Source organism: Haematobia irritans, chromosome 2, assembly GCF_050003625.1.
Source record: "Haematobia irritans isolate KBUSLIRL chromosome 2, ASM5000362v1, whole genome shotgun sequence".
Taxonomy (NCBI): Eukaryota; Metazoa; Arthropoda; class Insecta; order Diptera; family Muscidae; genus Haematobia; species Haematobia irritans.
Genome location: NC_134398.1, coordinates 125854050 through 125998228, shown reverse-complemented (window position 1 = coordinate 125998228; position 144179 = coordinate 125854050). Strand labels below are relative to the sequence as shown.

Here is a 144179-nt window from a genome sequence, read left to right as displayed (position 1 = left end):
GTTTTCATATAAAAATTTCAATTTTTTTAGGTTTTGGGTGGATTTTTCAATTTTTTGATGGTGGTCACGAATTATTGTCCTTTTCGCTCTAGGACGCTTAGTTTAGGAGATATGGCCAAAAGAAGTTTTTCGTATAAAAATTTCATTTTTTTAGGTTTTGGATGGATTTTGCAATTTTTTGAGGGTGGTCACGAATTATTGTCCTTTTCGCTCTAGGACGCTTAGTTTAGGAGATATGGCCAAAAGAAGTTTTTCAAATAAAAATTTCAATTTTTTTAGGTTTTGGGTGGATTTTTCAATTTTTGGAGGGTGGTCACGAATTATCGTCCTTTTCGCTCCAGGACGCTTAGTTTAGAAGTTCTTCGTATAAAAATTTCATTTTTTTAGGTTTTGGATGGATTTTGCAATTTTTTAAGGGTGGTCGCGAATTATTGTCCTTTTCGCTCTAGGACGCTTAGTTTAGGAGATATGGCCAAAGGAAGTTTTTCATAAAAAAATTTCAATTTTTTTTAGGTTTTGGGTGGATTTTTCAATTTTTGGAGGGTGGTCACGAATTATCGCCCTTTTCGCTCTAGGGCGCATATTTAAGGAGATATAGCCACAAGAAGTTTTTCATATAAAAATTTCAATTTTTTTAAGTTTTGGGTGAATTTTTCAATTTTTTGAGGGCGGTCACGAATTATTGTCCTTTTCGCTGTAGGACGTATATTTAAGGAGATATGGTCAAAAGAAGTTTTTCATATAAAAATTTCAATTTTTTTAGGTTTTGGGTGGATTTTTCAATTTTTGGAGGGTGGTCACGAAATTGTCCTTTTCGCTCTAGGACGCTTAGTTTAGGAGATATGGCCAAAAGAAAGTTTTCATATAAAAATTTCAATTTTTTTAGGTTTTGGGTGGATTTTTCAAATTTTTGATGGTGGTCACGAATTATATGGCCAGATATGGCCAAAAGAAGTTTTTCATATAAAAATTTCAATTTTGTAGGACGTATATTTAAGGAATTTCTGTAGGACGTATATTTAAGGAGACATGGCCACAATAAGTTTTTCATATATTTTTTCAAAAATATTGTGTTTAAAAATTTGAGTTGCAAACATATAATATTTATACCCAAACATATGAAAAACAGTCTTTTTCGTCCGTGTAGGACGCTTAGTTTAGGAGATATGGCAAAAGAAGTTTTTCGTATAAAAATTTCATTTTTTTAGGTTTTGGATGGATTTTGCAATTTTTTGAGGGTGGTCACGAAATTGTCCTTTTCGCTCTAGGACGCTTAGTTTAGGAGATATGGCCAAAAGAAGTTTTTCATATAAAAATTTCAATTTTTTTAGGTTTTGGGTGGATTTTTCAATTTTTGGAGGGTGGTCACGAATTATCGTCCTTTTCGCTCTAGGACACATATTTAAGGAGATATGGCCACAAGAAGGTTTTCATATAAAAATTTCAATTTTTTTTAGGTTTTGGGTGGATTTCGAAATTTTTGGAGGGTGGTCACGAATTATCGTCTTTTTCGCTCTAGGACGCATATTTAAGAAGATATGGCCAAAAGAAGTTTTCATATAAAAATTTCAATTTTTTTAGGTTTTGGGTGGATTTTTCAATTTTTTGATGGTGGTCACGAATTATTGTCCTTTTCGCTCTAGGACGCTTAGTTTAGGAGATATGGCCAAAAGAAGTTTTTCGTATAAAAATTTCATTTTTTTAGGTTTTGGATGGATTTTGCAATTTTTTGAGGGTGGTCACGAATTATTGTCCTTTTCGCTCTAGGACGCTTAGTTTAGGAGATATGGCCAAAAGAAGTTTTTCAAATAAAAATTTCAATTTTTTTAGGTTTTGGGTGGATTTTTCAATTTTTGGAGGGTGGTCACGAATTATCGTCCTTTTCGCTCCAGGACGCTTAGTTTAGAAGTTCTTCGTATAAAAATTTCATTTTTTTAGGTTTTGGATGGATTTTGCAATTTTTTAAGGGTGGTCGCGAATTATTGTCCTTTTCGCTCTAGGACGCTTAGTTTAGGAGATATGGCCAAAGGAAGTTTTTCATAAAAAAATTTCAATTTTTTTTAGGTTTTGGGTGGATTTTTCAATTTTTGGAGGGTGGTCACGAATTATCGCCCTTTTCGCTCTAGGGCGCATATTTAAGGAGATATAGCCACAAGAAGTTTTTCATATAAAAATTTCAATTTTTTTAAGTTTTGGGTGAATTTTTCAATTTTTTGAGGGCGGTCACGAATTATTGTCCTTTTCGCTGTAGGACGTATATTTAAGGAGATATGGTCAAAAGAAGTTTTTCATATAAAAATTTCAATTTTTTTAGGTTTTGGGTGGATTTTTCAATTTTTGGAGGGTGGTCACGAAATTGTCCTTTTCGCTCTAGGACGCTTAGTTTAGGAGATATGGCCAAAAGAAAGTTTTCATATAAAAATTTCAATTTTTTTAGGTTTTGGGTGGATTTTTCAAATTTTTGATGGTGGTCACGAATTATATGGCCAGATATGGCCAAAAGAAGTTTTTCATATAAAAATTTCAATTTTGTAGGACGTATATTTAAGGAATTTCTGTAGGACGTATATTTAAGGAGACATGGCCACAATAAGTTTTTCATATAAAAATTTCAATTTTTTTAAGTTTTGGGTGAATTTTTCAATTTTTTGAGGGTGTTCACGAATTATCGTCCTTTTCGCTGTAGGACGTATATTTAAGGAGATATGGCCAAAAGAAGTTTTCATATAAAAATTTCAATTTTTTTAGGTTTTGGGTGGATTTTTCAATTTTTGAGGGTAGTCACGAATTATTGTCCTTTTCGCTCTAGGACGCTTAGTTTAGGAGATATGGCCAAAAGAAGTTTTTCATACAAAAATTTGATTTTTTTAAGATTTGAATGGAATTTTCAATTTTTGAAGGGTGATAACGAACTGAACGGACGTGTTTTTTAATAGCGGATTATTTCATCGTAATAAGTGCTTATTACGAATTTCACGTGTGGTGGAAAATCAAACCACCATGCAGCGAAATTCTAAGTCATCCACTGGGTTGCTAACTTCAGGGCCCAGTGGACGGGTATCGACTGAAGTTATGAGTTTGGGCAGTGACCAAGAGTCAGGCCCAATTAGTCGACACTGTGGAAAGTCGAACCTTTTCTAAGGTAACGACATCAAAAAGAGAATAAAAACACCATTAGTATTTAACAATGTGTGTATGCAGTTTCTTGCAATCTTAAACAACAACGTAACAACGCTAGGTAAGCAAAAAACGAGTGTGACACTTCCCAATAAACACAAGATGAGCGTTTTTCAAATGCAACAACTTTTCAGTTTGAGGGTAAATATAATTTTCAACATAAATTCAACTTGACTTGAAATAGCTCATCTTCAATACATCTTCAAATTGTTTGCGAATTACTTCCAATTTGCCAAAATGTTGACGAAATCTTTGAAAAGGTGTTGAAGATAATATGAGAAAACTTTGACAAAACACTACCCTAAAATGCAACGAAAAAACCATGTGGTTTTTAATACTTATTTGTGCAACGAAGTTCGTGGTCAATTGCAAGAAATAAAAAAAATGGAAAATTTTAGACAAATAACCAAATAGTTTATAAAAAAAGGTAAGTGAAAATAATAAATGAAATAAAACTTTAAGGAAGTCACTAAATGTATATCTCTTTGCAGAAAACTAAAATTATGGAGTCTACGTTCTTGAAAACATTAAAACGCTGACCGATGAAAAAATGGTGGACAATTAACTGGAACTGCTTCAAAAAGTTTATAATAATTGGTACGTCAATATGAAAAATTAAATCAAAACTTTAGAGAAGTCACTAAATTTTAATCTCTTTGCAGAAAACTAAAATCTTTGGATGCTACATTCTTCCAAACATTAAGAAGCTGACCAATGAAAAATGAATGGCTTATCGACAAGAAAAAGTTTCCAGAAACATTATAAGTGCAACCAATTAAAATGGTTAAAAACAACAAATTGTTGAAATCAACAACTTCTGGATGAAAATGTGCATCACATCGTCAGTTTAATTCATATGCTATTATCAGTTTAAAATGGATATTTTGTGAATTCCTTCTGCTGGAAATCAATTCTAACACGCGGTCCTGTACGTTCCTAATTTCAAATTGCCCGCATGTTAATAAATTGTAATGCTGTTTTATGACACCAAAAGGAAGGAAATCGAATTATCAATGCAAAAGTGTTTACTAATAATGTTTAAGATATTTAACGTTTTGTTGTTTGTTTTTTTTTTGTTCTTATTTGTTGATATGTTTAATAAGATTATTATTTATCAATTGGTATTGTAGTGTATTATGTAGTGTAGTGTATTATTATATATTTTATTTTGATAAAAATGAATAAATTATACAAAATTAATAGAATTTTGGCTTTGACTTTCAATTTGAAGTGGGGATATCATGCATACAAATTTAGGTTGAAAAGTATTTGCAACGATGTTAATTTTGAATTTGACTCGCATCGAAAATTATTTGACAAATTATTGAGTAGCGATGCATTTCAATTTGAGGATAACACTTGAGATATTATTGTTAATGTGTTGAATTTCACTGTTGAGGGTAATGTCTGTTTTTTGTTGAGAACGCGATTTTCTCAACAATTTCTCAACTTGAATATTACCCTAATCCTTTGAAAAAATGTTTGAAAAATTGTTGAAATTTAGCATTTTTCAAACGTTTGTGTTTATTGGGTTAAGTGTGATTGCACTCAACAACAACAATTACCAGCAGTTGGCATTAGCTCAAGAGAATTGACAGAGTACCAAATAAGAGTATACCAAAGTGCTGAGATTTGAGGTAACCAATTTGAGTGATTGTTATTTTACGTTGTTTCCGAGAGACCAACACTCATACTAAGAACCACCAACAGCCGTCGGTTGCGTTGGATATTGGTGGTTGAAATTCATTTTACCCATTGGTGTTTTAAGATTAAGAATATTGGTGTTTATTAAATACACTGGTCGGTCGCGGTAGATCGCAGCCGTTCTCTGGTATAGAAATCAACCCAGTCAGAAATTTACGATGGTTATAAATATTGAGCGTTGTAACAGCGTTGGAAGCCAACGTTGAAACAACGCTTGCTAAACAAATTAATTGACGCTTTTTAAATAGTAAATTTTCCATAAAATTATGGTTGAAAATGCATGCCCCAATGCTGGCATCACGCCAAAACCCTAATAAAGGGTGATTCTTTTGAGGTTAGGATTTTCATGCATTAGTATTTGACAGATCACGTGGGATTTCAGACATGGTGTCAAAGAGAAAGATGCTCAGTATGCTTTGACATTTCATCATGAATAGACTTACGATCTGCCACAACGTCGAATTTTCAGTGAATGGGCCCTAGAAAAGTTGGCAGAAAATCCGCTTTTTTATCGACAAATTTTGTTCAGCGATGAGGCTCATTTCTGGTTGAATGGCTACGTAAATAAGCAAAATTGCCGCATTTGGAGTGAAGAGCAACCAGAAGCCGTTCAAGAACTGCCCATGCATCCCGAAAAATGCACTGTTTGGTGTGGTTTGTACGCTGGTGGAATCATTGGACCGTATTTTTTCAAAGATGCTGTTGGACGCAACGTTACGGTGAATGGCGATCGCTATCGTTCGATGCTAACAAACTTTTTGTTGCCAAAAATGGAAGAACTGAACTTGGTTGACATGTGGTTTCAACAAGATGGCGCTACATGCCACACAGCTCGCGATTCTATGGCCATTTTGAGGGAAAACTTCGGAGAACAATTCATCTCAAGAAATGGACCGGTAAGTTGGCCACCAAGATCATGCGATTTGACGCCTTTAGACTATTTTTTGTGGGGCTACGTCAAGTCTAAAGTCTACAGAAATAAGCCAGCAACTATTCCAGCTTTGGAAGACAACATTTCCGAAGAAATTCGGGCTATTCCGGCCGAAATGCTCGAAAAAGTTGCCCAAAATTGGACTTTCCGAATGGACCACCTAAGACGCAGCCGCGGTCAACATTTAAATGAAATTATCTTCAAAAAGTAAATGTCATGGACCAATCTAACGTTTCAAATAAAGAACCGATGAGATTTTGCAAATTTTATGCGTTTTTTTTTTTAAAAAAGTTATCAAGCTCTTAACAAATCACCCTTTAGAATGCAGTAGATTTATTTTATTTTATTATTTTATTGATTGGTAATATGATGTATGATAGTTTCGGCTTGATACTGATATTATTATCTTTTTTGTAGACAATGAATAAATTATACACAATCCCTAGCAACTTGGTATTGATTTTCAGTTAGAAGTGAAGATGATGATTGAAGATTGTGTTTGAAGCGTTTAATGTTTTAAATTGCAGTGCTTGTGCTTATTGGGTGAAAAGAGAAAGGACTTTAAGAGCAATATGAAGGAAGATTTATATACTTCAAGATGTGCAAATATAATTTAATATCCATTTATTTCGTAATAACATATAAATGCAAAATAAAAAATGTATTAAATAGACAATATGAATATCAACGCGATAGTTCTAAAATAATTTTTTTTCGAAAAGCACTATTAGAATGGGAAAAATTCTCAGTCAACATATTCCAGATACGAGATTTTCTCAACCGTCGAACTGAACGGACGGGTTTTTTAATAGCGGATTATTTCATCTTAATAGGTACCTATTACGAATTTCACGTGTGGTGGAAAATTAAACCACCATGCAGCGAAATTCAAAGTCACCCACTGTGCTGTGACCAAGAGTCAGGCCCAATTAGTCGACCTGTAGACGGGTCGACAGGTGGCGACACTTTGGCAAGTCGAACCTTTTCTAAGGTAACGACATCAAAAGGAGGTAATCCCTCACGAAAGAGATACGAAGAACGCAGAAATGCTTTGTTTATCCTAAAGAAATTAGGATCTGTCGATCCAAGCATGTTGTCGGCTAAGCAAAGCGATTCCTCAAAATGGGCTCAAGGAATTCTTGAAGCTGGCAAAAGGGAGCGATCATCGGATGAACTGCCATCCTCTAAACGGGATCAAAGATCGTTTGCCTCAGTTGCAAAAGACAGCCTTGTGATGCCTATCATTAATAAAGGAGCATTGGACGGTATGGTTCCAAAGCAAAAATGGGGGGGGGGGATTGAGAACGCGATGTCTGGTGTCTACTCAGAGGTGCGAAAAAAGTTTCCCGGGCCAAGTCCTCGACTGCAAGATGCTGGATGGTATCAAGGACGATATAAGTTAATAGCATTTGCGGACCAGAGGTTTATGAATTGCTTTAAAGCTGCTTTGATGCTAATTGTTGAAGTTTGGGTAGGAGCCGCTTTGGAGTTCGTCGATAGAAAAGACATACCGGCTAAACCTAGAGCACATGCATGGATACCTGCAAATCCTCCGGACCCTGAGTCAATACTAAACAGACTAAAGGAATGTAACTCAGATCTTCCAACCGCCGATAGAAAGGTTGGTCGTTTGATTGAGGATGATGGACCACGACATGCGGTGTTTATATTGAACATTGAGTCGCTGCCACATCTCGCCCAGACCCAAGGACGTGTAAGTTATGACTTTCATGACATCCATATGAAGGTATACAAAAGCGATCAGCCAAAAGATTCCGAAACGAAAAAGCCTCCGGTAGAGTTAGAAGTAGAAAAATCTTGCGAAGCCGAAGGAGACATAAAAACTGCAGACATTGACGAACATCGTATGCGGGAAGTCCCTACAGGCTCAAACCTCACCAAAGCTGAACCGCAGGTTGTTGCGAGAGTTACCGAGATCTGTGTGACGGTGGTTGAAAATTTGGATGGTTCTACGGTTCCTCCAGATAAATCTTCACCATTGTAAGGCCGCTTGTGCTGCCTTAAAAGTTCTCCTGATGGAAGGAGACATAGATATAGTTCTTATTCAAAAACCATACATATATAAGAACAAGATCTGCGAATTGAGCACTCCGGGTTTTAAACTTTACCGGTATTATGGTAAAGATATAAATCGAGCCTGTATAATTGCTAAAAACGAGCTTAACTTGTTTCTGCTTCCTTCAATGTGCAATGCATACATATAGCTTTAGATTACTGGCTGACCAAGAAAACGTTAACTTAAGCAGTTTGTTAATGTTTTTGGAGCAATCTGGTTGGTTCCACAAAAGTAAATAATAGAGAAGGTTCAGTGGTTAAGACTAGAAGTGCCCATATGTAATAGGTACTTTTAGTTAAATGTGGTATCACAACGGACTGAATAGTCTAAGTGAGCCTGAAATTTAATCGGGCTGCCACTTTAACCTAACCTAATGCGTACACTGTCGTTGCCAGTTTAGAAATGGTTAAATGCAAATATTGGGTATCTTCGGTCTACATGGGACATGATAGGGAGATGCTTCCATGTTCCGTCAAGACCTTACTTGAGCAGTCACTGAAAACAAAGACAAAACTCATTATGGGATGCGATGCAAATGCACATCATAGTATTTGGGGAAGTAGTGATACTAATGCAAGGGGAGAGACGCTAATAGAGTTTATTTTGTATACTAACCTGGTAGTTTGCTGCATGCCCTAGAGGGAAGCCAAGGGGGAAAATCGACCACCATGGGTGAAATAATACATTGTTAATGTCATTATTTATATATTTAGTTTTTACATGTATCCACTTTTACATAATATATATCTAATTTTAATACAAATTATGTTGTATTTGTTAATGTGGATACTAATTCTCAAAACTGGTTTTATATTTAACTTTAGTCTCTCTCATTTTTATACTCTCTCTCACATGTATTACATTCTCACATTTATAATATTCTTACAAACACAAACACACATTCACTCTTCCTAATAGAATTTTAGTTTTTGTAGATCCAAACTCACTAAGACTTGTATACTACTTTAGTTTGGCTCCACTCTCACCACTACTTGTATATATTTTATTTTTATCTTGCTACTTTAGTATTTAAGTTATTGACTGATGAATTAATGAGTCAGTTTTATTTTTTTCTTTCGTTGAGGATGTTTAAACCATATGAATTAAATAAAGTAAATTTTAAAATAAATGCTAAAATGAAATATTTTCATTTGGAAAACTACAAAATATAAGCTAAAATGAATTTTAAAATAAATAATAAAATGAAATAGTTTCATGTTGGAAACTAGAAACATTAGTCATGGTGGTCTACGGAGTTAAGTAATATGAGGAAATCTTGCAGGCAGCTCTTTAACAAAGCAAAGTCCACCAGAGCTCCTGAGGATTGGGACGCTTATAAGAAGAATATGAGAGGATAAAAGCGAGAACTGAGAAAGGCTTAGCATAACTCTTGAAACGATTACTGCAGCAGTATTGAGAATACGTCCGAGGATTCCAGACTACGGAAGGTACTAGCATCCACTATCTCCGCTCCCCAGGTTTCATTAAAACATAGGAGGGCAATTGGACAACGTCCAATGGGGAGACGCTGGAGGTACTATTGGACACACATTTTCCTGGAAATCAGACGGTTGAACCATATTCTTGCGGTGCCACAGTGGCTCACCGGCCATTTCCTATCGAGGAAATTGTATCGGAATACAGAATAAAATGGGCGTTAAATGGCCCAAAGCTATTTAACGCTATTTAATTATTCAAATACCCCGGACCTGATGGAATTACTCCGGCGGAGTTACAAGCAGTGACTGAAAGAATTATCCAATGGTTGACGGTGGTATATAAAGGATGTATAACCTTAGCATAAATTGCAGAAAAGTGGAGGGAAACAAAAGTCGTTTTCATACCGAAAGAGGATTATACATATAAAAAAATGTGATGCGAATACGCTCCATAATGTGTGCCGGCAATCTGCCCAGAAAAATCTCAAAAACCATAACCTACAGTCACCACATCCTACTGTATGGTCTAAATATACCTAGTGGAAAACTACCATCTGGGCTACTCGAATCTTATGACATCGACATCTGTCCCTTTCTATATCCTCACTATGATGAGGCTTTCACATTCAAAACATCTAACTTCAAACATCTGACCACCTACATCAAGCTTCATACCAAACAACATATACTGACCATCAACTATGATCACACATGTCTTCATATCACTGGCCTCGTACTCCATTCTCCAGGCCAACCCATCGTCGAATGGGAAGAAAATCTATCTGTTTTCCGTAGTATACCCTCCATACAAGATCTCATCTGGCGCGAGGCATCAACCCCCGCACACTTAGACTCACCCATGAAACCATTACCGACATCAGCCATGAACCATCACCAGTCCTCGACTTCTCAGTCACAGACCTTCGCCCCTCAGAACGGCACATATCTAGGTCATCTCAGCCTAGATCATCCCCTGTACGGACCACCAGCAGACAGCCTAGCATATCTACGACCCGTACCCGGAGGTTTCGAAAACCTGACCAATTACATGTTGGACATCGATATAGCAACCTTATTGAGTTACGGTCCCAAATTCACCCCACCAAACAGACCTAGTTTCGGTGACTATGTGGACCAACTCCTAGTCCTCGACAAATTCTCCATAGAAGCCTCTCCACCCATGGATCCATGTTATATGCTAGGTAACAAAATCTTTCTCATATCACCCAACAATCACTGTAACTATAAATCACCCTTAGGTAAATACCTGAATTCAATCTACTCATATATGTCAGAAGCCACCGTATCTCCATACAATACCTTAGAGAAAAAATTGCAGCTAATGTCACATAAAACCTCCAAGTTCTTGGCCCTGCATAAGGATGTAATCTTGATCCAAAGCGACAAAGCCAAGAGCCTGGTGCTCATCCCCAAGACTGACTATTACACCAAAATGAATACCTGGGTATCGAAACAGGTCTCATCAGGCCAATATGCCCCCATCGCATTGGCCAGAGCCACCCAACTGAAGAAACTTTGGTACAAACGTTATTCATCTCTGTCATCAAAACTAAGCGATAGCTGGCGAAATCATGTGCGTACACCGCAGCACAACCGAAAAAATCACACAACACCATATCCATATAAGTACCAGCAGATGATACATCTACTAAACAAGCAGCCCCTTCATCTACCATACATGTATGGTACCATTAAGACCCATAAGGTAGATCAACCTTGCCGACCTATAGTCAGCACACGAGGCTGGTATACCTACCCAATCGCAAAAATCATCACCCATGTACTTGGAAACATGATGAAAAAATTCCTGTGTCCACAGAATGTCACCAATATAGACATTGTGGCAACCACACTCCGTGAAATATTGGTATGTGCCAACTACAAATTCATAAAAATTGACGTAGAGAACATGTATCCAAACATGAATAGGATAGATATCCTCAACTCCCTAGAACATTTCCTCAAACTGCCGTCAGTCGAAAAAATCTGTCCCATGGACCCAGAACTCTTGTTGGCATGTGCCAAGTTCAGTTTAAGTGAATATATCTTATTCACACATAATGGCATAGTGTACCATCAAGTACAGGGCCTACCTCAAGGAGCCTGCGACTCCGGCTTACTAGCCACCATATATTTGGACCACCGCCTACAAATGCATTACTACAATATCTTTGTAGCAAATGGAATAGTGCATTGGTTCAAATACATAGATGACATACTATTATATGTACCAGGGCAACAAATAGACAATCTGTTAAAAGCATTACGTGAAGCCACCTCTTTGAACTTCACCATAGATCATGAATACATCCCAGACACACCCACCAACATATATGGCTTTACAGTAAAGGGAGCCATCGACTTCCTGGATATTCAATGCTACCGTACATCTCATCGTATACATACGTCATTATATCGCAAGCCTATGACCAGTGATAGAGTATGTCACAATCTAAGCAACACAAAGTTAACACATAAGGAATCAACCTTAAACCATTATGTACGAAAAGTACTATATCGTACTACAAATAAATTCCTCCTGGAAGATCTGCGTACCGTTATAAGAATCTTTACCAATAATATGTATCCCATATCTTTCATATCACATATTGTATCAAAAATCATCACCGTAGAGTTGCAGAAATGTAAATCCGTATCCAAATCACGCAATCATCATGATCACCGCAATACTTTCGGGGGAATACTACCAAGGATAAGGATTCTATCCACTTGCCTAGCACCAACATATATACCATCTGATGTGTTGGATGTACCATCCAACAAACCTGAATCGTCACTCATACGCTCCGACAGATATAAACAACTGCGAAACCTAGGGTCTGCTCAACTGATTAGTCATCAATACCGGTACTCATTACCTTACATATGTGAAGACTACGGGAGATTGATTTCTGTACTATGTAAAGAGCTCCAGCTAGGGGATCCTACCTATCATACAAGCAATTCCTTATTCACTAGACTAAAAATGAGTCTATCAACTATAGATCCTACTCTCTGCGATCACCATCCACAGACCAATATAGGTCTACTCAAATGCCCAGACTGTCCATCCGTATTCGTGTTAGCTGGTGACGGTGCTCTGCCTACAATATCTAACTCAGCCTGTGACAATCCAGATAGTATCATAAGTCACCATGTTCGATTACATAACCATTCTTATCCTTCAGCTATCGTACCGTTACGCATACCCTCCACTACCGATACCATTATACCAACAAATATCTATGTACCCCTATTACGTGCCACCCTGGAGAACTTGGGCTATAGCTGCATCACCTCCACCCAAGTGCAATTATTACCACGGATAATACGACTCGGTGTGCATTATTTGCTCAAAACTAACTCTCATCTACCTAATGAGTTACTGGCAACCAGGTCCAACAACAATGACATACAATCTATACTAGACTATAATATCCACTATCCGACAGAGTAAAACAGGCCACCCTATATCGTAACACAGTATTCGTTTGTCATGAGTAACAACGTAAGTCTGCCTATCATAACATACTAAACAGACTGATTACTATCTGTCACTATATAGGTGAGTTATACCTCAGACACTTATCTCATCTAATATAGAAAAACTTATATACTCATCTGACCAAATATCTATCATTCTAGTGTGCCCTCTGGCTGGAAGTTCGTAATGTACACTAATACCACTTTCATCAAATAGTCCACAGATACACCCAATCCAGTTGACCATACCTGTACACAGTGAGTATGATCATCTGCACCCATCTACAATATATATATTTCCTACCGTAATGTAATAATATATATGTGTAATTCATACAGCCTACATCTACTATATACAAGCTGTTTCTATCCCAACCTCAACAAGCAGATGACGTGCCCCACACAACAATGTAATATCGACCTAAAGACATCAAATCCCACATACACACTAACCACAAGCACATCTCATTATATACACAGTCACCATCCTTCCATAGGTATAGACAGTACCACAGGCCATTTTTTACCTATATATCAACCAACAAACAACTAACCCATCATAGCAGCAATGCCTACCGTATCATCACAACAACCACTTCAATACCAATCTAATACTACCAATTTTCTACACAACCTGATCATTATCTACCGCAAAAATAGGTGAGTTATACTCCATGCACTTATCTCATTCTATATAGACAACTTATATACTCTACTGTCCTAATATCTGTCATTCCAGTATGCCAACTGGCAGTACCAATATGCATTAGACTCTCCTTACACATGTACCTACTATCACCATGAATATTCAAGTAAATTAATAATGAAATAAGTTGAAATTAACAATTAACACACCCTGACTTGTATAAAAAACCACATTATAGCAGGACAGTCACCACTACAATGCTACGTCACTTACTGTTACCGCTCATACCCTGTCTCTTCAACGGTAAATCATCTCACCAGGAGCACAATATACCCATATAAACTACTATTTACCTATCTAATCATTGCTGCGCATACCGGACAAATTTTACACACATATACATACACTTCTTTATACATGCCTATAACAACTAAAGGTGCATTCAAATGTATGCAAATACATATATCATATTGAACCTTATTTACCTTATAATATAATCACACTTAATTTTATTGCATAAGTATAATCGTACATCAACGTACTTATATCTACCTTGTAATGATCTATATTATTATCAAACTTAAATTTAATTTTTTTTTTAAATTTTTTTTTTTTTGCAGAAAAGTGGAGGGAAACAAAAGTCGTTTTCATACCGAAAGCGGGAAAAACCTCCGATCAATCAGCTTACCCTCATTCCTACTTAAGACTCTGGAGAGGATGATACACATTTATCTTAGAACTAGCGTCGATTCATGTTGGCTCTCGAAACGCCAGCATGCATACTCGAAGGGCAGGTCTATTGAGACCGCTTTGCATGAAGTAGTCAGCTTTGTTGAAAGCTCACTATTTGTCAATGAATACACAATCGTGGCGTTTCTAGACACCGTGGGGCATTCAATAACGTCCATCCGAGCTCGATATTAAATGGACTGGCAACTCTGAATGTTGATCCAGGTATACTTAGGCTGCTAGATGAACTGCTAATGAGGAGACGTATTTCGGCCACACTAGGACAAGATAACATACAAAGGTATGTGAACAGAGGCACTCCCCAAGGAGGAGTTCTATCACCTCTTCTTTGGAATGTTTCCATAAACAACCTTCTGGTTTCCCTAGAAAAAGAAAGGATACAAGTGGTGGCATACGCAGACGATGTGGCTCTAGCAGTCAGGGGAAAATTCCCATCCACAATCAGAGATGTTATACAGAGAGCCCTCCGGATTACTGAGAAATGGGTGAAAGAGAATGGGTTTGGAGTAAATCCTGCAAAGACAGAATTTGTCATGTTCTGCAAAGATCACAAAACTCCCACGGTTAAGCCCATATCCTTAAGGGGTATTGAAATTCCCTTTGTTGAGTGTGCAAAATACCTTGGCGTTATTCTGGACAGGAAGCTTAACTTTAAGCTTAATATTGAAGAAAGAGCGAGAAAAGCTAGCTTTGTACTCGTGCAAAAAGCAATAGGAAAAAAGTGGGGACTAAAACCAAAAATTGTGCATTGGCTATACACGACAGTGGTTAGACCCATAATGTTATATGGTGTTGTAGTCTGGTGGCCGGAACTTCACCAGCCGACAATTTTAGACAAAGTTCAGCCATATGGCGTGCTTGTGTATCTCAGAAGCATTCAGCAAGACAGGAACAAATTCCCCTAATGTCATGCTGCATCTATTGCCTTTAGACATTTTGGCCAAACAGTCAGCTGCAACAACGGCTGTGCGGTTGCGCGAGCTATCGCTGTTGTCGGAAAAAATGTACGGTCACAGTCGGTCCTCAAAATAATGCCAGATGTGCCTAACGTAGTGGATTACACTCTGGCGAAACCACTTTTCGACAAAAAATTTGAAACTCTAATTCCCAACAGTGAGGCGTGGTGTACACAGACCCCGGGGAATGATGGCTTCAAATTGGATGGACAAGTGGGTTTCGGAGTATATTCTAAAGATCTGGGACTTCGAATAAGGAAAAGATTACATAATCACGGTAGTGTTTTACAGGCAGAAATATTATCAATAAGACAGGTGGCGAATTGGCTGAGAAGTAATGTTCCAAAAAATGTTTGAATTAATATATACTCAGACAGTCAACCTGCAATAAAATCCTTGGGCTTTGTGTTCCTTAACTCGAAAACGGCCATCGACTGCCGCGAATCTCTCAACAAGATGGCTGAGCAGTACAACATTCACCTAATATGGGTGCCTCGCCATAGGAACATACCGGGAAACTGTCAAGCAGATGAGTTAGCAAGGCTAAGGCTAAGAAAACTACCTTACATATTCCAGGGGAACTAGAATCTGTTGGTATGTCTTTGGCTACCTGTAAGCTCTTACTGCGTGAGAAGGATGTCACGATGGCAAATGTTCTATGGGAGAATTGCAAGGGTTGTAACGACACCAAGCAAATATGGCCCCATTTAAACTTGAACCGCACACTAGATATGCTAGTGTTCTCAAGACGTCAGATATTACTTCTGGTATCTGCTATAACGGGTCGCTGCCTAAAACTAGAAGTGCCCATATGTAATAGGTACTTCTAGTTAAATGTGGTATCACAATGGACTGAATAGTTTAAGTGAGCCTGAAACTTAATCGGGTTGCCACTTTAACCTAACCTAATCTACGAGTGATTCTTTCCCAGATAAAACATATATAACAAAAATAAAATAAAACTAAAGTAAGAAATATGTTTGTATTCATAATAAATTTTATTTCTTTGAAATACTTGTTTGAATATAAACACATTTCCCCCTTTAGTTTTGAACTAAAAATATTGCTTGAATACAAGTTGAAATTCCGTATCAATTTTATATTTTGGTTTTTCTTATATACATACAAGTACTTCGTACTAATCTTATTCATTTTTTAATCAGTCTCTTAGTATTTTAAAAATATTATATTGATTTGTATCCTATTTATGATAAAGGATAATATACAAAAATGTTTTACATATTACTATAACGAAATACCAGTTTTCCGCCATTGACGGCTTTAGATGAGTTCTTCGGTATCTAATTATTTAACCTGTTGTAGAAAATATCCGCTCACATGGAACAGGTGTTGCGGTTATTCAAAGCCTTTTTAGAGAATGAATGTATAGTCTTGAAAAAATAGACCATTTTAATGGATCCATTTTATGATCAATACAATTCTCGTTCAAATATTTATCGAATTCTTTTATTGCGGCTACGGTGTTGTTTTCAGGTTTCAGATTACTTCAGATTACTCACCCATAGAACCATTACCGACATCAGCCATGAACCATCACCAGTCCTCGACTTCTCAGTCACAGACCTTCGCCCCTCAGAACGGCACATATCTAGGTCATCTCAGCCTAGATCATCCCCTGTACGGACCACCAGCAGACAGCCTAGCATATCTACGACCCGTACCCGGAGGTTTCGAAAACCTGACCAATTACATGTTGGACATCGATATAGCAACCTTATTGAGTTACGGTCCCAAATTCACCCCACCAAACAGACCTTGTTTCGGTGACTATGTGGACCAACTCCTAGTCCTCGACAAATTCTCCATAGAAGCCTCTCCACCCATGGATCCATGTTACATGCTAGGTAACAAAATCTTTCTCATATCACCCAACAATCACTGTAACTATAAATCACCCTTAGGTAAATACCTGAATTCAATCTACTCATATATGTCAGAAGCCACCGTATCTCCATACAATACCTTAGAGAAAAAATTGCAGCTAATGTCACATAAAACCTCCAAGTTCTTGGCCCTGCATAAGGATGTAATCTTGATCCAAAGCGACAAAGCCAAGAGCCTGGTGCTCATCCCCAAGACTGACTATTACACCAAAATGAATACCTGGGTATCGAAACAGGTCTCATCAGGCCAATATGCCCCCATCGCATTGGCCAGAGCCACCCAACTGAAGAAACTTTGGTACAAACGTTATTCATCTCTGTCATCAAAACTAAGCGATAGCTGGCGAAATCATGTGCGTACACCGCAGCACAACCGAAAAAATCACACAACACCATATCCATATAAGTACCAGCAGATGATACATCTACTAAACAAGCAGCCCCTTCATCTACCATACATGTATGGTACCATTAAGACCCATAAGGTAGATCAACCTTGCCGACCTATAGTCAGCACACGAGGCTGGTATACCTACCCAATCGCAAAAATCATCACCCATGTACTTGGAAACATGATGAAAAAATTCCTGTGTCCACAGAATGTCACCAATATAGACATTGTGGCAACCACACTCCGTGAAATATTGGTATGTGCCAACTACAAATTCATAAAAATTGACGTAGAGAACATGTATCCAAACATGAATAGGATAGATATCCTCAACTCCCTAGAACATTTCCTCAAACTGCCGTCAGTCGAAAAAATCTGTCCCATGGACCCAGAACTCTTGTTGGCATGTGCCAAGTTCAGTTTAAGTGAATATATCTTATTCACACATAATGGCATAGTGTACCATCAAGTACAGGGCCTACCTCAAGGAGCCTGCGACTCCGGCTTACTAGCCACCATATATTTGGACCACCGCCTACAAATGCATTACTACAATATCTTTGTAGCAAATGGAATAGTGCATTGGTTCAAATACATAGATGACTTACTATTATATGTACCAGGGCAACAAATAGACAATCTGTTAAAAGCATTACGTGAAGCCACCTCTTTGAACTTCACCATAGATCATGAATACATCCCAGACACACCCACCAACATATATGGCTTTACAGTAAAGGGAGCCATCGACTTCCTGGATATTCAATGCTACCGTACATCTCATCGTATACATACGTCATTATATCGCAAGCCTATGACCAGTGATAGAGTATGTCACAATCTAAGCAACACAAAGTTAACACATAAGGAATCAACCTTAAACCATTATGTACGAAAAGTACTATATCGTACTACAAATAAATTCCTCCTGGAAGATCTGCGTACCGTTATAAGAATCTTTACCAATAATATGTATCCCATATCTTTCATATCACATATTGTATCAAAAATCATCACCGTAGAGTTGCAGAAATGTAAATCCGTATCCAAATCACGCAATCATCATGATCACCGCAATACTTTCGGGGGAATACTACCAAGGATAAGGATTCTATCCACTTGCCTAGCACCAACATATATACCATCTGATGTGTTGGATGTACCATCCAACAAACCTGAATCGTCACTCATACGCTCCGACAGATATAAACAACTGCGAAACCTAGGGTCTGCTCAACTGATTAGTCATCAATACCGGTACTCATTACCTTACATATGTGAAGACTACGGGAGATTGATTTCTGTACTATGTAAAGAGCTCCAGCTAGGGGATCCTACCTATCATACAAGCAATTCCTTATTCACTAGACTAAAAATGAGTCTATCAACTATAGATCCTACTCTCTGCGATCACCATCCACAGACCAATATAGGTCTACTCAAATGCCCAGACTGTCCATCCGTATTCGTGTTAGCTGGTGACGGTGCTCTGCCTACAATATCTAACTCAGCCTGTGACAATCCAGATAGTATCATAAGTCACCATGTTCGATTACATAACCATTCTTATCCTTCAGCTATCGTACCGTTACGCATACCCTCCACTACCGATACCATTATACCAACAAATATCTATGTACCCCTATTACGTGCCACCCTGGAGAACTTGGGCTATAGCTGCATCACCTCCACCCAAGTGCAATTATTACCACGGATAATACGACTCGGTGTGCATTATTTGCTCAAAACTAACTCTCATCTACCTAATGAGTTACTGGCAACCAGGTCCAACAACAATGACATACAATCTATACTAGACTATAATATCCACTATCCGACAGAGTAAAACAGACCACCCTATATCGTAACACAGTATTCGTTTGTCATGAGTAACAACGTAAGTCTGCCTATCATAACATACTAAACAGACTGATTACTATCTTTCACTATATAGGTGAGTTATACCTCAGACACTTATCTCATCTAATATAGAAAAACTTATATACTCATCTGACCAAATATCTATCATTCTAGTGTGCCCTCTGGCTGGAAGTTCGTAATGTACACTAATACCACTTTCATCAAATAGTCCACAGATACACCCAATCCAGTTGACCATACCTGTACACAGTGAGTATGATCATCTGCACCCATCTACAATATATATATTTCCTACCGTAATGTAATAATATATATGTGTAATTCATACAGCCTACATCTACTATATACAAGCTGTTTCTATCCCAACCTCAACAAGCAGATGACGTGCCCCACACAACAATGTAATATCGACCTAAAGACATCAAATCCCACATACACACTAACCACAAGCACATCTCATTATATACACAGTCACCATCCTTCCATAGGTATAGACAGTACCACAGGCCATTTTTTACCTATATATCAACCAACAAACAACTAACCCATCATAGCAGCAATGCCTACCGTATCATCACAACAACCACTTCAATACCAATCTAATACTACCAATTTTCTACACAACCTGATCATTATCTACCGCAAAAATAGGTGAGTTATACTCCATGCACTTATCTCATTCTATATAGACAACTTATATACTCTACTGTCCTAATATCTGTCATTCCAGTATGCCAACTGGCAGTACCAATATGCATTAGACTCTCCTTACACATGTACCTACTATCACCATGAATATTCAAGTAAATTAATAATGAAATAAGTTGAAATTAACAATTAACACACCCTGACTTGTATAAAAAACCACATTATAGCAGGACAGTCACCACTACAATGCTACGTCACTTACTGTTACCGCTCATACCCTGTCTCTTCAACGGTAAATCATCTCACCAGGAGCACAATATACCCATATAAACTACTATTTACCTATCTAATCATTGCTGCGCATACCGGACAAATTTTACACACATATACATACACTTCTTTATACATGCCTATAACAACTAAAGGTGCATTCAAATGTATGCAAATACATATATCATATTGAACCTTATTTACCTTATAATATAATCACACTTAATTTTATTGCATAAGTATAATCGTACATCAACGTACTTATATCTACCTTGTAATGATCTATATTATTATCAAACTTAAATTTAATTTTTTTAAAAATTTTTTTTTTTTTTTGCAGAAAAGTGGAGGGAAACAAAAGTCGTTTTCATACCGAAAGCGGGAAAAATCTCCGATCAATCAGCTTACCCTCATTCCTACTTAAGACTCTGGAGAGGATGATACACATTTATCTTAGAACTAGCGTCGATTCATGTTGGCTCTCGAAACGCCAGCATGCATACTCGAAGGGCAGGTCTATTGAGACCGCTTTGCATGAAGTAGTCAGCTTTGTTGAAAGCTCACTATTTGTCAATGAATACACAATCGTGGCGTTTCTAGACACCGTGGGGCATTCAATAACGTCCATCCGAGCTCGATATTAAATGGACTGGCAACTCTGAATGTTGATCCAGGTATACTTAGGCTGCTAGATGAACTGCTAATGAGGAGACGTATTTCGGCCACACTAGGACAAGATAACATACAAAGGTATGTGAACAGAGGCACTCCCCAAGGAGGAGTTCTATCACCTCTTCTTTGGAATGTTTCCATAAACAACCTTCTGGTTTCCCTAGAAAAAGAAAGGATACAAGTGGTGGCATACGCAGACGATGTGGCTCTAGCAGTCAGGGGAAAATTCCCATCCACAATCAGAGATGTTATACAGAGAGCCCTCCGGATTACTGAGAAATGGGTGAAAGAGAATGGGTTTGGAGTAAATCCTGCAAAGACAGAATTTGTCATGTTCTGCAAAGATCACAAAACTCCCACGGTTAAGCCCATATCCTTAAGGGGTATTGAAATTCCCTTTGTTGAGTGTGCAAAATACCTTGGCGTTATTCTGGACAGGAAGCTTAACTTTAAGCTTAATATTGAAGAAAGAGCGAGAAAAGCTAGCTTTGTACTCGTGCAAAAAGCAATAGGAAAAAAGTGGGGACTAAAACCAAAAATTGTGCATTGGCTATACACGACAGTGGTTAGACCCATAATGTTATATGGTGTTGTAGTCTGGTGGCCGGAACTTCACCAGCCGACAATTTTAGACAAAGTTCAGCCATATGGCGTGCTTGTGTATCTCAGAAGCATTCAGCAAGACAGGAACAAATTCCCTTAATGTCATGCTGCATCTATTGCCTTTAGACATTTTGGCCAAACAGTCAGCTGCAACAACGGCTGTGCGGTTGCGCGAGCTATCGCTGTTGTCGGAAAAAATGTACGGTCACAGTCGGTCCTCAAAATAATGCCAGATGTGCCTAACGTAGTGGATTACACTCTGGCGAAACCACTTTTCGACAAAAAATTTGAAACTCTAATTCCCAACAGTGAGGCGTGGTGTACACAGACCCCGGGGAATGATGGCTTCAAATTGGATGGACAAGTGGGTTTCGGAGTATATTCTAAAGATCTGGGACTTCGAATAAGGAAAAGATTACATAATCACGGTAGTGTTTTACAGGCAGAAATATTATCAATAAGACAGGTGGCGAATTGGCTGAGAAGTAATGTTCCAAAAAATGTTTGAATTAATATATACTCAGACAGTCAACCTGCAATAAAATCCTTGGGCTTTGTGTTCCTTAACTCGAAAACGGCCATCGACTGCCGCGAATCTCTCAACAAGATGGCTGAGCAGTACAACATTCACCTAATATGGGTGCCTCGCCATAGGAACATACCGGGAAACTGTCAAGCAGATGAGTTAGCAAGGCTAAGGCTAAGAAAACTACCTTACATATTCCAGGGGAACTAGAATCTGTTGGTATGTCTTTGGCTACCTGTAAGCTCTTACTGCGTGAGAAGGATGTCACGATGGCAAATGTTCTATGGGAGAATTGCAAGGGTTGTAACGACACCAAGCAAATATGGCCCCATTTAAACTTGAACCGCACACTAGATATGCTAGTGTTCTCAAGACGTCAGATATTACTTCTGGTATCTGCTATAACGGGTCGCTGCCTAAAACTAGAAGTGCCCATATGTAATAGGTACTTCTAGTTAAATGTGGTATCACAATGGACTGAATAGTTTAAGTGAGCCTGAAACTTAATCGGGTTGCCACTTTAACCTAACCTAATCTACGAGTGATTCTTTCCCAGATAAAACATATATAACAAAAATAAAATAAAACTAAAGTAAGAAATATGTTTGTATTCATAATAAATTTTATTTCTTTGAAATACTTGTTTGAATATAAACACATTTCCCCCTTTAGTTTTGAACTAAAAATATTGCTTGAATACAAGTTGAAATTCCGTATCAATTTTATATTTTGGTTTTTCTTATATACATACAAGTACTTCGTACTAATCTTATTCATTTTTTAATCAGTCTCTTAGTATTTTAAAAATATTATATTGATTTGTATCCTATTTATGATAAAGGATAATATACAAAAATGTTTTACATATTACTATAACGAAATACCAGTTTTCCGCCATTGACGGCTTTAGATGAGTTCTTCGGTATCTAATTATTTAACCTGTTGTAGAAAATATCCGCTCACATGGAACAGGTGTTGCGGTTATTCAAAGCCTTTTTAGAGAATGAATGTATAGTCTTGAAAAAATAGACCATTTTAATGGATCCATTTTATGATCAATACAATTCTCGTTCAAATATTTATCGAATTCTTTTATTGCGGCTACGGTGTTGTTTTCAGGTTTCAGATTACTTCAGATTACTCACCCATAGAACCATTACCGACATCAGCCATGAACCATCACCAGTCCTCGACTTCTCAGTCACAGACCTTCGCCCCTCAGAACGGCACATATCTAGGTCATCTCAGCCTAGATCATCCCCTGTACGGACCACCAGCAGACAGCCTAGCATATCTACGACCCGTACCCGGAGGTTTCGAAAACCTGACCAATTACATGTTGGACATCGATATAGCAACCTTATTGAGTTACGGTCCCAAATTCACCCCACCAAACAGACCTTGTTTCGGTGACTATGTGGACCAACTCCTAGTCCTCGACAAATTCTCCATAGAAGCCTCTCCACCCATGGATCCATGTTACATGCTAGGTAACAAAATCTTTCTCATATCACCCAACAATCACTGTAACTATAAATCACCCTTAGGTAAATACCTGAATTCAATCTACTCATATATGTCAGAAGCCACCGTATCTCCATACAATACCTTAGAGAAAAAATTGCAGCTAATGTCACATAAAACCTCCAAGTTCTTGGCCCTGCATAAGGATGTAATCTTGATCCAAAGCGACAAAGCCAAGAGCCTGGTGCTCATCCCCAAGACTGACTATTACACCAAAATGAATACCTGGGTATCGAAACAGGTCTCATCAGGCCAATATGCCCCCATCGCATTGGCCAGAGCCACCCAACTGAAGAAACTTTGGTACAAACGTTATTCATCTCTGTCATCAAAACTAAGCGATAGCTGGCGAAATCATGTGCGTACACCGCAGCACAACCGAAAAAATCACACAACACCATATCCATATAAGTACCAGCAGATGATACATCTACTAAACAAGCAGCCCCTTCATCTACCATACATGTATGGTACCATTAAGACCCATAAGGTAGATCAACCTTGCCGACCTATAGTCAGCACACGAGGCTGGTATACCTACCCAATCGCAAAAATCATCACCCATGTACTTGGAAACATGATGAAAAAATTCCTGTGTCCACAGAATGTCACCAATATAGACATTGTGGCAACCACACTCCGTGAAATATTGGAATGTGCCAACTACAAATTCATAAAAATTGACGTAGAGAACATGTATCCAAACATGAATAGGATAGATATCCTCAACTCCCTAGAACATTTCCTCAAACTGCCGTCAGTCGAAAAAATCTGTCCCATGGACCCAGAACTCTTGTTGGCATGTGCCAAGTTCAGTTTAAGTGAATATATCTTATTCACACATAATGGCATAGTGTACCATCAAGTACAGGGCCTACCTCAAGGAGCCTGCGACTCCGGCTTACTAGCCACCATATATTTGGACCACCGCCTACAAATGCATTACTACAATATCTTTGTAGCAAATGGAATAGTGCATTGGTTCAAATACATAGATGACTTACTATTATATGTACCAGGGCAACAAATAGACAATCTGTTAAAAGCATTACGTGAAGCCACCTCTTTGAACTTCACCATAGATCATGAATACATCCCAGACACACCCACCAACATATATGGCTTTACAGTAAAGGGAGCCATCGACTTCCTGGATATTCAATGCTACCGTACATCTCATCGTATACATACGTCATTATATCGCAAGCCTATGACCAGTGATAGAGTATGTCACAATCTAAGCAACACAAAGTTAACACATAAGGAATCAACCTTAAACCATTATGTACGAAAAGTACTATATCGTACTACAAATAAATTCCTCCTGGAAGATCTGCGTACCGTTATAAGAATCTTTACCAATAATATGTATCCCATATCTTTCATATCACATATTGTATCAAAAATCATCACCGTAGAGTTGCAGAAATGTAAATCCGTATCCAAATCACGCAATCATCATGATCACCGCAATACTTTCGGGGGAATACTACCAAGGATAAGGATTCTATCCACTTGCCTAGCACCAACATATATACCATCTGATGTGTTGGATGTACCATCCAACAAACCTGAATCGTCACTCATACGCTCCGACAGATATAAACAACTGCGAAACCTAGGGTCTGCTCAACTGATTAGTCATCAATACCGGTACTCATTACCTTACATATGTGAAGACTACGGGAGATTGATTTCTGTACTATGTAAAGAGCTCCAGCTAGGGGATCCTACCTATCATACAAGCAATTCCTTATTCACTAGACTAAAAATGAGTCTATCAACTATAGATCCTACTCTCTGCGATCACCATCCACAGACCAATATAGGTCTACTCAAATGCCCAGACTGTCCATCCGTATTCGTGTTAGCTGGTGACGGTGCTCTGCCTACAATATCTAACTCAGCCTGTGACAATCCAGATAGTATCATAAGTCACCATGTTCGATTACATAACCATTCTTATCCTTCAGCTATCGTACCGTTACGCATACCCTCCACTACCGATACCATTATACCAACAAATATCTATGTACCCCTATTACGTGCCACCCTGGAGAACTTGGGCTATAGCTGCATCACCTCCACCCAAGTGCAATTATTACCACGGATAATACGACTCGGTGTGCATTATTTGCTCAAAACTAACTCTCATCTACCTAATGAGTTACTGGCAACCAGGTCCAACAACAATGACATACAATCTATACTAGACTATAATATCCACTATCCGACAGAGTAAAACAGACCACCCTATATCGTAACACAGTATTCGTTTGTCATGAGTAACAACGTAAGTCTGCCTATCATAACATACTAAACAGACTGATTACTATCTTTCACTATATAGGTGAGTTATACCTCAGACACTTATCTCATCTAATATAGAAAAACTTATATACTCATCTGACCAAATATCTATCATTCTAGTGTGCCCTCTGGCTGGAAGTTCGTAATGTACACTAATACCACTTTCATCAAATAGTCCACAGATACACCCAATCCAGTTGACCATACCTGTACACAGTGAGTATGATCATCTGCACCCATCTACAATATATATATTTCCTACCGTAATGTAATAATATATATGTGTAATTCATACAGCCTACATCTACTATATACAAGCTGTTTCTATCCCAACCTCAACAAGCAGATGACGTGCCCCACACAACAATGTAATATCGACCTAAAGACATCAAATCCCACATACACACTAACCACAAGCACATCTCATTATATACACAGTCACCATCCTTCCATAGGTATAGACAGTACCACAGGCCATTTTTTACCTATATATCAACCAACAAACAACTAACCCATCATAGCAGCAATGCCTACCGTATCATCACAACAACCACTTCAATACCAATCTAATACTACCAATTTTCTACACAACCTGATCATTATCTACCGCAAAAATAGGTGAGTTATACTCCATGCACTTATCTCATTCTATATAGACAACTTATATACTCTACTGTCCTAATATCTGTCATTCCAGTATGCCAACTGGCAGTACCAATATGCATTAGACTCTCCTTACACATGTACCTACTATCACCATGAATATTCAAGTAAATTAATAATGAAATAAGTTGAAATTAACAATTAACACACCCTGACTTGTATAAAAAACCACATTATAGCAGGACAGTCACCACTACAATGCTACGTCACTTACTGTTACCGCTCATACCCTGTCTCTTCAACGGTAAATCATCTCACCAGGAGCACAATATACCCATATAAACTACTATTTACCTATCTAATCATTGCTGCGCATACCGGACAAATTTTACACACATATACATACACTTCTTTATACATGCCTATAACAACTAAAGGTGCATTCAAATGTATGCAAATACATATATCATATTGAACCTTATTTACCTTATAATATAATCACACTTAATTTTATTGCATAAGTATAATCGTACATCAACGTACTTATATCTACCTTGTAATGATCTATATTATTATCAAACTTAAATTTAATTTTTTTAAAAATTTTTTTTTTTTTTGCAGAAAAGTGGAGGGAAACAAAAGTCGTTTTCATACCGAAAGCGGGAAAAATCTCCGATCAATCAGCTTACCCTCATTCCTACTTAAGACTCTGGAGAGGATGATACACATTTATCTTAGAACTAGCGTCGATTCATGTTGGCTCTCGAAACGCCAGCATGCATACTCGAAGGGCAGGTCTATTGAGACCGCTTTGCATGAAGTAGTCAGCTTTGTTGAAAGCTCACTATTTGTCAATGAATACACAATCGTGGCGTTTCTAGACACCGTGGGGCATTCAATAACGTCCATCCGAGCTCGATATTAAATGGACTGGCAACTCTGAATGTTGATCCAGGTATACTTAGGCTGCTAGATGAACTGCTAATGAGGAGACGTATTTCGGCCACACTAGGACAAGATAACATACAAAGGTATGTGAACAGAGGCACTCCCCAAGGAGGAGTTCTATCACCTCTTCTTTGGAATGTTTCCATAAACAACCTTCTGGTTTCCCTAGAAAAAGAAAGGATACAAGTGGTGGCATACGCAGACGATGTGGCTCTAGCAGTCAGGGGAAAATTCCCATCCACAATCAGAGATGTTATACAGAGAGCCCTCCGGATTACTGAGAAATGGGTGAAAGAGAATGGGTTTGGAGTAAATCCTGCAAAGACAGAATTTGTCATGTTCTGCAAAGATCACAAAACTCCCACGGTTAAGCCCATATCCTTAAGGGGTATTGAAATTCCCTTTGTTGAGTGTGCAAAATACCTTGGCGTTATTCTGGACAGGAAGCTTAACTTTAAGCTTAATATTGAAGAAAGAGCGAGAAAAGCTAGCTTTGTACTCGTGCAAAAAGCAATAGGAAAAAAGTGGGGACTAAAACCAAAAATTGTGCATTGGCTATACACGACAGTGGTTAGACCCATAATGTTATATGGTGTTGTAGTCTGGTGGCCGGAACTTCACCAGCCGACAATTTTAGACAAAGTTCAGCCATATGGCGTGCTTGTGTATCTCAGAAGCATTCAGCAAGACAGGAACAAATTCCCCTAATGTCATGCTGCATCTATTGCCTTTAGACATTTTGGCCAAACAGTCAGCTGCAACAACGGCTGTGCGGTTGCGCGAGCTATCGCTGTTGTCGGAAAAAATGTACGGTCACAGTCGGTCCTCAAAATAATGCCAGATGTGCCTAACGTAGTGGATTACACTCTGGCGAAACCACTTTTCGACAAAAAATTTGAAACTCTAATTCCCAACAGTGAGGCGTGGTGTACACAGACCCCGGGGAATGATGGCTTCAAATTGGATGGACAAGTGGGTTTCGGAGTATATTCTAAAGATCTGGGACTTCGAATAAGGAAAAGATTACATAATCACGGTAGTGTTTTACAGGCAGAAATATTATCAATAAGACAGGTGGCGAATTGGCTGAGAAGTAATGTTCCAAAAAATGTTTGAATTAATATATACTCAGACAGTCAACCTGCAATAAAATCCTTGGGCTTTGTGTTCCTTAACTCGAAAACGGCCATCGACTGCCGCGAATCTCTCAACAAGATGGCTGAGCAGTACAACATTCACCTAATATGGGTGCCTCGCCATAGGAACATACCGGGAAACTGTCAAGCAGATGAGTTAGCAAGGCTAAGGCTAAGAAAACTACCTTACATATTCCAGGGGAACTAGAATCTGTTGGTATGTCTTTGGCTACCTGTAAGCTCTTACTGCGTGAGAAGGATGTCACGATGGCAAATGTTCTATGGGAGAATTGCAAGGGTTGTAACGACACCAAGCAAATATGGCCCCATTTAAACTTGAACCGCACACTAGATATGCTAGTGTTCTCAAGACGTCAGATATTACTTCTGGTATCTGCTATAACGGGTCGCTGCCTAAAACTAGAAGTGCCCATATGTAATAGGTACTTCTAGTTAAATGTGGTATCACAATGGACTGAATAGTTTAAGTGAGCCTGAAACTTAATCGGGTTGCCACTTTAACCTAACCTAATCTACGAGTGATTCTTTCCCAGATAAAACATATATAACAAAAATAAAATAAAACTAAAGTAAGAAATATGTTTGTATTCATAATAAATTTTATTTCTTTGAAATACTTGTTTGAATATAAACACATTTCCCCCTTTAGTTTTGAACTAAAAATATTGCTTGAATACAAGTTGAAATTCCGTATCAATTTTATATTTTGGTTTTTCTTATATACATACAAGTACTTCGTACTAATCTTATTCATTTTTTAATCAGTCTCTTAGTATTTTAAAAATATTATATTGATTTGTATCCTATTTATGATAAAGGATAATATACAAAAATGTTTTACATATTACTATAACGAAATACCAGTTTTCCGCCATTGACGGCTTTAGATGAGTTCTTCGGTATCTAATTATTTAACCTGTTGTAGAAAATATCCGCTCACATGGAACAGGTGTTGCGGTTATTCAAAGCCTTTTTAGAGAATGAATGTATAGTCTTGAAAAAATAGACCATTTTAATGGATCCATTTTATGATCAATACAATTCTCGTTCAAATATTTATCGAATTCTTTTATTGCGGCTACGGTGTTGTTTTCAGGTTTCAGATTACTTCAGATTACTCACCCATAGAACCATTACCGACATCAGCCATGAACCATCACCAGTCCTCGACTTCTCAGTCACAGACCTTCGCCCCTCAGAACGGCACATATCTAGGTCATCTCAGCCTAGATCATCCCCTGTACGGACCACCAGCAGACAGCCTAGCATATCTACGACCCGTACCCGGAGGTTTCGAAAACCTGACCAATTACATGTTGGACATCGATATAGCAACCTTATTGAGTTACGGTCCCAAATTCACCCCACCAAACAGACCTTGTTTCGGTGACTATGTGGACCAACTCCTAGTCCTCGACAAATTCTCCATAGAAGCCTCTCCACCCATGGATCCATGTTACATGCTAGGTAACAAAATCTTTCTCATATCACCCAACAATCACTGTAACTATAAATCACCCTTAGGTAAATACCTGAATTCAATCTACTCATATATGTCAGAAGCCACCGTATCTCCATACAATACCTTAGAGAAAAAATTGCAGCTAATGTCACATAAAACCTCCAAGTTCTTGGCCCTGCATAAGGATGTAATCTTGATCCAAAGCGACAAAGCCAAGAGCCTGGTGCTCATCCCCAAGACTGACTATTACACCAAAATGAATACCTGGGTATCGAAACAGGTCTCATCAGGCCAATATGCCCCCATCGCATTGGCCAGAGCCACCCAACTGAAGAAACTTTGGTACAAACGTTATTCATCTCTGTCATCAAAACTAAGCGATAGCTGGCGAAATCATGTGCGTACACCGCAGCACAACCGAAAAAATCACACAACACCATATCCATATAAGTACCAGCAGATGATACATCTACTAAACAAGCAGCCCCTTCATCTACCATACATGTATGGTACCATTAAGACCCATAAGGTAGATCAACCTTGCCGACCTATAGTCAGCACACGAGGCTGGTATACCTACCCAATCGCAAAAATCATCACCCATGTACTTGGAAACATGATGAAAAAATTCCTGTGTCCACAGAATGTCACCAATATAGACATTGTGGCAACCACACTCCGTGAAATATTGGTATGTGCCAACTACAAATTCATAAAAATTGACGTAGAGAACATGTATCCAAACATGAATAGGATAGATATCCTCAACTCCCTAGAACATTTCCTCAAACTGCCGTCAGTCGAAAAAATCTGTCCCATGGACCCAGAACTCTTGTTGGCATGTGCCAAGTTCAGTTTAAGTGAATATATCTTATTCACACATAATGGCATAGTGTACCATCAAGTACAGGGCCTACCTCAAGGAGCCTGCGACTCCGGCTTACTAGCCACCATATATTTGGACCACCGCCTACAAATGCATTACTACAATATCTTTGTAGCAAATGGAATAGTGCATTGGTTCAAATACATAGATGACTTACTATTATATGTACCAGGGCAACAAATAGACAATCTGTTAAAAGCATTACGTGAAGCCACCTCTTTGAACTTCACCATAGATCATGAATACATCCCAGACACACCCACCAACATATATGGCTTTACAGTAAAGGGAGCCATCGACTTCCTGGATATTCAATGCTACCGTACATCTCATCGTATACATACGTCATTATATCGCAAGCCTATGACCAGTGATAGAGTATGTCACAATCTAAGCAACACAAAGTTAACACATAAGGAATCAACCTTAAACCATTATGTACGAAAAGTACTATATCGTACTACAAATAAATTCCTCCTGGAAGATCTGCGTACCGTTATAAGAATCTTTACCAATAATATGTATCCCATATCTTTCATATCACATATTGTATCAAAAATCATCACCGTAGAGTTGCAGAAATGTAAATCCGTATCCAAATCACGCAATCATCATGATCACCGCAATACTTTCGGGGGAATACTACCAAGGATAAGGATTCTATCCACTTGCCTAGCACCAACATATATACCATCTGATGTGTTGGATGTACCATCCAACAAACCTGAATCGTCACTCATACGCTCCGACAGATATAAACAACTGCGAAACCTAGGGTCTGCTCAACTGATTAGTCATCAATACCGGTACTCATTACCTTACATATGTGAAGACTACGGGAGATTGATTTCTGTACTATGTAAAGAGCTCCAGCTAGGGGATCCTACCTATCATACAAGCAATTCCTTATTCACTAGACTAAAAATGAGTCTATCAACTATAGATCCTACTCTCTGCGATCACCATCCACAGACCAATATAGGTCTACTCAAATGCCCAGACTGTCCATCCGTATTCGTGTTAGCTGGTGACGGTGCTCTGCCTACAATATCTAACTCAGCCTGTGACAATCCAGATAGTATCATAAGTCACCATGTTCGATTACATAACCATTCTTATCCTTCAGCTATCGTACCGTTACGCATACCCTCCACTACCGATACCATTATACCAACAAATATCTATGTACCCCTATTACGTGCCACCCTGGAGAACTTGGGCTATAGCTGCATCACCTCCACCCAAGTGCAATTATTACCACGGATAATACGACTCGGTGTGCATTATTTGCTCAAAACTAACTCTCATCTACCTAATGAGTTACTGGCAACCAGGTCCAACAACAATGACATACAATCTATACTAGACTATAATATCCACTATCCGACAGAGTAAAACAGACCACCCTATATCGTAACACAGTATTCGTTTGTCATGAGTAACAACGTAAGTCTGCCTATCATAACATACTAAACAGACTGATTACTATCTTTCACTATATAGGTGAGTTATACCTCAGACACTTATCTCATCTAATATAGAAAAACTTATATACTCATCTGACCAAATATCTATCATTCTAGTGTGCCCTCTGGCTGGAAGTTCGTAATGTACACTAATACCACTTTCATCAAATAGTCCACAGATACACCCAATCCAGTTGACCATACCTGTACACAGTGAGTATGATCATCTGCACCCATCTACAATATATATATTTCCTACCGTAATGTAATAATATATATGTGTAATTCATACAGCCTACATCTACTATATACAAGCTGTTTCTATCCCAACCTCAACAAGCAGATGACGTGCCCCACACAACAATGTAATATCGACCTAAAGACATCAAATCCCACATACACACTAACCACAAGCACATCTCATTATATACACAGTCACCATCCTTCCATAGGTATAGACAGTACCACAGGCCATTTTTTACCTATATATCAACCAACAAACAACTAACCCATCATAGCAGCAATGCCTACCGTATCATCACAACAACCACTTCAATACCAATCTAATACTACCAATTTTCTACACAACCTGATCATTATCTACCGCAAAAATAGGTGAGTTATACTCCATGCACTTATCTCATTCTATATAGACAACTTATATACTCTACTGTCCTAATATCTGTCATTCCAGTATGCCAACTGGCAGTACCAATATGCATTAGACTCTCCTTACACATGTACCTACTATCACCATGAATATTCAAGTAAATTAATAATGAAATAAGTTGAAATTAACAATTAACACACCCTGACTTGTATAAAAAACCACATTATAGCAGGACAGTCACCACTACAATGCTACGTCACTTACTGTTACCGCTCATACCCTGTCTCTTCAACGGTAAATCATCTCACCAGGAGCACAATATACCCATATAAACTACTATTTACCTATCTAATCATTGCTGCGCATACCGGACAAATTTTACACACATATACATACACTTCTTTATACATGCCTATAACAACTAAAGGTGCATTCAAATGTATGCAAATACATATATCATATTGAACCTTATTTACCTTATAATATAATCACACTTAATTTTATTGCATAAGTATAATCGTACATCAACGTACTTATATCTACCTTGTAATGATCTATATTATTATCAAACTTAAATTTAATTTTTTTTTAAATTTTTTTTTTTTTTTTGCAGAAAAGTGGAGGGAAACAAAAGTCGTTTTCATACCGAAAGCGGGAAAAACCTCCGATCAATCAGCTTACCCTCATTCCTACTTAAGACTCTGGAGAGGATGATACACATTTATCTTAGAACTAGCGTCGATTCATGTTGGCTCTCGAAACGCCAGCATGCATACTCGAAGGGCAGGTCTATTGAGACCGCTTTGCATGAAGTAGTCAGCTTTGTTGAAAGCTCACTATTTGTCAATGAATACACAATCGTGGCGTTTCTAGACACCGTGGGGCATTCAATAACGTCCATCCGAGCTCGATATTAAATGGACTGGCAACTCTGAATGTTGATCCAGGTATACTTAGGCTGCTAGATGAACTGCTAATGAGGAGACGTATTTCGGCCACACTAGGACAAGATAACATACAAAGGTATGTGAACAGAGGCACTCCCCAAGGAGGAGTTCTATCACCTCTTCTTTGGAATGTTTCCATAAACAACCTTCTGGTTTCCCTAGAAAAAGAAAGGATACAAGTGGTGGCATACGCAGACGATGTGGCTCTAGCAGTCAGGGGAAAATTCCCATCCACAATCAGAGATGTTATACAGAGAGCCCTCCGGATTACTGAGAAATGGGTGAAAGAGAATGGGTTTGGAGTAAATCCTGCAAAGACAGAATTTGTCATGTTCTGCAAAGATCACAAAACTCCCACGGTTAAGCCCATATCCTTAAGGGGTATTGAAATTCCCTTTGTTGAGTGTGCAAAATACCTTGGCGTTATTCTGGACAGGAAGCTTAACTTTAAGCTTAATATTGAAGAAAGAGCGAGAAAAGCTAGCTTTGTACTCGTGCAAAAAGCAATAGGAAAAAAGTGGGGACTAAAACCAAAAATTGTGCATTGGCTATACACGACAGTGGTTAGACCCATAATGTTATATGGTGTTGTAGTCTGGTGGCCGGAACTTCACCAGCCGACAATTTTAGACAAAGTTCAGCCATATGGCGTGCTTGTGTATCTCAGAAGCATTCAGCAAGACAGGAACAAATTCCCTTAATGTCATGCTGCATCTATTGCCTTTAGACATTTTGGCCAAACAGTCAGCTGCAACAACGGCTGTGCGGTTGCGCGAGCTATCGCTGTTGTCGGAAAAAATGTACGGTCACAGTCGGTCCTCAAAATAATGCCAGATGTGCCTAACGTAGTGGATTACACTCTGGCGAAACCACTTTTCGACAAAAAATTTGAAACTCTAATTCCCAACAGTGAGGCGTGGTGTACACAGACCCCGGGGAATGATGGCTTCAAATTGGATGGACAAGTGGGTTTCGGAGTATATTCTAAAGATCTGGGACTTCGAATAAGGAAAAGATTACATAATCACGGTAGTGTTTTACAGGCAGAAATATTATCAATAAGACAGGTGGCGAATTGGCTGAGAAGTAATGTTCCAAAAAATGTTTGAATTAATATATACTCAGACAGTCAACCTGCAATAAAATCCTTGGGCTTTGTGTTCCTTAACTCGAAAACGGCCATCGACTGCCGCGAATCTCTCAACAAGATGGCTGAGCAGTACAACATTCACCTAATATGGGTGCCTCGCCATAGGAACATACCGGGAAACTGTCAAGCAGATGAGTTAGCAAGGCTAAGGCTAAGAAAGCTACCTTACATATTCCAGGGGAACTAGAATCTGTTGGTATGTCTTTGGCTACCTGTAAGCTCTTACTGCGTGAGAAGGATGTCACGATGGCAAATGTTCTATGGGAGAATTGCAAGGGTTGTAACGACACCAAGCAAATATGGCCCCATTTAAACTTGAACCGCACACTAGATATGCTAGTGTTCTCAAGACGTCAGATATTACTTCTGGTATCTGCTATAACGGGTCGCTGCCTAAAACTAGAAGTGCCCATATGTAATAGGTACTTCTAGTTAAATGTGGTATCACAATGGACTGAATAGTTTAAGTGAGCCTGAAACTTAATCGGGTTGCCACTTTAACCTAACCTAATCTACGAGTGATTCTTTCCCAGATAAAACATATATAACAAAAATAAAATAAAACTAAAGTAAGAAATATGTTTGTATTCATAATAAATTTTATTTCTTTGAAATACTTGTTTGAATATAAACACATTTCCCCCTTTAGTTTTGAACTAAAAATATTGCTTGAATACAAGTTGAAATTCCGTATCAATTTTATATTTTGGTTTTTCTTATATACATACAAGTACTTCGTACTAATCTTATTCATTTTTTAATCAGTCTCTTAGTATTTTAAAAATATTATATTGATTTGTATCCTATTTATGATAAAGGATAATATACAAAAATGTTTTACATATTACTATAACGAAATACCAGTTTTCCGCCATTGACGGCTTTAGATGAGTTCTTCGGTATCTAATTATTTAACCTGTTGTAGAAAATATCCGCTCACATGGAACAGGTGTTGCGGTTATTCAAAGCCTTTTTAGAGAATGAATGTATAGTCTTGAAAAAATAGACCATTTTAATGGATCCATTTTATGATCAATACAATTCTCGTTCAAATATTTATCGAATTCTTTTATTGCGGCTACGGTGTTGTTTTCAGGTTTCAGATTACTTTTGTAATCTTAAACCTGAAAACCGTCGAAATACTTCCAATACTCCGGCTCATTTCCTTCTACATTCTGATAAGTTTGGATATCTTTAGTAGAATTGTTGTGTAAATCAATTTCAGGCAATCTAATGCGACAAATCTTTTCCCTTAATTGCTTAACCGCCGCTTTGTAAGAAAACTCGATTATGAATGCTCTTTGTTTGAAGCGCGGATCCAATAAAGTGCTTTCAGCATAAAGGTAATTCTTTTCATAGTCACCAAATCGGGCAACTAGGTCGCCGTTAATAGAAGAAACGGTTGGATTAATTGATTGAGTATTTTGCATTGCATTTTTTAAAATGTTGCAAAGAATCAAAGCTTTGGAAAGTGTAACTCTTTTTTCTGCAGAAATTTCCATTCTCATCTGATAAAATGGCATGAGAATTGGAAAAATTTCTTCGATTAGGTCCCATTCCTTGATTGGAATTAATAAATCTGGTCAAATGAGTGACAGTGTTATTATTACAGCATCTTTCATGTTTTGAATTCTATGCAGCATACGTAGAGTTCCAACGAGTTTTCACATCACACTTCAATTTCAGGGATTTATCCGTATTGACTCTTTGGAACTTTTTTTTTTTTGAAAATTTTGTCTATTGGTTACAATGCGTTTTGAACAATCAAATTTGAAGTGTGAGCATCCAACCCGATTTCCTACGCGGATTGCTGCAACTATATATGTTATCTTGTTCAGTATGCCGAATTCAATGCAAATATTTTTAAGCAAATTAGATTTCATTTCAGTGTTTTCATCAATATAATGTGCTGTTATAGCCAAGCAGCTGCAATGTGATCGGGATTTCCAGCTATCAGTGGTCAAACAAACCGCACAGGTGTTGAACACGTACAAGTTCAACAAAAGCGCATTGGATATCTTTTTCTAGATCGCAAGGTATAATTTGGACATCGTGAAATCATCACCAAAAGATTTTTAAACTCACGTTCTTCGACCAACTTGAAGGAATACTAGCGTTTCACAATCATTTTTAACACTTGCAAATATTTTTTTTTCAATTTTCCTTTTCGTTAGGGGGTTTTGAAGAAATTGTGCTATGTTGGGTGTACTCTTCGCCATTTGTTTTTAGACTTTTGGACCCCTACGTGACTATGGCACTAGTATTCTGATATTCTTCCTCGCTTTCGTTTATAGTAGATAGTGGTTGCCTTTCCGCTGCTACTGGTAAAAGTGGATGTTTCAGTTTTATATGTCGGCTTAAATAGCTTAGCGTTGCTGAAGCAAAGCTAGTGGAACTCTTGCAGTATTCGCATTTTGCTTTCCCGTCTTCAAAATGCAACCAAAAGCAATTTGTTCTTTTAGCCTCCGACATTTTCCAGGCATCACTGAAACTATTTATACACATTAGACAATTTTATTGTATGGCTTTTCTTATTTTACGATCATAATTACGACCATTTTTCATATCAAAAATATATATAGGGACGAATTCTTTCTTTTTTTGCAGCAAACAAAGTCATATCATTTTTTTTCTTTTTGAAAAAAAAAAAAATGCAAAAGAGTGCCTAAGCGAATGATGAAAGCGAAATAGATGGAACTATTAGTAAAGCCTTCATTGGAGCAAGTTCCTTCCGGTAGGACACACGATTATTTTCGATGTTTGGCAAAGGCGCTCGCGATACAGTGTCGGCCACGACGTTCAAACTTATTTTATGTACTCGATATCAAAGTCGAATTGCAGTGACTCGAGTGCCCATCCGGCTTAGCGTCCCGAAGGATTCAGAATATATATATAAATCACAAAATGGAGAATGAAATCGGGGCAGCTGAGTACGGTTGTAACTGTCAAGGCCTGTTTTATTTGTTCAAATGCATCGTTCTGTTCGATAAGAAAGAAAAAGAAAGCTTAAGATTGTGAGTACTAATGCCCGGATTGATACAATTATTTCACCAAATTCTAATATAAATCCGCCACAAAATCCTACTTTGCTAGCGCTCGAAAAAATACAACTACTATTCCGGCTATTACAGTAAATTATACTGCTGGTAAATCTGTCCAGTCTATAGAAACATCTGGGTCCAACGAACAATAATTAGAGCATAAAATTTAGTATTCGCCATTATCCTGATCTTGTTTATAAGTTTTTACTCCAAACCCTATTTGTTGCCCCTTTTGCGCCGAAACATTCCCGAAAGACATCATCGTCTGCTTGTCAGTATCATACCTTCCGATCGATTTCTCTTCAGCCATATGCAGCCAATATATGGAACTAATCTTCCCCCTACTAACAACCAAACTATTAGGCTGCTCATGAAAACATTTAAAAAAAAAAAGTAAAATTGGTGAGATTTTTTCAATTTCTTCAGTCAAATGATTAAACATCTATAAAACATCTGATTTTGAATAAGTTGTTCTCAGTGTAAAACAAAACAAAATTTGTATAATATTCGTAGGTTCTGATCTCCTGATGGAATTCATTCATATGTAGCCGCTAGCACACACACTGACTCTTTCTCTCTCTCTCTCTATGTTTGCCAATTTAGAAAATTTGCCCAGATTATAATAAGAAATGCTTATCTCTTTAATAATACATAGCCAACGTAAGGGCTGAAAGGAAATGAAATCTACGACTACGCATTGAAAGCTATAAAAGTTTGCAGGTTAGGGATATCTAAACAGAATACTATATTCATCGCCGCCCACATTTAAATTGTTTCTAAACTACAAAGTATGCAAGAATACACGTACAGTTTCATTTTATTATGTCTTTTATTATGTCTACTAATTTTATATAATTTTTCTCAATTATTTTTATGATTCAATTTGTTTTAATATTTTCATTTAATTTCTTTATTATTTATATTATCATTCAATTTCACATATTTTCTGTTCCACTCTAACAAACGCTATACCCAAATGCATCAACGACCTAACATCAATTTCAAACAGCTGTTACGGTGCAGTGTTGTCGTTGTTGTTGTTCGATATGGTTTTGGTTGGAGTGACTATCTATTCGACATAAACAAAACAACAACAACACTGTTACACGTTATGATTTTTGGAGTCGTTGATTTGCACTCTTCTTTGATTTTTTTTGATTTGATGATTATGAGCCTACATCCAACAGAAAGAGAACAGACCAAAAGTAATATTGTCGACACAATGTGCTCTAAATAATTAACTAGATTTAAGGGCTTGTGAAGATATGCACTGTAAGTAATTGACACATAAAATGCTTAAACTCAAGAGAAACTACATTTTATGCCAGATTTAATTAAAACTATTCGAATTAGCAGAATATGCAGGCTCTTAATAGTTGTCACTAATGTTGTTAGTAGTTCTATTGTTGGTTGTTCATTATATAGTCGCATGGAAAATTACATAACATTCTGGTTAATTCGAAATAATGATTTATCCTTCCAAGCCACTGCCAATGATGACATAATTAGGTTTCCCATAAGTACTCATTTCAAGAAAGTGGTTGAAGTTAGGTTAAAGTGGAAGCCCGATTAATTCTCAGTCTCACTTAGACTATTCAGTCCATTATGATACCACATTTGCTAAAAGTACCTATTACATATGGGCACTTCTAGTTTTAACCGCTGAACCTTCTCGATTATTTTCTTCTGTTGAACCAACCAGATTGTTCCAAAAACATTAGCAGACTGCTTAAGTTAACGATTTCCAGGTCCGCCAGTAATCTAAAGCTGTATGCCCTCAAATTTGCTTACGCCTTATACAAAATGATGGTCACTCATACAAGGGGCGTTTAATTGATTCATTTTCCTCCGCATCATGACAGCTCATCAAAGATGGTCTGTCGTAAACTGTAAGGTATTTGACATACAATTACGACGTATTTTAACATACGAGGGCGGTTCGGAAACTTCTTAGCCTATTAATGAAAGAGAATAGTTATTTTTCAAAAATATTTTTATTTTTCAATAGAATCTCCTGAAACTTCAATACACTTAGTCCAGCGCTTTTCTAGCAATTCTATCCCTTGATTAAAATAGTTTTCCTCAAGTTCTTCAAAATAGTGGTTTACAACTGTAATTGCATCCTCATTTGAGGTAAAACACTTGCCAGCAAGGAATTTTTTCAGATTTGGGAACAAGTAAAAGTCACAGGGAGCTAAATCAAATCCATTTTATTTCGCTTAAAACGATCCAAACAAGCTTGAGAAATGTTCATTCTTATGCGTTTTTGATCGACTGTTAACAAATGCGGCACCCATCTTGCGGAAAGCTTTTTCATCTGTAGTTCTTCATGCAAAATTAAATGGACTCGATCATTTGAGATGCCCATGATATTAGCATGATGATTAGCAATTTCACGCACTTTTGTTGTTGCTGTTTTTGGACGTCCACTACGTGGTTCATCTTCAATGCTTGTACGATCACGTTTAAATTCAGCAACCCAATTTTTTACTGTTGCATATGAAAGAGCACTTTCACCTAACACATTCACCATATCATTATGAATTTCTTGTTCCGATAAACCTTTTTTATGTAAATATTTAATGACAGCACGCATTTCTAATATTTAATGACAGCACGCATTTCCATTGTAAAAAAAGTCATGATAATGCAAGAATACACGTACAGTTTCATTTTATTATGTCAATGGTACTTAGTTGACTCAAAAAATAGCAAATGCAGATTTTCCGATTTTTGCCTCGAAAATGACGATATTAGTTCCATTAAAATTTTTTTTATGTAATTCATTTGTTTAGCTTGAAAATCCACCAAAACAGAGACGGAGAGAGGCTACATTTGACAGTTGTCAGATACAGAAATTTCATGTTATTAAATAAGGATATTATGGTCTAATTTCGGCAAACTGGGCGATACAAATATATGACAGCTACACTAAATCTGAACTGATTTTGATGGGTAAATAAATAAAGTCTTTAGGAAAATCGGGCGAATTCTACATATGAACCGAGTTCGATACAATTTTGCATACTTCAAGGGTACAAATCGATCGATACCATATATGCGGGCTATATGTACACTTCATCCGATTTTCAATAGCGTTAGTTCATAATTACGAACGGAATAATGCGATTAACAAATTCGTGGACAGACAGGTGGATGGACTTATTTTGACTTTTATTAACCGTTATTATATCCTTAAACAATCTATCCTTAATACTAGAGACGGTCTACTCTAAAAACTAAACAGTAAATAAACATACTTTCAAATGAGTGTTAAAAGCATACAAAATTAAAGCAAAAATTGTCGCTATAGTTAGACTATGAACGAGTGAAACACAGTATATAAATATAAAAGTTACGTTAAAAATGCCCCAAAAAGATGGACAAGCTAAAAAAGGGCTAAACTCAAAGTTTCTTAAATTAATGTTGAAGAATTAAAACTAGATACTTAAAAACTAAGAACACCCAGAAAAAAGTGCCTTCGAAACTAAAGGAAAAAATGTTTATAAATTTAGTTTCTCCATTTTATTTCCATTAAGTTAAATTTTTGTGTGAAATAATAAAATTTACTTGTTTCAGTAAAAAACTCCTAAACTAAAAGCAGTTAGGAATAGTTCATTAACTAGACTAAGGCATGGAATTTTACTAATACTGTTTTCTTCGCTGGGTATAAGAATTTACTGCTGATGAAGAAAATTTTATTCACTGATAACAAAGCATTCGTAAAAATAAACAAAAACCGAACTAAAATCAAGTTTCCTCAAATTTAGTAAAATTTCTTATAAAACGATAACACTGAATTCCTTTATTATAGAAAGCTTATCATACATACGAATAACACTTGGCATAGAAAAATATTATAGTTCATTCGTACTAAGATGTATTCAATCCTTTCAAAACTTAAGGAAACATACTTGTTAGTATATAGGAAATTTTCCTATATTTCTTTTATCTACCTGTAATCGATACCTGTCATCGATATAATCGATATGTTTGCGCGTGGGTTGTTTTTTTAGTTTGAATCGCGTTGGTATGGTATACGTAGAGATTGTTAAAAAATAATATAGTAAAATAATATAATAAATAACAAATAAAATATTTATTATATTAAATTAGTGAGAACATTTTTCGTTTTTCAAAATTATTGAACATAAATAACAAACAATTAGTCTATCAATTTTCGTGATGGTGTATAAAGGAAGAAAACACCAACAGAATAACAACCCCTTCATTCGTCTTCATTTTTGAATCTTCAATTATCAGGTAACATTCATACAGTGACGCTAATCTTTTGTGAAAAAATTGGTTTATGATTTTTTATATTTGTAGGTATTGAAATTGTAAAAGGAGGACAAAATCGTTACACAGCATCTTATTAAAAGTGAAAGGAACAAGAAGAAGAAAAGCATTACGTTTTACAGTAGGTAAATTTACATGGATATTGGAAATAGTGGAATAATAAACTAATATTTCAAGGCCAATCGATACTGTATATCGATCTTAATAAATATATTTAATATATTAATAAAACATGTCTTTTATTGAAGAAAAAAAAAATGACTATATAAATAAAACTGTATTTAAAAACGAAGGTAAGCAGTTCTAATTTTTAAGTAAAAGGTTTACCACAAATATGTAAGATTTGTCCAAATGAATGAAAAAAGTTCAATAAAATCAATCCATATATGAATTCAATTCAGTTAAATTTTTCATTCTGTAGTATAGTGGTACATAAATATAGGAAAATGTTAACTAATATATGGAATGCATTCTACCTAATTTCTACGAAAATCATATCGTTCAAACAAATAAAAATGTCTTTGGCGCTATACGAAGTTCAACTTTCTTCACAATGAGTTCATTTTAACTTAAAGAAGTGGTCACTTTTTTCTGGGTGAATATATACAAAATATTTACAAATTCCTTGAGCCAACATCACTGGGCAGTGTTGTAAACCGTGTTTTCAAAGGAGGGGGAAAAGCGTCTTCTGTGGTAGAATAACAGCTTGCCGTCGTCGTCATAGAGATATCCACCATCTTTGAGGAGGGGAAGATGTGTTGCTGAAAAGTATGTGTCGGGAATGATGTTCCTAGAAGATCCTGTTGAGAGGGTTTCGAGTACTAGGCGATTCCTTGAATAATTGCAACTTTGAAGTTGAGTGCTTTTTCCATGAGAAGAGCATCGATTCTCTGGGTGTTGGCTTTCTCATAAATGAGGAAGTTGCGGGGATTTCTATATGTTCCATCCGGTCTTCTTCTGCAGTAGAGGCCAAGGCATGATGACAAAATTTTCCTTTCGCATATGCGGATCTCTTCCATTTTGTATGAGGTTATGGAGAACCATGAGGGGAACGCATAACCTAGAATAGGCCTAATGATCTGCTTGTACAGAAGTAATTTTACATCTGTTGGGAGTCCTCAATGTATCTTCAGAATGCCTTAGTAGCCGTAAAAGATCCTTTTGGATTTCAGAATTATATAGTCCACATGGTTGGTGAATGGAAATCTGCTGTCAAATATGACACCCAGATATTTCATCTCCTGTTTCTGCTGAATGGTCTCTCCGCCCAAGGATATGGAAGGGGTGAGTCGCCGATAAGATGAGTGAGTACGTTTGCCAATAAAGATGACTGAAGTACATTTGTTCACGTTGAGTTTTAAGCCCCCATTTGCTGAATAAGTTTTCCAGAGTACCCAAGTATTCGTTGAGTCTTCTTTGAGTTTCTACGGCATTTTTTCCAGAAAATGTTGTTAACACATCATCGGCATAGACAAGGAGGAGGTCACCAGGCGGTGGTTCGGGGATGTCTGACATGAAGATATTATAGAGCATTGATCCTAGGATAGATCCTTGAGGTACACCGGCTACTATTGATCTCCAGTTGGAAGTACTGTCGCCCACGTTGACAGCAAATGTCCTGTTAGCTAGGAAACTTGCCACAATGCTGCAAATGCTATCACTATATCCGAGGGATCTCATTTTGCCATACTGAATCAAATGCCTTAGAGAAGGGAATTCCTTCCAAGCCAAGGGAAAATAGGCATTGTTGATGCAATGATTATATAGGGTGGTCAGGAATTCATGTGATTCCTTTCCAGTCTTTTTCAGGACGCCATCTGGGATTCCATCGATTCCTGATGACCTCTTAGCTCGCTTTCGCTTAATGACACTGGCAATTCTCTTAGGTTTTATAAAACCAGATGAGGTCCAGAGGCGGGAGTCTTCAATAAGGGAGGCGTCGGCTTTAAAGAAACTGCTGAATTCCACAAGAGGTGGATTGTTGCTAATTTCACTAGCGGAGAGATCGACGAGATTGCGCAGAGGCTCACTAATAGTATCGTTTGCGAAAAGGCTCCTTGTAGGTGTTCAGCCAAAAATTCTGCTTTGTCCAGGTCGCTGGTGATTATCTCTCCAGTGGCGTGGATCAGATCTCGTATTGGGTCTTTTCTTGTAAGACCGGCAGCTTTCTTCCCTTTGGTGTATGTCCTGCTATTCACCCTGATGGAACTCAGGTAAGAGACCAGGCGCTCTCTTTCATGTGATTGCACCGCACATCGAATAATGGTATCAATGTTTCTAAGTAGACGGCATTGTCTCTTCCTTTCATTCATGAATCCTAAAATGCGCGGTGGAAGCCCTGATTGAGAAGTATCATTGGCTCTGTACTTAGGGAAGGATGATTCCATGGCATCTTTGAAGGCTGTATTAAGGCCTTCTACACAATCGTCGATTTCAGCTGTGCTGACCACTCTGTCTGTTGGGAGTTGGTGCAGCTGCAGACCTCTTCTTAGGTGATGACAAAAAACGGCTAATGTTGGTTCGGTCAAAGTTATACTGAGCTTTGACTTCACGTGGTTGGACTTCACCAGTCTCGAAGGAGATGATGAGAGCTCTAGGATCGGATTCAAATGACGTTGTGGAGCAAGTTGAACCTTGAGGGAAGAAAACAAAAAGAAATCCACAAACGTGCCTCCCGTTCCTATTGGACGAGTGGGTCGATCAGCAGCGATGATTCCAAAATCCGCAGAACTGAGGATAAAGTTGGCGATCAAATTTCCACGATGCGTGGTCTCCTGGCCACCCCAAAGTGGATGTTTGGCGTTGAAGTCTCCTCCAATCACGACCTCGCCTTAAGAGCATAGTCTGACTAGTGGGTCCAAGTCGGCAGTGTTAATAGTGATAGTTGGTGGTATGTAAGCTGCAACGAAGAAGATGATATTACCATCTTCTGTCCAGATTTTCGCTCCACAAGATTCGATTCATCCAGTATTTAAGGGGACCCTTTCGCTTTTGTACTTGTCTTTGATGAAGACTGCAGTGCCGCCTCCATGGTATCTGTTATTGGTCCTGTCTTGCCGGTAGATGCTATATCCATCAATTTGTAAGACATGCCGCTGTGACAGTTTGGTTTCTGCCATAAGAAGAACGTCGACATCATGGTTATCGAGAAAGATTTTCGTATAGTGTCGTTTCACTGTTGAGACGATGGAATTTGCGTTTCAAAAGATTGTAACGACAGGTTTCCCCTCAAGGCTAGGGTATTGCTCACGGGGCCGGGTTCGTCACAGAAATTTGTTTGTTTCAGAGACAAAGAGAACACAAGAGGTGCTTAGGTTTACAGTGAGTCTTTATTGATAATTAATTGAGTTGCCTAGGCGGTACACAATATCTTGCAGCCTTAACTATCGATAATATACTCGGTTTACGGTGGCGTATCACTTCACGGTTCGGTTCGGTGAGTGGACGGTATATGAAACCACGCCGGCTGGGGTGTTGATCACGGGGAAGTAGGTTTGTCGCAAGCCGGATCACGGTGGCGTGGGTCGGAGGCGAGCGGCCTCACGCGGCTAGGACGCACTGTTCCAGTGTGTTTTGAAAGTCGTGTCACAGTGACGTGGGTCGGTGTGAGTGAACTCACGTGATCCTGGTCACGGTCACGTCTGGATGGAAGTGATACCTGTGGCAGGTGAAGACTCGCGGTATCAAGTCAATGTCGTGTCTAGGTGAACGTGATACCAGTGGCTGCGAAGACTCGCGGTATCCTGTCACTGTTGAGTCGTGTAGTCTCTAAGTGAACGTGATACCAGTGGCTGCGAAGACTCGCGGTATCCTGTCACCGTTGAGTCGTATCGTGTCTAAGTGAACGTGATACCAGTGGCTGCGAAGACTCGCGGTATCCTGTCACTGTTGTGTCTAAGTGTAGTGTTACTAGTGGCGGTGAAGACACACTGTAACTCAGTACTTGTCGTGTCTTGTCTTGCTGGTGTCTCAATCCGTGTCGTGTCTTGCTGATGTCCAAGTGGCGTACGTCTCCCTACAGGCTCAAACCTCACCAAAGCTGAACCGCAGGTTGTTGCGAGAGTTACCGAGATCTGTGAAGAGGAAGCCCTTGATGACTCAATTGAAGCGGCTGATGTGACGGTGGTTGAAAATTTGGATGGTTCTACGGTTCCTCCAGATAAATCTTCACCATTGTAAGGCCGCTTGTGCTGCCTTAAAAGTTCTCCTGATGGAAGGAGACATAGATATAGTTCTTATTCAAAAACCATACATATATAAGAACAAGATCTGCGAATTGAGCACTCCGGGTTTTAAACTTTACCGGTATTATGGTAAAGATATAAATCGAGCCTGTATAATTGCTAAAAACGAGCTTAACTTGTTTCTGCTTCCTTCAATGTGCAATGCATACATATAGCTTTAGATTACTGGCTGACCAAGAAAACGTTAACTTAAGCAGTTTGTTAATGTTTTTGGAGCAATCTGGTTGGTTCCACAAAAGTAAATAATAGAGAAGGTTCAGTGGTTAAGACTAGAAGTGCCCATATGTAATAGGTACTTCTAGTTAAATGTGGTATCACAATGGACTGAATAGTTTAAGTGAGCCTGAAACTTAATCGGGTTGCCACTTTAACCTAACCTAATCTACGAGTGATTCTTTCCCAGATAAAACATATATAACAAAAATAAAATAAAACTAAAGTAAGAAATATGTTTGTATTCATAATAAATTTTATTTCTTTGAAATACTTGTTTGAATATAAACACATTTCCCCCTTTAGTTTTGAACTAAAAATATTGCTTGAATTCAAGTTGAAATTCCGTATCAATTTTATATTTTGGTTTTTCTTATATACATACAAGTACTTCGTACTAATCTTATTCATTTTTTAATCAGTCTCTTAGTATTTTAAAAATATTATATTGATTTGTATCCTATTTATGATAAAGGATAATATACAAAAATGTTTTACATATTACTATAACGAAATACCAGTTTTCCGCCATTGACGGCTTTAGATGAGTTCTTCGGTATCTAATTATTTAACCTGTTGTAGAAAATATCCGCTCACATGGAACAGGTGTTGCGGTTATGCAAAGCCTTTTTAGAGAATGAATGTATAGTCTTGAAAAAATAGACCATTTTAATGGATCCATTTTATGATCAATACAATTCTCGTTCAAATATTTATCGAATTCTTTTATTGCGGCTACGGTGTTGTTTTCAGGTTTCAGATTACTTTTGTAATCTTAAACCTGAAAACCGTCGAAATACTTCCAATACTCCGGCTCATTTCCTTCTACATTCTGATAAGTTTGGATATCTTTAGTAGAATTGTTGTGTAAATCAATTTCAGGCAATCTAATGCGACAAATCTTTTCCCTTAATTGCTTAACCGCCGCTTTGTAAGAAAACTCGATTATGAATGCTCTTTGTTTGAAGCGCGGATCCAATAAAGTGCTTTCAGCATAAAGGTAATTCTTTTCATAGTCACCAAATCGGGCAACTAGGTCGCCGTTAATAGAAGAAACGGTTGGATTAATTGATTGAGTATTTTGCATTGCATTTTTTAAAATGTTGCAAAGAATCAAAGCTTTGGAAAGTGTAACTCTTTTTTCTGCAGAAATTTCCATTCTCATCTGATAAAATGGCCTGAGAATTGGAAAAATTTCTTCGATTAGGTCCCATTCCTTGATTGGAATTAATAAATCTGGTCAAATGAGTGACAGTGTTATTATTACAGCATCTTTCATGTTTTGAATTCTATGCAGCATACGTAGAGTTCCAACGAGTTTTCACATCACACTTCAATTTCAGGGATTTATCCGTATTGACTCTTTGGAACTTTTTTTTTTTTTGAAAATTTTGTCTATTGGTTACAATGCGTTTTGAACAATCAAATTTGAAGTGTGAGCATCCAACCCGATTTCCTACGCGGATTGCTGCAACTATATATGTTATCTTGTTCAGTATGCCGAATTCAATGCAAATATTTTTAAGCAAATTAGATTTCATTTCAGTGTTTTCATCAATATAATGTGCTGTTATAGCCAAGCAGCTGCAATGTGATCGGGATTTCCAGCTATCAGTGGTCAAACAAACCGCACAGCCGGTGTTGAACACGTACAAGTTCAACAAAAGCGCATTGGATATCTTTTTCTAGATCGCAAGGTATAATTTGGACATCGTGAAATCATCACCAAAAGATTTTTAAACTCACGTTCTTCGACCAACTTGAAGGAATACTAGCGTTTCACAATCATTTTTAACACTTGCAAATATTTTTTTTTCAATTTTCCTTTTCGTTAGGGGGTTTTGAAGAAATTGTGCTATGTTGGGTGTACTCTTCGCCATTTGTTTTTAGACTTTTGGACCCCTACGTGACTATGGCACTAGTATTCTGATATTCTTCCTCGCTTTCGTTTATAGTAGATAGTGGTTGCCTTTCCGCTGCTACTGGTAAAAGTGGATGTTTCAGTTTTATATGTCGGCTTAAATAGCTTAGCGTTGCTGAAGCAAAGCTAGTGGAACTCTTGCAGTATTCGCATTTTGCTTTCCCGTCTTCAAAATGCAACCAAAAGCAATTTGTTCTTTTAGCCTCCGACATTTTCCAGGCATCACTGAAACTATTTATACACATTAGACAATTTTATTGTATGGCTTTTCTTATTTTACGATCATAATTACGACCATTTTTCATATCAAAAATATATATAGGGACGAATTCTTTCTTTTTTTGCAGCAAACAAAGTCATATCATTTTTTTTTCTTTTTGAAAAAAAAAAATGCAAAAGAGTGCCTAAGCGAATGATGAAAGCGAAATAGATGGAACTATTAGTAAAGCCTTCATTGGAGCAAGTTCCTTCCGGTAGGACACACGATTATTTTCGATGTTTGGCAAAGGCGCTCGCGATACAGTGTCGGCCACGACGTTCAAACTTATTTTATGTACTCGATATCAAAGTCGAATTGCAGTGACTCGAGTGCCCATCCGGCTTAGCGTCCCGAAGGATTCAGAATATATAAATCACAAAATGGAGAATGAAATCGGGGCAGCTGAGTACGGTTGTAACTGTCAAGGCCTGTTTTATTTGTTCAAATGCATCGTTCTGTTCGATAAGAAAGAAAAAGAAAGCTTAAGATTGTGAGTACTAATGCCCGGATTGATACAATTATTTCACCAAATTCTAATATAAATCCGCCACAAAATCCTACTTTGCTAGCGCTCGAAAAAATACAACTACTATTCCGGCTATTACAGTAAATTATACTGCTGGTAAATCTGTCCAGTCTATAGAAACATCTGGGTCCAACGAACAATAATTAGAGCATAAAATTTAGTATTCGCCATTATCCTGATCTTGTTTATAAGTTTTTACTCCAAACCCTATTTGTTGCCCCTTTTGCGCCGAAACATTCCCGAAAGACATATCATCGTCTGCTTGTCAGTATCATACCTTCCGATCGATTTCTCTTCAGCCATATGCAGCCAATATATGGAACTAATCTTCCCCCTACTAACAACCAAACTATTAGGCTGCTCATGAAAACATTTAAAAAAAAAAAGTAAAATTGGTGAGATTTTTTCAATTTCTTCAGTCAAATGATTAAACATCTATAAAACATCTGATTTTGAATAAGTTGTTCTCAGTGTAAAACAAAACAAAATTTGTATAATATTCGTAGGTTCTGATCTCCTGATGGAATTCATTCATATGTAGCCGCTAGCACACACACTGACTCTTTCTCTCTCTCTCTCTATGTTTGCCAATTTAGAAAATTTGCCCAGATTATAATAAGAAATGCTTATCTCTTTAATAATACATAGCCAACGTAAGGGCTGAAAGGAAATGAAATCTACGACTACGCATTGAAAGCTATAAAAGTTTGCAGGTTAGGGATATCTAAACAGAATACTATATTCATCGCCGCCCACATTTAAATTGTTTCTAAACTACAAAGTATGCAAGAATACACGTACAGTTTCATTTTATTATGTCTTTTATTATGTCTACTAATTTTATATAATTTTTCTCAATTATTTTTATGATTCAATTTGTTTTAATATTTTCATTTAATTTCTTTATTATTTATATTATCATTCAATTTCACATATTTTCTGTTCCACTCTAACAAACGCTATACCCAAATGCATCAACGACCTAACATCAATTTCAAACAGCTGTTACGGTGCAGTGTTGTCGTTGTTGTTGTTCGATATGGTTTTGGTTGGAGTGACTATCTATTCGACATAAACAAAACAACAACAACACTGTTACACGTTATGATTTTTGGAGTCGTTGATTTGCACTCTTCTTTGTTTGTCACAACTCTTTAATTCAAGGCCACAGGCTATGTGGTCAGTAATCTCTTATTTTCCCATTGATGTTGTTGGTGTTCTTTTCTATTGCATATTTGGGGATCAAAGTAAAAAACGGAATTCATGAAATCGATGGCCCTTTTTGCAATAGAAAAGAAATCAATAACACAGTCTAAGGGAAGAGATCACCGAAGAACATAACTGCCTTGCTGCTTATCGGTCGCATTTCGTGAAGTTTTTTTGGACTTTATTTTTTTCGTTGAAAACAGAAAACAAGTGGAAATATAAATTACTGATACTTAAGACTAGTGGAAAGAAAATTGAATTGATGTTAAATTAAATCAATATTACTAAACACTAAATAAATTATTTTTGTTGGAATTAAAGAAGAAAAAAAACTTAAAATCATTTAAATTTGTAAAATTAAAATCTTGCTAATTTATAAAATAACTAAAAAATCTAGAATAATCAAAATTAAAGCAAAACTGTTAGATATAAGGGAAATTAAAATCTCAATAAAACTGAAGTTTAAATTAAATTAATTAAAAATTGAAATTAATAGTGTAATTTTTTGGGTTGACCGAAAAATAAAAAGAATTACTCCTACAATGTCAATGGTACTTAGTTATTAAAATACCTGTGTATTATCGTTGTTCTTCGATGATTATGAGCCTACATCCAACAGAAAGAGAACAGACCAAAAGTAATATTGTCGACACAATGTGCTCTAAATAATTAACTAGATTTAAGGGCTTGTGAAGATATGCACTGTAAGTAATTGACACATAAAATGCTTAAACTCAAGAGAAACTACATTTTATGCCAGATTTAATTAAAACTATTCGAATTAGCAGAATATGCAGGCTCTTAATAGTTGTCACTAATGTTGTTAGTAGTTCTATTGTTGGTTGTTCATTATATAGTCGCATGGAAAATTACATAACATTCTGGTTAATTCGAAATAATGATTTATCCTTCCAAGCCACTGCCAATGATGACATAATTAGGTTTCCCATAAGTACTCATTTCAAGAAAGTGGTTGAAGTTAGGTTAAAGTGGAAGCCCGATTAATTCTCAGTCTCACTTAGACTATTCAGTCCATTATGATACCACATTTGCTAAAAGTACCTATTACATATGGGCACTTCTAGTTTTAACCGCTGAACCTTCTCGATTATTTTCTTCTGTTGAACCAACCAGATTGTTCCAAAAACATTAGCAGACTGCTTAAGTTAACGATTTCCAGGTCCGCCAGTAATCTAAAGCTGTATGCCCTCAAATTTGCTTACGCCTTATACAAAATGAAGGTCACTCATACAAGGGGCGTTTAATTGATTCATTTTCCTCCGCATCATGACAGCTCATCAAAGATGGTCTGTCGTAAACTGTAAGGTATTTGACATACAATTACGACGTATTTTAACATACGAGGGCGGTTCGGAAACTTCTTAGCCTATTAATGAAAGAGAATAGTTATTTTTCAAAAATATTTTTATTTTTCAATAGAATCTCCTGAAACTTCAATACACTTAGTCCAGCGCTTTTCTAGCAATTCTATCCCTTGATTAAAATAGTTTTCCTCAAGTTCTTCAAAATAGTGGTTTACAACTGTAATTGCATCCTCATTTGAGGTAAAACACTTGCCAGCAAGGAATTTTTTCAGATTTGGGAACAAGTAAAAGTCACAGGGAGCTAAATCAAATCCATTTTATTTCGCTTAAAACGATCCAAACAAGCTTGAGAAATGTTCATTCTTATGCGTTTTTGATCGACTGTTAACAAATGCGGCACCCATCTTGCGGAAAGCTTTTTCATCTGTAGTTCTTCATGCAAAATTAAATGGACTCGATCATTTGAGATGCCCATGATATTAGCATGATGATTAGCAATTTCACGCACTTTTGTTGTTGCTGTTTTTGGACGTCCACTACGTGGTTCATCTTCAATGCTTGTACGATCACGTTTAAATTCAGCAACCCAATTTTTTACTGTTGCATATGAAAGAGCACTTTCACCCAACACATTCACCATATCATTATGAATTTCTTGTTCCGATAAACCTTTTTTATGTAAATATTTAATGACAGCACGCATTTCTAATATTTAATGACAGCACGCATTTCCATTGTAAAAAAAGTCATGATAATGCAAGAATACACGTACAGTTTCATTTTATTATGTCAATGGTACTTAGTTGACTCAAAAAATAGCAAATGCAGATTTTCCGATTTTTGCCTCGAAAATGACGATATTAGTTCCATTAAAAATTTTTTTTATGTAATTCATTTGTTTAGCTTGAAAATCCACCAAAACAGAGACGGAGAGAGGCTACATTTGACAGTTGTCAGATACAGAAATTTCATGTTATTAAATAAGGATATTATGGTCTAATTTCGGCAAACTGGGCGATACAAATATATGACAGCTACACTAAATCTGAACTGATTTTGATGGGTAAATAAATAAAGTCTTTAGGAAAATCGGGCGAATTCTACATATGAACCGAGTTCGATACAATTTTGCATACTTCAAGGGTACAAATCGATCGATACCATATATGCGGGCTATATGTACACTTCATCCGATTTTCAATAGCGTTAGTTCATAATTACGAACGGAATAATGCGATTAACAAATTCGTGGACAGACAGGTGGATGGACTTATTTTGACTTTTATTAACCGTTATTATATCCTTAAACAATCTATCCTTAATACTAGAGACGGTCTACTCTAAAAACTAAACAGTAAATAAACATACTTTCAAATGAGTGTTAAAAGCATACAAAATTAAAGCAAAAATTGTCGCTATAGTTAGACTATGAACGAGTGAAACACAGTATATAAATATAAAAGTTACGTTAAAAATGCCCCAAAAAGATGGACAAGCTAAAAAAGGGCTAAACTCAAAGTTTCTTAAATTAATGTTGAAGAATTAAAACTAGATACTTAAAAACTAAGAACACCCAGAAAAAAGTGCCTTCGAAACTAAAGGAAAAAATGTTTATAAATTTAGTTTCTCCATTTTATTTCCATTAAGTTAAATTTTTGTGTGAAATAATAAAATTTACTTGTTTCAGTAAAAAACTCCTAAACTAAAAGCAGTTAGGAATAGTTCATTAACTAGACTAAGGCATGGAATTTTACTAATACTGTTTTCTTCGCTGGGTATAAGAATTTACTGCTGATGAAGAAAATTTTATTCACTGATAACAAAGCATTCGTAAAAATAAATAAACACCGAACTAAAATCAAGTTTCCTCAAATTTAGTAAAATTTCTTATAAAACGATAACACTGAATTCCTTTATTATAGAAAGCTTATCATACATACGAATAACACTTGGCATAGAAAAATATTATAGTTCATTCGTACTAAGATGTATTCAATCCTTTCAAAACTTAAGGAAACATACTTGTTAGTATATAGGAAATTTTCCTATATTTCTTTTATCTACCTGTAATCGATACCTGTCATCGATATAATCGATATGTTTGCGCGTGGGTTGTTTTTTTAGTTTGAATCGCGTTGGTATGGTATACGTAGAGATTGTTAAAAAATAATATAGTAAAATAATATAATAAATAACAAATAAAATATTTATTATTTTAAATTAGTGAGAACATTTTTCGTTTTTCAAAATTATTGAACATAAATAACAAACAATTAGTCTATCAATTTTCGTGATGGTGTATAAAGGAAGAAAACACCAACAGAATAACAACCCCTTCATTCGTCTTCATTTTTGAATCTTCAATTATCAGGTAACATTCATACAGTGACGCTAATCTTTTGTGAAAAAATTGGTTTATGATTTTTTATATTTGTAGGTATTGAAATTGTAAAAGGAGGACAAAATCGTTACACAGCATCTTATTAAAAGTGAAAGGAACAAGAAGAAGAAAAGCATTACGTTTTACAGTAGGTAAATTTACATGGATATTGGAAATAGTGGAATAATAAACTAATATTTCAAGGCCAATCGATACTGTATATCGATCTTAATAAATATATTTAATATATTAATAAAACATGTCTTTTATTGAAGAAAAAAAAATGACTATATAAATAAAACTGTATTTAAAAACGAAGGTAAGCAGTTCTAATTTTTAAGTAAAAGGTTTACCACAAATATGTAAGATTTGTCCAAATGAATGAAAAAAGTTCAATAAAATCAATCCATATATGAATTCAATTCAGTTAAATTTTTCATTCTGTAGTATAGTGGTACATAAATATAGGAAAATGTTAACTAATATATGGAATGCATTCTACCTAATTTCTACGAAAATCATATCGTTCAAACAAATAAAAATGTCTTTGGCGCTATACGAAGTTCAACTTTCTTCACAATGAGTTCATTTTAACTTAAAGAAGTGGTCACTTTTTTCTGGGTGAATATATACAAAATATTTACAAATTCCTTGAGCCAACATCACTGGGCAGTGTTGTAAACCGTGTTTTCAAAGGAGGGGGAAAAGCGTCTTCTGTGGTAGAATAACAGCTTGCCGTCGTCGTCATAGAGATATCCACCATCTTTGAGGAGGGGAAGATGTGTTGCTGAAAAGTATGTGTCGGGAATGATGTTCCTAGAAGATCCTGTTGAGAGGGTTTCGAGTACTAGGCGATTCCTTGAATAATTGCAACTTTGAAGTTGAGTGCTTTTTCCATGAGAAGAGCATCGATTCTCTGGGTGTTGGCTTTCTCATAAATGAGGAAGTTGCGGGGATTTCTATATGTTCCATCCGGTCTTCTTCTGCAGTAGAGGCCAAGGCATGATGACAAAATTTTCCTTTCGCATATGCGGATCTCTTCCATTTTGTATGAGGTTATGGAGAACCATGAGGGGAACGCATAACCTAGAATAGGCCTAATGATCTGCTTGTACAGAAGTAATTTTACATCTGTTGGGAGTCCTCAATGTATCTTCAGAATGCCTTAGTAGCCGTAAAAGATCCTTTTGGATTTCAGAATTATATAGTCCACATGGTTGGTGAATGGAAATCTGCTGTCAAATATGACACCCAGATATTTCATCTCCTGTTTCTGCTGAATGGTCTCTCCGCCCAAGGATATGGAAGGGGTGAGTCGCCGATAAGATGAGTGAGTACGTTTGCCAATAGAGATGACTGAAGTACATTTGTTCACGTTGAGTTTTAAGCCCCCATTTGCTGAATAAGTTTTCCAGAGTACCCAAGTATTCGTTGAGTCTTCTTTGAGTTTCTACGGCATTTTTTCCAGAAAATGTTGTTAACACATCATCGGCATAGACAAGGAGGAGGTCACCAGGCGGTGGTTCGGGGATGTCTGACATGAAGATATTATAGAGCATTGATCCTAGGATAGATCCTTGAGGTACACCGGCTACTATTGATCTCCAGTTGGAAGTACTGTCGCCCACGTTGACAGCAAATGTCCTGTTAGCTAGGAAACTTGCCACAATGCTGCAAATGCTATCACTATATCCGAGGGATCTCATTTTGCCATACTGAATCAAATGCCTTAGAGAAGGGAATTCCTTCCAAGCCAAGGGAAAATAGGCATTGTTGATGCAATGATTATATAGGGTGGTCAGGAATTCATGTGATTCCTTTCCAGTCTTTTTCAGGACGCCATCTGGGATTCCATCGATTCCTGATGACCTCTTAGCTCGCTTTCGCTTAATGACACTGGCAATTCTCTTAGGTTTTATAAAACCAGATGAGGTCCAGAGGCGGGAGTCTTCAATAAGGGAGGCGTCGGCTTTAAAGAAACTGCTGAATTCCACAAGAGGTGGATTGTTGCTAATTTCACTAGCGGAGAGATCGACGAGATTGCGCAGAGGCTCACTAATAGTATCGTTTGCGAAAAGGCTCCTTGTAGGTGTTCAGCCAAAAATTCTGCTTTGTCCAGGTCGCTGGTGATTATCTCTCCAGTGGCGTGGATCAGATCTCGTATTGGGTCTTTTCTTGTAAGACCGGCAGCTTTCTTCCCTTTGGTGTATGTCCTGCTATTCACCCTGATGGAACTCAGGTAAGAGACCAGGCGCTCTCTTTCATGTGATTGCACCGCACATCGAATAATGGTATCAATGTTTCTAAGTAGACGGCATTGTCTCTTCCTTTCATTCATGAATCCTAAAATGCGCGGTGGAAGCCCTGATTGAGAAGTATCATTGGCTCTGTACTTAGGGAAGGATGATTCCATGGCATCTTTGAAGGCTGTATTAAGGCCTTCTACACAATCGTCGATTTCAGCTGTGCTGACCACTCTGTCTGTTGGGAGTTGGTGCAGCTGCAGACCTCTTCTTAGGTGATGACAAAAAACGGCTAATGTTGGTTCGGTCAAAGTTATACTGAGCTTTGACTTCACGTGGTTGGACTTCACCAGTCTCGAAGGAGATGATGAGAGCTCTAGGATCGGATTCAAATGACGTTGTGGAGCAAGTTGAACCTTGAGGGAAGAAAACAAAAAGAAATCCACAAACGTGCCTCCCGTTCCTATTGGACGAGTGGGTCGATCAGCAGCGATGATTCCAAAATCCGCAGAACTGAGGATAAAGTTGGCGATCAAATTTCCACGATGCGTGGTCTCCTGGCCACCCCAAAGTGGATGTTTGGCGTTGAAGTCTCCTCCAATCACGACCTCGCCTTAAGAGCATAGTCTGACTAGTGGGTCCAAGTCGGCAGTGTTAATAGTGATAGTTGGTGGTATGTAAGCTGCAACGAAGAAGATGATATTACCATCTTCTGTCCAGATTTTCGCTCCACAAGATTCGATTCATCCAGTATTTAAGGGGACCCTTTCGCTTTTGTACTTGTCTTTGATGAAGACTGCAGTGCCGCCTCCATGGTATCTGTTATTGGTCCTGTCTTGCCGGTAGATGCTATATCCATCAATTTGTAAGACATGCCGCTGTGACAGTTTGGTTTCTGCCATAAGAAGAACGTCGACATCATGGTTATCGAGAAAGATTTTCGTATAGTGTCGTTTCACTGTTGAGACGATGGAATTTGCGTTTCAAAAGATTGTAACGACAGGTTTCCCCTCAAGGCTAGGGTATTGCTCACGGGGCCGGGTTCGTCACAGAAATTTGTTTGTTTCAGAGACAAAGAGAACACAAGAGGTGCTTAGGTTTACAGTGAGTCTTTATTGATAATTAATTGAGTTGCCTAGGCGGTACACAATATCTTGCAGCCTTAACTATCGATAATATACTCGGTTTACGGTGGCGTATCACTTCACGGTTCGGTTCGGTGAGTGGACGGTATATGAAACCACGCCGGCTGGGGTGTTGATCACGGGGAAGTAGGTTTGTCGCAAGCCGGATCACGGTGGCGTGGGTCGGAGGCGAGCGGCCTCACGCGGCTAGGACGCACTGTTCCAGTGTGTTTTGAAAGTCGTGTCACAGTGACGTGGGTCGGTGTGAGTGAACTCACGTGATCCTGGTCACGGTCACGTCTGGATGGAAGTGATACCTGTGGCAGGTGAAGACTCGCGGTATCAAGTCAATGTCGTGTCTAGGTGAACGTGATACCAGTGGCTGCGAAGACTCGCGGTATCCTGTCACTGTTGAGTCGTGTAGTCTCTAAGTGAACGTGATACCAGTGGCTGCGAAGACTCGCGGTATCCTGTCACCGTTGAGTCGTATCGTGTCTAAGTGAACGTGATACCAGTGGCTGCGAAGACTCGCGGTATCCTGTCACTGTTGTGTCTAAGTGTAGTGTTACTAGTGGCGGTGAAGACACACTGTAACTCAGTACTTGTCGTGTCTTGTCTTGCTGGTGTCTCAATCCGTGTCGTGTCTTGCTGATGTCCAAGTGGCGTACGTCTCAACTCACTTGAAATTTTATGTTCTAATTCAACTCTCCCACTTGTCTGGTTGCTCGTTCACTCAAAACTGACTTCCCTGTTTGACCTACTTTGCCCCTTTTTTATTGTCCCTACGCATCGCTGCTGATGTCTACTTCACTGCACAACATCATTTCAGTTGCAATAACACACCCTTTTTACACACTTAATCATTGATCTATGCTTATGATGACTTACATTGGCTGCCCACTTCATAAGCATATGTGCGGTTGTTTGTTCGTTGTTAGCTTTGTCCCCTTGTTCATCGATGCATTGTTCCTATGTATGTTTGGTTGTTCGCTGTTGGGTATGTTGATGCGTTGATCATAGGCAATGCTTATGTATGTTTGGTTGTTAGCTGTTGTGTATGCTGATGCGTTGATCATAGCTAATTGATGGTTCATTACCCTTACTTGTTTACCACTCAGGTGCGTGGCAGGTAACGGTGCATGGTGGACAATATTGTAAACAAGAACGAGGGTAGGCAATTAAGAATGTAAACAGCAACGAGTTCGGGTAATACCTTCTGTATTACATGGCTATTAACGACTCATATATTAAAACCAAGCAGTGTTTTATGTGGAAATCAAATTCATCAATACATTCAATTCATAATGAATTCATAAAAAAAAGGAAAATTCAATAAATAAAATTCAATCCATAATTATTAACTAAATAAATAATTCAAATACAAGGCAATTCAACAAATAAAACAAAACAACGATAACAAAACATAACAAACAGCTCAGTGGGGAGGAAAACGAGCGTTAGCGTCTTTCGTCGTCACAAGATGCACTTCAACATTTAAAAGCCTTTCATATGTAGGAGTAGCCCCAGAATAGCACTGGCTCTACCTTCCGCATATTCCAATTGTTTATACTGTGGAGCAAAGGAGTCAATATCCTTCATAACTTCCAGTATTCCTTTACCGTAGAAGGCTACACAATCGCTATGAATGTTCCTTCCACTTGCAATGGCTTCATTTCCAGCAGGGTTGGGCCTTGATGCTCTACTTGACCTTCAACTTCACAGTTAGCACAGTGAAGCGGTTGTGGGGAAGCAATTCCTTACATATCCGGATTTTCTTCAATTGCTTTTTTGGATGGGATGCTGCACTTTCCAGGACCATGGGGTTGTTCACACTTCACGCATCTGTATTGCATACCACAATTGGATGCAACCTGTCCAAAGCGTTGACAATTGTGGCATTGTGGTACTCTCTCCTTTGTATCTTTCTTCAGTTGTACTATACAATCTAGAATTTTGTCTACTTTGTATAGTTTGTCGATGTCGGTGTTCCGTGAGCATCTAAGTATCCATTTACTTGCAGTTAACGGGGCTGTATAGACGACCTCAATTGCAAACTCGGCCTTGTTCTGTAGGAAATTAGCAACTTCTTCTTTGGACTATTCATCTGATACTCCCTCTACTAAGACGTTGTAAGGGATGAGCTCCTTCGGTGTGTGAGTATGAAATTTATATTTCCTCTCAGTCAGCATTTGTTTTGCCTTGGAATAGTGGATTAGTCCTCTCATTCGCAGGGAGATTAGATTTTTTCTGATGAATTTTATTTCATAGACATCATTTGGGAAATTTGTCCTTATTAGGGTTGCAATTTCCCTTACTGTTGCGTCATAAAGAGTTATGGCAGGCAAGGATTTACCTTTGGGATTCTTGGTAGTGACAGCTGGTTTTGCAGCTGCAGTCTGGGTTTTTTCTTGGGCCTTAGGTAGGCTGTTGTCCTTCTCGTTTTGTGTCGCCTCAGGTACAACAGGTACCTCCGATGGTACAGATGGTTTTATGACATCCACGGGATTTTCCGTCTTTCTCATAGCTGTTATTTCTTGCTCGAGGGTAAGAATTCTCTGAGTGTGTAGATTTCTCTCTTTCTCAGATTGCTTCAGAGTAGTTTGCAAACTCTTAATCATTATTTGCATATATCTCATTTCCATCTGAGCTTCCCTTCTTCTTTTGCTTCTTTCTTGTCCTCCTCTCGACAGGTTGGAAGCTGTCGGTGGATTCGTCAAGTTGATTAGGGAGAATTACATCGCTTACAATGTAGTTTCCAGCGTATTCTTCACTGCTGTAGTCATCCATCATGATTGAATTAGAGGATGACAAGTGTCCAGATGGTTGTACCCCAGTTGTTGCTGTTGGCCATAGGGTGGGTTTTGCTCTCTTGCTGCATGGTGGAGTCCTTCCACCTTTACCGCGTCCAGACATGTTTCAAAAATTTTTTCACTTCACTAAAAACACACACTTAATGATATCTTTTTTCTAGATCGCAAGGTATTCCTTAACTCGACTGCCGCAAATCTCTCAACAAGATGGCTGAGCAGTACAACATTCACCTAATATGGGTGCCTCGCCATAGGAACATACCGGGAAACTGTCAAGCAGATGAGTTAGCAAGGCTAGGAAAACTACCTTACATATTCCAGGGGAACTAGAATCTGTTGGTATGTCTTTGGCTACCTGTAAGCTCTTACTGCGTGAGAAGGCTGTCACGATGGCAAATGTTCTATGGGAGAATTGCAAGGGTTGTAACGACACCAAGCAAATATGGCCCCATTTAAACTTGAACCGCACACTAGATATGCTAGTGTTCTCAAGACGTCAAATATTACTTCTGGTATCTGCTATAACGGGTCGCTGCCTAAAACTAGAAGTGCCCATATGTAATAGGTACTTCTAGTTAAATGTGGTATCACAATGGACTGAATAGTTTAAGTGAGCCTGAAACTTAATCGGGTTGCCACTTTAACCTAACCTAATCTACGAGTGATTCTTTCCCAGATAAAACATATATAACAAAAATAAAATAAAACTAAAGTAAGAAATATGTTTGTATTCATAATAAATTTTATTTCTTTGAAATACTTGTTTGAATATAAACACATTTCCCCCTTTAGTTTTGAACTAAAAAAATTGCTTGAATTCAAGTTGAAATTCCGTATCAATTTTATATTTTGGTTTTTCTTATATACATACAAGTACTTCGTACTAATCTTATTCATTTTTTAATCAGTCTCTTAGTATTTTAAAAATATAATATTGATTTGTATCCTATTTATGATAAAGGATAATATACAAAAATGTTTTACATATTACTATAACGAAATACCAGTTTTCCGCCATTGACGGCTTTAGATGAGTTCTTCGGTAACTAATTATTTAACCTGTTGTAGAAAATATCCGCTCACATGGAACAGGTGTTGCGGTTATGCAAAGCCTTTTTAGAGAATGAATGTATAGTCTTGGAAAAATAGACCATTTTAATGGATCCATTTTATGATCAATACAATTCTCGTTCAAATATTTATCGAATTCTTTTATTGCGGCTACGGTGTTGTTTTCAGGTTTCAGATTACTTTTGTAATCTTAAACCTGAAAACCGTCGAAATACTTCCAATACTCCGGCTCATTTCCTTCTACATTCTGATAAGTTTGGATATCTTTAGTAGAATTGTTGTGTAAATCAATTTCAGGCAATCTAATGCGACAAATCTTTTCCCTTAATTGCTTAACCGCCGCTTTGTAAGAAAAGTCGATTATGAATGCTCTTTGTTTGAAGCGCGGATCCAATAAAGTGCTTTCAGCATAAAGGTAATTCTTATCATAGTCACCAAATCGGGCAACTAGGTCGCCGTTAATAGAAGAAACGGTTGGATTAATTGATTGAGTATTTTGCATTGCATTTTTTAAAATGTTGCAAAGAATCAAAGCTTTGGAAAGTGTAACTCTTTTTTCTGCAGAAATTTCCATTCTCATCTGATAAAATGGCCTGAGAATTGGAAAAATTTCTTCGATTAGGTCCCATTCCTTGATTGGAATTAATAAATCTGGTCAAATGAGTGACAGTGTTATTATTACAGCATCTTTCATGTTTTGAATTCTATGCAGCATACGTAGAGTTCCAACGAGTTTTCACATCATACTTCAATTTAAGGGGTTTATCCGTATTGACTCTTTGGAACTTTTTTTTTTTTTTTTGAAACTTTTGTCTATTGGTTACAATGCGTTTTGAACAATCAAATTTGAAGTGTGAGCCTCCAACCCGATTTCCTACGCGGATTGCTGCCACTATATATGTTATCTTGTTCAGTATGCCGAATTCAATGCAAATATTTTTAAGCAAATTAGATTTCATTTCAGTGTTTTCATCAATATAATGTGCTGTTATAGCCAAGCAGCTGCAATGTGATCGGGATTTCCAGCTATCAGTGGTCAAACAAACCGCACAGCCGGTGTTGAACACGTACAAGTTCAACAAAAGCGCATTGGATATCTTTTTCTAGATCGCAAGGTATAATTTGGACATCGTGAAATCATCACCAAAAGATTTTTAAACTCACGTTCTTCGACCAACTTGAAGGAATACTAGCGTTTCACAATCATTTTTAACACTTGCAAATATTTTTTTTCAATTTTCCTTTTCGTTAGGGGGTTTTGAAGAAATTGTGCTATGTTGGGTGTACTCTTCGCCATTTGTTTTTAGACTTTTGGACCCCTACGTGACTATGTCACTAGTATTCTGATATTCTTCCTCGCTTTCGTTTATAGTAGATAGTGGTTGCCTTTCCGCTGCTACTGGTAAAAGTGGATGTTTCAGTTTTATATGTCGGCTTAAATAGCTTAGCTTTGCTGAAGCAAAGCTAGTGGAACTCTTGCAGTATTCGCATTTTGCTTTCCCGTCTTCAAAATGCAACCAAAAGGAATTTGTTCTTTTAGCTTCCGACATTTTCCAGGCATCACTGAAACTATTTATACACATTAGACAATTTTATTGTATGCCTGTTCTTATTTTACGATCATAATTACGACCATTTTTCATATCAAAAATATATATAGGGACGAAGTCTTTCTTTTTTTGCAGCAAACAAAGTCATATCATTTTTTTCTTTTTTTGCCGCCTTTTTTCTCTAAAAAAACAATCTGCGGACCACGGAGCGTAAATTGAAAAAAAAAAAAAAATGCAAAAGAGTGCCTAAGCGAATGATGAAAGCGAAATAGATGGAACTATTAGTAAAGCCTTCATTGGAACAAGTTCCTTCCGGTAGGACACACGATTATCTTCCATGTTTGGCAAAGGCGCTCGCTATACAGTGTCGGCCACGACGTTCAAACTTATTTTATGTACTCGATATCAAAGTCGAATTGCAGTGACTCGAGTGCCCATCCGGCTTAGCGTCCCGAAGGATTCAGAATATATATATAAATCACAAAATGGAGAATGAAATCGGGGCAGCTGAGGACGGTTGTAACTGTCAAGGCCTGTTTTATTTGTTCAAATGCATCGTTCTGTTCGGTAAGAAAGAAAAAGAAAGCTTAAGATTGTGAGTACTAATGCCCGGATTGATACAATTATTTCACCAAATTCTAATATAAATCCGCCACAAACTCCTACTTTGCTAGCGCTCGAAAAAATACAACTACTATTCCGGCTATTACAGTAAATTATACTGCTGGTAAATCTGTCCAGTCTATAGAAACATCTGGGTCCAACGAACAATAATTAGATCATAAAATTTAGTATTCGCCATTATCCTGATCTTGTTTAAAAGTTTTTACTCCAAACCCTATGTGCGCCCCTATTGCGCCGAAACATTCCCGAAAGACATATCATCGTCTGCTTGTCAGTATCATACCTTCCGATCGATTTCTCTTCAGCCATATGCAGCCAATATATGGAACTAATCTTCCCCCTACTAACAACCAAACTATTAGGCTGCTCATGAAAACATTTAAAAATAAAAAGTATAATTGGTGAGATTTTTTTCAATTTCTTCAGTCAAATGATTAAACATCTATAAAACATCTGATTTTGAATAAGTTGTTCTCAGTGTAAAACAAAACAAAATTTGTATAATATTCGTAGGTTCTGATCTCCTGATGGAATTCATTCATATGTAGCCGCTAGCACACACACTGACTCTTTCTCTCTCTCTCTATGTTTGCCAATTTAGAAAATTTGCCCAGATTATAATAAGAAATGCTTAACTCTTTAATAATACATAGCCAACGTAAGGGCTGAAAGGAAATGAAATCTACGACTACGCATTGAAAGCTATAAAAGTTTGTAGGTTAGGGATAACTAAACAGAATACTATATTCATCGCCGCCCACATTTAAATTGTTTCTTAAGTACAAAGTATGCAAGAATACACGTACAGTTTCATTTTATTATGTCAATGCTACTTAGTTATTAAAATACCTGTCTATTATCGTTGTTCTTCGATGATTATGAGCTTACATCCAACAGAAAGAGAACAGACCAAAAGTAATATTGTCGACACAATGTGCTGTAAATAATTAACTAGATTTAAGGGCTTGTGAAGATACGCACTGTAAGTAATTGACACATAAAATGCTTAAACTCAAGAGAAACTACATTTTATGCCAGATTTAATTAAAACTATTCGAATTAGCAGAATATGCAGGCACTTAATAGTTGTCACTAATGTTGTTAGTAGTTCTATTGTTGGTTGTCATCATGTGCTAAATTTAAACCGGATCGGATGAAATTTACTCCACCAAAAGCTTTAATATCTTAAATCTAAGGGTTGTATATGAACTCATACGGACCAATGTTTGCATGGTTGTTGGAGGACACATCATGTACCTAATTTCAAACGGATTAGATAAAAATTGTCTTCCAATCTGGGGATCGGTTTATCAACACACCAGCAATTGTACCGATCTATAAAACAGTAAACAAGTATATACAGCAGTAAGTTCGGCCGGGCCGAATCTTAAATACCCACCACCATGAACCAAATATTAGGGTTTCCTTTGAAATTTAAGGAGGGCTTGAGGACACTTCCCGAAGATAAATTTAAAGATTTCACCTATGAGGACTATATCAGATTCTGGATTTATAAGAACCATTTTTGTTTGAGTTTTAGAGGAATCATTAACATCTCTTGTAAGTGTGCAAGAAAATTATAAAATAACGTCTTGATTTGAAATCTTAAATCTGTAGAAGTAAAATCTGGAAATTTTACATTGAGTTTCAAGCAATTTTCATGATCAGTGCGCCTCCTACACCCTCAAGAAGTGAAGTCGGTCTATGCTATATGGAGGCATTACCAAATGGACCGATAAAAACTTAATCCGATACACGTTTTTGTGATCCTAAAATACCAGAATATTTACAATTTCAGGCAAATCAGATAAAAACTACGGTTTCTAGAAACCCAAGGAGTTAAATCGGGAGATCGTTCTTATGGGGGCTATACTAAAATATGGACCGATACTCACCGTTTTCGGCACACCTCTTTATGACCCGAAAATACCTTTAGATTTCCAATTTCAGGCAAATAGGATAAAAACTTCGGATTCTAGAAGCCCAAGAAGTAAAATCGGGAAATCGGTCTATATGGGGGCTATACCAAAATATGGACCGATACTCACCATTTTCGGCACACCTCTTTATAGTCCTAAAATACCTCTAGATTTCCAATTTCAGACAAATTGGATAAAAACTACGGTTTCTATAAGCCCAAGACCCCAAATCGGGAGGTCGTTTTATATGAGGACCATACCAAAACATGGCACACGTATTTGTGGTCCTACAATACCTCTAGATTTCCAATTTCACGTAAATTGAATAAAAACTGCGGTTTCTATAAGCCCAAGAAGTAAAATCGGGAGATCGGTCTATATGGGGGCTATACCAAAATATGGATCGATACTTACAATTTTTGGCACACGTATTTGTGGTCCTACAATACCTCTATATTTCCAATTTCAGGTAAATTGAATAAAAACTGCGATTTCTATAAGCCCAAGACCCAAAATTCTTGATCAGGGAGAAATTCTAAGACGATATAGCAATGTCCGTCTGTCTGTCTGGCTGGCTGTCTGTCTGTCTGTTGTAATCACGCTATAGTCTTCAATAATAAAGCAATCGTGCTGAAATTTCGGACAAACTCGTCTTTTGTCTGCAGGCAGGTCAAGTTCGAAGATGGGCTATATCGGTTTTGATATAGCCCCCATATAAACCGACCTCCCGATTTGGGGTCTTGGGCTTATAAAAACCTTAGTTTCTATACAATTAGTTTTGTGAAATTGGAAATCTAGAGGTATTTTATGACCACAAAGAGGTGTGCCAAAAATGGTGAGTATCGGTCCATGTTTTGGTATAGCCCCCATATAGACCGATCTCCGGATTATATTTCTAGGGCTTCTAGAATCGATAGTTTCTATCCAATTCGCCTGAAATTGGAAATCTAGAGGTATTTTAGCACCATAAAGAGGTGTGCCAAAAATGGTGACTATCGGTTGATATTTAGGTATAGCCCCCATATATACCGATTTCCCAATTTTAATTCTTGGGCTTCTAGAATCCGTAGTTATTGTCCAATTTGGTTGAAATTTGAAATCTAGAGGTATTTTAGGACCATAAAGAGGTGGGTCGAAAATGGTGAGTATCGGTCCATGTTTTGGTATAGCCCCCATATAGACCGATCTCCAGTTTTTCCTTCTTGGGCGTCTAAAATCTGTAGTTTTTATACAATTTGCCTGAAATTAGGAATCAAGAGATATTTTAAAACTCTAAAGAGGTGTGCTGAAAATGATGAGTATCGGACCATGTTTTTATATAGCCCCCATATAGACCGATCTCCAGATTTTATTCTTGGGCTTATAGAAACCGTAGTTTTTATCCAACTTGCCTCAAATTGGAAATCTAGAGGACCATAAAGAGGTATGCCGAAAATGGTGAGTATAGGTCCATGTTTTGATATAGCCATCAGATAGACCGATCTCCCGATATTACTTTTTGGGCTTCTAGAAACCGTAATTGTTGTCCACTTTGCCTGAAATCGAAAATCTGGAGGTTTTTAGGAATATAAATAGGTGTGCAAGAAATAATTTTATTCTTTAGGCTTCTAGAATCCGTAGTTTTTATCTAATTTGCCTGAAATGAGAAATCTAGAGGTATTTTAGGACCTTAAATATGAGAGCCGAAAATGGCGTGTAGTGGTCCATGTTTTGGTTTATCTCCCAATTAGACCGATCTCCCGATTTTACTTCTTGGGCTTTTAGAAACCATAGTTTTTTTCAAATTTGCATGAAACTTGAAATCTAGAGGTATTTTAGGACCATAAAGACGTGAATATCGGTCCATGTGCACTGATAATGAAAATTGCTTGAAACTGAATTACAGTTTCCAGATTTTACTTCTGGTAATCATTTAAATAATGGGGGTAAAAATCTACAGATGTTAGATTTTAAATCAAGGCGTTATTTCATCGTTTTCTTGCACACTTGCACACTATGTTTATGATTCCTCTAAAACTCAAACAAATATGGTTCTTATAAATCCAGAATCTGCTCTAGTCTTCATAGGTAAAATCTTTGAATTTATCTTCGGGAAGTGTACTGGTTGAACTGTTCTGCTTGTCATCAAATCCCCCTGCAATTCTCATAGGAAACTAAAGGGTGATACTGCCAAAATTTGGTCAAGGGAAAACGCGTGTAAATCGGTGAAATCGTTTATTTAAAAAATCAAATTAAATTTCTTTTTCAAGTTCAATTAGTAAAAAATTCAGGAAAAATATTCAGTTAGGCTTTCGCTTTTCCAAATCCGAATTGCCGGGCCTCACGCTTGACACCTGCCATAAGATTTTGTACATCCACCTTGTCCACCTTCTTCGCCGCAGAAAGTCAGTTTGCCTTGAACTGCTGCTCGTCCTTAGCAGTTTTTTTGGTCTTCTTTAGGTTCCGCTTGACAATAGCCCAGTATTTCTCAATTGGGCGGAGCTCTGGCGTGTTGGGAGGGTTCTTGTCCTTGGGAACCACCTGAACGTTGTTGGCGGCGTACCACTCCATGGCCTTTTTACCGTAATGGCAAGATGCCAAATCCGGCCAAAACAGTACGGAACAACCGTGTTTCTTCAGGAAAGGCAGCAGACGTTTATTCAAACACTCTTTCACGTAAATTTCTTGGTTGACAGTCCCGGAAGCTATGAAAATGCTGCTTTTCAAGCCACAGGTACAGATGGCTTGCCAAACCAGATATTTCTTTGCGAACTTTGACAGTTTTATGTGCTTGAAAATATCTGCTAACTTTGCCCTTCCTTTTGCCGTATAAAACACCTGTCCCGGAAGCTGCTTGTAGTCGGCTTTGACGTAGGTTTCGTCGTCCATTACCACGCAGTCAAACTTCGTCAGCATCGTCGTGTACAGCCTCCGGGATCGCGCTTTGGCCGTCGTATTTTGTTTATCATCGCGATTTGGAGTCACTACCTTCTTGTAAGTCGATAGTCCGGTTCGTTTTTTGGCTCGATGCACGGTTGTAGACGATACACCCAGCTTCCGGTTTTCGATTTCCCCCCGATCCAGACTTCCTGGCTGTCGACAAACGTTCCCCAAACACTTTATTTACATTTGTAACGGTTGATTTGGCAACTTTTAGCGATTTTGCCAGCTTTGCATGCGAGTAGCTCGGATTTTCGCGATGAGCGAGCAAAATTTTGATACGCTGCTCTTCTGGCTTGGACGGCATTTTGACAACTGAAGAGTGAATTCCAAAATCAAAATAGGAGCAACATTCTACACACACACACCTTCAAAATGAGGGGTGTTCAGGTTTTTTAAATGCAAAATTGAAAGAAATACGTCAAGTTTATATTGACCAAATTTTGACCGTATCACCCTTTATAATATTTGATTCATGGTGGTGGGTATTTAAGATTCGGCCCGGCCGAAGTTACTGCTTTATATACTTGTTATTTATCAATGTTGCAATCCAAATTTATTCCAATTTAAATGTTTCGCAACACCAAAAAGTATGCTTTACATTTATGTATGAAAGGTACAGCGTCAGTGCTGCCGCTAGTGAAAAATAGAGTGAAGTCGATTTTGGAAAGAAGCGGAGTAGATTGAATAAAATTGAAGTAGCATACATTTTTGAAAACAAAACAATATAATTCATTTTATTATACCCTCCACCATAGGATGGGGGTATATTAACTTTCCGTTTGTAACACATCGAAATATTGCTCTAAGACCCCATAAAGTATATATATTCTAGGTCGTGGTGAAATTCTGAGTCGATCTGAGCATGTCCGTCCGTCCGTCTGTTGAAATCACGCTAACTTCCGAACGAAAGATGCTATCGACTTGAAACTTGGCACAAGTAGTTGTTATTGATGTAGGTCGGATGGTATTGCAAATGGGCCATATCGGTCCACTTTTACGTATAGGCTCCATATAAACGGACCCCCAAATTTGGCTTGCGGGGTCTAAGAGAAGCAAATTTCATCCGATCCAGCTGAAATTTTGTACATGGTGTAAGTATATGGTCTCTAACAACTATGCAAAAATGGGTCCACATCGGTTAATATTTCAATGATTAAAACCGCTATGTTCATCGTAATTAAAGGAATAGGAAAAACAATTAGTAATATGGGGAAAAATTTAAAAATTTGAATCAGAACAAAAAGTGAAGCAGATTTTTGGAAGAAGGAGTGACGAAGTAAATTTTGTGAAAATGAAGCAAAATACTTCGATTGAAGTATAGGGTGATTTGTTAAGAGCTTGATAACTTTTTTTTTAAAAAAAAAGCATAAAATTTGCAAAATCTCATCGGTTCTTTATTTGAAACGTTAGATTGGTCCATGACATTTACTTTTTGAAGATAATTTCATTTAAATGTTGACCGCGGCTGCGTCTTAGGTGGTCCATTCGGAAAGTCCAATTTTGGGCAACTTTTTCGAGCATTTCGGCCGGAATAGCCCGAATTTCTTCGGAAATGTTGTCTTCCAAAGCTGGAATAGTTGCTGGCTTATTTCTGTAGACTTTAGACTTGACGTAGCCCCACAAAAAATAGTCTAAAGGCGTCAAATCGCATGATCTTGGTGGCCAACTTACCGGTCCATTTCTTGAGATGAATTGTTCTCCGAAGTTTTCCCTCAAAATGGCCATAGAATCGCGAGCTGTGTGGCATGTAGCGCCATCTTGTTGAAACCACATGTCAACCAAGTTCAGTTCTTCCATTTTTGGCAACAAAAAGTTTGTTAGCATCGAACGATAGCGATCGCCATTCACCGTAACGTTGCGTCCAACAGCATCTTTGAAAAAATACGGTCCAATGATTCCACCAGCGTACAAACCACACCAAACAGTGCATTTTTCGGGATGCATGGGCAGTTCTTGAACGGCTTCTGGTTGCTCTTCACTCCAAATGCGGCAATTTTGCTTATTTACGTAGCCATTCAACCAGAAATGAGCCTCATCGCTGAACAAAATTTGTCGATAAAAAAGCGGATTTTCTGCCAACTTTTCTAGGGCCCATTCACTGAAAATTCGACGTTGTGGCTCTTTAGTAAGTCTATTCATGATGAAATGTCAAAGCATACTGAGCATCTTTCTCTTTGACACCATGTCTGAAATCCCACGTGATCTGTCAAATACTAATGCATGAAAATCCTAACCTCAAAAGAATCACCCTTTAGTAGCGGCAGCACTGTACAGCGTTATCTGCGATAGTGATTTATTTGTTTACAGAAAATAATCCTTATACAGTAATAATCTTAAACAAGTATATACGGCCGTAAGTTCGCCCAGGCCGAAGCTTATGTACCCTCCATCATGGATTGCGTAGAAGCTTCTTCTAAACACTGCCATCCACAATCGAATTACTTAAGTTGCGGTAACGCTTGCCGATGGCAAGGTATCTTAAAACCTCCTAACACCATCTTCCAAATTGTAAGTAAGTCCATACGTGGTATATATTAAATCAAAAAAGATCGATCCAATACGTGTATAATTCAGTTTGACAAAGTAGACATAAAATTTTGACAAAATTTTCTACAGAAATAAAATTTTAACAAAATTTTCTATAGAAATAAAAATTTTGACAAAATATTCTATAGAAAGAAAATTTTGACAAAAATTTCTACAGAAATAAAATTTTAACAAAATTTTCTATAGATATAAACTTTTGACAAAATTTTCTATAGAAATAAAATCTTGGTAGATTATTTGTGGCTCGAGTGGCAACCATGATTATGAACCGAATAAAATTTGAACAAAATTTTCTATACAAATAAAATTTTGAAAATGATGAAAATTTTATTATGAACCGTATAAAATTTTAACAAAATTTTCTCTGGAAATAAAATTTTGACAAAATTTTCTACAGAAATAAAATTTTGGTAGATTATTTTTGGCTCTAGTGGCAACCATGATTATGAACCGATATGGACCAATTTTTGTGTGATTGGACCAATTTTCGTATGGTTGTTAGCGACCATATACTAACACCACGTTCCTAATTTGAACCGGATTGGATGAATTTTGCTCCTTCAAGAGGCTCCGGAGGTCAAATCTGGAGAACGTTTTATATGGGGGCTATATATAATTATGGACCGATATGGACCAATTCGGGCACGGTTGTTAAAGATCATATACTAACACCATGTTCCAAATTACAACCGGCTTGGATGAAATTTGCTTCCCTTGGAGACTTCGCATGCCAAATCTGGGGATCGGTTTATATGGGGGCTATATATAGTTATGAACCGACGTGGACCAATTTTTGCATGGTTGTTAGAGACCATATACCAACATCATGTACCAAATTTCAGCCAGATCGGATGAAATTTGCTTCTCTTTGAGGCTCCGCAAGCCAAATCTGGGGATCGGTTTATATGGGGGCTATATATAGTTATGAACCGACGTGGACCAATTTTTGCATGGTTGTTAGAGACCATATACCAACAATATGTACCAAATTTCAGCCGGATCGGATGAAATATGCTTCTCTTAGAGGCTCCACAAGCCAAATCTGGGGATCGGTTTATATGGGGGCTATATATAATTAAGGACCGATATGGACCAATTTTTGCATGGTTGTTAGAGACCATATCCAACATCATGTACCAAATTTCAGCCGGATCGGATGAAATTTTCTTCTCTTTGAGGCTCCGCAAGCCAAATATGGGGATCGGTTTATATGGGGGCTATATATAATTATGAACTGACGTGGACCAATTTTTGCATGGTTGTTAGAGACCATATACCAACATCATGTACAAAATTTCAGCCAGATCGGATGAAATTTGCTTCTCTTTGAGGCTCCGCAAGCCAAATCTGGGGACCGGTTTATATGGGGGTTATATATAATTATGGACCGATGTGGACCAATTTTTGCATGGTTGTTAGAGACCATATACCAACACCATGTACCAAATTTCAGCAGGATCGGATGAAATTTGCTTCTCTTTTAGGCTCCGCAAGCCAAATCTAGGGATCGGTTTATATGGGGGCTATATATAATTATGGACCGATGTGGACCAATTTTTGCATGGTTATTAGAGACCATATACCAACGCCATGTACCAAATTTCAGCCGGATCGGATGAAATATGCTTCTGTTATAGGCTCCACAAGCCAAATCTGAGGGTCCCTTTATATGGGGGCTATACGTAAAAGTGGACCGATATGGCCCATTTTCAATACCATCTGACCTACATCGATAACAACTACTTGTGCCAAGTTTCAAGTCGATAGCTTGTTTCGTTCGGAAGTTAGCGTGATTTCAACAGACGGACGGACGGACATGCTTATATCGACTCAGAATTTCACCACGACCCAGAATGTATATACTTTATGGGGTCTTAGAGCAATATTTCGATGTGTTACAAACGGAATGACAAAGTTAATATACCCACATCCTATGATTTAGGGTATAACAAAATGCCAAAAAATTTGCGAATAGGCTTTTTTGGTTTAAGGTTATCGTTGCTTTTGTGGCTGACGATGGTAATGTTTCTTATTTACTTTAAGTTTATCCGGACGGAATATCTGTGTTTGAAAAGAATATTACAGTGTGGCCAATCGGTACGAATTGTCACGATGACTAAATATTCGATAAATGTGTTATCGATCACATTAACAAGCAGCAGTATCGATTATGCCTTCGGACTTAACTTATAGTGTGGCCAACGTCTGGGATATGTTTGACACGATCACTGTCGTCCGGATAAACTTATAGTCTGGACGACGCATTAATCGCTACAAGTTCCATAACATGGCATCAATCACGCCTAAAATTATGTTGCATATTTTTCAGTAACAGATATATCATTCTTCTTCACGTACCCTCGTTGCGATTGTGATTCAATTCAATTGTTTAAAACAAATAATCCTCATTCAGTATTTATTTTAAACAAAGTGTACTCATATACATAAGTACACATAAGTATGTGTGCGTATTTGGACATATACGCATTCGTTGTGGCGGCTATGGTTAAAATCCATTGTTGTCGTTGTTGCTGATATTGGAAAAATCTTTTTAATCGCTACAAGTGCAGCAACAGCAACAACCACCTCCAACCACAAAAAATACACCAATAACCAAATCATTCAGCAAACAAAATTTCTGTGAATCAAAAATTTTGTTTACAGTCGATCACTGGCCATTGTGGCTAAAAGACAAACAACAACATTTCGATTAAGAACTGAAGCATTATTGTTTAAAAAAAATCAAGTGCCTTTAACGTAAACGAATAAAGAAATAAAAATATTTTCATTTAATGAAAGAGAAAGAAATGAAATAATTGCAGTCACTCATAATGATAAGAACGTTCGATCGATCGCATCGTATGGATAACTCTTTAGTCGAGTTCGGTGAACAATCCAAAGTGCTTGTCTGTCTTGTGAAGTGGAGTGAATTTTTTGTTTTTTTTTTCTCTTTACAATGTAAACCAATAAACCCAATTTGGGAAATATCATAATGGAAAGTCCGAAAGATCGAATATTATATGAGCATTACTCTCGGGACATCGTTCCAATTATAGACAAAAATTCACAGAGTGATGCGGAAGTGGAAACTAGAATAAATCTTCTAAATGACCACAAAGAATTCGTTGACAGTTTACGTCAGACCAAACGGATATGGAAGGTTCCTTGGTTTATACTGATAATGTGTTTGCTGCAGGTAAATGTAAATCAGAGGTGTTTTTGCAGGTTCAGTTGAAGTTCTTGTATATAGGGTTTTTCAAAAACAAGTGTCTATAAGTTCGACCGGGTCGAATCTTAAATACTCACCACCCTGAATCAAATAAAATAGCCTCCTCTGGAAACCCCTCGCCAAAAATATACAGTGAAACCTCTCAAACTTGGACACTCTGAAAACCGGACACATCCCAAATTTCGACAATTGTCTGGGGACGTTTGCTATATTAACACATTAGAATTAACCTCTCATAACTGGACAAGTCCACTATTCAGAGGTTCCACTGTATAGTATTTCAGGTGGATTTTACCTTTTGCTGCCAAGCCCGAATTATATGAAGACTTTCTTATTGCAATTTATATTTTCCGTGTTATGCAGATGTACAAAATAAAGAAAATGAAACAACGGGAGACACATTGCGAAACTTAGAAATGCACTATTGCGGATTACAGTGTCTCAGCAGATAATGGGATAAAGTAATTCCGTGTATATTATTTTACCGATCGTCTTAGAATTAAATTCTGAGTTGATTTAGCGATGTCAGTCTGTCAGCCTGTCAGTTCGTGTATTTTTGTGTGCGCAGCTCGCAGTTTAAGTCGGATCGTCCTCAAATTTGGCATCTCTCTTCGGATCAAAGACGATCGCTATTGTTTTTGGAAAAAAATCGGTTCAGATTTAGATATAGCTGTCATATATATTTATCACAGATTTGATCATAACTGATGTCTTTTAGAACCGATCTTCTTCAAATTCCGTACATCTGATTGTTTTGCAAATCCCGTAAAGCCTGATATGCATTTATATGGTCCTAGAGGCCAGAGTTTCATACTGATGTGCTTAAAAATGCACAAGGAGTACAACTGATGATATTGTCAAGTATGCACAATTTGGTTGAAATTGGTTGAGATATATCTAAGCTCTCATATATATCTTTCGCCCGATTTACCCTCTTATGATCAAGGGTGCCAAAGTTTTATAATGATTTAAGTGGAATTTTTCAGAGAGAGTAGAACTAACATTTTAACTATGCGTGCCAAATTTGGTAAAAGTCGGTTCAGATTTAGATATAGCTCTCATATATGTATTTCTTACGCCCGATAAAGGTTCATATGACTATCGGAGGCCAAAGTTTCATTCCGATTTATTCGAAATTTTGCACTGAGAACAGAAGTTTACCAAACCAAATTTGGCACATTTTAGCAATATGTTCCAAATTTGGGTTAAATCGGTTCAATGGGAGTTATATTAGGAGCCACCGTGGTGCAATGGTTAGCATGCCCGCCTTGCATACACAGGGTCGTGAGTTCAAACCCAGTTTCGACCAAACTCTAAAAAGTTTTTCAGCGGTGGATTATGCCACCTCAATAATGCTGGTGACATTTCTGAGTGTTTCAAAGCTTCTCTAAGTGGTTTCACTACATTGTGGAACGCCGTTCGGGCTCAGCTATAAAAAGGAGGTCTCTTGTCTTTGAGCTTAACATAGAATCGGCCAGCACTCAGTGATAAAAGAGAAGTTCACCACTGTTAAATCGCAATGGACTGAATAGTCCAAGTGAGCCTGAAATATCGGGCTGCCACTGTATCTAACCTAACCTAGATCCCATATATATATGGCTGATTTCAGGAAACAGTATGGGTATTTTATACCCATTTTAAATGGGGGTTTACTCCAATTTTATTGATATTATTGATTAGATTATACATTCTGTTTAAGTGTGTCGAAACAATTCGATTCAGATTCCGGTTTAGACAATTATGGCTAAAATACCCACATCATATTTTGCTAACATGGTGTTTCGTCCCAGAGTTTTAACGATTTAAAGCTTAGAGTTTATAGAAGTATAAAAAATGTTCTCCAAATCGGTTCAGATTTAAATATTTGTGTATGGGAACCTAAGCCTTCCTAAAACTACCAACAAAGTTGAAGGATTTGAGATGGTATGAAAAATGTTGGTCTACATAGTAGTGAAGGTTATAATATAGTAGACCCCGCCCGAAATTAGACTTTACTTACTTATTTCAGTATGTCTCAAACATTTTAGTTCATCTAAACGTGCACCCTCAAAAAAAATCGCCTCTCTTACATATGTTCCAAACATATTTTGCAGGAAGCACATATATTATTGGATACTGCCGAAACATTAATATGTTTGCTTAATGTGAATATATTACATGTTTGGAAGCATTTTGAGCACAAAATGATTATATGCTTGGAAGAATTTTCCCCAAAGAAGATTGTGCCCATTCCCTAACATAATTTTCACTTCCACGAAATTTTTTAGTCTTGGCACCTTTGTCTGTAATACAAATAATGTTGAAGAAATTATTCAATTTTATAATTTTTTTTAAATTTTACCTTTCGCCTGGACGGAGAATCGAACCGAGGACCATTCAGTTTGTAAGCCAACACACTACCACTGAGCTACGTAGCTGTTATAGTCACCAGTAGACAATTGTCGTTATAAGTTACATTTATATAGCATAGTTTGCAGCGCCCACGAGCCCATGCAAACATAACATTATTTAACAGAAACATACATGTGTTAGCAACGTGGAGCAGTGGTTAGCATGTCTGCCGTACATGCAAAGGTCGTGGGTTCAATCCCTGCTCCGACCAAACACTTGTTTTGTTTTTTTTTTTAATTTACACATTTATATTTATACTATATTAAATTTTTATAATGAAACTTCGAAATGTGGGTTATTAAAGTGACTGTAAATCTTTACATACAGTGCTTGATATAAACGAAATGGACTGAGCTTTTGGATAAAATATTATTTTTTATTGCAAAAATAACAATTTTGTAATAAAAAACTGTTTTGGTATAAAAGTTTGAAATTTTGGGAGGAATTCAAAAATTCTGACAAAAGAAGAACGTGGAGTCGAGTATAAACATACATAAATAATTTTATAATATACACATACATTTATTTAGGCGTGAACAGTTTTTTACTAGCATTTAACACCATTTCAAATGCATTTAAAACCGCCTTTTTATTTGAAGGTGTCCGTCAACTCCTCTTGGACTCCTTATTAATAAAGAGGAACTAAACTTTGTTCTTATATATTTTACTGTTTAATTTTTAACTATTTCCTCCTTTCCTCATTTTACTGTCTCAACTCTAAAAATAGTATAATGTCCTTTCGTTATTTTATGAAGATCCCTTTGTAATTTGTGTATATTTTCCACCATGTTTTTATACCCTCCATCATAGGATGGGGGTATATTAACTTTGTCATTCCGTTTGTAACACATCGAAATATTGCTCTAAGACCCCATAAAGTATATATATTCTGGGTCGTGGTGAAATTCTGAGTCGATCTAAGCATGTCCGTCCGTCCGTCCGTCCGTCCGTCCGTCTGTTGAAATCACGCTAACTTCCGAACGAAACAAGCTATCGACTTGAAACTTGGCACAAGTAGTTGTTGTCGATGTAGGTCGGATGGTATTGAAAATGGGCCATATCGGTCCACTTTTACGTATAGCCCCCATATAAAGGGACCCTCAGATTTGGCTTGTGGAGCCTCTAACAGAAGCATATTTCATCCGATCCGGCTGAAATTTGGTATATGGTGTTGGTATATGGTCTCTAACAACCATGAAAAAATTGGTCCACATCGGTTCATAATTATATATAGCCCCCATATAAACCGATCCCCAGATTTGGCTTGCGGAGCCTAAAAGAGAAGCAAATTTCATCCGATCCGGCTGAAATTTGGTACATGGTGTTGGTATATGGTCTTTAACAACCGTGCAAAAATTGGTCCATATCGGTCCTTAATTATATATAGCCCCCATATAAACCGATCCCCAGATTTGGCTTGTGGAGCCTCTAAAAGAAGCAAATTTCATCCGATCCGGCTGAAATTTGGTACATGATGTTGGTATATGGTCTCTAACAACCATGCAAAAATTGGTCCACATCGGTCCATAATTATATATAGCCCCCATATAAACCGATCCCCAGATTTGGCTTGCGGAGCCTCAAAGAGAAGCAAATTTCATCCGATCCGGCTGAAATTTGGTACATGATGTTGGTATATAGTCTCTAACAACCATGCAAAAATTGGTCCACATCGGTCCATAATTATATATAGACCCCATATAAACCGATTTCCTATTTGGCTTGCGAAGCCTCAAAGAGAAGCAAATTGCATCCGATCCGGCTGAAATTTGGTACATGGTATTGGTATATGGTCTCTAACAACCGTGCAAAAATTGGTTCACATCGGTCCATAATTATATATAGCGCCCATATAAACCGATCCCCAGGTTTGGGTTGCGGAGCCTCAAAGAGAAGCAAATTTCATCCGATCCGCCTGAAATTTGGTACATGATATTGGTATATGGTCTCTAACAACCATGCAAAAATTGGTCCACATCGGTTCATAATTATATATAGCCCCCATATAAACCGATCCCCAGATTTGGCTTGCGAAGTCTCCAAGAGAAGCAAATTTCATCCAATCCGGTTGTAATTTGGAACATGGTGTTAGTATATGATCTTTAACAGCCGTGGCAGAATTGGTCCCTATCGGTCCATAATTATATATAGCCCCCATATAAAACGTTCTCCAGATTTGACAACCGGAGCCTCTTGGAGGAGCAAAATTCATCCGATCCGGTTCAAATTAGGAACGTGGTGTTAGTATATAGTCGCTAACAACCATACCAAAATTGGTCCAATCACACAAAAATTGGTCCATATCGGTTCATAATCATGGTTGCCACTAGAGCCAAAAATAATCTACCAATATTTTATTTCTAGAGAAAATTTTGTCAAAATTTTATTTCTAGAGAAAGTTTTGTTAAAATTTTATTCGGTTCATAATAAAATTTTTATCATTGTCAAAATTTTATTTCTATAGAAAATTTTGTCAACATTTTATTTCTATAGAAGATTTTGTTCAAATTTTATTCGGTTCATAATCATGGTTGCCACTCGAGCCAAAAATAATCTACCAAGATTTTATTTCTATAGAAAATTTTGTCAAAAGTTTATTTCTATAGAAAATTTTTTTAAAATTTTATTTCTGTAGAAAATTTTGTCAAAATTTTCTTTCTATAGAAAATTTTGTCAAAATTTTTATTTCTATAGAAAATTTTGTGAAAATTTTATTTCTGTAGAAAATTTTGTCAAAATTTTATGTCTACTTTGTCAAACTGAATTATATACGTATTGGATCGATCTTTTTTGATTTAATATATACCACGTATGGACTTACATCAATTTAGAAGATGGTGTTAAGAGGTTTTAAGATACCTTGCCATCGGCAAGCGTTACCGCAACTTAAGTAATTCGATTCTGGATGGCAGTGTTTAGAAGAAGTTTCTACGCAATCCATGATGGAGGGTACATAAGCTTCGGCCTGGCCGAACTTACGGCCGTATATACTTGTTTTTAATTTCCTTTGCCTGAATATTTTGACTTACTCCTCGTACGTTCCGGTTTCTTTTAACGAACCAAGAAAAATAGTGTACCCATAACGCCAAAATGATAAACAAAACACATGTCCACACATACGTAAAATGCTGCTCTCAAGACGAAAACACATGTTGTTTTTTTTTCAAATGTCTATTCTCTTGGTTCCGAATCTCTATTCTCTTTATTCCGAATACTCATTATAATATTCAAATTAAATAATATTTAGACTTAGGGTCAGTTTCGCAATGTTGTTTTATTATTTATCGTGTCGATAAAACAGCTGATCCCATACAAAAATTTTACTAACCGGAGGTCTATCCTCCGGTTAAAATTAATCGGAGGATGAGAAACTGGCCATTAGGCATATAAAATTTTTGGCCTTATCATTCACAGAAATTGCTCTCTTTTGATTCTCTCGCTGTGTTATGTTGATATCTTTCGTCAACCTTCCCGGTTTCTATTTCTATTTATTTCTCTATACTCTCTCTCTGTCGCTCTCTATCACAACATATATATGTTTACTCGAAATTTGTAAATTTATATATGTTTACATTCACACATATAATTTTTATGAAACATGCATGCCCCAAACATAACATATTCTAACATATTAACATATGTGTTCCAAACATTTAGTGTCAGTTTGGGAACATTACATGTTTGCACTTAAATATATTGTGTTTAAAAATTGTGCCCGAAACACATTTTGTTTATATCGGAACATATGAAAAACATATTTTTATAACAGTGTGATTATAAAGTGCAATGACAGTACAAATAAGTTCAATATGAACTATTAAACAATTTAGTTAGATTTTTGCACGAGGCAGTTTGTTCTTCCTATAAAACAGTTTACTTTTTTCTATGTAGATTTCCTATTTTAATTAAATCGAATTAGAAAGTGCTGTGTCTAGAAAATCAAGAAATCAAATCGGGAGATCGGTTTATAATTCTAAACATGGACAGATTCACATCATATTTTTGAAACCTACTTGTGGACATACGTTAACTCTTCATTTTGAATTTCAGGCAAATCGAATAAAGATTGCGGTGTATGGAAGCCCAAATGTCAAATCGGAAGATAGGTCTATGTCAAAATACCATTTAGGACCGATTTAGCCATATTTGGCAAAATTGTTTATGGACTTATAATACCTTTAGATTTCGAATTTCAGGCAAATTTTCCCTACAATACGTTTGTTATTGAAGTCTATACATAGAAAAAAATTTACGTAGTTAAACTAACTTATTTTTATTGGAAAAAAATTATTTGCTTGTTGTTAAATTTTATTATTATTATTTTTATCGAAATGAAATCTTACTTTCTTTAAGTATGTCTCAAAAATTTTATGAACTAAACGTGAGTATAATGTTCAATGACCGTAGACATAAGTTCAATATGAAATAAAACAAATGAAAATTTTCGTACGATTCCCAAAAATAGTAAGAATGAACTATGGTTATGTATGGTTAAAATTATCATGATTTGGCGCCAATGATTTTCTTCTTTACTTTTAGTAAATTTTTTCTTCTATGAGATGATGTAATTTCGTGAACTGCAGTTAAAAAGTACAACAGGGCATTAAAATTTAACAACGCTTTGTGGAAATCTCAAAATGTGGAGTAAAATTTAGTTCAATTTTCGTGCGTGGTAGTTCATTCTTCCTATAAAACACTTCACTTTTTTTCGGTGTAGCGTGTTTACAACAGATAGACAGACAGATGGCAGACACCATTATAATCCCATTTTTGCATGATTTTTAGAAGACTTATACTTACATTACGTAACAAATTTCAACCAGATTCAGAAAACTTTCCTCCTGCTGAAGGCTCCTGAAATCTAATCAGTGGGTCGGTGTTAATATTATGTTAGAGGCGTGCATGTGAGTAATATTTTATTCACGCTCACGCACACTCACGACGGAAAAATCTTAGTCACGCACGCTATTGTTTAGTAGGACCCATGCACACACTCACGCACGAAAACATCGTGACTCACGAATAATTTTATGAGTAATTTACCTTAGCGATGTGTCTGAAAACATGAGCGTGATTAAAATTGAGAGTGTTATTAAACTCTTAACATCCCAGGTGTCACTAAAATTGTAAATGAATTCAACTCGTAAGCGTCTTATATCCGTGGGCGGGATTATTTTCGTGAGCGTATTTTCCCGAAATTCGTTACTCAACACACACTCACGAAGAAATTATGTTTGAGACTCACGCTCACGCACGACACACTCACGTCGTTGCCTTCAGCGTGACTGATGACTCACGCGTGAGTCATGACAATTTCGTGTCTCATGCACACCTCTAGTTTATATAAGTGTGGTCCGATATGGTTGTTAAAATGCACATACTGACATCATGTACCAAGTATCAAAATGGCTCCGGAAATTAAATCGGGTACTATATGGGGCTATACCCATAAGTGGTCCGCCCTATTGCATTATCATATTACCTACATTAATAACAACTACTTGTGGCAAGTTTCTAGCCAATAGCTTGGTTCGTTCGGAATTCCAACCAATGGATGCACATCGCTAGAACCACTCAGAATTTCACCACAACATAGAATCTGAGACCAATATTTCCATGTGTTTAGCTCATTTCAGTTTATCCATAGTCAAGAAATTTAGCTTGGTAAATTATTTCATAGTATAATAGTGAAATCTGCTAATACGTGAAAGTTTAAAATGTCAGATGGAATTATCGATTTGGTCAATAATACAGTTAAACATCTTTACACATCATCTTTAAAACATCAACACATATTGCTTTCTATTGTAATGTATCTTTCTTAAATAAACATAGTGTGCTGCTCATTTGATTAAATTAAAATTATTAGTTCTCATCATCTTTACAATAAATGCACTGAAAACACAAATTGAATTGATTTTAACCTTCGTAACTAGCGTTGTATTCGTTTGCGGTTTCGGGGAAATTCATAAGAATTTCCTCCAAATGACAATTGTATTCATTGTATATTTCATGTAATAATTTTACTTGGCAATTAGTAAAACCACAAGTTTAACTGAGGTTTTCATATTAAATGAAAAGTCGGGCAAAACTAAATCGTCGTCACCTAGTTACTATAAGTCAATCGGAACCAGGCCAATTGTAAATGGTTTCGTGTTACAAGTAAAACTTCCCATTGCCCAAATAATATACAAACTTCCCCTTAAGTTACATCGGAGTTAATTTTGATTAGGAACTTCAGTACGGTTTAATAAGTTTTAAAATTTGCAAATCCATACAACATAAACAAGAAACCAAACCAAATATACACAAAAAAGTAATAAAGTATTCGAGTGGAACTGACTACGGCTGCAAAGATTTTGTCATTACACTTATGAATTTGAAAAGAACAAAACGACCTCATGGAAAAGTTTCGACTTTCGCACAAGGAAACTTTATATCTAAGAAATGCGTCTTCTGCACTCAAAAAAAGTTTACTTGAATCCAAATTAAGGATTTTGGTATTGATTCCGAGCCAAAGGTGCGGCATCATTAATATAATGACATTTTTGAGGCACCTCTCTGGCTTTAAATCTGGGATCAATAAAATTTAAATAAGGATACAGATCTCATTCATCGACCTTTCATTCTCGTTTTGCGATATATTAATAAAGATACAAGGTTAGTATAGTTCCAGCCCGATAGTTCAGATATTCATGTACAAGGTTAGGTTAGGTACAATGGCAGCCCGATATTCAGTCCATTGTGATACCACATTGTGGTGAACTTCTCTCTTATCATTGAGTGCTGCCCATGTACAAACAAATACCAGTTTAAAAATCCATTTCACCAACCATTCTGACAACACTGCGCATGGAGGTGCTGCAGTTATTATTAAATCCACAATAAAATACGAAGTTGCAGAGCCTATATCACAGCTTTATCTACACGCAGATGGTGTCAAAATTGTTTGCAACAATACAAACGCATCCATTTATTCAGTTTACTTACCACCTAAATTCAATCTGAAATGTGAGCAGTATGAAAAGATTTTCACTAAACTCCGAAAAAAGTTTATTGTAGGAGGTGATTTTAATCCTACCCAGCAAAAACTCCTATTACCAGGTATGAGTACAAGTATGCTTGCGCCAAATTGGTAACAACTTCCTCGTACATATATCCGTAGTAATACTTTTACACGGGCATGACATTGGAGGAAAGTACTTCCGTGCAAGCATACCAGCAGTCGAAAATAAGTACTTCTTCGCAAGCATACCAGCTCTCCAAAAATAATATATTTACCATAAAGATACCCAAAAAGTGCGAACTCACCCCTGTTGTTTTGTAATCCAACACACTATACCACGCTCCACGACATGGATCTATTCAATGATGTTATTTTGTAATATAAATTATGTACTATACAACTTTAGAAAAGAAAGGTATATTTGTTTGGAAATTTTTTCTGAAATGTAATTTGGCATTACTTATCGCTACTATTAACGGTGCCCACTGTAGAGCCGAACCCGGAACTCAAGATATGATTTTGATTACCTGTATTAATAGAAAGAATCACTTTTTGCCTACACAGGTATGTTATTATTTTTAAACCCCTGGTAATATTGCAAGTAGTAACTTTTTGATTACCGGTATTACTGAAAGAATCACTAGTGCTTACCCAGTTTTTGCTGGGTAAGCATCAGTGCTGGAGCTAACGGCTTGATACTTTAGGATTATCAAAGGAGTTGTTAAAATGTATCATAAACAAGTAAGTAAAGTAGAATGTCGGGCGGGGCCGACTATATCATACCCTAAACCACCCCTACTGAATCAGTAATCATAAGCATATGTGGGGTAACATTGATATAGGCCTGGGAGATAAACCGCAGTTGCATATTTAAGAAAATTAAGGGTACATGTTTATGGGTGCTTTGTCACAATCTGATCAGTGTTGCCAGGGAAAATGTTCGGTTTACCCTACAAGGACAAAAAAAAGTTCCCTACTTTCCCATACATTCCGAAACAATTTTCCCTACAATATTTTTCGTTAAATTTAAACAAATTTTACAAAACAAAAATGGTTCTAAGTACTTTATTATCTTAAAACATGAAAATGCAACGTATATAACCTAGAAAATAAATTTGTATTACTACCACGGTTGCCACGGTTGGTAGAATTCTACCAAAAATAGTATTTTTTTTAAATCTCTATAGAAATAAAATTTTGGAAAAAGTTTCAAATTTTTTTGAAAAATTTTTCTACAGAAAAAAATTTTTATAATAAATTCTATAGAAATTAAATTTTGAGAAAAAATTCCATAGAAATAACATTTTGAGAAAATTTTTTTAGAAATAATATTTCGAAAAAAAAATTCTATTAGAAGTACAATTTTGACAAAATTGTCTGTAGAAATAAAATGTTGACAAAATTTTCTACAGGAATAAAGTTTTGACAAAAATTTCTATAGAAATAGTTGTTTGGTAGATTGGTGGTAATTTGTGGTAATCTTCAAATTTTGTTAGATTATTTTTGGCACGAGTGGTAACTGTTGTTACCACACATTGTTAAAGATCAAGCCTTGCCGGCTTCTAATTTCCTCCTCTAGAGCCATCAAAATGTAAAAATTATTACAAATTGTGTTGAGTGAAAATGTCTCTACATTGTGGCCCTACGTCCCTACAACACGCTAAATATTAGAAAAAACCTACATATAGGGAATTTCCCCTACTTCTAGCAACACTAACTGTAGTTGATATTCCACCTACGGAGTTAGTATGCCACTAATATTGAGTCCATTATTAAAAAATCCAAATTTGTAAAATTCGAGCAATATTCTTATGTAAGAGCTACAAGTACGTATAAATACGATCGGCTAGTCCATCAAAACTTGAAATTTGGGTAACATTGGTTAATAAATAAAAGTATTATGGCCAAATTTTGGAAAATCGAGCGATGCATGTATATGGAAGCTATATGTAAATCTGAACCAATTTGCATAATATGTTGCAGGTTTGATTAATTCCACAAAAGGTTACCTTGTGCACAATTTGAGTAAGATCAGTTAAGAAATGAGGCCGCTATGGTCAAACATAAGGTTATTAGGGGCAAATTTTTCAAAATCGGGCGATACGTATATGGGAGCTATATCTAAATCTGAACCGATTTCGATGAAATTTTGCACATACCACTAGTACTATAAAGGACTGGATTTAGCCAACTTTGAGTAAGATCGGTTAACAAATAAGGGTTCTATGGCCAAATTTGGGAAAATCGGGCAATACATATGTATGGGAGCTCTATCTCAATCAGAACCGATTTCGATTATATTTTGCACATACAGTCAGTGCTATAGAAGATTACATTTGGCCAGCTTTGAGTACTATCGGTTGATAAATAAGGGTTTTATAGCCAAATTTAGAAACATCGGACGGTACATATATATGGGAGCTATAGCTAAATCTAGAACCGATTTCCATGATTTTTTGCACATATAGTTAGTGCTATAAAAGATTACATTCAGCCAACTTTGAGTAAGATTGGTTGATAAATAAGGGTTTATGGCCAAATTTAGAAAAATCGGGCGGTACATATATATGGGAGCTATAGTTAAATCTGGACCGATTTCGATGATTTTTAGTTTTAGATTCTAGTTAGTGCTATAGAAGATTACATTTTGTCAACTTTGAGTAAGATCGGTTAATAAATAAGGGTTTTGTGGCCAATTTTGGGAAAATCTGGCGATACATATATATGAGAGCTATATCTAAATCTGAACCGATTTGAATGAAATTTTGCAGACTTGAAGGGCGATGAAAAAAAACTATCTTTTGCCAAATTTGGTGACAATCCGTTTGCAAAAAAGTGCAACGTAACCCCATTTGTACAAATCGGGCGATACATATATATGGGAGCTATATCTAAATTTGATCCGATTTCTTCCAAATTCAAAAAACTCCCTGTACCAAATTTAATCAAAATCGGTTAATAATTGCGACCAAAATTCTGTGAACAACAAATACATGGACAGACGGACGGACGGACACCAAGCGCTAGATCGACTCAGGAGGTGATTCTGAGCCGATTGGTATATATTTTATTGGGTCTAAAATCAATATTTCTGGTAAGCACATTTTTTGGCAGATCAAACGTATTATACCCTGACCACTATGTGGTTTAGGGTATAAAAACAAAATACAATACACACGCAGAGAAGGAATATGATCACCTCAAACATGTTTCAAGAGCAAAATGTTATTTTTGTATGGTGACCAGGTAACATGTTTGTCACTAAAATGTTATTTTCTCGTCAAATATAACCTGCTTGCCGAAATCAAATACATGATTTTCGAGAAAATAACATGGTTGCGAAAACCATGTTACATGGTCACCACCCAAAAATAACATTTTGCTCTTAAAACATGTTTGAGGTGATCATATTCCTTCTCTGGGTGCACTTTCTATTGGAACTCGTACCCACTGGCCCGGCGATGCCATTAAGATACCCGATCTCCTAGATTTCTTTATATGCGGTGGTATTCCTCAGACTTCATTGACAATAAAATACTCTGAAAATCTTAGTTCAGATCATAGTCCAACATTCGTTAATTATGCTACACATGTTACACCGACTTAACTCAGTTTCAAAATTGGATAGAAGATAATTTAAATTTGAATATTAGAATATTAGAATATTAGTATATATTAGCTGTTCGGAGTCGGATGAAGCGGTAGAAAATGTTATCACATTAATACATGAAGCGGCTTTCATATCGACACCACCATCACAACCTAAAAACCGTTCTTCATTTTATATTTCCTATGAAATAAGGCAACTGATACGAAAAAACACGGTCTAAGAAAAATTTGGTTTAGGACACGTAGACCGGCACTAAATAGAGCTACTCAACATCTAAACAAATTTATAAACGATTATAAATACGGCGCTTTGAATGATTTTTTAAGAAACGTAAATCCTGGTGACAGAAATAAATGCAATCTATGGAGAGCTACCAAATACTTGAGACCCAAAAAACCAGTAAGAAATTTTCTTGGATCTTAGTGCAGATCCGATGAACAAAATGTCGTTGCATTCAAAACTTTTTGGAAGATACATTTACACTATTTAATCTATGTCATCCAACAGAATCAAAAGAAACCACCGATTTTTGAGATGTAGCGTGTCAAATGTATCGACCTATAAAGCACATTAAATTTCGTGAAGTAAAGAATGAAGTGAAAAAGCTTAACTCAATAAAGTGCCCACGAGTTGATCTAATAGGTGGCAAGGAGATAAAAATGTTACCCAAAAGTAGGGCTAATTTATATAACTCTCCTATTTAATTCCAAATGAAGACTTCTTTACTTCCCTAGTCATTGGAAGCTCGCAAAAATTATCAAGGTGATAAAACCCGGCAAAAAAGAAAATGAACTCTCCTCTTAAAGGCCTATAAGTCTGATACCAACATTTTCGAAACTCTTTGAAAAACTTTTTCAGAAACGATTGCTACCAGTATTGGAAAAATTAAATATTATTCTAGAACATCAGTTTGGATTCCGAACTTTCTTTGGAACCCCAGAACAATGTCATAGAGTTGTGAAATAAATACGTTCCAGTTTGGAAAATAAATAGTACTGTGTGGCTGCCTTCTTTGATGTGAAGCATGATTTAAACCGTGTATGGCACGAAGGATAACTTTATCAAGATTATGCTTCCAGCTCCATATTGTCTTTTAATAAAATCTTATCTTGATAATGGACATTTTTATGTTAATGTTAATAATGTGAAGTCTGGTATTGGGATTGTTAAGTCTGGAGTACCACAAGTCAGTGCAAAGAGCCCAGTTCTTTACACATCAGATATGGCTGTAAATCGATATTCGGATATAATACTTCTCCATTTAAAGCATCCAAACTTGTCCAAAATCACCTCAATTCAGCCGGTAAATGGATAAAAAGGTGGAACATTAAAATTAATCCTGAAAAATCATCCTACTTATACCCTGAGAGCAGAAAAATTCGTGGAGAGATAATCCCTAAACACACTAGTGTCATCGAAGTCTTACTTAGGTTACTTGGAAAAAACATATTAAACATATGTACCCTCCACCATGGATTGCGTAGAAACTTCTTCTAAACACTGGCATCCACAATCGAATTACTTGGGTTGCGGTAACGCTTGCCGATGGCAAGGTAGCTTTAAACCTCCTCACACCGTCTTCTAAATTGTAAGTAAATCCATACGTGGTATATATTAAATTAGAAAAGACCGATTAAATACGTATATAATTCAGTTTGACAAAATTTTTTATGGAAATAACATTTTTACAAAATTTTCGATAGAAATAACATTTTTACAAAATTTTCTATAGAAATAAAATTTTGACAAAATTTTCTATAGAAATAATATTTTGACAAAATGTTCTTTAGAAAAAAATTTTAACAAAATTTTCTATAGAAATAACAATGTTTTCTATAAAAATAAAATTTTGGTAGATTGTTTTTGGCTCGAGTGGCAACCATGAATATGAACCTATATGGACCAATTTTTGTGTGATTGGGGGTCGGCTATGTATAACTATAGACCGATATGGACCAATTTTGGCATGTATATTAGCGGCCTTATACTAACACCACGTTGCAAATTTCAACCGGATCGGATGAATTTTGCTCCTCCAAGAGGCTCCGGAGGTCAAATCTGGGGAACGGTTTATACGGGGGCTATATATAATTATGGAATCGATTTATATGGGGGCTATATATAATTATGGACCGATATGGACCAATTTTTGCATGGTCATTAGAGAACATATACCAACACCATGTACCAAATTTCAGCCGGATCGGATGAAATTTTCGTTTCTTAGAGGCTCCGCAAGCCAAATCTGGGGATCGGTTTATATGGGGGCTATATATAATTATGGACCGATGTGGACCAATTTTGCGTGGTCATTAGAGAACATATACCAACACCATGTACAAAATTTCAGCCGGATCGGATGAAATTTTCGTTTCTTAGAGGCTCCGCAAGCCAAATCTGGGGATCGGTTTATATGGGGGCTATATATAATTATTGACCGATGTGGACCAATTTTTGCATGGTCATTAGAGAACATATACCAACACCATGTACCAAATTTCAGCCGGATCGGATAAAATTTGCTTTTCTTATAGGCTCCGCAAGCCAAATCGGGGGATCGGTTTATATGGGGGCTATATATAATTATGGACCGATGTGGACCAATTGTTGCATGGTTATTAGAGACCATATACTAACACCATGTACCAATTTTCAGCCGGATCGGATGAAATTTGGTTCTCGAAGAGGCTCCGCAAGCGAAATCGGGGGATCGGTTTATATGGGGGCTATATGTAATTAAGGACCGATATGGACCAATTTTAGCGTGGTTGTTAGAGACCATATACTAACACCATGTACCAAATTTTATCCGGATCGGATGAAATTTGCTTCTCTTAGAGCAAATGCAAGCCAAATTTGGGGGTCCGTTTATATGGGGGCTATACGTAAAAGTGGACCTATATGGACCAATTTTTGCATGGTTGTTAGAGACAATATACTAACACCATGTACCAAACTTCAGCCGAATCGGATGAAATTTGCTTCTCTTAGAGCAATCGCAAACCAAATTTGGGGGTCCGTTTATATGGGGGCTATACGTAAAAGTGGACCGATATGGCCCATTTGCAATACCATCCGACCTACGTCAATAACAACGACTTGTGCCAAGTTTCAAGTCGATAGCGTGTTTCGTTCGGAAGTTAGCGTGATTGCAACAGACGGACGGACATGCTTATATCGACTCAGAATTTCACCACGACCCAGAATATATATATATACTTTATGGGGTCTTAGAGCAATATTTCGACGTGTTACAAACGGAATGACAAAGTTAATATACCCCCATCCTATGGTGGAGGGTATAAAAAAAGGAAAATTCCATGACTTATTCCAGTTAATGAACTATTTCTAACCGCTTTCATTTTAAGTTTTTTTTTTCACTCAAAAAAGTAAATTTTATTACTTCACACAGAAATTTAACTTAATGGAAATGAAGTGGCAAAACTATATTGATGATCATTTTTTCCTTCAGTTTCGAAGGCACTTTTTTTCTGGGTGTATAATATGAATAATAATAAAATATTAAATACGAATCTAAACAATTGGTTTTCTCATAATTTTTCAAGTCCATGGCCAACTTATGATTTAGGCTAAAATTGAAAAATGTAAAAGTCAATTCTTTGATTACGCATTTAATATTCAATTATGACAAGACAAAACATGATCTAGAATTAAACCGATGTTTGAAACGAACAAATCAACAAATAATAACCTAATCTTCCCTCAACCACAATATCCGAAGCCAAGAAAATCCACCATAGAGAAAAATCAAAACATGATTGTGAAACAATTGACTATAAAATATATTGAATGACTTCGATGCTTGTAATCGATCACATATGAAACGCAAATGGTTTTGGACATTTATGCTTCATTTGCCATATGCGACGTCGCACCAACTTCAGTAACCATTCGTAACGGGTAACCACAGAAACTACTTCCACATTTTGTACATTGTACCAGTTGTCAACTTCAATGCCAAAACACAATACAGAGCATCATTTTCCACCATTCAAACACACACCCACCCAAAATTCTCATATACAGCAAAAGAACTGCTCGAGTTATTCATAGAGCACTGTCCGTGTTCTCTGTGTTTTAAGCGCATTTGACAGGAACAATGCAAACCGCTACCTTGTGGTTGTACATTGCGAATTGTGTAGAGATTCTTTGTTTTTTGTGTATTTTTGTTTTTAACGTAAATGCACAATGTCATTGATGGAACAGTGGGCCAGATATATATATTCTGGGTCGTGGTGAAATTCTGAGTCGATCTAGCGACGTCCATCCGTCTGTTGAAATCACGTTAGGTTGCGAACGCTAACAAATGGGATTATCGAATCACTTTTACGTATAGCACCCATATAAACCGACCCCCCAGATTTGGATTGGTCGAAACTGGGTTTGAATCCACGATTAATAAAATACATGCATAATAGGGGTTTTTTCCGGGAAATTGCTATTTTTTCGCTCCCGCTTTCCCGGGAATGAAGTGCGGGAATTCCCGGGACATTTTCTTTACAATATTTTATGTATAATGGAGGGTTTTATATGGCAAATGACAGTTGAAATCTAGTTAAAGTGGATTTTGGAAGTGTAATGTGAATAACTATGGTATCAAGTCGTGGAACATACATAGTTGGGGGTTCTAATCCAGAATCCAACGGGCTCCCAATTGCTAGAAAGAAGTTTGCACTTCCTAATTTAGATTTCTGTAAACCAACATTACGATAGACTGGTAGACTGAGTAAACCTTTCAAAACAACGGGACATTTTACCTTATGAAACCTACGTTGGCAATTGCATAATTTCAAAATTATTGCAAGGATGTTTTTTATGAAATAAGAAAATTCCAACATTTTTTAAGATAGTTACTTTAATTTCAAATTTATACCTTATACACATTTGGCTTGAAATCTATTAAAATTGGGGCTTATTTATAGGACATACGATAACTAGTTAAAGTGGATTTTGGAAGTGTAATGTGAATGTCGTATTACATGGTAGTGTTTCCATCTTGGGAATATTGACTGAACATGTGCATTTATTGACTCCGTTTAACGATGGTGAAATCGAAATAAGTTTCTTTTGTTTCCAAACAGTTTTTTAGTGTTACAAAAAATCCCATCCCAAATCTTCCGAAAACTATACCGAAAGAGACTGCCTTAACCATTGTCAAAATGTTTTGTATTACAAAATATTTCGTATTGTAGTATGATTTATGGCTGATGTAAGAGAATAACATAATATATATTATTTGTTGTCCAGAGAGCGCCTTATAACCGTAACTTTAGGCGATATCTAATTTATTCAAATGTCTAAATGTATTCCACATCAAAGAAGGTTTCCCTTTGACCGGGATCCCGGGAAATTCGAAAAAAATTCCCGCTTTGGTACATTATTTCCTGTCATTTAATATTTAAATATAATTTCAGGCATATGGGCACCATGATTATTACGCACAAAGGTCATTCTCGAGGTCCAATTTTCGACAACCTTTTCAAGCATTTGAGAGCGTATTTCCGCAATGACACGTTAAATATTAGTTTCCAAAGCGTCATACGTTGCTGGTTTATCCAAGTAAACCAATAACTTCAGGTATCCCCACAAAAAAAAAAAAAATCGAGTGGCGGCAAATCATACGAACGCGGAGGCTAGGTTAGGTTAGGTTAGGTTAAAGTGGCAGCCCGATTAAGATTCAGGCTCACTTAGACTATTCAGTCCATTGTGATACCACATTAACTAAAAGTACCTATTACATATGGGCACTTCTAGTTTTAACCGCTGAACCTTCTTGATTATTTTTCTTTGTTGAACCAACCAGATTGTTCCAAAAATATTAGCAGACTGCTTAAGTTAACGTTTTCCAGATCCGCCAGTAATCTGAAGCTATATGCTCCTAAAAGTTGCTTGCGCTTTACACAAAATGCAGGACACTCACACAAGAGGTGTTTAATTGATTCTTTTTCCTCCGCATCATGACAGCTCATACAATAGTCATTATACTTCGCGCCAATAGTTTTTGCAAAATCTCCTATCAGGCAGCGACCCGTTATAGCAGATATCAGGAGTGATACCTGATACCTAACGCGGAGGCTAATTCAGCGGTCCATTTTTATACCCTCCACCATAGGATGGGGGTATATTAACTTTGTCATTCCGTTTGTAACACATCGAAATATTGCTTAAAGACCCCATAAAGTATATATATTCTGGGTCGTGGTGAAATTCTGAGTCGATCTGAGCATGTCCGTCCGTCCGTCCGTCTGTTGAAATCACGCTAACTTCCGAAAGAAACAAGCTATCGACTTGAAACTTGGCACAAGTAGTTGTTATTGATGTAGGTCGGATGGTATTGAAAATGGGCCATATCGGTCCACTTTTACGTATAGCCCCCATATAAGCGGACCCCCAAATTTGGCTTGCAGACCCTCTAAGAGAAGCAAATTTCAGACCCTCTAAGAGAAGCAAATCCGGCTGAAATTTGGTACATGGTGTTAGTATATGGTCTCTAACAACCATGCAAAAATTGGTCCACATCGGTCCATAATTATATATAGCCCCCATATAAACCGATCCCCCGATTTGGCTTTCGGAGCCTCTAAGAGAAGCAAATTTCATCCGATCCGGTTGAAATTTCGTACATTGTGTTAGTATATGGTCTTTAACAACCATGCAAAAGTTGGTCCACATCGGTCCATAATTATATATAGCCCCCATACAAACCGATCCCCAGATTTGGCTTGCGGAGCCTCTAAGAGAAGAAAAATTTATCCGATCCGGCTGAAATTTGGTACATGGTGTTAGTATATGGTCTCTAACAACTAGGCGAAAATTGGTCTACATCGGTCAATAATTATATAAAGCCCCCATATAAACCGCTCCCCCGATTTGGCTTGCGGAGTCTCTTGGAAGACCAACATTCATCTGATTCAGTTGATATTTGGTACGTGGTGTTAATATATGGCCTCAAACACCCATGCAAAAATTGGTCGAAATCGGTCCATAATTATGTATAGCCCCCATATAACAAAATTCATCCGATCTGGTTGAAACTTGGTACGTGGTGGTAGTATATGATATTTAACAACCATGCCAAAAGTGGTCCATAATCATATATAGCCCCCGAGATTTGGTTTTGGTGCCTCTGGGAGGAGTAAATTTACTCCGATTCAGTTGAAATTTAGTACATTGTGCTAGTATATGGCCGTTAACAACCATGCCTAACTAGGTCCATATCGGTCTATAGTTATATATAGCCCTCAGATAAATCGATCCCCAATCACACAAAAATTTTTCCATATCAAGTTCATAATTGTATATAGCCCCCATATAAGCGACCCCCATATTTCAATTCTGGCTCTCTACGTACCGTGCAAAATTCCATGTCGATTCGTAATTATTTGTAGACTTACCTATACATAACTTTTTTGTCTAATATATACCACGTGTGGATTAACTCACAAGTTAGAAAACGATTTAAGATACCACAACCCAAGTAATTCGATTGTGTATAACAGTCTTTAGTAGAAGTTTCTACGCAAACCATGGTGGAGGGTACATAAGATTCGGCCTAGCCGAACTTACGGCCGTTTATACTTGTTCGATATAATGTTGTCGTTGAAATGTTCTTTCAATAAGTTATTTGTTTCGCAGTATGACAAATGGCACGATCCTGTTGAAACCACATTTCGTTTACATCTATATCTTGAAGTTTTGGCAACTAAAATTCATTGTTCATGATTCTGTATCGATTTCCATTCAGAGTTACGCATCCTCCTTTCTGCGGCCCATAGACCACACCAAATAGTGCATTTATCGGGATGTATTGGTAATTCTTGAACGGCGTGTGGATTATCTATCCACACGCCGTTCTTCTTGACATAATCAATCAACCACCTCATTACTGAAGAGGCATTTGCGGTAAAAAAGCGCATCTAATTGATTGAACACGCTTTTTGAAAATAAATTTCAACGATTTGGAAGCGTTGTTCTGGACTTAACCTATTCAAGATGATTGGCAAAATAGTACTGAGTAGAGACGTCAATTTAAACTGTCAAAACAGCTGTCAGGCAACAGAGTGATTCATATTAAAAAACAAGTAAGTAAAGTGGAAAGTCGGGCGGGGCGACTATATAATACCCTAAACTACCCCTACAGAATAAGTAAATATAAGCGTTTGTGGGGTAACATTGGTATAGGTTTGGGAGATAAACCGCATTTCCATATTTAAGAACATTAAGGGGTACATGTTTACTGGAGTTGTATCACAATCTGAACAGAAATGTCTGGTATAAGGAGCTTCGGTTGATTTTGCACCTACAGAGTTGGTATGCCACTAATAGAGTCCAATAACATAAAAAAGCGGAAATCATTCAATTAGTGTGGGTAATAAATCCAAATTTGTGAAAATGGGGCAATAAAATAAAATAAGAGCTATAAGTAAGTTTAATAAGATCAACTAATACATCAAAATTTGAAATATAAGTAAATATAAGGTTAAAAAATAAGAGTCTTATGGAAAAATCGGGCGATGCATACATATGTGAGCTATATCATAATCTGAACCGATTTAGAAGATATTTTGCAGATTTCATTGATATTACAGAGGATTAACTTGTACAAAGTTTGCGTAAGATCGGCTAACAAAATGAGGTAAAAAATATGGTATAGTACAAAATAAGATTATTGGAACGAAATTTTTCTAAATCGGGTGATACATATATATGGGAGCTACATATAAATCTGAACCGATTTTAGTGATTCTTTGTAGGTACAGTTAGTACTATAGAATATTAGATATTGCCAACTTTGAGTAACATCGGTTAGTAAACAGGGGTTTTATAGGGCGATACATATATATGGGAGCTATATGTAAATTTGAGCCGTTTTCGATTTGAGTACAATCGGTTAAAAATAAGACTACTATGGCAAATTTCGGAACATTGTGCGATACATATATATGGGAGCTATATCTAAATATGCAGTCTGCAATTTTGCACACTTAAAGGATGGTGAATTAATTTACTTTGATGACGATCGGTTGGTAAGAAAGTGAAATATAACCTCATTTGTCGAAATCGGGCGATACATATATATGGGAATATGATCTGATTTTTCAAATTGAATAGCGTTCGTCCTTGTTCCAAAAAAAACAAATACTCTGCGAACAGAAAATACATGAACAGACAGACGGACACCAAGATCGACTCAGTAGGTGGTACTGAGTCGAACGGTATATATTTTATGGGGTCCAAAATCAATATTTCTGGTAGGCACAAGTTTTGACAGATTAAAGTTATTATACCACTGTGGGTATAAAAACCTCATAAAAAACCCCCCTAGAGCCAAATTAACATTTCCCGGGACACCACTAACCGTTACTTATTTTCTGAACTTAAAGAATGTTGAATTCTTTTTTATTGGATATGGATATGCCTCAAACCTCATAATATCGGATTGAAAACACTGTGCTATGAATCGCACATGAAAAAAAAAAACAATATTTAAACAAACGATGTGTTTCACTTGTCAACACATCTGTGTGTAAGTGTTGCATATTGCATCCATGCGTGGTTGCATTATGTGTTAGAAAGCATCCATCTATCCATCCATCCATCGATCGTTATTGGATATATGGATTGGTACTGATTGTTTCATTCGGTTTCAATCAAATGTGCACTCCACTTCAACATAATTGCCACAGAGATGACGGCTTTATTATGGTGTTGGTGGTGGCGATGATCGATGGCGAACTGATGTGGCATGACGTGGTGTTGGAATTGCTGTCTGATTATTGCGGAATTGACAAGGGGAGGAGATGCAAGTCATGTCAAGATAACGTTTGCGCTTGGTTAGTTTACATAATTTACCCATATATATGGACAACAAGCCAAATAATGAGTTGCCTAATGGGACAACATGAAATCCCCACAAAAATGACCATAAATAAGAAAAATAATGTTGTTAAGAAAATTCTGTAAATATTTATAAAATATTTGTATTATTTTGATTAGAATTTAATTAAATTCTTATGTTTTGTTTGCATTGTTCTTGTTCACCATTACAGATCTCATTGTATTTTGTGGGCAATCGGGGGATACGTCATCATTTAATGTTTATACCAGACGGAGTGAATGAATACTGGCGCTTTTTCACATATATGCTCTTACACTCGGATATTCTACATCTCTTGATGAACGTTTGTTTACAGGTAAGTTTAGTATTATAGGCCAAGCATTGAGTACAATAATTGATTGGCTTTTATGAATCAATGTAGGTCAAGCAAATATATTTCATAAGCATATGAAAATAATTTCGAAAAGATAACGAAATAACAGAAACATTTTCAGTTATTCAGCGCAAAGGGTTAAATACACAATAAATATTAACTCAATAGAGAAGATTATAGGACGTACATTTAGGTATGGTGAGGTTGAAAACATTCAGATCTTATACCAGCCGAGATTCATCGAACTCAATATTTGACATCTTATATACTGTAAATCGTCATACGCTTCTCTTACATTGGGAAACCCACATTCTTAACGAAGCTAATGTCGTAGGTTTGCATGCCAACCTAGCAAACAGGGGGTCATGGGCACAGTTGGTAGAATTCTACCAAAAATGGAAAACATTTTACTGTTTGGTAGAATTTTTAATGTTTCGAGAGATTTTGCAAAATATAAAGGTACATCAATCTTCCATATAAATAAAATTTTAACAAAATTTTCTATGGAAATAAAATTTTGACAAAATTTTCTATAGAAATTAAATTTTTGGAAAAATTTTCTATAGAAATAAAATTTTGACAAAATTTTCTATAGAAATAAAATTTTGATAAATTTTCCATAGAAATACAATATTGACAAAATTTTCGATAGAAATAAATTTTTTCGTTTTGTTATTGTTGGTTTATTCTTCAATCATAAAAATAATTCTTCAATCATAAAATAGGATGGGGGTATATTAACTTTGACATTCCGTTTGTAACACATCGAAATATTGCTCTAAGACCCCATAAAGTATATATTCTGTGTCGTGATGAAATTCTGAATCGACCTGAGCATTTCCGTCCGTCTGTTGAAATCACCCTAACTTCCGAACGAAAAAAGCTATCCACTTGAAACTTGGGACAAGTAGTTGTTATTGATGTAGGTCGGATGGTACTGCAAATGGGCCATATCGGTCCACTTTTACGTATAGCCCCCATATAAACGGACCCCCAAATTTGGATTGCGATTGCCCTAAGAGAAGCAAATTTCATCCGATCCGGCTGACATTTGGTACATGTTATTAGTATATGGTCTCTAATAACCATGCAAGAATTGGTCCATATCGGTCCATAATTTTATATAGCCCCCATATAAATCGATCCCCAGATTTGTCCTCCGGAGCCTTTTGGAGGAGCAAAATTCATCCGATCCGGTTGAAATTGGGAACGTGGTGTTAGAATGTGGTCTCCAACAAACACGCAAAAAGTGGTCAACATCGGTTCATAATTATATATAGCCCCCATATAAACCGATCCCCCGATTTGGCTTGCGGAGCCTCTAAAAGAAGCAAATTTCATCCGATCCGGCTGAAATTTGGTGTATGGTGTTAGAATATGGTCTCTAATTACCATGCAAAAATTGGTCCACATCGGCCCATAATTATATATAGCCCCCATATAAACCGATCCCCAGATTTGACCTTCGGAGCCTCTTAGAGGAGCAAAATTCATCCGATCCGGTTGAAACTTTGTACGTGGTGTTAGTATAAGGCTGGTAATAACCATGCCAAAATTGGTCCATATCGGTATATGGCAGATCCCTAATCACACAAAAATTGGTCCATATCGGTTCATAATCATGGTTGCCACTCGAGCCAAAAATAATCTACCAACATTTTATTTTTATAGAAAACATTGTCAAAATGTTATTTCTATAGAAATTTTTTTCCAAATTTTATTTCTATAGAAAATTTTTTCGAAATTTTACTCTATAGAAAATGTTATCAAAATTTTATTTTGTCAAAATGTTATTTCTATAGAAAATTTAAACTTAATTATAAACGTATTTAATCGGCCTTTTTTAGTTTACTATATACCACGTATGGACTATGTGGTATATATTACGGTGTTAGGAAGTTTTAAGATGTCTTGCCATTGGCAAGTGTTACCGCAACCCAAGTAATTCGATTGTGGATGACAGTCTTCAGTAGAAGTTTCTACGCAATCCATGGTACATAAGCTTCGGCCTGGCCGAACTTACAGCCGTATATACTTGTTGTTTCTGATTTCAGCTTAAAACCATGCATTGACTAAACTACAAGTGTAACTTAACCAACAGAGGAAAAGAATGTTTGTCAAATTTATTTGGGCAAAGCCCTATAGACTGCAAGATGGTTGGATGGACGCACGTTTCGGAATTACCACATTCCTCATCAGCATCCTCGACTTGCAGCAAAACTATCGATCAATTATCAGAGTAAATTAGGACAGTTCACTAAACCCAAAGTAAACCACACTTGAACCTTCCGAAAAAAGGTTTATGATAGTCGGCTTTTGCCGAAATAAATCTTTGCGTGAGTGGGAGTCACGAAAATAGTTTCTTCGTGAGTGTGCGTGAGTAACGAATTTCGGAAAAATACGCTCACGAAAATAATCCCGCCGACGGATATAAACGCTCACGAGTTGGATTCATTTACAATTTTTGTAACACCTGGGATGTTAAGAGTTTAATAACTCTTAGTGCACAGGTTTTCAGACACGTTCCGAAGGTCATAAAATTATTCATACAATTATTCGTGAGTCACGACATTTTTCGTGCGTGAGTCCCACCAAACAATATCGTGCGTGAGTAAGATTTTTCCGTAGTAAAATGTTACGCACGTGCACACCTCTACTTTAGACTAGTTTTGGTAGGGCTGTGTTAAAGCTCATGTCAGTTGACGCATTGAAGCATTTATTCTTGAGATACCGGCCGAAGTGTTGAAGAGAGTATGCCAAAAGTGGACTATGGTGATGGACAATTTGAGACGCAGTCACGGATCAACATTAGCATGAAATAATCATCAAACACTAAATTATATGGATCGTACTATCGGTTCAAATAAAGAATTCACACATTGCAAACAATGCAAATCGGAGTAAAGCAATGGCCTCTGTGTTTATATGAGTTTAAATCGGGTAAAAGATAGGTGAAGGTATATCAAAATGTGAACCAAAATCAAGAGGCTTCTATTCTGACCCAAAACAAACACTTTTGCTAAATTTGAAGTGGAACTGCGACCAAAGACTCCATGTATCTACTTTGCCTAGAGGTGTGCGCGTGACACCCGTGAGTCGTTAACAAAATCTGAAGCAGCTCTCGTGAATGTGACTGAAACAAATATGTCATGGGTGAGCATGTGTGAGAAGTAAATCGGTTCATGAATGTGCCTGAATAAATTTTTTGCAAAACACGCTCACGAAAAAAAATCAAGATTTAATTCTTACTAGCAAGTTAACTGAATTTAATTTAGCTGTATTCTATACCCTCCACCATAGGATGGGGGTATATTAACTTTTTCATTCCGTTTGTAACACATCGAAATATTGCTCTAAGACCCTTTAAAGTATATATATTCTGGGTCGTGGTGAAATTCTGAGTCGATCTGAGCATGTCCGTCCGTCTGTTAAAATCACGCTTACTTCCGAACTTGGCACAAGTAGTTGTTATTGATGTAGGTCGGATGGTATTGCAAATGGGCCATATCGGTCCACTTTTACGTATAGCCCCCATATAAGCGGACCCCCAAATTTGGCTTGCAGACTCTCTAAGAGAAGGAAATTTCATCCGATCCGGCTGAAATTTGGTACATGGTGTTAGTATATGGCCTCTAACAACCATGCAAAAATTGGTCCACATCGGTCTATAATTATATCTAGCCCCCATATAAACCGATCCCCCGATTTGGTTTTCGGAGCTTCTAAGAGAAGCAAATTTCATCCGATCCGGCTGAAATTTGGTACATGGTGTAAGTATATGGTCTCTAATGACCATGCAAAAATTGGTTCACATCGATCAATAATTATATATAGCCCCTCTATAAACCGATCCCCCGATTTGGCTTTCGGATCCTCTAAGAGAAGCAAATTTCATCCGATCCGGCTGAAATGTGGTACATGGTGTTAGTGTATGGTCTCTAATGACCATGCAAAAATTGGTCCACATCGGTCGATAATTATATATAGCCCCCATATAAACCGATCTCTAGATTTGGCTTGGGGAGCCTCTAAGAGAAGCAAATTTCATCTGATCCGGCTGAAATTTGGTACATGGTGTAAGTATATGGTCTCTAATGACCATGCAAAAATTGGTCCACATCGGTTCATAATTGTCTATTGCCCCCATATAAACCTCCGGAGCCTCTTGGAAAACCAAAATTCATCTGATTCAGTTGATATTTGGTACGTGGTGTTAATATATGGCCTCAAACACCCATGCAAAAATTGGTCGAAATCGGCCCATAATTATATATAGCCCCCATATAAACCGATCCCCAGATTTGACCTCCGGAGCCTCTTGGAAGAGCAAAATTCATCCGATTCGGTTGAAATTTGGTACCTGATGTTAGAATATGGTATCCAACAACCATGCAGGAATTGGTTCATATCAGTCTATAATTATATATAACCCGATCCTCATATTTGACCTCCGGTGCCTTTTGAGAAGTATATGATATTTAACAACCACGCCAAGTGGTCCATATCAGTCCATAATCATATATAGCCCCCATATAAACCGATCCCGAGATTTGGTTTTGGAGCCTCTTGGAGGAGCAAATTTCATCTCAGTCAGTTGAAATTTGGTACATTGTGCTAGTATATGGCCGAAACCATCAAGCCTAACTAGGTCCATATCGGTCTATAGTTATGTATAGCCCTCAGACAAATCGATCCCCAATCACACACAAATTGGTCCATATCAAGTTCATAATTGTATTAACCCCCATATAAGCGACCCCCATATTTCAATTCTGCGCAAAAGTCCATATCGATTCGTAATTATTTGTAGACTTACCTACACATACCTTTTCTGTCTAATATATACCACGTATGGACTAACTCACAATTTAGAAAACGATTTAAGATACCACAACCTAAGTAATTCGATTGTGGATGATAGTCTTTCGTAGAAGTTTCTACGCTATCCATGGTGGATAGTACATAAGATTCGGCCTGGCCGAACTTACGGCCATATATACTTGTTTTTTTTTTTAATGTTGCTCATTCTCGGTTGGAAAATGTCATGAGTCTCGTGAAGTTGTCGTGAGTCACGTGAATTGTCGTGAATCGTGCGTGAGTGTGAGTCTTCAAAAGTAGTTCGTGAGTACTGGTTTTCATTTCCTGAATGTGCGTGAGCGGCTACCACACGTATCGTGCGTGGGCGTGCTTGAATAAAAATTTTGCTTTGTGAATGTGAGTGAGTGAGTGAAATTTCAATCACACCTCTAATTTCGCCTCCTTCTGGCTGTTGTATCTTTATAGCAAAATCATAAGTCTAAAGACAAAATCTTTGAAACCGGACATGCTTGTTTTTGCAGTGCATATTTTATAAGTTGGTATTTCTTTTGGTAAATTTGCGTAAACGACACGCAAGACACATTTGGTCACTATAAAATAGGAAAAATTAAAATACATGCATTGATTAATTGAAATGCAGGGTAAATTTTGTGAAAGATTCGGAACACCAAATTCCAAATTCCGGGACAAGTCGGGCGAATCTCGGCCATCCGGCAATTTTATGTCTTCTGGTACAATGTTGCTGAAACACCCTGCAAATACCACACTATTTGGGTTGGCAAACGAACATAAATGTGCTACACTGATATAAAATCTAAACAAAATGGATTTGTAAACAAAGCAATGATTTTTATTTTCAACTACGCTGTTATTTAGGTCGGAGTATAAATGTGCCTACAACAGCTTTTTCAATATGCAGCAATACGCGCCGTAGACTACACCCAGAAAAAAGTGCCTTCTAAACTAAAGGAAAAAATGTTCATCAATTTAGTTCAGCCATTTTATTTTCATTAAGGTAAATTTTTGTGTGAAATAATAAAATTTATTTGTTTCAGTAACAAAATCCTAAACTGAAAGCAGTTGGGAATAGATCATTAACTAGAATAAGGCACGGAATTTTACTAATACTGTTTTCTTCGCTGGGTATAAGAATTTACTGCTGAACAAGAAAATTTTATTCACTGATAACAAAGCATTCGTAAAAATAAACAAAAACCGAACTAAAACAAAGCTTCCCCAAATTTAGTAAGATTTCTTATAAAATGATATGACTGCCTTCTATTATTGTAAAAAGCTTATCATACATACGAATAACACTTGGCGTAGAAAAATAATTTAATTCATTCGTACTAAGAAGTATTCAATCCTTTCAAAACTTGAGGAAACACACTTGTTAGAATATAGGAAATTTTCTTTTATCTACCTGTAATCGATACCTGTCATCGATGTAATCGATATGTTTTCGCGTGGGTTGTTTTTTAGTTGGAATCGCGTTGTTATGGTATACGGAGAGATTGTTAAAAAAATAATATAATAAAAAACAAATAAATTATATAAAATATTTGTTATTTTAAACTAGAAAAATTTTCGGTTTTTGAAAATTGGTTTATAAAAAAAAGAAAACACCAGCAGAATAGCAACCCCTTCATTCGACTTCATTTTGGAATCTTCAATTATCAGGTAATATTCAGTCACGCTAACCTTTTGTGAAAAAATTGGTTTAGGATTTTTTTGTTTACATTTGTAGGTATTGAAATTGTAAAAGGTAGACAAAATTGCTAGGTTTACCACAAATATGTAAGATTTTTCCAATTGAATAAAAAACATTCAATAAACTCATTCCATATATGAATTCCATTCAGTTAATTTTTTTCATTCTGTAGTATAGTGGTACATAAATATAGGAAAATGTTAACTAATATATGGAATGCATTCTACCTAATTTCTACGAAAATCATATCGTTCAAAAAAATAAAAATGTCTTTGGCGCTATACGAAGTTCAACTTTCTTCACAATGAGTTCATTTTAACTAAAAGAAGGGATCACTTTTTTCAGGGTGTAGCTACAGAGCAAAATGGGTTACATCAATCGAACGTGAACACTTTGAGTAGGCCATACTAGATTTTTTCAATCGTACAAAAAAATTCGTTTCATGGGGGAAGTGTTTAACATATTAGAATAATGGTGGACCTAGAAAATCATAAGGCTGCTAATATTTTTGGAACAATCAATATGGTTCAACAGACGAGTATAATTGGGTGGGTTCGACGGTAGAAACTGGAACTGCCTTTATGTAGTAAATATGTTAGGAACTTACAGTTGATATAGTGTCACACTGGCCAAGTGATGTCGGCAAAATAAAATAGCCTAAGCTAATCAGCAACTCCCATTACGCCGAACAATTTCACAAGCCACCTATTCGAAAGGATACACTAAAGAAAAATATTGTCGTGAGGCCAAAGAATTCTTGTCCTAAAAATACGAATGCGAATTTTCTTAGCATACAAGAAGACGAATTTCTCTGATATAAAATTTTTTGTCCAAAAGACGATATACTTTTCAATGAAGTCGTTTTGTCCTGATAGTTAAGTGAATCGACTTAAACTTGGGTATCCTAACAGGAAAGAAAATTTCGTTTTACTAAAGACAACTTGGCTTTAATACTTCTGAAGAAATCTTCAAAATTTATGAAATCGCCTTTAACTTTATTGACATTTTGTATTTTGGCTTCAAAGCTAAAAAGCGTTTAAAAATGGGAGATGTTTTTCAACACTTCATTTTAAAGACATTTTATTGAAACATAGTAATTTCCACTTGTAGAGAAAGAAAAATGCTAGAAAAACGAACGAAATGAAATTCGTTTCCTAGAGTCAAGTACGTAAAACTCACATTTAAAAGAAAACTGTGTGTTCACACTAGGGATGCCAGATTTTGAAGAGGCAAAAAGAGCACATTCAGCTTATAAAAAGAGCACATACGAAAAACATAGAGCACACTTTTTCAAATAAAAGAAAAACATGTAATTCCAATTTATTGTAATATAATTCATTTAAACATAACAAAAAGGTTCATACCATAAACATAAATAACCCACTTTTAACTCAAGCTTATTTTCTTACAATACTTTGCAAGTCATTTTTTGGTGTTTTCGTGAAAAACATTATTGAAGAAGTTTGTTTACATTTAGAACAGAGTACAAAGTGAAGAAGCAACATCGGCGTGCTCTTTTACGACTCTGATATATAAAGTAAAACACTATTTAACCCTTCGGTGCGTGATGAGGTCCCACTGGACCTTTTTGATTTTTATTCATACATAACTTTATCTTGTATATAATTTGCAGCGTGATTGCTTATGACTTCTTGTATTACAGTGTTCTAAATTGAAACCTTTAAATTTTTATGTGATTGAATCATTAAATTGGTTTTTATAGGTATTTTAAAAAGTTTAGTGCAATTCTGCGTGATGAGGTCCAATGGGACCTACTACTAATTACTTTAGTGGTTTTATGCAGCGTAAAGATATTGCGATTTTTGTATTTGGAACAATTAATAACACTAACATCCTTTCAGAAAATACCGTTATTATATATATATATATATATATATATATATATATATATATATATATATATATATATATATATATATATATATATATATATATATATATATATATATATATATATATATATATATATATATATATATATATATATATATATATATATATATATATATATATATATATATATATTCCAGACCCATCGGCTCCTGGAAGCAACCACAATGCACATAATACTGCGAACCAAACGAACGCCACTAAAAGAATCGTATTGTTTTCCTTCAAAAATTCAGTTTGTACAGAACATTCAACTACCAAAACAATATACTGTTGCTTGGTACGTATACGTATAGGTACCACGCCTGTGACAAACATCAGGGCCTCTAGAATACTTATGAAAAATTTAAAGATTATCTGTATTCTATTAATAATTAAAGAAAACTATATTTACAAACAAATATCTATATATGCATTTTGTGCGTCATAGAAGACTCCACCTACAATAAATATTCGAAAAATATCGTAGTGATAACTTCTCTACCATCCTTTTTTATTGTAGGGGACCTCATCACGCTGGTATCGCTTCCGGTGTTATCACATACCCAAGGCTTAATTAGAAAACAACGGCTAGGAAAATCTCTTAGTGTGACATTTATGTATTTTCAGTTTACTTTTACCATTTATTGAATCGATTTGGATTAATATTTGTTGTGATGCATAAAAAGAGCACTTAACTAAAAATAGTTACGTGCTCTTTTGGCCTGTTTTGTTTTAAGAGCACATTTTGTATAAAAGGGCACATGTGCTCTTTAAAAGAGCACGTCGGGCATCCCTAGTTCACACACAGCATCCATATGAACTATGTAATTATCTCAGATATAATTACAAAGTTATCAACACCATAATAAAATTCCATTGGTACTGCCAAATAATTCTCATTTTTTATACCCTGCTCCACACTGTGGAACAGGGTATTATAAGTTAGTGCATATGTTTGCAACACCCAGAAGGAGACGAGATAGACACATGGTGTCTTTGGCAAAAATGCTCAGGGTGGGCTCCTGAGTCGATATAGCCATGTCCGTCTGTCCGTCTGTCCGTGAACACATTTTAGTAATCAAAGTCTAGGTCGCAGTTTTAGACTAATCGACTTCAAATTTGGCACAAGTATGTGTTTTGGCTCAGAATAGATACCTATTGATTTTGGAAGAAATCGGTTCAGATTTAGATATAGCTCCCATATATATATTTCGCCCGATATGCACTTATATGGCCCCAGAAGCCAGAGTTTTAGCCCGATTTAGTTGAAATTTCGCACTAGGAGTACAATTAGTATTGTAGTCAAATGTGCCAAATTTTATTGAAATCGGTTCAGATTTAGATATAGCTCCCATATATATCTTTCGCCCGATATGGACTAATACGGTCCCAGAAGCCAGAGTTTTACCCCAATTTGGTTGAAATTTTGCACAAGGAGTACAATTGGTAGTATAGTCATGTGTGCCAAATTTGATTGAAATCGGTTCAGATTTAGATATAGCTCCCATATATAGCTTTCGCCCGATTTACACTCATATGACCAATTTTTTGCTCCGATTTAGTTGAAATTTTGCACAGGGAGTAGAATTAGCATTGTAGCTATGCGTGCCAAATTTGGTTGAAATCGGTTCAGATTTAGATATAGCTCCCATATATATCTTTCGCCCGATATGCACTTATATGGACCCAGAAGCCAGAGTTTTATCCCAATTAGCTTGCAATTTTGCACAAGGAGTACAATTGGTAGTATAGTCATGTGTGCCAAATTTGATTGAAATCGGTTCATATTTAGATATAGCTCCCATATATAGCTTTCGCCCGATTTACACTCATATGACCAATTTTTTGCTCCGATTTAGTTGAAATTTTGCACAGGGAGTAGAATTAGCATTGTAGCTATGCGTGCCAAATTTGGTTGAAATCGGTTCAGATTTAGATATAGCTCCAATATATAGCTTTCGGCCGATTTACACTCATATGACCACAGAGGCCAATTTTTTGCTCCGATTTAGTTGAAATTTTGCACAGGGAGTAGAATTAGCATTGTAGCTATGCGTGACAAATTTGATTGAAATCGGTAAATAGCTTTCGCCCGATTTCCTCTCATATGACCACAGAGTCCAATTTTTAACTCCGATTTAATTGAAATTTTGCACAGGGAGTAGGATTAGTATTGTAGCTATGCGTGCCAAATTTGGTTGAAATCGGTTCAGATTTAGATATAGCTCCAATATATATGTTTTTCTGATTTCGACAAAAATGGTCAAAGAAGCCAGAGTTTTACCCCAATTTGGTTGAAATTTTGCACAAGGAGTACAATTGGTAGTATAGTCATGTGTGCCAAATTTGATTGAAATCGGTTCAGATTTAGATATACACAGAGGCCAAAAATGGTCAAAATCAGAAAAACATATATATTGGAGCTATATCTAAATCTGAACCGATTTCAACCAAATTTGGCACGCATAGCTACAATACTAATCCTACTCCCTGTGCAAAATTTCAATTAAATCGGAGTTAAAAATTGGACTCTGTGGTCATATGAGAGTAAATCGGGCGAAAGCTATTTACCGATTTCAATCAAATTTGTCACGCATAGCTACAATGCTAATTCTACTCCCTGTGCAAAATTTCAACTAAATCGGAGCAAAAAATTGGCCTCTGTGGTCATATGAGTGTAAATCGGCCGAAAGCTATATATTGGAGCTATATCTAAATCTGAACCGATTTCAACCAAATTTGGCACGCATAGCTACAATGCTAATTCTACTCCCTGTGCAAAATTTCAACTAAATCGGAGCAAAAAATTGGCCTCTGTGATCATATGAGTGTAAATCGGCCGAAAGCTATATATTGGAGCTATATCTAAATCTGAACTGATTTCAACCAAATTTGTCACGCATAGCTACAATGCTAATTATACTCCCTGTGCAAAATTTCAACTAAATCAGAGCAAAAAATTGGCCTCTGTGGCCATATGAGTGTAAATTGGGCGAAAGCTATATATGGGAGCTATATCTAAATCTGAACCGATTTCAACCAAATTTGGCACGCATAGCTACAATGCTAATTCTACTCCCTGTGCAAAATTTCAACTAAATCGGAGCAAAAAATTGGTCATATGAGTGTAAATCGGGCGAAAGCTATATATGGGAGCTATATCTAAATCTGAACCGATTTCAATCAAATTTGGCACACATGACTATACTACCAATTGTACTCCTTGTGCAAAATTGCAAGCTAATTGGGATAAAACTCTGGCTTCTGGGTCCATATAAGTGCATATCGGGCGAAAGATATATATGGGAGCTATATCTAAATCTGAACCGATTTCAACCAAATTTGGCACATTTGACTACAATACTAATTGTACTCCTAGTGCGAAATTTCAACTAAATCGGGCTAAAACTCTGGCTTCTGGGGCCATATAAGTGCATATCGGGCGAAATATATATATGGGAGCTATATCTAAATCTGAACCGATTTCTTCCAAAATCAATAGGTATCTATTCTGAGCCAAAACACATACTTGTGCCAAATTTGAAGTCGATTAGTCTAAAACTGCGACCTAGACTTTGATTACTAAAATGTGTTCACGGACAGACGGACATGGCTATATCGACTCAGGAGCCCACCCTGAGCATTTTTGCCAAAGACACCATGTGTCTATCTCGTCTCCTTCTGGGTGTTGCAAACATATGCACTAACTTATAATACCCTGTTCCACAGTGTGGAGCAGGGTATAAAAAATGAGAATTATTTGGCAGTACCAATGGAATTTTATTATGGTGTTGATAACTTTGTAATTATATCTGAGATAATTACATAGTTCATATGGATGCTGTGTGTGAACTAGGGATGCCCGACGTGCTCTTTTAAAGAGCACATGTGCCCTTTTATACAAAATGTGTTCTTAAAACAAAACAGGCCAAAAGAGCACGTAACTATTTTTAGTTAAGTGCTCTTTTTATGCATCACAACAAATATTAATCCAAATCGATTCAATAAATGGTAAAAGTAAACTGAAAATACATAAATGTCACACTAAGAGATTTTCCTAGCCGTTGTTTTCTAATTAAGCCTTGGGTATGTGATAACACCGGAAGCGATACCAGCGTGATGAGGTCCCCTACAATAAAAAAGGATGGTAGAGAAGTTATCACTACGATATTTTTCGAATATTTATTGTAGGTGGAGTCTTCTATGACGCACAAAATGCATATATAGATATTTGTTTGTAAATATAGTTTTCTTTAATTATTAATAGAATACAGATAATCTTTAAATTTTTTATAAGTATTCTAGAGGCCCTGATGTTTGTCACAGGCGTGGTACCTATACGTACACGTACCAAGCAACAGTATATTGCTTTGGTAGTTGAATGTTCTGTACAAACTGAATTTTTGAAGGGAAAACAATACGATTCTTTTAGTGGCGTTCGTTTGGTTCGCAGTATTATGTGCATTGTGGTTGCTTCCAGGAGCCGATGGGTCTGGAATATATATATATATATATATATATATATATATATATATATATATATATATATATATATATATATATATATATATATATATATATATATATATATATATATATATATATATATATATATATATATATATATATATATATATATATATATATATATATATATAATAACGGTATTTTCTGAAAGGATGTTAGTGTTATTAATTGTTCCAAATACAAAAATCGCAATATCTTTACGCTGCATAAAACCACTAAAGTAATTAGTAGTAGGTCCCATTGGGTTTCAATTTAGAACACTGTAATACAAGAAGTCATAAGCAATCACGCTGCAAATTATATACAAGATAAAGTTATGTATGAATAAAAATCAAAAAGGTCCAGTGGGACCTCATCACGCACCGAAGGGTTAAATAGTGTTTTACTTTATATATCAGAGTCGTAAAAGAGCACGCCGATGTTGCTTCTTCACTTTGTACTCTGTTCTAAATGTAAACAAACTTCTTCAATAATGTTTTTCACGAAAACACCAAAAAATGACTTGCAAAGTATTGTAAGAAAATAAGCTTGAGTTAAAAGTGGGTTATTTATGTTTATGGTATGAACCTTTTTGTTATGTTTAAATGAATTATATTACAATAAATTGGAATTACATGTTTTTCTTTTATTTGAAAAAGTGTGCTCTATGTTTTTCGTATGTGCTCTTTTTATAAGCTGAATGTGCTCTTTTTGCCTCTTCAAAATCTGACATCCCTAGTGTGAACACACAGTTTTCTTTTAAATGTGAGTTTTACGTACTTGACTCTAGGAAACGAATTTCATTTCGTTCGTTTTTCTAGCATTTTTCTTTCTCTACAAGTGGAAATTACTATGTTTCAATAAAATGTCTTTAAAATGAAGTGTTGAAAAACATCTCCCATTTTTAAACGCTTTTTAGCTTTGAAGCCAAAATACAAAATGTCAATAAAGTTAAAGGCGATTTCATAAATTTTGAAGATTTCTTCAGAAGTATTAAAGCCAAGTTGTCTTTAGTAAAACGAAATTTTCTTTCCTGTTAGGATACCCAAGTTTAAGTCGATTCACTTAACTATCAGGACAAAACGACTTCATTGAAAAGTATATCGTCTTTTGGACAAAAAATTTTATATCAGAGAAATTCGTCTTCTTGTATGCTAAGAAAATTCGCATTCGTATTTTTAGGACAAGAAATCTTTGGCCTCACGACAATATTTTTCTTTAGTGTATCCTTTCGAATAGGTGGCTTGTGAAATTGTTCGGCGTAATGGGAGTTGCTGATTAGCTTAGGCTATTTTATTTTGCCGACATCACTTGGCCAGTGTGACACTATATCAACTGTAAGTTCCTAACATATTTACTACATAAAGGCAGTTCCAGTTTCTACCGTCGAACCCACCCAATTATACTCGTCTGTTGAACCATATTGATTGTTCCAAAAATATTAGCAGCCTTATGATTTTCTAGGTCCACCATTATTCTAATATGTTAAACACTTCCCCCATGAAACGAATTTTTTTGTACGATTGAAAAAATCTAGTATGGCCTACTCAAAGTGTTCACGTTCGATTGATGTAACCCATTTTGCTCTGTAGCTACACCCTGAAAAAAGTGATCCCTTCTTTTAGTTAAAATGAACTCATTGTGAAGAAAGTTGAACTTCGTATAGCGCCAAAGACATTTTTATTTTTTTGAACGATATGATTTTCGTAGAAATTAGGTAGAATGCATTCCATATATTAGTTAACATTTTCCTATATTTATGTACCACTATACTACAGAATGAAAAAAATTAACTGAATGGAATTCATATATGGAATGAGTTTATTGAATGTTTTTTATTCAATTGGAAAAATCTTACATATTTGTGGTAAACCTTGCAATTTTGTCTACCTTTTACAATTTCAATACCTACAAATGTAAACAAAAAAATCCTAAACCAATTTTTTCACAAAAGGTTAGCGTGACTGAATATTACCTGATAATTGAAGATTCCAAAATGAAGTCGAATGAAGGGGTTGCTATTCTGCTGGTGTTTTCTTTTTTTTATAAACCAATTTTCAAAAACCGAAAATTTTTCTAGTTTAAAATAACAAATATTTTATATAATTTATTTGTTTTTTATTATATTATTTTTTTAACAATCTCTCCGTATACCATAACAACGCGATTCCAACTAAAAAACAACCCACGCGAAAACATATCGATTACATCGATGACAGGTATCGATTACAGGTAGATAAAAGAAAATTTCCTATATTCTAACAAGTGTGTTTCCTCAAGTTTTGAAAGGATTGAATACTTCTTAGTACGAATGCACTAAAATATTTTTCTATGCCAAGTGTTATTCGTATGTATGATAAGCTTTTTATAATAATAGAAGGCAGTCATATCATTTTATAAGAAATCTTACTAAATTTGGGGAAGCTTTGTTTTAGTTCGGTTTTTGTTTATTTTTACGAATGCTTTGTTATCAGTGAATAAAATTTTCTTGTTCAGCAGTAAATTCTTATACCCAGCGAAGAAAACAGTATTAGTAAAATTCCGTGCCTTATTCTAGTTAATGATCTATTCCCAACTGCTTTCAGTTTAGGATTTTGTTACTGAAACAAATAAATTTTATTATTTCACACAAAAATTTACCTTAATGAAAATAAAATGGCTGAACTAAATTGATGAACATTTTTTCCTTTAGTTTAGAAGGCACTTTTTTCTGGGTGTAGTCTACGGCGCGTATTGCTGCATATTGAAAAAGCTGTTGTAGGCACATTTATACTCCGACCTAAATAACAGCGTAGTTGAAAATAAAAATCATTGCTTTGTTTACAAATCCATTTTGTTTAGATTTTATATCAGTGTAGCACATTTATGTTCGTTTGCCAACCCAAATAGTGTGGTATTTGCAGGGTGTTTCAGCAACATTGTACCAGAAGACATAAAATTGCCGGATGGCCGAGATTCGCCCGACTTGTCCCGGAATTTGGAATTTGGTGTTCCGAATCTTTCACAAAATTTACCCTGCATTTCAATTAATCAATGCATGTATTTTAATTTTTCCTATTTTATAGTGACCAAATGTGTCTTGCGTGTCGTTTATGCAAATTTACCAAAAGAAATACCAACTTATAAAATATGCACTGCAAAAACAAGCATGTCCGGTTTCAAAGATTTTGTCTTTAGACTTATGATTTTGCTATAAAGATACAACAGCCAGAAGGAGGCGAAATTAGAGGTGTGATTGAAATTTCACTCACTCACTCACATTCACAAAGCAAAATTTTTATTCAAGCACGCCCACGCACGATACGTGTGGTAGCCGCTCACGCACATTCAGGAAATGAAAACCAGTACTCACGAACTACTTTTGAAGACTCACACTCACGCACGATTCACGACAATTCACGTGACTCACGACAACTTCACGAGACTCATGACATTTTCCAACCGAGAATGAGCAACATTAAAAAAAAAAACAAGTATATATGGCCGTAAGTTCGGCCAGGCCGAATCTTATGTACTATCCACCATGGATAGCGTAGAAACTTCTACGAAAGACTATCATCCACAATCGAATTACTTAGGTTGTGGTATCTTAAATCGTTTTCTAAATTGTGAGTTAGTCCATACGTGGTATATATTAGACAGAAAAGGTATGTGTAGGTAAGTCTACAAATAATTACGAATCGATATGGACTTTTGCGCAGAATTGAAATATGGGGGTCGCTTATATGGGGGTTAATACAATTATGAACTTGATATGGACCAATTTGTGTGTGATTGGGGATCGATTTGTCTGAGGGCTATACATAACTATAGACCGATATGGACCTAGTTAGGCTTGATGGTTTCGGCCATATACTAGCACAATGTACCAAATTTCAACTGACTGAGATGAAATTTGCTCCTCCAAGAGGCTCCAAAACCAAATCTCGGGATCGGTTTATATGGGGGCTATATATGATTATGGACTGATATGGACCACTTGGCGTGGTTGTTAAATATCATATACTTCTCAAAAGGCACCGGAGGTCAAATATGAGGATCGGGTTATATATAATGTTACGTTTTTATATTTAGGCGTTTTTAATTACCCGACAATTAAAACACAGTTCTTTTAAATAACCACAATCTACAATTTATTTACTATGACTTCACACTTTACAATTCGTTCACACTGAAGATATTCGTTTGACGCTTTAATTAAGACTGACTCGTTAGCAGCATGCGAGCGCTTTTATATATGACGGTGTGGCAATACGAGAAAATTCTGGTAGCACCACAATATTCTGGCAACGCCAGAACATTCTTAGATAATGCTAGAAGGATCTACGACCATTAAGTTATTCGTCTGGTGGCTGCCAAACACATACACACTCACATAGATATATGCTCGCATTACTACAACAACAATGTCAGTAGACAATGAGATGAAATGAGAATGCAGAATAACAAAGCAAAGGGGTTGCTATTCTATGAGAGAGTAAGAACTAACATTTCGGTAAGCAAACAAAAGAACATAAAAGAAATTCAGGAAAATACTAGAAAATGAATAGATGATTCCAACAAGTGATAGCGAAGTTTTATCGTTACAATTTGAAATTTTAAATTAACGGAAACTAATTTAAATAAACTTATATCTATAATTATCAAATTCGTAACACTGCCTCCCGCTTAAGCCTGTTCGTCCCGAACAGGCACAGAACCTGTTCCGTAAGGAGCCAATCGTTCCAGATGTACAACTTTCATCTTTGATCTAGGGCTGTCGTCCTTCTGAATCCGGTATACAACATCATTGATCTTCTTGATGACTTTGTATGGGCCTTCCCACTGTGTTTGCAGTTTAGGACACAATCCTTTCTTTCGTTGCGGGTTAAATAGCAGAACCAATTCTTCTTCTTGGAAGCCCTCAGTATTTACAGCACGATCGTATCTCGCCTTCATTCTGTTGCTGACCATTTTTATTTTGTTGCGCACTGATTCGTGAACTTCACCGAAAGTGTTTGGGATGTCGTTTCTGTTTTCTTCCATGGCGAGCTCATTAGGTTTAGCGCCGAATATCAGATCTCCAGGCAACTTCAACTCAGTTCCGAATAGAACATTGGCCGGTGTTCGAGAGGTGGAATCATGAATGGCAGATCTATACGACAGCAAAAACTTTGGTATATGCTCGTCCCAGTCCCTCTGGCCGTTGTCCACTACTTTTCGAAGATGTTCCTCCAGAGTGCGATTAAACCTTTCTACCATGCCATCGGATTGTGGATGTAATGGCGTAGTCCTCGTTTTCTTGATACCAAGGGATTCACACATCTCTTTGAATATGGCCGATTCAAAATTTCTTCCCTGGTCTGAGTGAATCTCGGACGGCACACCGTAGCGACATATCCAGTTTTTGTTGACCACATCCACAATCGTTTTTGCCTCTTGGTTTGGAATTGCATACACCTCCGGCCATTTGCTGAAGTAGTCCATGACCACAAGGACATAACGGTTTCCAGAATCACTTACTGGGAAAGGGCCTGCCACGTCCATTGCTATTCTTTCAAACGGGGCTCCTGGTCTATACTCTAGCATAGGACCTCGACTTTTCCTTGTTGGACCTTTCGCCTTCATGCACTTCTCGCAATTGGCTACCCATTCAGCAATTGATTTCTGGCATCCAACCCAGTAGAATCGTTGCTTCACTTTCTCGGCGGTTTTGGTTATTCCCAGATGACCTCCACTGGGACCATTATGGAACTCCGCCAAAACGTCTCTTATTTTGGAATCTGGAACGATGATCAAATTTCGGCTGCTCTTGCCATCTTCGCTTTCCCATTTACGTTGCAGGGATCCATTGACTAGAACTAAACTATCCCATTGAGCCCAGTATGATTTCATAAGTGGACTTTCGGCTGCTATGTCTTTCTTACTGGGCTTCTTGTTCTCTTCCTTTGCCGAAATAATTTTGTTCAAAATGGGATCTTTACGCTGTTCTGTTGGCCAGTCCACTCCAGATTCGATGTGTAACAGCCGAATATCAACAATCTCCTCCTTATGTTCAGCTTTCGAGCAGTGCTTGCATTCTATTCTGCAAGGTCGACGTGACAAAGCGTCAGCGTTACCGTGTTTTCCACCTTTTCTATGCTCGATACTGAAATCATAGCTTTGGAGCCTCTCGATCCAACGTGCCAGTTGAGCTTCCGGATTCTTGAATTGGAGCAACCATCGTAGAGCTGAGTGATCAGTCCTGAGCAAGAAGTGTTGTCCATACAAATATTTATGATAATGTTTTACACCCTCTATGACGGCTAGCAGCTCTCGTCGCGTTACACAGTAGTTCTTTTCGGGCTTGGACAACGTTCGGCTGAAATATCCGATGACCTTCTCCTTGCCGTCTATCTGTTGGGATAGCACACCTCCAATACCATGCGCGCTAGCATCTGTATCCAAAACAAATTTTTCGCCCGGAATAGGATACGCTAGAACAGGAGCTGAACATAAAAGTTCTTTTAAATGTTGGAATGAATCCTCCTGTTCGTCGCTCCACTGGAACTTCTGACCTTTTTGCGTCAATTTATGGAGACTAGCGGCGATGCTGGCGAAGTTTGGGACGAATCGTCGGTAATATGTACATAACCCAAGGAAACTTCTTAATTCGTGGAGATTTCGGGGTCGTGGCCAATCTCTGACAGCTTGGATTTTGTCTTCATCGGTGGATATGCCCTCTGCAGTCACATGATGACCCAGGTATTTAACTTCCCGCTGGAAAAGGGAGCATTTCTTTGCGTTAAGGCGTAGACCAGCGGCTGACAATTGCTGGATAACGTCTTTCAAGTTCTTAAGGTGCTCGTCAAATGTTTTGCCCATCACTATGATGTCGTCCAAGTATATCAAGCACGACTTCCAGTGCAACCCCTTCAGTACCCGCTCCATCAATCTTTCGAAGGTAGCCGGAGCGTTGCAGAGCCCGAACGGCATTACATTGAATTTCCAGAGACCGCCATTAACGCCAAAAGCCGTCTTTTCCTTGTCTTTCTCGGCGATCTCTACTTGCCAATATCCACTCTGCAAATCAAGCGTAGAAAACCATGTTGTTCCGGCTAGTGTGTCCAACGCGTCATCAATGCGTGGAAGCGGATAACTGTCCTTTTTGGTGACATCATTCAGTTTTCTGTAGTCCACGCAGAATCGGGTACTTCCATCTTTCTTTTTGACCAGCACAACTGGGGAACACCAAGGACTTGATGATGGCTCGATCACTCCACTCTCCGCCATTTCCTTTATGAGCTTTTGAACTTCGTCTCTTTTTGCCAGGGGAACAGTTCGTGGTGCCTGTTTTATGGGCCTTTCTTCTGCGGTTTTAATTTCATGTTTCACTACAGATGTTCTTCCTTGATTTCCCTTTTCAGAAGCAAAAGCAGAGGCGTTTTTCCACAACAATTGCTTGGCTTTATTTCTCTCTGACGGCGATAGATGACGTGTCCAAGCCTCGAAATTCCCTTCTAGATGTTTTCTCACTGCTCCATATGTCTTTGATGAGTTGCCTTCCAAATTGACTATTGCCTCGGCTGGTGTACATTTGCCAATGTCAGAAAATTTTACAATTTGCTCATGATTGTCAGACAAGTTCAAGACACGAACTGGTATTAGTCTCTCTTCGTTCGTTGTTACCAGGGCATTTGCTATCAAGATGTTGTTGCTTTTGTTTTCTGCTGGTTCAACAACCCACAATTGGCCGACTTCACAATCTCCATTCATAGAAACCCATATAATTGTTTCGGCATTCGGTGGTATAGACTCCGACTGGCTCGTTGTCAAACGTCTGACAGGTGTATTCTCGTCGTATCCCACGTTTACCGTTATTTCGGCATCGCACCATGTCATTACACGACGCTTCATATCCAGATTGAGGCCAAAAGCAATCATGAAATCCGCTCCAATTATAACTTCGTCTACTATATCGGCCACAATGAAATCATAAGTAACGGATTTGTTAGCAATAGTTAATTTTACGGCGACCTTTCCATATACGGTTGCGGGTTCCCCTGTAGCCGTGCGTAGCTTGACTCCAATCAGTGGTGTAACTTTTCCTTTTACTAAATCAGATCTAATGATAGACTTTGATGCACCAGTATCCAACGTCAAAGTACGCTTGTCGCCATTAATAACACCCGCAATAGTTAAATTGTTATTTTTCTGTTGAACTATTGCTATGGAGATGGTGGGGCCATCGTCTGTGGGAGCCAGCTCTTGCCCCGCTGAACTAGCTCGATTTAGTTTAAAGGCGACTCACTTGACTGTGGGGTCACCTTCTTATGGCTATTGTTTAATGGAGATGGTGATGTGGACCTTGACCGTTTGCGTCGTGCTTTGCATTCTCGAGCTAGATGTCCCGGCTTATCACAGTTATAGCATTTGATCCGGGATTTATTTGCCTCTTGCTTTATTTCTTGCATTGCCTGCTTCATGGCCTCTTTCATCGACTCAATAACGGACTTTGATTCATCACACTCTGTCTCTACTTTACGTACCTTGTGAATTTGAGGCCGCGCTAGCAATCTCGCAGTCTCCTGTGCAAGTGCGAATGTTACTGTTTCAGCGAATGTAGCCTTTTGTGACGCATATGTTGCACATTTTATATCTGGGTCTCGAATTCCATTGACGAAGGTTTCAATCTTGATGCGGTCCACAAGAGGATGACTCTCACCTGGGTATGTCAAAAGCACTAGCCGCTCAACTTCTGTTGCGAAATCTTGTAGGGTTTCATTCGATTTCTGGATTCTTCCTCTCAATTCCATTCTGAAGATGTCCTGCTTGTGCTCTCCACCATACTTGCGTTGAAGTGCCGCTATTACTTCATTATAGTTATTTCTAGAAGCAGCGGGAATGCTTTGTATCACATCAGCAGCATTGCCCTTTAATGCCAATAGAAGTTCAATTGCTTTATCATCGTCATTCCACAAATTTCTACAAGCAACCATTTCGAATTGGAATTTGAAGACATCAAATGACGTTGAGCCATCGAAAACAGGAGTTTTGATTTTTGAGCCCTCGATGACGCGCACTGGACCACCTTTAATTTCCAGCTCTGACATTTTTTTCTCAAGGTGTAGAAATTTTTCATCGTGAACCACAAATTTCTTATCCAATTCCACAATTTGATTTTCTATATGGTCCACACGTTTCTCCATGCCTTCAGAAATTTGTTGTAATTTTTCGTTGACCATTCTAGAATTTTCGTCGAATTTTTCTTCCAATTTTCTAGAATTTTCTTCCATTTTTCTAGAATTTGCTTCCATTTGTAGGGCATTTTCTTTCAGCAATTTTCTAGAATTTTCTTCCATTTTTCTAGAATTTTCTTCCATTTTTCTAGAATTTTCTTCCATTTTTCTAGAATTTTCTTCCATTTTTCTAGAATTCTCATCCATGATTTTTCTAGAGTTTTCTTCCATCATTTTGCTTAAAACATTGAGCATTGAGGTGTAATCCACAACACTTGAAGCCACAGATGGATTTTCTACACTGCTGGTATTGACGAGTATTGATTCGTCAATGTCCTCCTTATAATCAAACTCATGCGTCGCAATGTCCATAATACGCCGTTCAAACTCTTCCAGTAGACGCTTTTGAAGCTGGGCCTTATTGCCTGTTGTCGGCAGGTCCAGTTTGCTCAATTCCTTTTTTAAGTCTTCCACACGAAGCTCATTAAACTTCATTGTAGATTTTTTTTTCGTTATTTCACTTCCGACACCAATTGTTACGTTTTTATATTTAGGCGTTTTTAATTACCCGACAATTAAAACACAGTTCTTTTAAATAACCACAATCTACAATTTATTTACTATGACTTCACACTTTACAATTCGTTCACACTGAAGATATTCGTTTGACGCTTTAATTAAGACTGACTCGTTAGCAGCATGCGAGCGCTTTTATATATGACGGTGTGGCAATACGAGAAAATTCTGGTAGCACCACAATATTCTGGCAACGCCAGAACATTCTTAGATAATGCTAGAAGGATCTACGACCATTAAGTTATTCGTCTGGTGGCTGCCAAACACATACACACTCACATAGATATATGCTCGCATTACTACAACAACAATGTCAGTAGACAATGAGATGAAATGAGAATGCAGAATAACAAAGCAAAGGGGTTGCTATTCTATGAGAGAGTAAGAACTAACATTTCGGTAAGCAAACAAAAGAACATAAAAGAAATTCAGGAAAATACTAGAAAATGAATAGATGATTCCAACAAGTGATAGCGAAGTTTTATCGTTACAATTTGAAATTTTAAATTAACGGAAACTAATTTAAATAAACTTATATCTATAATTATCAAATTCGTAACAATAATTATAGACTGATATGAACCAATTCCTGCATGGTTGTTGGATACCATATTCTAACATCAGGTACCAAATTTCAACCGAATCGGATGAATTTTGCTCTTCCAAGAGGCTCCGGAGGTCAAATCTGGGGATCGGTTTATATGGGGGCTATATATAATTATGGGCCGATTTCGACCAATTTTTGCATGGGTGTTTGAGGCCATATATTAACACCACGTACCAAATATCAACTGAATCAGATGAATTTTGGTTTTCCAAGAGGCTCCGGAGGTTTATATGGGGGCAATAGACAATTATGAACCGATGTGGACCAATTTTTGCATGGTCATTAGAGACCATATACTTACACCATGTACCAAATTTCAGCCGGATCAGATGAAATTTGCTTCTCTTAGAGGCTCCCCAAGCCAAATCTAGAGATCGGTTTATATGGGGGCTATATATAATTATCGACCGATGTGGACCAATTTTTGCATGGTCATTAGAGACCATACACTAACACCATGTACCACATTTCAGCCGGATCGGATGAAATTTGCTTCTCTTAGAGGATCCGAAAGCCAAATCGGGGGATCGGTTTATAGAGGGGCTATATATAATTATTGATCGATGTGAACCAATTTTTGAATGGTCATTAGAGACCATATACTTACACCATGTACCAAATTTCAGCCGGATCGGATGAAATTTGCTTCTCTTAGAAGCTCCGAAAACCAAATCGGGGGATCGGTTTATATGGGGGCTAGATATAATTATAGACCGATGTGGACCAATTTTTGCATGGTTGTTAGAGACCATATACTAACACCATGTACCAAATTTCAGCCGGATCGGATGAAATTTCCTTCTCTTAGAGAGTCTGCAAGCCAAATTTGGGGGTCCGCTTATATGGGGGCTATACGTAAAAGTGGACCGATATGGCCCATTTGCAATACCATCCGACCTACATCAATAACAACTACTTGTGCCAAGTTCGGAAGTTAGCGTGATTTTAACAGACGGACGGACATGCTCAGATTTACACTCATATGATCACAGAGGCCAATTTTTTGCTCCGATTTAGTTGAAATTTTGCACAGGGAGTAGAATTAGCATTGTAGCTATGCGTGCCAAATTTGGTTGAAATCGGTTCAGATTTAGATATAGCTCCAATATATAGCTTTCGGCCGATTTACACTCATATGACCACAGAGGCCAATTTTTTGCTCCGATTTAGTTGAAATTTTGCACAGGGAGTAGAATTAGCATTGTAGCTATGCGTGACAAATTTGATTGAAATCGGTAAATAGCTTTCGCCCGATTTACTCTCATATGACCACAGAGTCCAATTTTTAACTCCGATTTAATTGAAATTTTGCACAGGGAGTAGGATTAGTATTGTAGCTATGCGTGCCAAATTTGGTTGAAATCGGTTCAGATTTAGATATAGCTCCAATATATATGTTTTTCTGATTTCGACAAAAATGGTCAAAATACCAACATTTTCCTTGTAAAATGCCACTGCTTAGTCGAAAAGTTGTAAAAATGACTCTAATTTTCCTAAACTTCTAATACATGTATATCGAGCGATAAATCATAAATAAACTTTTGCGAAGTTTCCTTAAAATTGCTTCAGATTTAAATGTTTCCCATATTTTTTTTACTAACATTGTGTTCCAACCTAGTGCATTAGCCGACTTAAATTTTAAGTCTATAGATTTTGTCTATCAAATTCTGTCCAGATCGAGTGATATTTAAATGTATGTATTTGGGACCCCCAACACATTTGACGGATGTGATATGGTATCGTAAATTTAGATCTACAAAGTGGTGCAGGGTATAATATAGTCGGCCCCGCCCGACTTTAGACTTTCCGTACTTGTTTTAAATTTAATTAAATTTAGTTTTAATTTAACTTTAATCCCTTGTATTAAATTTCATTTGCAGATTGTGATAGCATTTCCTTTGGAGACGGAACAGAGTCATTGGAAGGTAGCTGTTATTTATATAATTGGCGGATTTGCTGGTTCATTGGCCACTCTATGTTTGCAACCGCAACTCTCCCTAATGGGTGCTTCGGCTGGTGTATACGCATTGTTGATGACCCATATACCACATACGATAAAGGTTAGTGAAGCGTATCTCCCTCACCCTTCACTAAACCAATCATCAATTCTTGCAACATTTTGGGGGGTGGTGGCAGCGTTGAGGATGCTACATCCAATAACACAAGGAGAAAGTGGACACAAATGGACTAGATCGACTTGATGTGTATTTATTTTTACATGAACTCATATCGACCATTGGACCAAGTCTGTTTTTTATCCATTCTCGTGATGCTAATGGCATCCGATAGCATTGTAATAAAAACTGATGGTTTATTTTTATATTTTCTGGTCTTTTTCTTGCAGAATTTCTATTCACTGGACCATCGATATTTGCGTGTTTCAGCTTTAATGATTTTATTTCTAAGCGACATCTGTTTCACCACATTCCATGTGCTCATCAATCACAACACTAATCCACGCATATGTGTGGAGGCACATGTGGCAGGTGCTATCTCGGGTTTATTAATGGGATTCCTTATCTTTAGTAGACTGGCCAAAGGACAAATAATCTGAAGAGAAATTAAGACAATAAAAGCATCTGTGGGGCCGTACACATTGTCATCACCAAGAAAAAATGGGAAGCAGCAGAAACTGTGCAATTGGGATAATGTGACTATATCCAATGTCATACAATGTGTTAAATAATGACGATTTCGTTTGGAGAAAAAATGTGTTGCCGAAATCCCATACAAAGAAAACGAATAAAATTGTACAACATTGATACAAAATCCAAAAAAGAAAATAAAACAAGTGGTTTGTAAACAAAAGAAAATTCGCGGAAATATTTCGATTGTTGTTAACAACTATCATCCAAAAAAAATGCATTTACTTTTTGCATTTTTTCTTTTATCTTAAAAATATTTAATCTGAAATTTGTTGTCGCGGCACTAAACAATTGAAATGCTTCTTCTTAGTAATAAGCTATGGTGAAGAAATCGAAGAACAACCACATTCCTTCGTATTTTCAACAATTCTATCATCTAATTAGAGGAATAAAGGTGTCTTCAACAGCTGTTTGAAAGTGTAACCATCTGTACCTACAATGCAAAATGGGTTACACCTTTGGTCTTGCAATGGGTCAATCGAACGTGCACTTTTGAGTAGGCTGCACTGGATTTTCCAATTGAACAAAAATATTCGATTCATAGGGGTAAGATGCAAAATATGTTACAATTTTTTTTACCAAACGAAATCACTATAAGATCGGCGGCAAAAAATACAATTTTATAATAATTTTATTTCATTATTAAATTTGATTTGCGTACATTTTTACCTAGGTGTTTGCATAATGGCTTCGTGAACCCAAAAGTCGAATTTTCAATAATCACAAAACGCGAAAGTGCATTTTTTTGGGAAAAGTTAAGGCATTGAATTTTCCAAAATGTGGAAAATTCATTAGTTCAATTGAAAATGGATGTGTCCTTAAATTATAATGTATTATCGTAGAAAGCAGTTAAATGACAAACGATTTAACGATTATTTGTTTTGCTTGTCTAAAATTTCGTTCTTCGGAAAAGAAAACTCTTCTTATTCCATATGAAGTCTAGGCAGATTAAATGCCTATATAAGCCAAATCAATTCTTGACCGATTTGTATAGAGGAGACTATAAATAATTATGAATTAATATGAACCAATTTTTGCACTGTAATTAGAAGGACAAATTTCAGCCGAATCGGATGAAATTTGTTCTTTCATGATGCTCCAGAAGTCATATTTCGGGAGTCGGTTTAATGGGGACTATATATAATTATGATAGCATAGCAGGTTGGCTGATAAGTCCCCGGTCTAACAAAGAAAAACACATTTTTTTTGTCAAAATTCGTTTTTATTATTCAACATATTTCCCTTCAAGAGCGATACAACGATTATAACGACCTTCCAATTTTTTGATACCATTTTGGTAGTACTCCTTCAGTTTTGCCTCAAAATAGGCCTCAGTTTCGGCGATCACCTCTTCATTGCAGCCAATTTTTTTCCCTGCGAGCATCCTTTTGAGGTCTGGAGAATACGGTGGGTGGGGAAGCAATTCGAAGCCCAATTCATGAATTTTTGCCATCGTTCTCAATGACTTGTGGCACGGTGCGTTGCCTTGGTGGAACAACACTTTTTTATACCCTCCACCATAGGATGGGGGTATATTAACTTTGTCATTCCGTTTGTAACACATCGAAATATTGCTCTAAGACCCCATAAAGTATATATATTCTGGGTCGTGGTGAAATTCTGAGTCGATCTAAGCATGTCCGTCCGTCCGTCCGTCTGTCCGTCTGTCCGTCTGTCCGGCTGTCCGTCCGTCTGTGGAAATCACGCTAACTTCCGAACGAAACTAGCTATCGACTTGAAACTTGGCACAAGTAGTTGTTATTGATGTAGGTCGGATGGTATTGAAAATGGGCCATATCGGCCCACGTTTACGTATAGCCCCCATATAAACCGATCCCCAAATTTGGCTTGCGGAGCCTTCCGGAGCAGCAAAATTCATCCGATCCGGTTGAAATTTGGTACGTGATCTAAGTATACGGTCTCTAACAACCATGCAAAAATTGGTCCATATCGGTCCATAATTATATATAGCCCCCATATAAACCGATCCCCAGATTTGACCTCCGGAGCCTCTTGGAGGGGCAAAATTCATCCGATCCGGTTGAGATTTGGTACCTGATGTTAGTATACGGTCTCAAACAACCATGCAAAAATTGGTCCATATCGGTCCATAAATATATATAGCTCCCATATAAACCGATCCCCAGATTTGACCTCCGGAGCCTCTTGGAGGGGCAAAATTCATCCGATCCGGTTGACCTGATGTTAGTATACGGTCTCGAACAACCATGCAAAAATTGGTCCATATCGGTCCATAATTATATATAGCTCCCATATAACCGATCCCCAGATTTGACCTCCGGAGCCTCTTGGAGGGGCAAAATTCATCCGATCCGTTTGAAATTGGGTACCTGATGTTAGTATACGGTCTCTAACAAGCATGCAAAAATTGGTCCATATCGGTCCATAATTATATATAGCTCCCATATAAACCGATCCCCAGATTTGAACTCTGGAGCCTCTTGGATGAGCAAAATTCATCCGATCCAATTGAAATTTAGTACGTGGTGTTAGTATATGGTCTCTAACAACCATGCAAAAATTGGTCCATATCGGTCCATAATTATATATAGCTCCCATATAAACCGATCCCCAGATTTGACCTCCGGAGCCTCTTGGAGGAGCAATAGTCATCCGATGCGGTTGAAATTTGGTACATTTCGTTAGTATATGGCCTCTAACAGTCATGTAAAAATTGTCAAATTTTATTACTACAGAAAGTTTTGTCAAAATTTCAATTCTATAGAAAGTTTTGTAAAAAGTTTATTTCTATAGCAATGTTTGTCAACATTTTATTTCCATAGAAAATTTTGTCAAAATTTTATTTCTATAGAAAATTTTGTAAAAAAATTATTTCTGTAGAAAATTTTGTCAACATTTTATTTCTATAGACAATTTTGTCAACATTTTATTTCTATAGAACATTTTGTCAACATTTTATTTTTATAGAAAATTTTGTCAACATTTTATTTCTATAGAAAATTTTGTCAAAATTTTATTGTTATAGAAAATTTTGTCAACATTTTACTTCCATAGAAAATTTTGTCAACATTTTATTTCTATAGAAAATTTTGTCAAGTTTTTATTTCTATAGAAAATTTTGTCAAAATTTTATTTCTATAGAAAATTTTGTCAAACTGAATTATATACGTATTTAATCGGCCTTTTTTTTTGTTTAATATATACCCCTTATGGACTAACTTACAATTTAGAAGACAGTGTTAAAAAGTTTTACGATACCTTGCCATCGGCAAGTGTTATCGCAACCCAAGTAATTCGATTGTGGATGACAGCCTTTAGTAGAAGTTCCTACGCAATCCATGGTGGAGGGTACATAAGATTCGGCCTGGCCGAACTTACGGCCGTATATACTTGTTCTTCTTCATATGGGGCCGTTTTGCCGCGATTTCGACCTTCAAACGCTCCAATAATGTCATAAAGGGTGATTTGTTAAGAGCTTGATAACTTTTTTTTTTAAAAAAACGCATAAAATTTGCAAAATCTCATCGGTTCTTTATTTGAAACGTTAGATTGGTCCATGACATTTACTTTTTGAAGATAATTTCATTTAAATGTTGACCGCGGCTGCGTCTTAGGTGGTCCATTCGGAAAGTCCAATTTTGGGCAACTTTTTCGAGCATTTCGGCCGGAATAGCCCGAATTTCTTCGGAAATGTTGTCTTCCAAAGCTGGAATAGTTGCTGGCTTATTTCTGTAGACTTTAGACTTGACGTAGCCCCACAAAAAATAGTCTAAAGGCGTCAAATCGCATGATCTTGGTGGCCAACTTACCGGTCCATTTCTTGAGATGAATTGTTCTCCGAAGTTTTCCCTCAAAATGGCCATAGAATCGCGAGCTGTGTGGCATGTAGCGCCATCTTGTTGAAACCACATGTCAACCAAGTTCAGTTCTTCCATTTTTGGCAACAAAAAGTTTGTTAGCATCGAACGATAGCGATCGCCATTCACCGTAACGTTGCGTCCAACAGCATCTTTGAAAAAATACGGTCCAATGATTCCACCAGCGTACAAACCACACCATTTTTCGGGATGCATGGGCAGTTCTTGAACGGCTTCTGGTTGCTCTTCACTCCAAATGCGGCAATTTTGCTTATTTACGTAGCCATTCAACCAGAAATGAGCCTCATCGCTGAACAAAATTTGTCGATAAAAAAGCGGATTTTCTGCCAACTTTTCTAGGGCCCATTCACTGAAAATTCGACGTTGTGGCTCGTTAGTAAGTCTATTCATGATGAAATGTCAAAGCATACTGAGCATCTTTCTCTTTGACACCATGTCTGAAATCCCACGTGATCTGTCAAATACTAATGCATGAAAATCCTAACCTCAAAAGAATCACCCTTTATAATAGTCACTGTTGATGGTTTTTCCCTTCTCAAGATAATCGATAAAAATTATTCCATGCGCATCCCAAAAAACAGAGGCCATTATTTTTCCAGCGGACTTTTGAGTCTTTCCACGCTTCGGAGACGGGTCACCGGTCGCTGTCCACTCAGCCGACTGTCGATTGGACTCAGGATTGTAGTGATGGAGCCATGTTTCATCCATTGTCACATATCGACGGAAAAACTCGGGAGTATTATGCGCTTTACAGACTATCAGTTATTCCGGCCGGAATGTCGGTGTTTGTAAAGAATCTTACAGTGTGTCAGATCGATACGACTTGTCGGCGATGACTAAATAATCGGTAAATGTGTTATCGATCCCATAAACATGCAGCAGTATCGATTATGCCTTCGGACTTAACTTATAATGTGCACAATATATGGGATATGTTCGACAAGAGCACTGTCGTCCGGAATAACTGATAGTCTGTAAAGCGCATTACGAGTTAACAGCTGCTGCGTTGTTGTTTTTGGTCAAATGTGAGCTCGCGCGGCACCCATTTTGCACAGAGCTTCCGCATATCCAAATATTGATGAATGATATGACCAACACGTTTCTTTGATATCTTTAAGGCCTCTGCTATCTCGATCAACTTCATTTTACGGTCATTCAAAATCATTTTGTGGATTTTTTTGATGTTTTCTTCGGTAACTACCTCTTTCGGGCGTCCACTGCGTTCACCGTCCTCCGTGCTCATTTCACCACGCTTGAATTTTGCATACCAATCAATTATTGTTGATTTCCCTGGGGCAGAGTCCGGAAACTCATTATCAAACCAAGTTTTTGCTTCCACCGTATTTTTTCCCTTCAGAAAACATTATTTTGTCAAAACACGAAATTCCTTTTTTTCATTTTTTTTCACAATAACAAATGTTGCTTCACAAAAGACGCCCAATCTCACAAATTAATTGACTTACAGACGTCAAATTTTGACACGAATCATTTCAAGGTTGGTTGGTTTAATACTAGCGACGCCATCTATGTGTCAGACCGGGGACTTATCAGCCAACCTGTTATACTGACATTACGTACCAAATTTCAAAATGAAATTTGTTATGTAATGGTTAGAGGTTTTATTATTAATATTTCTAAAATAAATTTTAACATTGAGGACCGAAGAGACGGATTATATATACGTATATTCTTTATGGGGTCTGAGACCAATATTTCCCAGTCTGTGGTGGAGGATTTAAAAACTACTAAATTAAAATTTGTGTCCCAGTTGAAGAGGGGAGTACAAAGGGTCATGGCTTCAATCCCACAAATACGACTACGAATTTTGCTTAGTATTGAAGACGCATTTCTCTGATATAAAGTTTTTCCTTATCCAAAAGTCGATAAACTTTTCAATAAAGTCGTTTTGTCCTTATAGTAAAGTGACTCCACTTAAAATTGGGTATCCTACAATGAAAGATAATTTTGTTTGACATAGCTCAACTTGACTTTAATAATTCAGAAAAATTATTCAAAATTAATGAAATCGTCATTGAATTTGTTGTCTTTTTCCATCTTGACTACAAATCAAAAAAGGCTTTACAAATAGGAGATTTTTATAACACTTTATTTTAAAGACTTTTACTTGGAACCAAGTATAATTTCTACTCGTAGTCGAGTCCGGATCAGAGAATGAAACCGACCCATTTTTATCGGCGGCTAAAGATTTCATGTCCTTAAAATACGAATGTCCAAAAGTCGATAAACTTTTCAATGAAGTCGTATTGTCCTTATAATTAAGTGATTTGACTTAAAAATGGGTGTCATAACATGAAAGAACAATTTTTTGGGGTAAGGTCAACTTGACTTTAATAATTCAGAAAATTTCTTTAAAATTAATGAAATTGTCTTTATATTTGTTGTCTTTTTGCATCTTGACTACAAAGCAAAAAATCGTTCAAAAATAGGACATGTTTTTAAACACTTTATTTTAAAGACGTTTTTTACTTGAAACATAGTATAATTTCTACTGGAAGTCGAGTCTGAATGTGGAAAATAAAGTTGTCGTTAACTCATTTTTAAAGGACTTTGATAGCATATGAAGAAAAAAGCTAGAAGCTAGTACACAAAACCCAAATTAAAAAGAGAATTGTGTCTTAAAAGTATCCTTACTTGTACAGAGAATGAAGCCGCCGAGTCGCGCCGCCGATTTTAGCCGTCGCCGACCCGTTTTTAGCAGTCGACGCCGCCGCCGAATATGTCGACTCATCTCGACTCAAATTTAGCCGCCAATTAATCTAAAATATTGATTTATATCAGAAAAATTTAATAATATTTGTTATAGTTTTTGCCAAAATTTTGAACTTTCCACTTTCAATAAATTAGTATCAAGTTGCTATAATAGTTTTACAAAAATTTAGCCCAAAAAATTTGAATGAAATGTAAATTTGATTGTAAGATTAGTTGTACAACTAATCTCATTACAATTCGGAAAACTTCAAATTGATTTTATAATAGATAATTTTGCGCCGCCGAACAGACAATTTTTTATCGGCTTAGCCGTCAAACCGCCGCCGCCGGAGGCAAAAATTTAGTGTTAGCCGCCGCCGACAAAAATGGGTCGGCTTCATTCTCTGTACTTGTATTCTCCGCTTTTTTAGCTCGGAATCAATACCAAAATTCTTAAAGACAAAATCTTTGGAAACGGGCATGCTTTTTATATATGTATATTTTTGATTATCTGGCGACTAAATTTGACTCTAAATTTCGACTCAAATTCGGCGGTGGCGTCGACGGCGGCTAAAATCAGCGACTCCGCGGCTTCATTGTCTGATCCGGATTTGGAAATTTAAGTTTTCGTTAATATGATAGCACGTGAAGAAACAAACTAATAAATTAAACTTTGTTTCCTAGAATCAAGAATCAGAACTTAAATTTGAAAAAGAATTGTGTCTTAAATTTATCCTTACTTGAATTCTCCGCGTCTTTGGCTCGGAATCAATATGGAAATCATTAGTGTAAAGACAAAATCCTTGGAACCGGGCATGCTTTTTTTTAGTGCAGTTTCGACCAAACACCAAAAAGTTTTTCAGTCATTGATTATACCCTCTTAGTAATTCTGGTGACATTACTAAGTGTTTCAAAGCTTCTCTTGGTGGTTTCAACACAATGTAAAATGCCATCGGGACTCGTCTATAAAAATGAGTTAAACATATATCTAAGCAGCATCTAAGGGAATTGTTATCTGTTTTCATTTTTCATTTCATTTCATATATCTTTATTTCATAATCGAAAAGCCAAGGACAGGCCAAATATGATTATGCATAGCTACAATTTAGAAAGACACTATGGTATAACAAATTCAAATCCATATATAATTTACTTAGACATCTATTATTATATCAAAATGCAGTAAATAAATAAATAAATAAATGACACTAATATGGGTAAATAATAAGAGAACATTTTAAATTGGACGACCATTAATGTCAGTGTATAACATTTTTCTGTTTCCTTTCTTACTAAAGCCGCGAAATTAATATTCGTCTATATTCATGACAAGGTAGGGAGAAATTCCTATTGTCGTAGGGAACAATTGTGTTCCACAACCTTACCACTCTCACCTGAAATGATCTCTGCATCACTAATGTCTGGTACCGTGGAACCACCAAGCAGCGAGTTCTATTCGAGTCTCCAAATTCAAAAAGTGCAATCAAATAGGATGGATTACAATATTTCATTGTCTTGTAAAACAACATCATTAGCCTTAATTTAATAAAATTCTCAAAGGTGCACCCTAAAAGTTCCACCGAGCTGCTCGTTACATGGTCATGCATCCTCAAATTGTATATATATCGAATAATTCGATTAAAACAAACCTTGAGGCGATGTAGGCTACCCGAACTGGTTCCTGAAAATACTTCCAGGCCATACATAATGTGTGGCATTAGAAGACCAAGTCCTATGCGCCTTCGTATAGTAAAAGGGAGACTTGATCCTGCCCTATAAATTCTGCGTAGTTGAAATGTAATATTCGAAATGACCTTATTTATATGCCTGTCGAAATTAAGACGATTATCAACGTAAAATCCCAAAACCTTAATGCAATCAACTTTGTCAATAACACTATTGTTAATAAAGAAATTCAAACTAGAAAAATTCGAACCATTAAAAGTAATGCACTTGGATTTAGCAGCATTAACCTCAATAAAATTATCCCTACACCATGTAGACACCGCCACCAGTTCATCATTCATCCGATCCTGGAACTGGATGCACTCCACTCCACTACCAACTATTTGCAAATCATCAGCATATAGCCGAGCCCTTCCAAAGGATAAAACCTGAAATCAGGGATCCGGAGCGGTCCATTTTTTTCGCTCCGCTCCGCTCCCGCTCCGGAGAAAAAAAAACCGCTCCGCTCCTCGCTCCGCTCCGAGAAAAAAAAAAATCGCTCCGCTCCGCTCCACGCTCCGCTCCGCTCCTCTTCGAGAAAATTATAGTACAAACATTGTATTATTTGTTCAATTGAGTTTTATTTTATTTAGAAAAATCGGGCGGTACATATATGGGAGCTATAGCTAAATCTGAACCGATTTCGATGATTTTTTGCACATATAGTTAGTGCTATAGAAGATTACATTTCGCCAACTTTGAGTAAGATCGGTTGATAAATAAGGGTTTTATGACCTAATTTGACAAAATCGGGCGGTACATATATATGGGACCTATATTTAAATCTGAACCGATTTCGATGAAATTTTCAGACTTAAAGGGTGATACAGAAGATTATTTTGTGCTAAATTTGACGACGATCGGTTAGTAAAAAAAATGCAACGTGACCCCATTTGTCGAAATCGGGCAATACATATATATGGGAGCTCTATCTAAATTTGATCCGATTTCTTCCAAATTCAATAACGTTCGTCCTTGTGCCCAAAAAAACTCCCTGTACCAAATTTCATCAAAATCGGTTAATAATTGCGACCGAAATCCTGTGAACAACAAATACATGGACAGACGGACGGATGGACGGACGGACGCCGAGCGCTAGATCGACTCAGGAGGTGATTCTGAGTCGATCGGTATATGTTTTATGGGGTCTAAAATCAATATTTCTTGTAGGCACATTTTTTGGCAGATCAAACTTATTATACCCTAACCACTATGTGGTTTAGGGTATAATGACTTTAAAACAATGTGTTGAAATATTTTATTAATTTTGAATATTTTTTCAGAAATATTAAATCCATTTTGACTTCATTAAAACGAAATATGCATTCATGTTAGGATACACATTTTTATGTCGAATCACTTAGCTATAAGGACAAACAGACTTCATTGAAAATTTTAGAGACTTTTAGACAAGGAAAAACTTTTTTCAGAGAAATACGTCTTCTATTCTAAGCAAAATTCGTATTCGTATTTTAAGCATGTGAAATATTTGGCCTCCCGACAATATTCTTTGCGGTGCACCATCTACTATTTAATATGTGATAGAAACCAAATTTATGAAAATGGACCAAATTCTGTTTGGTCTGACCATCGGACCAAATTTAAAAATTAGAAATCTTTTGGACCAATTTTGGTCCGATCGGACCAAAACGGCAACGCTGATTGGAATTGAAAGTCTATACACAGAGTAGAAGTAACTACTCTCCGAAAGTTTTTTTTTTTGTTTTGCAACAGACGTAGAGAAGAGGTTTTGTTATATTTGTAATGTGTGTGTGTATGTTTATGTTTGCAACAACCTCCATCGACATCAGTTCGTGGTATACCTACGAATATTCTTACTCAGATCTAGTGTTACCTAATTTCGCTTTTTTCCCCTTTATTGTATAATAAATGTATATGCGCACATTTTTCAACCAAAATTGAAACTATCCATAATTTTAATTAAATTTTCGAGAACTAATATCAGAAATAAGAGAATTCCAGGATATAGTACAATAGTAAAGCAAATGTGAATGAAAAAAAGCATGCCCGGTTCCAAAGATTTTGTCTTTACTTTAACAGTTTGGGTATTAATTCCGAGCCAAAGAAGCGGAGAATACAAGTAAGGATACTTTAAAGACGTAATTCTCTTTTAAATTTGGGGGTTATGTACTTGCTTCTAGGAAGCAAATGTTAATTTTTCATTTTTTAGATTTTTTCGTCAGTTGTTATCAAAATCCTTTAAAAACGAGTTAACGAGTTATTTTTTTTTTTTCATATTAAGACTCGACTTCCAGTAGAAATTATGCTATGTTTCAAGTAAAAAGCGTCTTTAAAATAAAGTGTTGAAAAACATGTCTTATTTTTTAACGATTTTTTGCTTTGTAGGCAAGATGCAAAAAGGAAACAAATTTAAAGACAATTTTATTAATTTTAAAGAATTTTTCTTAATTATTAAAGTCACGTTGACCTTACCTCAAAAATTTTATCTTTCATGTTATGATACACATTTTTAAGTAAAATCACTTAATTATAAGGACATTACAACTTCATTCAAAAGTTTATTGCCTTTTGGACAAGAAAAAAAACTTTATTTTAGAGAAATGCGTCTTCCATGTTAAGCAAAATTTTCATTCTTATTCTAAGGACATGGAATCTTTGACTTCACGACAATATTTTTTTCAGTGTAGAAAACTAAAAAATTAAATATAAATAAGATCGTTTAATTGCATTTATTTGACGTTCATTACAAACATCTTTGTAGTAATACGGGATGAAATTGATCGAAAGTACTGTTGTTACTTTTACAACACATACTAGATATATATTTTGACATTTGCCGTTTTTGAAAACAATTACTAAAAAACACGTTGTGTTTTCCCCAATGTACGTACGTACAAAAATACATATCGTACATTTTAAACATTTACTCACACTACGCTAAGTACTAGCTAAATTTGAAATTACCTACACAGTGTAATTTCAAAGTTACACATTTCATTCAAGTAATATTTTATTCGGAGCGGAGCGGTTTTTCATTTGGAAACCGCTCCGCTCCCGCTCCGCTCCGGATTTTAGAAATGCCGCTCCCGCTCCGCTCCCGCTCCGGCAAAAAAAGGGCTTGCTCCGCTCCGCTCCACGCTCCGCTCCGCTCCGCTCCGGATCCCTGCCTGAAATATATCATTGATATATATTGCCCTGTAAACTCCACTCGTAAACTGTAAATTATTTGACATACGTTTACGACGTATTTTACCATAGGTCAAAAACGTCATAAATATCCATAAAATACTTAGTATTTGACAATATTGAAAATTGTATAGTATACGGTTTTTAGAACCATTTATTTCATAGTTGTTTTGTATGCTTTCACGTTGTAGACTTTGAAAACCCGAAAAAAACTTTTGCCACGGCAATTTTCACAGTTACAACAATTTTAAAATGCATTGCATTCAGAAGTCCATCAAATATCACTTCTGGAAAAATTTCCAAATTACTTTTGAATAAAAATTTCGAATTATTATAATCAACAATTTTAAAATTCTTCAATATATCTTAGGATATTAAAAAAAATAGTTTGAAATCAAATCTAAGCATCTTGTAAGTGTTTTTGACATTTACTAGGTTTTTTTTAGGTTTTATACAGGTATATGACGTTTTCGACGTTTATAACTTTTTGACAGTAGAAAAACCAAAATATTGCTACTCGGACCATCTCTGTATATTACACAAAGTCATATTGCAGCAAATCGATTCACTGAATCCAACTTTAACCATCTTCAGCAAATCCGTTTTTCTTTTATGCTAAATTATTCAATATCAAGGTCGCACTCAAAAAAAGTGAATCCTCCATTTCAGTAAGGCCAATTTAACTTTATTTTAGTTCATGTAATTATTATGTTTGGAAAAAGTTTCTTTTACTCTAATAATTTTTTGCGTATGTTACTTAAATGAACTAAAAAACGGGAAAACATTTATACACAAATGAAACATAAAGATTTACTAAATTCGAACTTCTCGCAACATAGTTCATTATTTGTTTAAATTTGTAAATTTTTCTACAAATGCGCCCATCTTGAACTTCGTATGGCACTAAAGACATTTTTGCAATTTTGAACTCCAATTTTTTACTACAGACAACAACATTTTCTTTAACAAGCGAAAAAAAATTAGTAATACTGTTTAGTTAAAATTTTCTAAAAATAATTTAAATTTTCTAAAATTAACCAAACATGTTCTTCCAGGTTGGTTCACTCATTTTTCAGTGCGCTAGTTCAATATTGAAATTCAGACTCGACTTCAAGTATAAATTACGCCATGTTTCTAGTAAAAAAAATCTTCAAAATAAAGTCTTGAAAAATATATTTTATTTGGTATACGAATACGTTTTAGCAAGTTACAAAAAGTCATCGCCCTCACAGCTCTTACATCTGAGTGCTTCAATAAAAAGGCAATTATAATGCTAAAATCCTGATATATATATTTTTATTACTTTTTTAAATATTTTTCAACCTTAATAGATGTACGAATAATTTTGTCCAGCACGTACAAATAATTATGACCAAATTTAGTAGCCACTACTTGTTGTACACTTTTCAATGTCTACCAATTTCGTTATTAAAATATTGTTGTCATCGTATTTATATTTTAGTCGCATGCCCATGTACTTCTTTGTAGTTAGAAATTGTTAACACTTTCATTCATTTAAATTACTCATAATGTATTATTGATTGGATCATCATTCAATTATCATTTAAGCAAATACACACATATGGACTCAAAAGAATGTGTGTGTGTGTAATGTGACATATGTCTATTTAAATTTAAGTTTAGTTTCAGTTATGTTAAATGATTGTATGGAACTTAAGTTAGCTAGATAGGAAACCACAATTTATTTATAATAAATTGTATGTATATTAATGACAATGACTACGAGATTAAAATAATTTAAAACCAAACAATGAATAATAATTAAAATTAAAAAAAGAGATATGTGTGTATTTAAGAAACAAATACCAAAATTATATGTATTGTCATATTAATTTGACTGTATTAAAGTAATTTAACTTCAAACAATCATTTTTAATTAAAAATAAATAATTTATTTTTGTTAACAACTACATCAGAGAAATTTTACTTGTGTCACATATTATTTGATTAATTTTATTCACAATGGAATATGAAAACCATAAATAACACTATACTCCAGCAAAAAAAAAAATAGGAAGTTCTCTTAATCCATTACATGTACATCCAAAAATGGACCTAGTTTTCATTTGACAATATTACATAAGAGTTTTGCAATAATACTTATACTTATATATAGATCCCATATAAACCGCTCATCGGATATGGCCTCCAGAGCCTCTTGGAAAACAAAATTGGATCCGATCCGACTGTTTAAAAATCGTGCAAAAATTGGATTCTCATGGAGGAATAAATTTAAATCGGTCGCATTTGGCCTTCTAATTACCATGCGAAATTGGTTCATATCGGATCATAATTATACACACTTCTATATAAACTGACACAATGACCCCTAAAATCTCAGAATCTCAATCTGTTGGACTTTTGCACCTGGACCCTTGACACCAAAATATACCAAACTATTGATCAAATCAAGACGTCGCCGGGAATGAACAAAAATTCCACAGAGCCACATTCATGTAGCATGTGATGGGTTTGTCGGCCGTTTCAAGTCCATAATTCGTGCTAAAGGTAGCCAATTCAAACAAATATAAACTGATTCTAAAATGTGTTGTTATAATCATTTTTTTTTTAATTTGCCAAGTACTAAAGTGACTTATATGGGTATTTAATTTAGGATTTTTATATCCACCACCATAGAATGGTGACGGAGGTATAATAAGTTTGTCATTCAGTTTGTAACACATCTAAATATCGATTTTCAAATATATAACGTATATTTATTCTTGATCAAGGAGAAATTCTAAGAAGACATAACCATGTCCATCTGTCTGTCTGTTGGAATCACTCTACTGTCTTCAATAATGAAGCAATCGTGCTGAAATTCGCATTTTGTCTACAGGTAGGTCAAGTTCGAAGATGGGCTATATCGGTCCAGGTTTTGATATAGTCCCCATATGAACCGACCTCCCGATTTGGGGTATTGGGCTTATAGAAACCGTAGTTTTCATCCAAATTGAAAATCTAGAGGTATTTTAGGACCATAAAAAGGTGTGCCGAAAATGGTGAGTTCCATATTTTGATATAGCCCCCATCATCAAATTTTACTTCTTTGGCTTATAGAAACCGTAGGTTTTATCCAATTTGCCTGACATTAGAAATCTAGAGGTACTGTAGAACCGCAAACGTGTGCCGAAAATGGCGTGTATATAGACCGATCTCCCGATTTTACTTCTTGGGTTTATAGAAACCGTAATTTTTATCCAACTTGCATGAAATTTGAAATCTAGAATTATTTTTGGTCCATAAAGAGCTACCATGAAGTGGTACGTCGAAAATGGTGAGTATCGGGCAATGTTTTAGTATAGCCCCCAATTTGCCTGAAATTGAAAATCTGGATGTTTTTTAGGACTAGAAATAGGTGTGCAAGAAATGATTATATTGTTGGGGATTCTAGAAACCGTATTTTTTATTCAATTTTGAAATCTAGAGATTGTAGGACCGGAAATACGTGCGTGTGTGTGTTTTGGTATATCCCCCATATAGACCGATCACCACACGCAAAGAAAAAAAACGTTTGGAAAACGTGTACCGAAAACGTTTTTCTTTTGTTAGAGTTTTTTGAATTGCTTCGAAAATTTTAAACTTTTATCACCAAAAAAATTCGTTTGTTACAAAGTTTTTATTTTTTCAATAAAAAAAGTTATTTTTGAAACAACAACAGAGTCCATTTCGTTTATATCAAACACTCTTCTTTTCTGACTTTTGGTCTTTAATAAAACACATTTTACAGTTCAAAATTTAATATAGTACAATGTAATGTTGAACATTTTTTTTCGGAATCTTCGGAACATATGTAGAATGTATGTAAAAAAAAAAAAAAAAAAAAAAAAACTTTGGTCGAAGCAGGGATCGAACCCACGACCCTTGGCATGAGAGTCAGACGTAGCAACCACTGCTCCACGGTGCCAAACTAAATGTTTGTTTCTGTTAAATAAACTTTGTTTATTCGGTTCGTGGGCGCCGCAAGCTATGCTATATAAATATAACTTATATGGATATTTATCTCTTGATGACCATAACAGGTACATAGCTCAGTGGTTAGTGTGTTGGCTTACAAAGTGCATGGTCCGCGGTTCGATTCTCCGTCCAGGCGAAAGGTAAAAAAATTTTAAACATTTATAAAATCGTATAATTTCTTCTACATTGTTTGTATTACAGAAAAAGGTGCTAAGAACTAAAAATCTTCGTGGAAGTGAGAAAGATGTGAGGGAAAATGCAATTAGCCAGAAAAAAAATTTTTTTTGAGTTAGTCTTTATGAAATTGTTTTTACATCCTGGAAAAGAATAAACGTTTATCACAAAAAGTATATACTTTTCTTCCAAATACACTTCCTTACAGCGAAAAGCAAATGAGAAACAAACTTTGTTTGTCTAAAATTTCGTTTGGGAGGAAAGAATTATTTTTTTGCGTGCAGATTTTATTTATTGGGCTTATAGAAACCGTAGTTTTTATCAAATTTGCATGAAATTTTAAAACTAGAATTCTTTTTGGACCATAAATAGGTGTGCCGAAAACGGTGAGTATCGGTTAATGTTTTGATATAGCCCCCCATAAGCCGATCCTCCGATTTAAATCCTTGGGTATCTAGAAACCGTAGCTTTTACTCGATTTGCCTGAAGTTGTAAACATACTGGCATTTGGGAGTCACAAAAAGTGTATATGATTTAGTTTTTATCGGTCATTTGGTAAGGCCTCCATATAGACCGATTTCACTTCTTAAGGGTATAGAAGGCGCACTGATCATGAAAATTGCTTGAAATTGAATTAAAATTTCCAGATTTTACTTCTCGTAATCATTTAATGGCGGTGAAAATCTACAGATTTTAGATTTCAAATCAAGGTGGTATTTCATCATTTTCTTGCACACTTACAAAAGATGTTAATGATTCCTCTAAACCTCTAACAAAAATGGTTCTTTTAAATCCAGAATCTGATATATTCTGCATAGGTAAAATCTTTAAATTTATTATACCCTGCGCCACACTGTGGAACAGGGTATTATATGTTAAGTTAGTGCATATGTTTGCAAATCCAGAAGGAGACGAGATAGACACTAGAGGTGTGCACGTGACACGAAATTATCGTGACTCACGAACATTTTCGTGACTCACGCGTGAGTTGTGAGTCACGCTGACGGCAACGGCGTGAGTGTGCGTGAGCGTGATTAACCAACCAAATGTCGTGCGTGATCGTGAGTCACGAAAATAATATCTTCGTGAGTGTGCGTGAGTAACGAATTTCGGAAAAACACACTCAAGAAAATAATCCTGCTTACGAACATAAAATGCTTACGAGTTGAATTAATTTATAATTTTAGTGATCCTAGGTGGTAAGAGTTTTATAACGCACTCGATTTTAACCATACTCATGTTTTCAGTCAGATTTTCGTGCGTGAGTGTGCGTGAATATAAATTTTCTTTTCGTGAGCGTGCGTGACCGTAAGTCCTACCAGAAAATATTGTGCGTGAATAAGATTTCTCCGTCGTGAGTGTGCGTGAGCGTGAGCACAATATTACTCACGTGCACACCTCTAAGAGACACATAGTGTATTTGGCAAAAATGCTCAGGGTGGGCTCCTGAGTCGATATAGCCATGTCCGTCCGTCCGTGAACACATTTTTGTAATCAAAGTCTAGTTCGCAGTTTTAGTCAAATCGACTTCAAATTTGGCACAAGTATGTGTTTTGGCTCAGAATAGAACCCCATTTATTTTGGAAGAAATCGGTTCAGATTTAGATATAGTTCCCATATATATATATATTTCGCCCTATATGGACTTATATAGCCATAGAAGCCAGAGTTTTACCCGAATTTGCTTAAAATTTTGCACAAGAAGAACAATTAGTACTATAGTCAAGTGTACCAAATTTTATTGAAATCGGTTCAGATTTAGATGTAGCTCCCATATATATCTTTCGACCGATATGGACTAATATGGTCCCAGAAGCCAGAGTAAAACCCCAATTTGGTTGAAATTTTGCACTTGAAGTACAAGTAGTATTGTAGTCAAGTGTGCCAAATTTTATTGAAATCGGTTCAGATTTAGATATAGCTCCCATATATATCTTTCGCCCGATATGGACTAATACGGTCCCAGAAGCCAGAGTTTTACCCCAATTTGGTTGAAATTTTGCACTAGGAGTACAATTAGTCAAATTGCCAAAATTTATAGAAATCGGTTCAGATTTAGATATAGTTCCCATATATATGTTTTTCTGATTTCGACAAAAATGGTCAAAATACCAACATTTTCCTTGTAAAATCGCCACTGCTTAGTCGAACTTCTAATACATATATATCGAGCGATAAATCATAAATAAACTTTTGCGAAGTTTCCTCAAAGTTGATTCAGATTTAAATGTTCCCATATTTTTTACTAACATTGTGTTCCACCCTAGTGCACTAGCCGACTTAAATGATGAATCTATAGATTTTGTAGAAATCTATCAAATTCTGTCCAGATCGAGTGATATTTAAATGTATGTATTTGGGACAAACCTTTATATATAGCCCCCAACACATTTGACGGACGTGATATGGTATCGAAAATTTAGATCTACAAAGTGGTGCAGGGTATAATATAGTCGGCCCCGCCCGACTTTAGACTTTCCTTACTTGTTTTCTTTAAATTTAATTTGGCTAGGCTTAACTTTCGGCCGTATTTATTTGTTTTATTTTTTTTGTTGTTGTTAAGTTATATTATTTTTTCAAATGATATCAGCAATAGTCAATCATTTCTGAAAAATTAATCCAAACCCTTGTAATATTCATTGCTTCTGATTAGATTTTGTACCACTTCTGGGTCCAAAAAGAGCATTATCATTGCTTGTTCGGTTCCATGCTAAGGATTGGTTTCTAACCATTCCATTCAATTTAAAAAATTTATCTTAACCAGATTTTTTTTATCGAACTTCATCCGACTGTGCATCGCTATATTGACTTTAATCTCGAATATATATTCAATACTGTCTGAAATTAATTACAACTCGAATTAAAAACTTGCTATGCACTTCATCCCATTGCCGATGAAGTGCAATAACGTTCGAATTATAAATGTTAAAGGTTTACAAAATCTTTCGCACAGGTACATAAAAAAATTACTATGTGTCACCCTGTGCCAATTTATATCATCCTAAAAGTATTCTCCATAGCTTTTCTATAAGACGTACTACCGAATATTGGATATATGTACTGAATATGTGGAAATCATCTCATCGGATGTACAGCAACATAGTCACGCAAAATATGGGTGGTAGAAATTCACGTTTACGCAAATTTACGGGTACATATATTTAAAACTGAAAATGGTGCGAATTTTGTTAATATAATTTTTTGGTTATAGACATTTGAGCCCATAAATTTAATATTAAGAAGTTCATGAGAATTTATTGAAAAACCCTTCTCTTAAAAGGATACTATTTTAGATTTGAAAAAAATTGTTTAATTTCTAAAAGGAAGCGTTCGTACGATTTCAGGCCTAAATTCTGTATATTTATACAGAGGATGTTTATTGTCGAAATGCATAATTTTAATCTGTCAAAAAAAAAATCAAAACAAAAACATTAATATCATTTAAATATCCAAAAGAAATAAGGCAATGTCAGGTACAAAATGCCGTTCCTATTGGTCCAAAAATTCGAATCGGAAAATTGCTCTATAAAGGAGTTATACCGAAACATCGACTATAATTGGGATAGCTCCTTTTGGATATAAAATATCTCCTTTTGGATTAAACAACATTTGGCTTCCATGCCCTCGAATTGGGATATTGGTCTATATGGGAGCTCTATTAAAATACGATCCAATAAATACTAATTGTGTATAGCTCTTTACGACTTTATGTGGGTCCTGTATCAAAATATGGGCTATATTCTAAATTTGGCATAGCTCTTTGAGAACCTAAAATACTAAAATAAATGAAATACTAAAATACTTTCTAATTTCAAGCGTATCGGAGGAAAATTGTAGCTTCCATGCCCTCAAGTAGTCAAAGTATTTGGAAAAATGTATATATTGGAAAAATGTTGGTCCAAAATAAAAATTTTTTTGTGACAAAAATGTTGGGGGTATATGTTACAGAAGCGATTTTTTTAGGGTGTAGGGTGATTACAACAGACGGACATCGTTAAATGGCCTTAGAATTTCACTCTGATTGATTTATATAGTTTGAAAACGAGAAAAGTTACAAACGGAATGACAAACTTTTTGTAGCCCTATCACCATCTTATGGTTGTGGGTATAAAAATGGAAAATATTTCGCAAATAAAAATATATGAACATACCCGTCTATCTGTCTGCTCATATATTATTGTTTGATAAAATACAACTTTTCAATTTAACTTCGGGAACCGTATCATTTGGTGTGCCACCGTGGTGCAATGGTTAGCATGCCCGCCTTGCATACACAAGGTCGTGGGTTCGATTCCTGCTACGACCAAAAAGTTTTCAGCGGTGGATTATCCCACCTCAGTAATGCTGAGGGTTTCAAAGCTTCTCTAAGTGGTTTCACTGGACTGTGGAACCCCGTTCGGACTCGGCTATAAAAAGGAGGTCCCTTGTCATTGGGCTTAACATGGAATCGGGCAGCACTCAGTGATAAGAGAGAAGTTCACCACTGTGATACATCGGGCTGCCACATAACCTAACCTAAACAAAGGGGGTGTGTTTCATTATATCCACTTAAAATTCTATATATTATTATGTAATCAGCTACGACGAGGGGTTTTCAAAGGAAACTATTTTATTTGATCCATGCACCCTCAAAAATAATTGCCTCTGTAAAATATACTCCCAAACATATTCTGCTTCAAGCATATATATTTTCAGAACTTTTCAAACAGAAATTGTTTGTAGTATACAAACATGCTATTTTTCAACCTAAGCATATCATTTATTAGGCCCCAAATATT

At 36.5% G+C, this 144179-nt stretch overlaps 1 protein-coding gene and 5 long non-coding RNA genes across 7 annotated transcripts; all 6 read left to right on the top strand.

The window, feature by feature from the left end:
• Positions 1-3031: 3031 nt before the first annotated feature.
• On the top strand, positions 3032-4382 carry LOC142226222 (uncharacterized). 2 transcript variants are annotated; one of them, XR_012719635.1, is made up of 3 exons: positions 3032-3604; positions 3669-3774; positions 3840-4382. It is a non-coding gene; the product is annotated as an uncharacterized LOC142226222 (long non-coding RNA). The 2 variants fall into 2 exon arrangements; XR_012719636.1 differs by lacking the exon at positions 3032-3604 and having other exon boundaries at positions 3615-3774.
• An 8615-nt stretch (positions 4383-12997) lies between these two features.
• Positions 12998-13800, top strand: LOC142226221 (uncharacterized). The gene is made up of 2 exons (XR_012719634.1): positions 12998-13090; positions 13172-13800. It is a non-coding gene; the product is annotated as an uncharacterized LOC142226221 (long non-coding RNA).
• Positions 13801-19334: 5534 nt separating this feature from the next.
• Positions 19335-21303, top strand: LOC142226220 (uncharacterized). Its single transcript, XR_012719633.1, has 2 exons — positions 19335-19609; positions 19691-21303. It is a non-coding gene; the product is annotated as an uncharacterized LOC142226220 (long non-coding RNA).
• Positions 21304-25854: 4551 nt separating this feature from the next.
• LOC142226219 (uncharacterized) lies at positions 25855-26839 on the top strand. Its single transcript, XR_012719632.1, has 2 exons — positions 25855-26129; positions 26211-26839. It is a non-coding gene; the product is annotated as an uncharacterized LOC142226219 (long non-coding RNA).
• A 5534-nt stretch (positions 26840-32373) lies between these two features.
• Positions 32374-34343, top strand: LOC142226218 (uncharacterized). Its single transcript, XR_012719631.1, has 2 exons — positions 32374-32648; positions 32730-34343. It is a non-coding gene; the product is annotated as an uncharacterized LOC142226218 (long non-coding RNA).
• A 39694-nt stretch (positions 34344-74037) lies between these two features.
• On the top strand, positions 74038-137180 carry rho-6 (serine protease rhomboid 6). Its single transcript, XM_075296109.1, has 5 exons — positions 74038-74562; positions 97673-97816; positions 123023-123202; positions 123487-124333; positions 136305-137180. The coding sequence occupies exons 1-4, from the start codon at positions 74359-74361 to the stop codon at positions 123694-123696; spliced, it is 738 nt and encodes a 245-aa protein (XP_075152224.1). The 5' UTR covers positions 74038-74358; the 3' UTR covers positions 123697-124333; positions 136305-137180.
• The last annotated feature ends 6999 nt before the right edge of the window (positions 137181-144179 follow it).

Excerpts from the sequence above, each read along its gene's own strand:
- rho-6 (XM_075296109.1), top strand. The coding sequence starts at position 74,359 with ATGGAAAGTCCGAAAGATCGAATATTATATGAGCATTACTCTCGGGAC. Across the intron at positions 74,563-97,672 it reads TGATAATGTGTTTGCTGCAG|ATCTCATTGTATTTTGTGGG; the intron begins GTAAATGTAAAT and ends TCACCATTACAG. Across the intron at positions 97,817-123,022 it reads TGATGAACGTTTGTTTACAG|ATTGTGATAGCATTTCCTTT; the intron begins GTAAGTTTAGTA and ends TTTCATTTGCAG.